The sequence below is a fragment of the Marmota monax genome, unplaced genomic scaffold (assembly GCF_021218885.2).
Source record: "Marmota monax isolate L192 unplaced genomic scaffold, Marmota_monax_Labrador192_F-V1.1 WCK01_AAM20220418_F8-fsc00099, whole genome shotgun sequence".
Classification (NCBI taxonomy): domain Eukaryota; kingdom Metazoa; phylum Chordata; class Mammalia; order Rodentia; family Sciuridae; genus Marmota; species Marmota monax.
Window position 1 is genome coordinate 274,402 of NW_026692126.1, and position 131,296 is coordinate 405,697.

Sequence of the window (131,296 nt, forward strand, 5' to 3'; positions counted from 1 at the left end):
GTCACTGCACAGCCAGAGGAGGAGGGCCCTGAGCCAGAGGTCAGCAGAGAGTAGGGGCAGAAAGGAGAAAGGCAAGTTTGGGCAGAGCTGGAAAAGACCAGAGGAGAACTGAACATGGAACATTGAACTAGCATTTATCAAGGCTCTACCAGAGGCCAGGCATCCACACCTCTCATCTCATCATCCCTGTGATCCCAGGGGTGGGCCTCATCTCTGTCAGAGTTAAGGATGGCAGAGGGATAAGGAGAATCTAGAAAAGGCAGGGAGAGGAGGAACTTTGGAGAGCACCACGTTCAGTCCCCACATTCTGCTGGGGAGACTCAAAGGAGTTAGGGACATGCCCAAAGGAGGCAGGGCTGGCTAGAAATAGCTGGACACCATCCGGCAGCCCCCAAGGCCCAGCTGCCCTCTTCTTCTGGGGCCATGTGACTGACAGCAGCTGGACTGATACAGCAAGTCACCTTAGGAATGTCACTGAGTGCCTCTCTTGCTTAGGAAAAGTTAGGGGAAAGTGGTACCCTGCAGAAACATGGAGTAGAAAACTATGGATGTGGCTGACGCCCTCTAACATCTTTGGTGTGGAGGTGAATCTCACGCTGTAGTGTGCATCTGAATCTTTGGGAAGTCTGCAAAAATGGAGAGCTGAGCCACCCCAGGGCTGCTGGATCAGTAGGTGCATTGTTTATGGCTTTGATTTTGTGTATATTATGATGTTTTGATGTTTAAAACCTTTCTGACTGGAGAGATACTGACCCTCACAGTGTTAGAGAGAACAGAGGCTCAGCCTGGGGTCTTTGATATGCAGATTAATGGACACAGGCCACACCTCCTCTACCTGCCCCCCACCCCAGGGAGCAATGCTCCTCTGCCTAATCATCCCAGGGCCGGGAACCAGGCAATCAGGGATCACTCTGCTGGCTTAGAGTCTGTTGGAAGTATCCCAACTGGCCAGTCCTACACCGGTCACCCTGTCCCTGACGCCTTTCCTTTGGAAACCCCCATAAAGGCATGGCCAAGCTGACCCTTCCTGCCTACCCCTCTGCCTCTTGACCACCCTGATGCTTTCCTGCAAGGCCCTGCGGAACATGCAGAGCCCCCAGTCCTGTGGGTATCACATGCTGTTTTCCAGAGTCTCCTCTTAGGACCATCCCTGACCGACAGACACATAAAACACCCACAGACAGTAGGTTTGTGTTAGCCTGAGATTTTGCATTTCTACCAGGTTCCTAGGTGATGCCGCTGCCCGTGATGATGTCAGGCATCTCTCTGACAAGAATGGACACTGAGGCCTCCGGGGGAGAACCATCCTGAGGGAAAAAATCAGACAGGGCTAAGCAAAGCGTGGTTCGTGTGCCTGCAGCCTCAGCACCCGGGGGAAGTTGTTAGAGATGCAGATTGACAGCTCCCACCCAGGACCAGCTGAATGTGACTGAGGGTGTGGCCCCCAAATCTGTGCTTGAAGAATGTCAAATGAAATAAAATTTGAGAAGCACTAGTCTAGAGGGATCATCTGCCTCCCGGCTGGAGCCTATATCACCTCTGTGGATCGTGGCCGGTTCTGGCCCAGTGTGGCTACAGCTAGAAATGTCTGGGACAGCAGCAAAGGATGTGAGTGTCAGCTCATCTGTGCTACACTAGGGCCCTGTGCCCGCTGTGCAGGTCTCCAATCAGCAAGGGCATGGGACAGCATGGGAAATCCCCACTGGATTGTTGAGACCGATGGGGACCTTTGCCTGGAGGCCATGGTGGACAGGTCAGACTTTCCAGGGATCTCATGCTACACAAGCCCTAGGGCTTCTTCTCACCATTGCTCAGGGAGGAAGAGAGGGCTCCGAGACAGAGGTGCAGGTCTTCAGGTTCAATTGGGCAGGTGGTTGCTTCCAGGATTCATTTAAATCTCAATATGATTCGTGACCCTCTCTCTACCTTAAACCGATGAAGCATGTCACAATGGATATCTTTCACTAAATTTTACATTTTATTTGTGCCCCTAACAGAGAGAGTTGGCTATTGGTACAGTCGGCCCTTGGTATTCATGGGTTTTGCATACAAAGATTCTACCAGCTGCAGATCAAAAGCATTAGGGGAAAAAAAATTATCTGTATTAAACAGGTACAGACTTCTTTCCTTGTCATTATTCCCTAAACAATACAGTTTAACAACCACTTATATAGCATTTACATGGTAGTAGGTATTATAAGTAATCTAGAGATGATTTCAAGTATGCAGTAGGCTAGCTACTCAAGAGGCGGAGGCAGAGGGGCCAGCACGGGCAACTTAGCAAGACCCTATGTCAAAGTTTAAAAAATTTGAGGGACCTAGCTGGGCATGTAGCTCAGTGGTCAGACTCTTCCCTAGCACACACAGGTCCTGAGTTCAACTGCCAATGTAAAAAATACATTGAAATATATGGGCCAATGTGTGCAGATACCATTTTCTGCAAGGGACTTCAGCATCCTCAGATTTTAGTACCTGCCAGGGGTCCTGGAGCCAATCCTTATGGATACCAACAGCTGACTGTACTTGCACTGGAAAATTCTGACCCACAGTAACTTCAGGGAGGGGTCAGAGGACCAAGATGCCATAGACACAGTCAGTGCCTGGCCTGGCCTCTTGAAGGAGGGGGAGACTCCAAACAGCTGAAGACGGTTCCAGTGAAGGTCTGTTGCCAGGAGGCTCCAGGAAAGGAGCAAAAGGCAGACGCCCCTCAGCACCCGGGGTGGGGGGCTCTCCCTGGGCCCTCCTTTGGCTTTCCCAAGGTTCCCAAGCTCCAGTCGCCTCCACGGAGCCTGTCTCTTAGTCTAAAACCCCGTTATCCCCATGCCCAGATGACAAACGCCTCTGCCTCTGCGAGCACTTGGCTTGGGATCTTCTGCCTGCACATGTTCCTGACCTGCCATTTCTCCTGGGCCCCACCACACTCTCTTATTCTCTCCGCTGAAGCACAAGGGCCCCACTGCAAGCCTGTGAACTCCCGAGGGCCATGACAGCCCCGTCATTTTTACTCTCAGCACCCCAAGTGGCAAAGATGACAGATACTACCCAGGTGGAGCTCAGAATCAGGTGGAATTTTTATAAAGATGCTGAATGAGGGATTAGGCCCTGGTGGTGAGCTGCACAAGCCTGCCATCTTACCAGGTACCCACTACCTCTTTACCACCTCATCTGCTCAAGAAGTTCCTGCCTGGGGAGGTTCCCAAGTTGTCTGGAAAACCCAGTTCCTGTCCTCGGGGAACTGGTAGGGGTGACACAGAGCTTGCCCTCAGGGAGTTCCCAGAATGATAAGTAAATATACCAGTCTGGCACTTTCCTGCCATTTATTGGTCTCTCTCTCTCTCTTTTCTTTTTGTCTCTCTTTCTTTCTTTTTCTTTTTTATTTTTTTTTTGTTCGTTTTCAGTGCTGGGGATAGAACCTAGGGCCCGGTGTGGAAAAGTCCTACACCCTAATATCCAACTGAGAGAAGGCCGTGTCTAGCCAGGTGCCCGTCCCTGGGGGCAGGTGGGGCTGGGCGGCAGAAGGGAGGGGGCCCAGCCCTATGATCTACACGTGGAACAGAATTCTGGTATTGGGGGGGACAACAAATTTTATTGAATAGACCAAAGTGCTGCCCCAGGCTGCTGGAGAGGCTGGACATGTAAATTGAGCACGGAACAGACACCAGGGGCGTGCAGAGGAGCCTGTACAGATCAATACTCCGGAGGGCACTTCAATGTGGAGAAGGAGCTTGGGGTCTGAGGTCAGATGGAGTTAAACAGGGAAAGCTTATTGGAGGAGATAAATCTGCACCAGCAATTGGAAGACAGAGAGCAACAGGTCTGTGGGAAAGAGGAGGTTGAGGGGTCCTTGTGGGTGGCTGGGGACAGGGATGGGATGTGCTAGGGGAACACATGGAGGAGGGAGAGTAATTCCCCAGAGGACACTGAAGGCCTAAGACCCTACCACTCCTCAAACCCACCCAAGGCCCCTTGCCCCTCTGTCCCAGGAACAACATAGGACACTCCCCAGGCCCTGTCGTGGGCACCGTCTGCCGGACACCTGAAGTCTAAGAAGGGAAACACGCAGAGCTTTACCGCCCCTGCCCCCAGGGAGAAGGAGGGCAGCCATGAGTCCTGTGGAAATTAGGAATGATGGTGGTGGGGAAGGGGGGCTTGTGAGAGATGGCAGACAGACAGACTGACTGACTGAGGTTTGCAGCCTGTGAAAGGAGCGGAATGTGGGGTAGCAGAGAGAACAGGGCAGCCTTCACTGTTGTCATGGCAACGCAGACAAATCCAACTGTGCTGTAAACACCACTGTGTGTGAGTCTTTTCCTAAGCTAGAGCCTCGGAACAGAAAGGAATAGTAACAGCAGAGCAGAGGCGTGGGGATCGCCCCCAAGAGTCTGCACCCACCATGGCCGGGCATGGCACGGGGGCTCGGGACCACCTGATGGACAGGAATGGAGGGGCTCCTTTCAGAGGTCACTCTCCCTGGGAGCAGGCAGAAGACAGCCCCACATGCCAAGCGCCTTCCCTGAAAGGGGACATGATGGTGTGCGTGTGGTTTTGCACCAGGAGGGACCGGGATGTGGGGAGAGGTTCCCCCCAGGTGGGTGCAGAGGGTGGCCCGGCTCTGCTCACACAGATCTTGCAAAGCCCAGGGGCTCACTGCAGCACCCAGGGCCGTGGTGATCACAGCCCTGGTCTTCTCCCCGGGAGGGGGGCTGGGCTGCAGATGGTTCCAGGAGCACAGGTTCCTTGAATGAGCTGCAGAGGGAGTGTGCGCCAGGCACCTGGGGAGCCCAGCTCCCCCCATTCCCTCTCCTGTCTCCTCCCTGTTCATTGACTTGTGCCCACTGCTCGGCTGACCTTCTTTCAGCTTCTCATTTCCTTTTCTCTGGCCTCTCCTCCGTCCCCGCCCAACATCCCTCTCTCCTCTTCCTCTTTCCCTCTCTGTTTCACTCTGGCTCTTGCTCCCTGGGTCTCTCTTCTCCCCCCACCTGCCTTCTCTCTATTGAAATCAATACTGAAGCCAGAGGAGTAGGTGGAAAAACAGTGCACTGGGGACCGCAGGGAGGGGTGTTTGGCATTAGGCCTTTTTCTTCCTGCCATGATGGAACCAGAGCAGAGATCCTGAGAGTCATTATCACAGGACTCAGGTCCCCCATGCATCCCACCACCCCTGCCGGGCTGCAGAAGAAAGTCAGGGGAGAAGCGACGGGTAGCACCCTGCAGCTACGGCGATTCCAGACCCTTGAGGAAGGTAAGCTGGGTTCATCCTGGAGTCAGGCCCCCTGGAAACCTAAGTTACTCTGCCACTCACAGTCTGGCCAAAGCCAAAATTGAGTCACTGATCCTCCTCGTATAGTTTGGATGTGTCCCCCAAAAGCCCATGTGTGAGACAATGCAAGAAGATTAAGAGGAGAAATGAATGAGCCCTGAGATTCTTAATCCAATCACCGAATCACTCCCTGTGATGAGATTAACTGGGTGGTGGCTGGAGGAGGTGGGGTGTGGCTGGAGGAGGTGGGCGTTGGGGTCGTGCCTTTCGGGTATACATTTTGTATCTGGAGATTGGAGTCTCTGCTTCCTGATCCTCATGTGAGCTGCTTCCCTCTGCCACACTCTTCCACCATAATCTTCTGCCTCACCTCGAGTCCCAAGGAATGGAGTCTGCCATCTATGGGTTGAGACCTCTGAAACCATGAGACCCCAATAATCTTTTCCTCCTCTACAATTGTTCTGTTCAGGTTTTTTAATCACAGCAGCAAAAAAAAAAAAAAGAACTAAAACACCCCCCACCCTCTCCAGTTGAATTGTGTACTAATGAATGTGGGGAGAAAGGAAGGGGGCTGAGTCCCTCCTGCTCTCTCCCAGTTCCCAGGACACCTGCCAGAAGTGTGTGTGATGGTCCCAGAGCTCAAGGGAGAAGGGAGGACTCTGGATGGCCCAAGAATCTGGTGTTGGACGGGTTGGCTGGGCAGAAGTTCTCCAGCATTGAAACTAAAGTTCAGTACTGAGGAGGGGTCCTTTGAATCCCATTCTGCTCAATTAGAAATCCTCCTCACGCTGTGCTTTACCCAGAGAGAGGGGAGCTGTTCCTAATGGTCTTGAACAAGCTTCTTGAAGCATGGAGCAATACCCACTGAGGAACCCCTGTATAGGGTAGTGACATGGGTTAACCAAAGGTATCTCAGGATGTCACTTTGCCCCTCCTTCAAAGGGAACTGTTGGCCCAGGAGACCCCTCCCAGTGGATCCAGATTCATATCCAGCTACCCTAAAGTCTCTTGGGTCTCAGCATGGGCTGAGGGTGGTGAGGGGTTGGGTCATCTCGTCTTCCTCTTTCCCTTTCGGTTTCACTCTGGGCCATCACTCCTGCTCCAGGTGCCACACTATGGGGTCATGTGGGTCTCTGGGTGCCCTGGGCAGCAAGAGGCAGGGTGGTGTCAGCCGCCAATCAACACAGCAGGGGCCACATGTGTGTGTGTGTGTGCTGGGGCATGCGCACACCCATCCTCCCTGGCTTGCACATGACTGAGGGATACTGTACGTAGGTGCGTGCTGGAGAGGTACGGCTCTGTGTGTATGTGTTATGGATCTGAGTTTTGAGGAGTCTCTATAGATAACAGATGGAGGTGGGCAACTGTATCAGTGTGTGAGTAAAATAACTGAAACGCACACTCCTGGCAGAGGAGGAGCAGTGGGGAGGAGTGGGCCAGCAGACACGTGGTAGAGCACTGATTGTGCACTTAGGGAGCACTTGGCTTCCTTCCTCCTGGTGTTCCCCACGTCTATCCCTGCCAATCATGAAGGTGATTATGGTTGTTATAAAATCCTAGATGTTCTAGAGCACTTTGACATTTCAGGGCTTATTCTCATCTATGATCTCATTTGATCCTCAAAACAATTTCACAGAGTTCACCTTCCTGATTTCCGAGATAAAAGCTCTAAACTCAGAGAGGCTGAGTGACTTGTCTACAGCACACAGCTCATTAGATTTGACAAAGTACAGTTGATCCTCCTTATCCATGTACTCCACATCCATGCATTCAACCAACCGTAGATCAAAAATATTCTAGAAAAAAATTTGAGTTTGTATTGAACTTGAACAGACTTTTCCTCCATCATTCCCTAAACAATGCAATATAACAACTATTTACATAGCATTTGCATCATATTAGGTATTATAAGCAATCTAGATATGATTTGACATATACAGGAGGATGTGTCTAGGTTATATGCAAATACTATGCCATTTTACATAAGGGACTTAAAGATCCATGGATTTTGCTACTCTGGAATGAGGGTCCTATAACTAATGCCTCCATGGATACCCAGAGACAACTGTAGCTCCTAGAAGTTTCTAATGGGTCCCCAAAAGGTCATCTTTATCAAAGAAATATGGAACGTTGTTTTACAGCCCACTGGTACACAACAGATCTGACACTGATCTAGTGCAACCTAGAATTTGCCCCTCTTAGACTTCCTGGACTCAGCCAGAAAGAGACGTGAGCCAATGCTCTGCAGAAAAAGAGAATGAACAGGGAGATCAAATGCCTGGGAGGAAAACAGCCCCCACCTGACCTGTGTATTTCACCTATGTGTCCATGTATTTGCACCGGGACATGTGCGTGGTCACACACACACACACACGCGCGCGCGCGCGCGGCACTCTTCCCCTGAGTGTCCTGTGTGCCTGCTCCCTGCCTTTTGGGATCCTTGGGATCAGATCTGCTCCTCAGCAGAATCCCAAACCTGGGGCGGCAGAGGGGAGCTCCCATTCCCGCTCTCCAGCTCTCCTGTGTGGGCAGGATACACACACAATGACTTAACACAGTCAAAGGAAACACATAAACAAATGCAGAGTAACAACCCAGCTGTGGGAGCCTTAGCAGGCGAGCCGGGGGGCGGATGCAACGAACAGCAAACAGAACTGGGGGTGCAGAGTCAAAGCAGCTGTGTTCTGTGTGCAGCAACCGAGCTCTGAGGGTACGCCCGAGCTGGTCCATATGTCCTGGGGAAGGTCCCTCGGCACCGGGCTGGCATTGAGCACTATCAAGTGGATGCCTGAGACCCCCTGGGCCCTGACCTGAGGCATGAGGCTCCTGTAGGGTCTGGAGCGGGAAGGTAAAGTGGCAGGTGGCCAGATTGTCCCTGCTAAGGGCTAGAACAGGCTTGTCATACAAGCCTTGGACCAACCACCTTCTGTGGCCATGGATACAGGTGGGGGCTGCCAGAGGACCAGGCCTGTCCTGGAGTAACTGCAGGCCGCACCAGGCCCCCTTCTCCAAACCAGAGGCCCCTTTATAAAGAAGAAACTGAGCCCAGCTCATAAAGGACTTGTGTCAGGTCACACTGGACTCTGGGAGGCAGGCCTGGCACCTTCTTGCAGTCCTTCCTCCCACTGGCCTCAAGGAAAGTTTTCTGGAGGTTGATTTAAATCAAACTTAAAAAATAATAATAATCCCTGCCTTGGATCCCTTGGTTTATTTTCCCTGGGTTCCAGTTCCCTGCTTGTAATTTGAACTGCCTTGAAAAGACATAAACATCTCTCTGTTTGAAGAGTCTCTGAGGAGCCTCTCGGGCCCTCCTGTGAGGGAGATGGCACCAGGATGAGAGACACCAGCCCTCCCACCCCTGCCCTGCCCGAGTCTGGTCCTGGGGACCTGGGCCTGGCTGCTGGGGAAGGTGGACTCTGACCCGCCTGGGGAGACATCTGCTCCCACGCTGAGGATGTTTCTGCAGTTTACAGCCAGCACCTAATTTATAAGCTGTTTTTACTGCAGTTGTCAAACAGCTGCAAACCAAAGGAATAAAGTCGCCAGAGGGACAATGTCTCCCTCCACGTTGGCCCTCCCAGCCTGCCTGCTGCGCCAGGGCCTCTGTCTGAGGGGGCTGGAGAGCGGAGGTCCAGAGTCCCCAGAGCAATACCCTCAGGGCACCACGAAATGGGAGACGCACTCCAGGAGGCTGCAGACTCCATCAGACATCTCCGGGGAAGCTCCCGGTCTCCTCCAGAGGACAGTGACAAGCTCAACCTCAGGTACCTGGGAATGGCTCTCACCAACCTTCCCTGGTGCCAAAGGGAGAAGGCTGAGGGCCGTGCTTAGCAGACGGAAGGCAGTGGTAATGTCGCCACCACCCTGGGGCCCATCCTGCCCAGGGACAAGCCAGTCATGGCTCTGCACACCCACGGTCCTCCCAGTCCATACTGCACCAGCACCTGATGGGTCAGACCAGCATGGGACTGAGAGGTGCTGTTCTTATGGGGGCAGGGCACAAGTCCTTTCTCCACAGCACGATACCTCAGACTGTGTCGGTGTCCCCTTCTCATGGGTTCTGGCCAGGCCCACGGCATGCAGGGGATCAGTGTGTTCACAAGGGATTGAATTGAGTGATTTGGGAAAGAAGAAGCAGGCGCCCATGGCAGAGGCTGCAGGTTGGCGTGAGGGTGCAGGGAGAGGAGCCGGGACCCATCTGATACTCCTGCTGACACTCCATGGGCATGGGGGCAGGTGGCGCAGTTGGCCATCTGACAGCCGCCCCTCCTCACCTCTGCGGTGGGCCTTGAACCCATGATGTGTTTGGTCAGATGTTGAGAGCCCCAAAAGATCTCTGCAGAGAGAAATATCAGGATGTCTTTACCCTGAGGGACACAGGAGAGAGTGACTGCCTTCCCAGCATGCTCAGAAATGCATCACAGAAGAGGGACCCTTGGGGGCTGCAGAGTGAAGCCTGACTTCCTGGATAGGATGGAAGAGACAGCGACGTCAAAGGTGAACATCAAGGAGGTCAAGGTCACTCGGCCGCTGAATCATCGAATCCCGTTTCCCATTCAGGTGAGCAACTCTGGCCCAGTGCGGTGTCTAGACCACCCTCCTCACAGCCCACGAGACTGAGCTCCCCTAGACCCGTTCAGAAACTCCTCCGTGTGGAACCACCAGCCTCAGCAAGGTTCCTGTCTGTTCTTCAGCCCAGACACAGGGGAGCACAGAGCCCCGTCCTCCCCTCCCTCCTGTCCAGGCCCAGTCCTCCCTCCTCACTTGGTCCCCCACTGTAGCCCCTCACACCCAGCCAGAATCTCCCCTCACCCTCTCCTGCCCACTGGTCCACCAGGGCCTCAGTTGGTCCGGCATCCTCTCAACAACCAGGAGTGGGCTGGTCAGTGCCAGGAGAACAGGGAGTGGGTGGGGCTGGGGAGGGAACCTTGGCTGATGCTTAGTCCCTGCTCTTGAGGAGCTCACAGTGGAGTAGAGGATCGTGGCACAAGGATCACGAGTGATGTCAAAAACCACCTGTCAGGGACATCTCATCGTAAGGAAATCGGGAAAGGTTGAGCTACTTGCAACATCACAGGAAAATATGGCAGAGCAAGGGCTAGACCCTTGCATATCTTTGGAGTTCCAAGGTGTGGATTTGGTTTCAGACAGGCCTGGGCTTGCCTCCTGGTGCTGCCATTTCTAGCTGTGGGACATGTCTGAGCGTTAGTTTCTTCATATGGAGATCAAGGGGTGATGCTTTCCTTGCAGGATTATCATAAGATCAGGGAGAGATGGTGGAAGGCGGTGGGCCATGGAATGAATTCTGATTATAGGAATGGAAGTGGCAGAAGGAAAAAGAATGATAATCATAGCGAACATTGCCGTGTGTCTGGGGATCTATGTGTCCTTTCTCAAATCAACACTCTGAAGCAGGCCCTTTTCATTTTTAGAATACATGAGAACAACGAGAGTCAGAAAGCAAGTAACTAGCCCAAGGTGACCACCTAAGAGGTACAGAGAAGCAGCACCCTGTGTGCCCCCATCTGGGTCCTGCCTGTGGCTCCCGGGGCCTGCTGCCCCGGGTGCTGTTCCTCTGACTCCAGCCTCCAAACTTCTATTGAGTCCCTGAGGTTCATAAAGCACTTTGGGACTCAGAGCAGAAAAAGGTAAAATTTTTGCCTTTTAGGAACTTAGAGTTTGGGGAGAAAGGACATTAATATAAAAAGATGACTGGTAGTCCCAGTTAAGGCCAAATAAGCCCCCTATGAATTCCAGCCCAAGAAGGATCCCAGGGGGTTGAAGCAAGCAGGAGAGGCTTTGCTTTGGAGGCAAAGATTCAGATGGGATAAAAACGCTGTAGAATAATGAGAGATAGGGACAAAATGTTCTAGAAGGTAGAAATGAAATGAGCAGGCTTGGGAGCAGGGTTAATGTGAGCATGGAGAGGGATTACAAGTCCCACATTTACCTACTATCTTTTTGTTCATTCATCGATATCTTTACTCACTTGTTCAATAAGTGTCTCTTGAACAGATATTTTTTGTCAGACGTTGTGCTAAATCCTTGGTGATACAGAGATGAATAAAGTCACGGCTCTCAGTTCAGACTGGTTGGCCAACCAGACAACTATTAAGCTAGTCAAGGACGGCTGTCATCTGTAAGTTCTGCACTCAACCAATCACAGATAGAAAATATATATATATATATATATATATATATATATATATATATATATATATATATTTAAATTGTGTCTGTACTGAACATGTACAGACTTCTTTTTTCTTATGGTTATTCCCTAAACAATACATTTTAACAATTATTTACATAGGATTCATATTGTATTAGGCATTGTAAGTAATGTACTGATAATTTAAAGTATACGGGAGTTTATACGCAAATATTATTTCATTTTATATAAGAGATGAGCATCCTCGAAGTTTGGTATCAATAAGGAAGTGGGGTGGATGGGGCTGGAACTAATTCCCCTAAGATACCAAAGGATGACCATATAAAGTGCTATAGGACCCAGAGGAGGGATCCTTCATTCATTCTTATAGGGTCAGATAAGATTTTCTAAAGAAAGGGGTGTGTAAGCCAAAACATGAAGGATGCACACGCAGAATGATTTTTAAAACTTTCATAGTCACTACCGTCATGGTTAGCATTTTCAAAATAACTTACATTTATTGAGGCCGTGCTAAGTCCCAGGGACCAGATCAGGCACTTGATATACATGGACAACCCTATGAGACAGATGCTCTTCATTGTCTCCATTTAGAAAAGGAGAAATTGGAGTTGAGAGTGTTTAGAGTCTCACCCTCTGTCCTCTCGCTACAATAGAGGTCAAGAAGAAGCATGTTCAACCCCGTGTGTGTGTGTGTGTGTGTGTGTGTGTGTGTATGTGTGTGTGTGTGAGCGAGCCCCATTGGGGATGTTTTCCAGTGCTTCCCAGAATTAGGCCAACTGCCCACACCCTCAGTAGCTTGGCCTTCTTGCCCCTAGATGGGGCTGATCCTTTGGAGCATGAACCTGGCACTCCAAATACCAGAGCACCAAAAGACAAAGCTGCTCTCAGAGGATCCAAACCTGTCCCTTTTTTCTTGAGCTCTTCCTAACCCTTCAGTCTTTCCAGAGGAACTGGCCTCACAGGAAGCAGCAAGTGAGGGCACCGACTCTAAATTCTTGCTAAAGAGACTCAAGTGATGTCTCATGACCAGTTTTTCCAAACCGCCTCCCCCTCAAAGTCACAAGCCAGAACTGTAGAGCAGAAATAGATTTAGGGAACCCATTCTCCCAGAAAGGCAGTGTGAATACCACCCTGGGCTGCAGACCAGCTCTGCCCACAACCTCTTCGGGGACTCGGTGTCCCTGCCCACAACCTGGCTGTGTCCAGGCAAGCCTAGTTTGTTTGTTAAGGAGACAGGAAAAAAGGGCAGGACATACTTCCAATGTCTGCCTTTCTGGGAGCCCCTACAAGATCAGGATGCAAAAGAGGTGGGTTGGCCCCGGAGAGCACTGGTGTTGGAGGGCAGATTTAGGTGGAGGAGAGTCAGCTGAGCTCCTGGTTGCTCACCTGGGGGAGAGGATGAGGGACAATTCAGTTCAGTGAATGGTCTTATCAGAATGGCTCTTTCATGCTCCCCCCCCACACTCCAGGGCTGGGAGCTCCCTGTACCCTAGGCCAACTGCAGGGTGGTGCCTGAAACCACCAGGAGCACAGTGTAGGTTCAGGGCAGGAAGATTTGGCTCCTGAGTAAAGCCACAGCAGAACGCAAGTCCTATGGTAATTGAATTCCGGATCTTCCTCAAACTTGAAGGTGAAGTTGATTATGCTTAGGATAAACAAATAGACAAAATAAGTTTATAGTCCTACTTCATGGGGTAGATAATCCATTTAGAATACAATACCCCAAGAGGAGGCATAGACTGGAAATATATAGAGCTCCCAAATGAGATTACGATGATTGAGGAAAAGTGGATTCATTGTAGGTTAGAAGGAGGGCTAATGTATTTTAGCTATATTCCTAATATCTGAGAGTTCAGGAGAATCTAACCCTTCCAAAACCACCCTGAACACTCTACCAGAGATCAAATGTTGACCCAGGATTCATTCTCAGCCCTAACATAAAAGAGGAAGGCTCTTTTTTAAAAATCAAAACAATTTACTTTGAAATGATTATAGATTCATAGGAAGTTGCAACATAGTAGAGAAAAGTTCCTTGTACTCTTCACTCAATTTTCCCCAATGATGAACCATCTTGCTTAATTATAGTACAATGAATACCCAAACCAGGAAATGGACATTTGTGCCATCCACAGACTCTATTGGAATCTCACCAGTTTTCCATGCACTTGTGTATATATGCGTGCGTGTGCGTTAGTTTTTTTTTTTTTTAAACCAGCTATTAACCACTGAGCTGCATCCCCAGCCCTTTTTTTGTAATTTTATTTAGAGACAAGTCTCACTGAGTTGCTTAGAGCCTCGCTAAGTTGCTGAGGCTGGCTTTGAGCTCTGGATCCTTCTGCCTCAGCCTCCTGAGCTGCTGGCATACGCCACTGCACCTGGCTGAATGTGTTAGTTCTATGCAGATTCATCACATGTGAAGATGCATGTAATCACCACCATGATCAAGGTGCAGAAGTATTCCATTTACAAAGATCCCTCGCCTATACCTGTAGATTCCGTCATGCCAGAGCTCCCCTCCCCAAGCCCTGGCAATCACTAATCTGTTCTCCGTCTGTATAACTTTGTCATTTTGAGAATGTCATATGAATGGAATCTTGCAGTATATGACCTTTGAAATTCAGGTTTTCTCACTCAATACGATGCCCCTGAGATCCTTCCAAGTTGCTGCATTTATCAAGAGTCTGTTCCCTTTCGTTGTTGGTATTTGGTGACATGGATGTACCACAATTTGTCTGATTATTCACTCACTGAATGACATTCAGGTTGTTTCCACTTCGGGACTATTATAAATAAAACTGATATGAGCAACCATGTTGTGTTTCTTTGTGAGCATGCGACAAATGTCTAAGAAGGTGTTCGCTGGGTCATATGGTAAATGTATGTTTACTTTTTAAGAAACTGCAGTTGGGCCGGGCACAGTAGCACATGCCTATAATCCCAGTGGCTCAGGAAACTGAGGCAGGAGGATCCCAAGTTCCAAGGCAGCTTCAGCAACTTAGTGAGGCTCTAAGCAACTCTGTGAGACTCTGTCTCTAAATAAAATACAGAAAGGGCTGGGGATGTGGCTCAGTGGTTAAGTACCCCTGGGTTCAATCCCTGGTACCCCCTACCCCCCCCCAAAAAAAAGAAAGAATGAAACTGCAGTTGGGGGAAAATGGACATGGAGGCACATCTGAACCTTGGGCATCTCCATCACATATCAGAAATGTCCACTAGTCTAGGCTGGGGTCTGGCTGGGAAGAAACAGACACTTACTGTCCTACAGAGACTGAGCCTGTGGCACACCCAGCTGGGAAATAACCAGAGGCAATGAGAAGGAAGAACTATCTGAACTCCAGGGCTATTCAAGACAACCCTGGGAGGACTCAGAGACAAATTTTAATCAGCAGATTGTTAGTAGCCTCCAATAAACCCTTAACCACGCAAGAAAGATGGGCGGCTCAGAATGATTTTCAAGCCATAATAATGTGCTGGTAAATCAGGGCCCTGTGCATAAAGAGCACCATCAAAGAGGCTTAATTGTTCACTAAGGAGTTTTTATGGTCCAAACCCCAGCCCTCCCCAGGCTCAGCCTCACCTTCCTGGAAGAGATGCCAGGTAATAGGCACCAGACCATTCACTCGTGCCCTCAATAGACACTCCATGAAGCCCTACTGCACATACAGCACAGTGCTAGGCTTCCAATCAGAACCAAAGTAGCCATTAGAGATCTGGACAGCTGATCACATTCAGAGGTGAAGCACAAGTTCCATCAAATAAGAGGGTGTTGAGGATTGAGGTCTTGCCAAGTCCTAGAATACTTTACAAAAATTAGTATCTCACCAGATGGAGTTTCTTAACAGAGGGTAAGTTAGGGTGGGTGGAAGAGGCAGGACACCCCAGAACTTAGGAGCAACAGTGTGGCCAACACTTTCTGAGCCCCATGTCAGGCACCAGGCACCAGCACTGTGCAAAGTATGTTACGATAATTTAATAATATAAGATTTATGTATCACATATTTATTGAATTTCCTACTATGTGTCAGAACAACCAAAGAAGATACCAATTTCACAGAAAGGGGAGAGCTACTTGGAAAAGAGACAAAAAGGTTCTTGGGCAGTCCCCACTTGACATGACCAGAGCTTTCTGATTTCCTTAGGGTCATAATTCAGTGATTCTTCAGTGGGGAGGGAGTGAGGAACTCTATCTCCACTTTGGGATTTAAGTAGAGATGGAAAACGCACATGCATAATGATACTATAATTCTGTACTTGGAAAATAAAAATAATTTTATTTTTCAAACAAAAGCTAGAGTAAGTCGCACTTGATACAACGACCTTAGCTAATGTAGACACACTGAAACGCAGTAACTCTCAATTGAGGGCCAACTTCTAGAATAAAGTCCAGCAGAATCTCTGCATTTATGTGTGATATTTTTACATATCTCTCAAAGACAGTTTGAGTGGAAAAAAAAAAGAAAATTTAAAACATTATGTTAGGGGATCCTCATAATCACCCTAACCCTATGCATATTCTCAAATGATAGAACCTCTCCCAACCAGTTACAAAGTAGCACCATCAGGACACCCTTTGGGACGTCTTAGATTCTTTTCCCCATCTCTCTTTGATTAACACTGTCCCCTTCCTCCAAGAAGTCCTGCATGGTGGGAGGCTACTCCCTTTACTCTGAAGATTGAGCAAGGAAGAAAACATTTCTCCCGGAAACTGGTTCGGAGCAGTCCTGGCTGACAGCTCTCCTGCTCTGGAGAACCTGTCCGAGGTCTGCCTAGGTGGTGGGGGCCTGCACCATGAGCCCCTCCCTTGGCCCACGTGGTAGTAGGAGGGTAGATAGCAGGAGACCAAGGGGGTCTGTCCCCCAAAAGCATCCACCATTCAGCATCTGGCAGCCCCTAAAATGTTCTGAACCTCAATCAGTAGAAAAGGAGCCAGATCAGCGTCTTCTCTTTGTCCTTAAGAAGAAAAAAAAGATACATTCCAGATAATTTCACCAAGATGGAAGAGGAGGAAGCGCTGAAGTAGCAAAGGAAATAAATTAACGCCATCTCAGCTAAAATCACACACAATTAAAACCTGGATCTGAATGTGCTTTCCTGTGCAGAGAGAGCAGCTTGAAAATGACATGCATTAGTCATTCATTCCAGCCACCCAATGCACAGTGGGGACGCCATCCCTGAAACTGAAGGGCACCAGGAGAGGAGAGGGGCTGGGGCCCTACCCCTGGTCCTCAGCTTTCTGTTCTCCCTTCTGGAGTCTGAAAACCCCCCTCTGCCTGACTGAGGCATCCAGGTGAACCTGGTGGGCAGAGGCCTCTCTCCAGAGGCCATTGCAATCATCTTCCCTTTCAGGTGGGACCTGCCCAGACAGAAGAAGGGGTCTGGGGTCCCTGAAGGATCTGGAGCATCAGCCACTCATGCAGAAGGACACAGAATGCCTGGAGACCCTGGACTGTAGCTGGAGTCCTGGCCTGCAGGGAGGTTGCCCGGCATTTGGGGGTCACCCCTTATTTCCTGCCTCCAGGCTCTCAGTCCCCCTCCCTTCAGAGAGATGGGAGTTTCTCCTTCTCTTCTGCCTCCTGCTTTTCTTTTTTTCCCATTTAATTTTTCCTTCTAAAAAGGAAAAGGAAAATCTCCAGCAAAGGAGATAGATTAATGTGCCTAAAGAAAAGGAGGAGAAGAAGCTTCAGGAACCAGAGGGTCCTCAGTGCTCACGTACAGAGACTGGAGACCAGCCACGGCTGCTCTTTATCTCCCCAAGTTCGACTCGGAAGGAACGCCATTCAGGACGGGGGAGGCAAGGGCTTTCTGACAGTCACGATTTTAATCCCTCTGACAGGCAGAAGACATGAGAGACAGGAGGGTTTGGGAGGAAAAGAGAAGGAGCAGGAGGAGGAGGAGAAGGAGAAGGAGAAGGAAAAGATCCCCCAAACCCAGCAGACTCGGAGTCAGAGTATATGAGCTGAGCAGTGTTTGGGCCTCTTCCTAGCTGGCCAATCTAGCCAATGTGAGCCCCATCAGTGTTGACCTTGACCAACACAGTACAGTGACTGCTCCTGCACAGAACCAGGGACTCAGGGTCAGTTTTACCCATGTTGCTTACCATGAAGGTCAGCTCCCCAGGACAGGAGGGTAGACGAAGCTGACCTCTGTCTGATGAACCGTCCCATCTAGGAATAGGACTCAGGCAGGTCACCTCCCCAGCCCTCTGCCCCTCCGTCCGCTGTAAGTCCTTTGGTCAGGAGCTAGATCCCAGGCTGCTTGCCTTAGGCCACCCACAAGGTTGGTGCTAGGGGGACAACGGGAGGTGACTGGGGTCAGAAGTGAAGAGGCATCTGCTCCACATCCTTTTGTGCAGGGGCTCCCAGGCTCTCCTCCACGCAGGGCCAAAGCACCTGGCTTGCTACATCAGTTCTAGCCCAGATGCTGAGGCTCCTGTCTTGGCTGTTTGATGTGTTTCTGAACAAGAAGAATGTAACAGCCCTCTCTCTACACAGTCACTGTCCCTGGGGACAGCTGGACTCCCATTATTTTTACCCATTCACTTTTAATCCTATGAAGGGGAGATGAGAAAGAATCCAATCACCCAACCAACAACACTGATCTGGGGAACAACTGAGACACTAACCACCTGTCCTGAGCACTCACGGGTGGGGACCATCACAAAGAGGGTGGGGATGGGAGGATCAGGGGTTTACGGGAGGATTCTGTCCTGTGCTTATGGGAAGTCTGCCACGAGCAAGGCCTTCTTCCTCTGGGTCCTCTGGGGACCTAGCAATGAATGATACATTTACTTGGGAGAGTTTGTCATTTAATAATGAGCAGGATACCCAGAGAAAGTAAGTTTTCAGACAAAGTGCCAAAGATTGGAAAGAAGCATAAAGTAGCATAAACTGAGACTCTGTCTGCAGAAGGGAAAGGGAGTGGAGGGATCAGAATCAGTAGTGATGGGGAAGCTTTCAGGAAGGAGCTGAGTCATCTCCATGGTGATAAGCAGTTCCTCAAAGTGTGGTCCTCGAACACCTGCATCAGAATCTCTCAGGGAGAGGGTGGAAAAAAATGCAGCTCATGAGCTTCACATCAGTCCTATGGGGTGGGACCCAGGAATCTGCATCTTATTCAGTTCCCAAGTGGTTCTGCTGCACGTATAATTTCAGAAACAGCAGTTTAAAAAGCAAAAATAACCCAGATGGTAGCTGCTGGAACAGATCTAAGGAATGATCTTTGGAGATTCCTCATGACTCCTAAGGTCTCTGTTGGAATTCATTCAAATATTGGAAATAAGATCATAAAGATTTCCTCCTCTTAGAAAAAAAAGTAAGAAGGAAAACACAGAGGTGTATACCTCCTGGCCACCCGACAAAGAAAAAGGACAGGTTAGGAGATATGAGCCCTGGTTTCTTTGCCCTGTGAACCACTGCTGAAATGAAATGTTCAAAAATGAATAGAATCTGATTGGAAAAGAAGAGAATGGACAGGAGTAATACAAAGTATACTTTGTATTGATTTGGGAATGATCCGTCTTCTTACAAATAGCGAGGTCTCCTTTATAACCATATTCACTTCAAAAAGGCCCCGGGTAAATATTTTATTCTCAACATGGGGGATAACCCAGGTGTATTTTATTTGAAGGCTTTGAAAAAAATAAGCAAGGTTTGATAGTCACTCCTGGAAAGATACATGGAACATCATGACTCAGTCCCCATGCATACATTTACTCGAAGCTAGAACAAAAGTACTAATGAAATATGTTCCTATTCTACTTCATTTTTTAAAAAAGTGTTTTCTGCAACCCACTAACAGATCTCTACCCCGCAGTTTGAAAACCATCAAGTAGAGGGTAGGTGGGTGATGAGCACTTGGGGACAAAGTCTTCTTGACAACCTGTGGGTTACAGTGAGGAGGGTCAGAAGTCAGATCAAGGGACTCTGGAACTGACTTCTTTAGAAACCTAACCATTCTTCCCTGCCCTCAAATATCCTCTGAAAAACTCCCTCCTCCAGAAAGTCCTTCTATCTCAGCACAAGGAACACTCTAATTCAGAGCCCCTTAGATGTCTCCCACTCCTGGTGTGCATGTGGCAGCCTTGAACTTAAGAGATTTACACTTTGCAAGTGGTCGGTCTGTTTTTAAATGTGCCACGGGGCACAGAGCCCTTGTCCCCACCTCCAGACCTCTGAGAGCCTCTGGCTTTGCCTATGTGGGGTCTGTATGGGAGAAGGAGATTCACTCCAGGGTTCCCATGCTCCTTTCCTCAAACTAGCATTTCCTCTGGGAATCTCTCAAATATGTTAAATTGAATACAATGAGGTTTGGTTACCATATTGCCTAGCTTTAACTGTCTTAGATATTCAAATTCAGTTTAAGAAATACAAAGTACAGGTGTATCATTTACAGTTGATTAAATATGCTATTTATGGTTTATGCTGATGCCCTAAAAGCTGGGCAGCAGGACCTTGGTGAGGAATGTAATTTCCATGATCACATTGTTTCTGGGCAAAACCAGATTCAATCCTACATCATTTTTACCTGCAGTGTCTTTTCCAAGAATATGACCCAAGATAAATTTGAGGACTCCCTGCAGTTCCACACAGCTCTCCCTCTGCAGTATTTGTTTATCCTTCTGCCTTTCTGGTTCTGTGTGGTCCCAGGGTGTCTGTGAATCCTGGGAGCTCCTGAGGGCAGGGTCAGGGGAAGAGTCCCTAGTGGTGATATTTATTTAGAACTAGAAAGAAGATTATGACAATTTACACACCTCCTTGGAAATTCTCCTGACGTCTCTTTATCAGTTTATCAGAAACACTTATGCTAACAAGCTGTGTTTCCCTCCCCACATAGAACACTCTAAACCTCCCGGCCACCCGACAAGTGAGAAACCCCAAAGCTTAAGCTTCATTAGTTTCACTGTGTATCTGCCTCAGTCAGAGACTCTGTTCTTGGGTCATTTGTTTCTCAAGAGCTCAGAAGACAAGTCTCTGCACAGAGGGAGCCCAGGCAGGGAGAGGTCAGAGAGCAATGGGCACCCCCAGGCACGCACATTTCAAAGCAAGGTCCATCCAATCACTGAGGCAGAATCACCTGGACAGCGGATCCAAAATGCACACTCTAAGAGCTACAGAACCTGACTCTGGGGTTGGAACTCGGAGCCTGCGTTTGCACTTTCTCTAGGTGACTCTAATGTTCTCTAGAGCCACACTCTCCCTTGGTGGGACAACAGTCCTCAATGACTCCCAAGGACCCATCAAGTATCTCCTTTTTTTAATATTTATTTTTTAGTTATAGGTGGACACAATATTTTATTTTTCTGTGGTGCTGAGGATCGAACCCAGGGCCTCATGCATGCTAGGCGAGCGCTCTACCAAGGAGTCCCAGCCCCAGCCCCACCATGTATCTCTTGAGGCAGGGGCTGAGCAGAGGCTGCATCTAGCAGTGAAAGATCTGCTAAGAGGAAGTGCCAGCCACATCCCTAGCCTCCCTCCTCTGTCCTGGCTCATCTGCCAGGCTCCAGGAAGAGCCCTCCTCTTCTTACAGCCCCCACCACCCAAAACAGCAATCCCATTGGTTCATCGTCCTGACCCCTACCCTCAAGAGTCAAGGGCAGTTGAGCACAGGACTATTTCTAGGGGCATGTAATTCGGCATCCCTCTCCTGAGACGCTCTGATGTCACAGAGTCCCAGGTTTCCTGGCAGGACATTATGCTTGGCTAAGCCCAGAGATTAAACTTGGAGGGCAAAAGGTCAATAACAAGGCCATTAAATTTTCTGAGTAATTACCTGCCAGCTTCCAAAGCACTCTGGATTGAGTCCCCAGCTTTTCCTGGGGAGGGATCTGGCTCAGAATGGGAGCCGCGGGAGCTGGGTTGGGAGACGACTACCATTTACTGAGATGCTCTGTGTGCCAGGCTCCGTGTTCACTACCAGACATATGCAGCCTCTGTCACACCTCACAACAATGCTATGAATAGGAATTAGTACCCTCAGTGCTACCCTCATCCCGAAGAAGTGCAACATGGGAATTGGCTTTGTGTTTGGACTCTGCCATCCAATGGCCTTGATTTCAGACCTCAGCTCTATTATGTATTAGTGATGTTGACCTTGCTTTTCTCCTATTTCCAGTGTCCTAGGGTGGATAGAGTTTTCAGTGAGATGAGGCATAAATAAGATCATCACCCTTGCATGAAGAAGATGCTCAGTCACTATTGACAGCTATTGCTTGAATGAATATTTTCTACACAGGAATCAGAGCTCAGAGAAGTTCCATACCTCTCCCGAAGCAACACAGAGTAAATGGACAAGCAGAGTTTCAAATCCAGATCTCTCTGACTCAAAAACCTTTGCACTTAGATCAGTCCCATTGGGTTGCAGGAAACCTGGAGTCCACTCAAGGGCAGGCTTCCCCCATTCTCTCTCCACAGCTGATACAATTTCTTCGTGCCTCACCCTGTGTGTTACAGGGTCTGTCACTCAGGGATCAGCCACTTTAAATGTTATTTGCTTTCACCCCATTCGTCTTCTCAACAATCAGTCATTGAGCATCTACTATAAGGTCCTAGTCTCATCTCCGTGCTGTATGGTATAGTCTCGGCCTTCAGAAGCTTACCTTCTGGTTGGGAGACACAGGTGGTATACACAGGTATTGGGAGATGGGGCACAGGTATTTGGGTGTGAATGACAGCCCAGTCATTGAGCTGTGAAGGGGTGACAAACTTTCTTCCTCTCCACAACCCATCTGGATACATTGACATTGACCTTCAAGTGAAAGATGGCTCCCTTGACAGGGAACCCACAGGCTCACACTCAAAAGCATGAAGTCAAGTTTCGGACCCTCTCACTCAATTAGTTCCGCCAAGCCTTCCTTGCTGTGACCTGTGGCATTGGCTCTCTACCCACACTGTTCCCCTCTTCCTCCTATGTCCCCACAACCTTCCTGGTCTCTGGTTTGCCTGCCCCTTTCATCCCTTTCACCAGTGGTGCACTGGGCTGCAGGCCACAGTTACACTGCTGGGACCTCGGCCCCTCTTCAGGGAATCCCACTCTGCATATCCAAGGTAGCATCATAAGAGTACTGCAAGGTGAGGGCTCAAGTTCTGCCTGAAGAATGGGCTACTTCCTTAAACCCTCTGAACCTCCATTCTCTGGTCTGTTAAATTGGGTCGTAAGTCAACTCAGGGTAAGATGAGAGATCTGTGAAAAGAGACCTCATCATACCTCCCTAAACGTCCTCCCTTGCTCCCTACCTTCCAGACAACCCATTCTACTCTGCGTGTCCACTTTCCTGCCTTGCTGGTCCCCATTTTCTCTACCAGCTCAAATCCTATTCCTCTAGCTGGGCTCAGTTGGAAGCTCAGCTGCTCTATAAAGTCCTCTGTGAATAACCGGAGCCCATATGCCATTTTCTTCCTGTATTTCTATGGCACTTCCATTGCCTTGAAATGTTAAATTTTGTTCTTGGTAGTTGCAACTTGTCCCTCTCAGCTCCTTGAGGCCATTACTCCAGGCAGCAGGGGTGGAGGGTGGGAACTTGGGGGTGGTTCAGTGGGAACTTAATATGTGCTTATTATGAAGTTGCAAACCTCTGTGCATGAGGAAGGCAAAGACCTTGGGCCTACTTCACAAAGTCTCCAAGCATGGCAAGGACTGCCATGGTGCCCTTGGAAAAGACAGGGCCAGAAGGCTGGGTCCGGGTCTAGACAGGGGGACAAAGCTCAAGCACTGGGTAAAAGAAGGCAGCCCTGGGATGCCACTCCCTGCAGGCTCCTCACACTTTGGTTTCCACCTCCCCCATTGCTGGATCTGCAGGCCCTGCCTGGTCAAGCCCATCAATAATGTGCAGACTGTCAGGAAGCTGACCTCCTGGGTGTCCATTCTGAGTGGCACAGGCTGAATTCCCCTCAAAGACCTGAGCCAGAAGTCTTTGTCCCTGCAGGAAAACCATACTCTAAAGCCCCACTAGTGGCAGTGACCCAAATTTTCCAAGCCACCAGGCAGCAGCCCAGCACCTACTTTCTGCACAGATGGGCTTCATGATGCTCAGCTTGCAGGGTGCAAAACCCCACAACCAAGCCCCTAGCCGGCCTGCCAGTCCCTGCTTCAGACTTACTGAGACTGACCTCCTTTATTGAGCACCAGGATGTGATCTTCCAGAATGACAAAGCTGCCCAGCTCAGGAAGCAATAGAGGAAAGGCAGGAGAACTCCCGCTATCCCATTCCATGCTTTTTAGGGTGAGGGGTGCCTATGCCCACAGGTGCATTCTAATCCACCCACATTCCGTAGTCTACAGTTAACTTTGGGACAGCTGCACCACCAGTCCTCTAAAACCTGCTGAATATCCCATCTGTCCTCCTGGCTTTTGCAAGAGGGTCAGAGGAAGAATCAGAGAAGCCATTCGCTTCTCCCTTCAGACTCGGGGGCAATGCCCCTTCTCCCTCTCGCAGCCAAGCCTTGGGTCTAAATGCACAAGGACATCTCCGGCTTCAGCTTCAGTACCGGCCCCACCCAGCTCCTTCCTCTGGGGTGCGTGCGTGTTAGGCAGAAGGGGCCTCCGGCCACTCAGGAGTTAAAATGGCAGCGGGACTGGAGGGGGTTGGCGTGGCATGCAGACTGGGAGGAGGCGACCGGAGTGGGCTGGGGAGGTTGGGAGAGCGGCGGAGAAGCAAGTGAGGAGGGCGAGCGAGAAGCGGGAGGAGGGGCGCCGGAGGGCCTGCTCCGTGCACTTGCAGACGCGCGGCGCGCACCGGGAGCGCCCGGCCCTCGACCGCCAGCCTTGGGCAGCGGGTGGAGACAGGTTGTGATTCTGCCATCATCCGCGTCGGCTTGGCCCCACAACCACTCCCAAGATAAGTCCACGTTGGGGAAGGCGCCCCCCCAGCCTCCCCCGCCTGTGCGGCGGCGCGCGCGGCGGGAGGGCGCGGAGCAGCGTCCCCCAGCCCGGGCCGGAGGCGATCGGAGCGCCGCGCCACGGGTGGCGGACGGCGGACAGCGCCTGCGGGGTGAGTGTGCGGCTCCGGGGCTCACCCGGGGAGCGCCGCCGAGGCCGCGGTGTACTGGACCCAGAGGCCGCCGGCGTGGCTGCGGGGGATGCGGCGGGAGCAGCAGTCTCGGGACTCCCAGCCTGCGGCCCCGCCTAACCCGAGTCGGGGGCCGGGGGCAGAGGCGGGCCGCTGCCTTCAGCCGAGATGCCTGCAGAGGAGCTGGTGACCTGGAGAAGGCGGCCCGCCGGGAGAGGGAAGGAGAGCTGGAGAATGCAAAGGGTGGCCGGCTGCACCGGCTGGACCGGGCGGCGGGGGAGGGGTCTGGGCCTGAATCAGCCCGGAGAGGCCCGAACCTCCCCGAAACTGTTGCTCGGTAGAGCGGGGCCCAGGAGGTGTCGAGGAGCCCAGGGGTGCCAGAAAGGTTAGGGAGGGCGTGACGGGCGGACCAGGAGGGTGGAAGCGCTCCAGAACCTCAGGGACTTTCCCTTCCTTGGAGCTCGTGTGTTCTTGCGGAGGGACAAGCTGGCCTTGCGTCTGTCCGAAGTATCTGGCACCAGGAGCCTGCCTCCTCCCAGGCCGGCCGGCTGGGGTCTGATCGCTGCCTGGGATGGGACATTTGGGATGGGGGATGGGCCGGCTCTGGGCTCAGCGTGAGGGCGCTGAGAGTGGGAAGCGGCGGAAACGCTGGGGTAACTCTGAGCCCACCGCAGCACCCAGGAGACAGGATGGGTTGGCCAGCCACAGGTGGGCCGTCTGTCCTGCTGGCATGGCGAAGGGCGGCGCAGGCGCTGGCTGGCCAGCCAGCGAGAAGCAAGGAGTGGCTGGGTGAGGGGGAACTGAGGCTCCGTTCGAGGCTGCACTGAGACGCTGAGAAGTGGGCGAGAGCTACACCCTAGGGGTGGGCCCTAGGGGTGTTGCTGTGTTCCCCTCTGTCCCTGTCCTTCCTCCCCCACCAAAGGAACAGGAAGGAAAATGTCAGCTGGGCTTTGTGCTCTGTTCCTCAGGCTGCCGCAGCTCCCATCTGTTGGAGCCAACGCAGCTTCTAATTGGGCGCCTGGCAGGGTTGGAGGGGGTGGGCTGAGCACAGCGCGGGTTGCCAGAGCTGGGCAGGCAGTCCCTCTGCGTGAAGACCCCAGGAGGTGGGGGAGTGGAGGGAACAGCCTCTCCAGGTCTGGGCAGTAGAGGTGGCTCCCTGCCAGCTTGGTCACTATCATTGAGAGGATGGGGGAGGGAAGATCTAGGTCTCTTCATTCACCCAGGACAATGACAGGCTCCATGCTCCACTGCCTGGCCAGCCAGGGAAGGGTTTTGGCCCAGTGTTCTCCCCATGATTGACGTGGCCAGGGTCTCCTCCCATTGCCCACTGCTCCTTAAAGTTCTCTTTGAAAAGGAGAGAAGGGGTGGACAGAGCTGGGTACAGGGCATGGACGCCCCCTTGCCTGTGGGTCCTGTTGCTACCTCAAAGTCACATGTGGATGGCTTGACCCACTTTCCTGGCCAGGTGCCGCTGTGGGCAAACAGAAGGCGAAGAGCTCAGGGGTTAGAGCCTCCTGAGCCGTCTTCCTCCCCAGAGTGGACTCAGACTGTCTCCTCCTCATCTAGGGCCTCCACTGGGCCTGGGATGGGACTTCACCATTCGAAAAGGATGGAATGAAAGGCTTCAGTGCTTCAGATATTGAGGTCTGCCCAGGGTCTAGCACCTAGAAGCATCCCCAAATCCATACCTTCCCCCATACAGAGAGGGAGAGGGAGAACTCAGAGATCTGAGGTGCATTCCAGCCAAGCCGGGACAGCAGCTTCCCTCTCTCACTCTCTCTCTCATCCGAGCCTCCCTTCTCCTCCTCTCTCTTTCCTGTGTTCTTCACTCTTCTCCTTATGCTTCTCCTCCAGACATCTCTCTCCCTCCCTTCCAGGTCTCCACCTTTGCCCCTCTCTTTCTGTACACTGCAGCTTAAACCATAAGTCAGCCCCGTGTGGCTCCTGCACATCCTGACCGCAGGATCGCTCGCACTCTGGGCTCTGCTGCATCCTCTGTATGGAGCAGCCCAGGCTGGCAGGCCTGGCAGCTGCATATCCCTGGCCCCAGCTGATTAGTTCTGTGCCCACCAGGTTCTTTCAAAGATCTGGTGTGTGTGTGGGGGGGGAGGTGGGGAGTATAAACAACCCTAGTGAATCATCATCATCACACTAAATGACCCCTAACATGTGAGTCCCAACTCCTTACCGTATACCAGGTATACCAGGCACTGCTCAAGTCAACATTTCTGATATGAAAGGATGGATTAGTTCATCTCTCATGTGTATATGGGGATCTAGGGCTGAATAGAAGGCTGTTTCATACAGAGGAAGGAAACAATGATTATTGTATATTGAGCACCTACTATGCACCATTCTGTTAAGAGCTTTACAATATATATATATATATATGTATTTTCCATTCAGTCCCTATAATCGCCTCCTAAAGCCTGCACTGTCATCCTCAGTTTTCTAGCTGAGGGAAATAAGAGGACAGACGACTTGCGCTGGGTCATATAAGACTCCATTTCAAAATCGCTGATCCTCTGCAGTCCATTTGGCCCCTACCGTGTCCATGAGTTGTACAGTTTTACCAAAGCTCACATTTCACCCTAACTTTTCAGGAGTGTGCCTTGTCTCCCCACTTAAAATACTAGACTCGACCCGCATTTGCTGAATGGTCATGTGAATAAGCCTTTTCAAGTGGTCAGGGAAGGCATTGGAAGAGTTGGGACCCTGGAGAGGAGGCAGGGAGGACAGGGAATCTCTCTGAGTTTCTGCAGATGTGCGACAAGCTGTGGCCAGCAGCCATCCTCCCCACCCCCACCTGCATCTAGGGTATAGTGGCTGGAAAATTGTTTTCGTTCAGGGCTGGAGTTTAGGAGCTTGGTCCGTGACCGTTCTAAAGAGTCAGTGTCACTTATGTCCTCAGCCTCCTCCCGCAAGCCTGGACTCTATGAAAACTCCTAGGCAAAGGACGGGGACAGAAAACTTTCAAACCTGCAAGGACCACAGGGAAGGACATGGTCAATGGTCAGGGGCTGGAATGGGGCAGGAAATGGGGAGAGTGATCAAGACACAGAGGGGAGGAAGACAAAAGATTGAAGGTAACTGAGAAACAGAAACCAGAAGACAGACATGCAAAAAGACACACTGTCCAGAACACCGCAGCACTGTGTGGCTGGCTCACTAAGACAGGGAGGAAGCCTTTATCTGACACTTCCCCAGGGGGCCTTGGTGTCTCTGAACTGTAGCTCAGGGCCTGAAATTGCACCGAGTTAGCCTTATTCGGCCGAGTTAGCCTTATTCGGCCGTTCTTATTCAATCTGTCCATCTTCCTCCCTAAGTGCCTACTGTGTGTTGAGCCTATTGCTAGGAACAAAGAGACAAACAAGATGTTGCCTTTACCCTTAAGGAGTTCATAGACAGGGTATAGATTTTGGAGCCACACTGCTGGAGTTCATGCTTACAGTTGGGAGCCCTCAGGCAAGTCATCTAACTTCCCTGTGCCTCAGTTTCCTCATCTCTAAATGAGATAATAGAAGTTCATAATGCTTCATAGAGTCCTTATGAGGATTAAATGAGGGAATACATGTAGCAAGCTCGGAACAGCCTCTAGCATTTAGCAACTGCTGTATAAGTATTATTATTGCTGTTGTTATCGTTAGGTGGGGGAGCTGTAGTACAGGGGAGAGCAGAGGTGGCTACCTCTGTTTGCAGAGAGAGAAGACTTGCTGCAGGACGTGATATTTGGGCCAAGGCTTAAAAAGGAACCAGCTAGGCAGAGGGGTAGGCCTGGGATGCAGGCACGGAGGGTATCTAGGCCACGGGAAATGTGGAGGGAAGGGCACCGTGGTGTGTATGTGTTGTCTTTATGGACATCACTAACACTGATGACCAGTCCTCTCAGCCTCTTTGTCCCCAGTTCTGAGAGCTGGGCTTCCAGTGCTGCTTGCAAGCCACCCAGAACAGCCCCACGCCCTGGGTCTAAAGCAGCCTCTGGGCAGGGGCCCCGGTGCAGACCTGCTGGGACTAGTGGCATGACCTTAGCCTCCTACATATTCTAAGCCATCCCTGCACAGATGGCCCCACATCCAGAGCTGCCCCAGCCTTGTCCTCTGGTTTCTAGCACTTTCTGGGGACCCAGGAGATGCCCTGGCCTGAGGGAGCTGCCTTTTAGGTTGAGTTTAGCCGGGTTGGGTTGGGGATCCAGTTTGTCCCTGTATGTGCCCTCCACCCACACCTGCCCTGCTGCTCAGCATTTGATGGACTTGAAGTGAGTTTCAGGATGAAGAACAGAAAGAAGCTTCCTGGGGCAAGAACGGCTTCTCAGCTGCCACCTCTCACCTCGTAATGACACAGATTATAGCACCTGGCATTCACGGAGCACTTACGCTGTGCCAGGCACCATGCTGAGAGCTTTAACCTGCATCACCCCACTATACCCCCAAATACCCCAACTAGGTAGGTAGATGATCCTGTTATAGCAAAGACACCAAGACTCAGACTTGTTCAAGGACAGGTAACTAGAAAAGAAACCAAGGGAGGGATTCAGCCCTTTGCTTACACCCCACCCCTGGAATCCAGTGCTCCTTGGGCCTCGAGGTGATCTGGAGTCATCTAGCCAATTCCTCTAGCTCTCTACAGGAACAAGTGCCCTTTGCCAAGGGTGTCCAAGCCAGTGTCTGCTTTGCCTCTTTTAGGGATCTTCCAAGAAGTTCTCCCTGACCCCCTTCCTCCTCCTGTTCCTCTAAGATCTGCTATTGAAGATCCAGCATTGTTTCTGTCTCAGCCAAGTGCCTCAGGGGCCTCAGAGAAGCAGGACGGAAGAGCTGGTCCCTATGGACATACAATGGGACCTGGCAGGGTGACTTGCTGGGAAACGGGAGAATAGGACAGAGATCCCAGATGAGATGGAGGGAGACAGAGAAGCCCTGGGATGTGAGCTGTCTGTGGGGTGCCTCTAACAAGGAGGGTTCGCCTGTCTTGGGAAGAGCAAGTGCAATTGTTTTATTTACAACATCTCCCAAGGCAGCTCCTTTGGGGCTAAAGCATATGGAAGATGGGGACAGCGATTGTTAATGCAGCCAGCTTGGGTCCCCCTGGAAAAGTGGGTCTGTCTGGAATGCTTCCAGGGAAAAGAAAAAGGAGGAAGAGAGAAGAAAAGCAGGAATGGCGATGTTCCTCCTAAAAGCGTTCTCACACTCAGTGCTCAGAGCTGAGCGCTGAAGGCATCTGTCTTTGGCCTGGGAGCGCAGAGGTGGGGATGCCCAGAGGGTGAGATGACCACTGAGGGCAGCGGAAAATTAAAAGCTGCATAGAAGGAAGGGGACAAGGAGGTCTTGACACTTTACCTGCCTGGCTGTCACTGCTCTTCTCTGGCTCCTACTTCTGAACAAACCTCCCAGTGAGAGGAGGGCCCTGAGCTTCAGAAGGTATTTCCCAGAGTGGCCCAGGGACGGAAGGGTGGACCCCACAACCTAAGGGACCTGAAGAATTGTGCTGCCTGGCTCTGAGCACAGCCATGGCCCCATGCCTCTGCCAGCAGACACAGGGTGGGACTGGAGTCTTTTTATTAGGGAGTATTTATTAAGCCTCTGAACCTGGCCCTGGGGCATAGGCGGTAGGGAACAACCAGAGATCTCTGCCCTTAAGGAACTTTTACTTTATTTTCTGGGGATACAGTAAAGTAAACTTACAAAGCAAATAGCATATTAGAGTGCCAAGGGACCCAAAGAAAAATACAGACAGGAAGGAAAAACCAAGAGCACATGTTCGGAGATGCGAGGTTGTAGATTTGCACAGGTGGCCGCAGGGGCTTGCTGAGAAGGTGACATTTGAGTAAAGATGAGGGGCAGCAAAGTCACCCAGGCAGAGGGAGCTGCAGGTGCAGAGGCTGAGAGGCAGGCTGGCTGGGTGAAGGGCCTGGGGGAGGCCAGGCTAAGGGAGGCTGTGGGAGAGCAGAGAGACACTTTTGTCTCTCTGGGGCCAGAAAATAACAAGGAGGCCAGAGAGTGGAGGGCTCTGCAGCTGGGTGAGGAGTCTGTTTTCTCCTCTGTGAAAGAGGCTTTGCAGAGTTGGGAGCATGGGATGACACACTCTGATTTTGAAAGCCCCAAGGTTTGGGTCATTCACTCCAGCGTTGTGCGCAGCAGCAAGCGCTCATTCTGACCCGCTGGACTCTCTGGTCGCTGAAGCTATTTCAGTCAATCTGTGCGTACCCAAGTGTTTGTTAAGCCTTGAACCTGGGGAGCAGGCTGTGGGGCTGGGGAGGACATAAAGAAGCAGAAGACCCAGTCTCTGCGGGTCGGGAAAGCTACAGATGGGTTGGGAAGGCACAACTCATACTCGCAAGAAATAATGAGGGAATAATACCAGACAGTATTTAAAACCGAGTGCTAAACTGTGTGATTTAGACTATAAATGTTATCAGAACTGCGAGCGCTGTGTGGGAGGATATAGGGAACGCTTCCTCCGGGAGGTGCGGCGGATTTGGGCCTGGAAAACGGAGTGAGGTTCTATCCTGCAGGCGGGGAAGGATTCTTGCAGGAACTCAGGGCTCGTGGGGGTGGGAGGGAAAGAGGGCAGCCATCTGGGTGTGGGGGGTGAAAGGCCCAAACACATCAGCTCCCCCGGTGGGGACTGTGGTCTCTGAAGCAGTCCCTTCTCCACCATCTGGGTTTCTGATGTCCTCTCTAATCCCTCAAAGCCCCAGGAAAGTAGCTGTCTATGGCCCGAAACCCCCCACCCATCCACCCCCGTGTGCTTGCCCCCTCCTTCCCAGGGCTGACCAGTCTCTGGTCTCTCTTTCTCTGAACGGGTCCTGAGCCAGCTCTCCCGTTGTGTGCATAGACTGGCACCCAGGATCTCCCACTTTGCAGCCACGCCCTTGGCCCACCAATGTCCTCCTGGCTCTCTGAAATCCCCTGGGCTCTGGTTTCCCACGAGGTCTGCAGCCAGCTTCTCTTCTCCCTTCCTCTCGCAGCCCAGGCTCCTGTCTGGTAGGTCATTCCCATCCATTTCTGTGTGTTTCATATAAGTGAACTGGAAATCAAATCACGTCAAAGGGAGCCAGCCACCTTCCTCCCAGGGAGGGGTATGTCCTGTTCCTGGAGCATCGGTGAGCTCACCACTGATGTGTGGAGAGAGATGGCCTGAGTGGAGTGAGGGGGATCCATAGGGGTGCCTGCACCCTCTGAGACCCACGTGGAGATGCACCCCTCCCCAGACCCCAGCCAAAGAGCAAGAGCCAAGGGTCAAGTGAGCAGAACCATTGCCACTCATCAGTGGCCCTCTCCACCATGGCGGCCCTCAGGAGCCTGAGAAAGGAGGGCTTGTGGCTCTGTTCTAGTGGTACTCCTGGGCTCTGCAGGGCAGAGTCCAAGGCTCCTGTCCTTTCATGATCCAGAGCACATGGAGTCAGCTGGAGCTGGGTTACTCTGGAACCACGTGCCCTTGGGCATTTTCTAAGCCTCTGTGAACCTCAGTTTCCTCATCTATAAATCCGGGTTATTAACACCAACTTCACAGGGTTATTAGTAATATTAGCTAACATTTGTGTTTATGAGATGTGGAAGGCTTTACTGCATTTATCTCGTTGAATCCACATAAGACTGTGAAGTAGACACTCTTTTCCCCTCATTTTGCAGTTGAGGACACTAAAACTGGAAGCCTGACGTAATTTGCCCTGGGGCCACATGCAGGCGGCATGTGGCAGAGCCAGAATTCAATCCTGAATTTTTCTGACTCCAGAGCCCTGGTTTTCAACCACCACCTTAAACGAGCTAATCTGTGTAAAGTGCCTGCTACAAAGTAGAAGCTCAATAAATGTTAGTTCCTCTTCTCCTCAATTTCCCCAGGGCCGCTCCTCCAGAGAATCGCTCTCCCCTGCCGCAACACATTTCTTTTCCGGGATCCCCTGGGAAGTACGGTAGAAGTAGGAATGGGAATGAGCTGCCAGTTTATACTGAGGGGAAAAAAAAAAGAGGGCTGAGAGAGGGCAAGCCATTTGCATAAAATCATAAAACACCAGGGCCGTGATTAATACCCAGGGCGCCTTTCTTCTGAGAGTGTGGTTATGCAGTCCCATGGGTCCTTGACAGGAAGCATCTTGCAGAGGTGAGAACGGAGGTTCTGCTGGATGGATGGTGTGCAGGGAGACACTACCACCCCGGGGTGAGGAGGAGGCATTTCCACATCCAAGTGCTGGAGCTGATCACGGTGGGCCCGGAAAGGAGCTAGTGGGAAGACTCTTAAGACCTGTGCATTCTGAAATTGGGTGCTATTTCTGGAATGTTATAAACAATCTGAGGAATCTTCTGGATGGATCTGGGAAAGAGTGTTGAAGGTCGAAGTACGAGGAAGAAAGGATGGTATGTTCGAGACTGCTAAGTTGAGGTGCCTTCTGCACCAGGTAGAGTGTGCAAGGACACATACCGGGTTTCGTTCTCGACTAAAACGCTCAGGGGTCACTCCAGGGGAACTGGGCTAATTGGGCTGCACGAAATGACCACACAAGAGACACAAATACCTTTTTTGGGGGGGTCACTGTGACGGCTCCTCTGACCTTAAGGGTCCGCAGAAAGAGAGAAAGAGAGCATGCGCTGACCCCTTTTATTGAGGAGAAGCTATTCAAATGAGGCAAGGGGTCAGGTTTCATGATGTCCACTGTCAGCAGGTTGACTGACATCTAGGTAGACCACACTCAAGGGCACAGTAAGAGAAGCGGACACACACAAGGCACTTCCATGGAACATTCTATCCCAAACAGGATATATTACAAAGGAACAGGTGAGCGTAACTCCACCCATGGGGCTGTAGCAAGACACACCCATGCACAAGACACCTTCCGTTGAACCCAAGAAGGGTGGGGAAAGCTCTGCCACATTTCTGCGACTGAGTGCCTCAGCACCCAGCTGGGGAGTGTGACTCAGTCACGTGCAAGGTTGGTCTCCCCCAGACACACACACACCACTTCATCTGAACTTACCTGGAAATCAAAACAAGAAGAGATGATTTCAGGGCAATCTGAATATAGGGGTGCATATGAAATGGAGAGGAAGGACCTGAGCTGGGGGGATTCCCTAAGACAGTCCTCATTTGTTCCTCCCTGGAGACCCCTTTTCTGGTGACACCAGGACAGCCTAAGTTGCCAGCATTCACACTTGATGTGCAGACCCCAGTTGGCCTCTGTGTTTCCTCGCAAAGACCCCCCTAGGAGAATGGAGAAGAGGAGCCTAGGTTGTGGCACTTCAGAACTGAGGCCACGGAGTCCTCGGGTCATGTGGCTTTCAAATGCTTATAGAAATGGATCCACTGTCTCAAAACAAAAGTGTGTGTGTGGTAGGCAGAACAACGGCCCTCCTATGTCGCCAATCCCTGGAACCTGAAAATAGGTTGCGTTACCCTGTGGGTGGGGGTGGAGGGCTGTGGTGGTCGTTTGACCTGCAGACAGGAGGTTATCTTGGGTATCCTCGTGGGCCAATGTAATCTCAAGGGTCCTTGTGGAAGAGAGAGGCAGAAGTCAGTGTCAGAGTCAAGCCAGAAGAGCAGGACTTGTCTGGCCAGTGCTGGCTTTGAGGAGGGAAGGGGCCGTGAGCCAAGGAACGTGGACGGAAGGGACTCCTCCCCTGCGGCCCCCAGAAAGGACAGCAGCCTGCTGACACCCTGACCGAGACACCCATTTCAGTCTTCTGACTTCCAGATCTATGATAGATTTTTGTTGTCTTAAGCCACTAAATTTGTGGCAATTTGTTCTCGCAGCCATGGGGATTTCAATACAGGCAAAAGCAGAGCAGGTAGACCAGAGCCCCACTGGACCTTCTCCTGACCTCCCAATGACCCTGGGCAATTCTGAAGAACCTAGTTTGGAAAATACTGTGTCTGAAATACAACCTCCATGGTTTACAGACAACGAACTCAGGCCCAGAGTGAACTGGCTTGCTGGGGGTCACAAGCAAGGACTCCAGTCCAGGGCCTGTTTCTCTCTGCTAGAAATCCCGGATGCTCACCCGCATTCTCTCCTCCACTTGTTCATCTTCAACGTGTGTGTGTGTGTGTGTGTGTGTGTGTGTGTGTGTGTGTTTACCTGCAGAGGCCGGGTGCCACAGCAAGCACTGAACAGAAGCAAAGTGAGTTCCAGCTCAGGAAGGTGGGGGGACAGCACTTCCCAGAGCTCAGCCCTCAGCCTCTCCCTGGGCCTCAGTATCCTCCAATCGGAGGCAACCAACCCAGGTTGCTTAGCGCTCTCAGCGTTCCTTGCCCTGGGGCTGCTCCCCAGCCGGGCTTTATCACAGCCACCTCCTCTGGGCAGAGACCCAGCTGACTGAGCAGGCAGCACCTGCTTCCTGTAGCCTGTGCAGCATTCCCCACCCTAGAGAGCTGCAGGTGGGCAGGACAGGGCCTTGGGGACAGCAGGGGAGGAGAGGGAAATAGGCAGCAGAGCCTGTGCCTGCCTGAAATCAGCCCCGGGACAGCGCGTCATTATCTCCCCTCTATGAAGCGTTTTTGGTCTTCCTGGCTCTCCCCACCGCACACCTGAGCCACTGGCCGGCCCCCAGGGCTGCCAGAGCCTGGTGTCAGTCTCCATGGCAACCCCACATTTGCCGTTCTGGTTTCTAATGACTTATTGGCATGTGTGGTAATTTGCAGAGCTTGGCAGGCAGAGCTGGGGGAACTGGGAGGAGGGGAGGGGAGGCAAGGAGGGGCCCTTGGCGTTGGGGAGGGGCCTCCAGGGTTGGCAGGAGAAAGAGGCCCTTCTTTGTGCCCCACCCTTCCTCATCCCTGCTGAGTAATATCCCAAGGAAGGCAGCTGCCTCTGGACCAGGGTCTCCCCTCTCTGAGCAACATCAGCTCTTTCCAGACCCCTGCGAGGAAAACAGATGGACAGACAGATGAGGCGTACAGCTGCTCACCTGTCACACAGACTTGGGCAGGCCCCAGGGAGCTGACAGTCGCGTTCAGCGGTGGCAGGTCAGACAACTCATGTCTTCCATCACTCTCCTGCCTGGTCCCTGAGCTCTGAGAACAAGGGTCCCTTTTGGGTCCAGGGGTTTGCACGGCTGGCCACATGGGGAGAGGAGTCAGGACAGTGTGTCTACCAGAAAGGTTCTTGCTGTTTCTAGGCCTCTCAGACACTCAGAGAAACAAGGAGGACAGCAGTATGAAAGGCCAGAGGGTGTGGGTGCAGGAGGGGGAGCCAGGCGAGCCATCAAAGGGGCGAGATGAGCCGAGGACTGACCCTTCTCCACTTCTGCTCGCCAAAGCTTACCGGACCTCAATACCGCTTCCCCAGGGCACGGCGGCCGGGAGCCTCTGACCGTCTCCCTGCGCACGACCTCTCTGTCTCCCTCTCCGATCTGTCACTCCAGTGCCACTCTCTGTTTGTGACTCTGTTTGGAGTCAGCTGGTGTGCTGAGAAGAGCACTGTCTTAAAGTTGGATCCGTCTGGGTTAGAATCCTGTGGCCATGGCTCCCCAGTTCTCTGGCCTTGGACATATCTCTTCACCTTCCTTTGAGCCTCAGTTTGCTTATCTCTAATATTGGCTTAACAGGACGGAGCTCAGGGGCAGAGTGCTTGCCTAGCCTGGGCCAAGCTCTGGGTTCTGGGTTCAGTCCGCAGCACCACGGAAACCTCAACAAAACAATAAGTGGGATTGGCATACGCAGCTCACACCTGTGAAATGCTTGGCGCAGAGTAAGCCCCGATAAATGTTAGAGAATGTTGAAAGGAGGCTTTTAATTAACTACCCAAATACACAGGAGCAACGTGATTGATAATTTAAGGAATTCTGGTGGACTTTGTGGGATATTCTTTGTTAAACATTTGAGAATCATCTTCATTTAGTCTGTAAACATTTATTGAGCATCTATTGTGTGCAAAAGTACTGGGCCAGGTGCTGGGTCTTCTGTGGTGTTTCATGATTAGGGTAAGATTAGGTGGCCTGTGCGTTCTCTGGGCATATAGCATCTTCCAGGAGGGCTGGTACTTTTTTTTTTTTTTTTTTTGGATTGGGAATTAAACCCAGGGGAGCTTTGCCACTGAGCTACATCCCCAGCCCTTTTTATTTTTCACTTTGAGACAGGGTCTTGCTAAGTTGCCCACGTTCTTGCTAAGTTGCTGTCATTGGCCTCAAACTTGTGATCCTTCTACCCCAGCCTCCCAAGGTGCTGGGATTACAGGCATGCACCATGACCCCCAACTTCCATGACTTTTTGAGAAGTGGCTGCCCCCCAGAGAAAGCTCTGCCTCGTGAAGGCTTTCTCTAGGTTGTGTGCAGCAAGATACATAAGCTACCCAGCTCCTCAGAAGGGGTGAGTTTATGTTCAAGGCTGGATGAAGTAGATGAAGGAGCTGGTAGGTGATCTCTCCTCCACCTTCATGCTTCTGAGGCTTGAGAGGGCCATCAAGGACCATTCAACCACCAACTGGAAGAGAAACTGGGTGCACCTGCTCTTACCTGGGCATCTGAGCACCTCACAGCTCCTTCTGCTGGTGCTGGAAGGGAGTGGGGTGAGCAGGGGGAGGAAGGAAACTTGGCTCCCAGCTCTGCCAGCAGATAGACTCCTGCCGGCAGCAGAGTGTTCTTTGAGCCTCCTCGCAGCCTCCTCCAATATGGCACACCAGAGACACACTAAGGGAATTTCAGCGATGGCTGGGTACCTGGGCAGTGATGGGCCCGTTGTGCTCCCCAGCTCTGTTCACATCATAGCTCCTGTGCACCGTGATACGGGCCCAGGAACTCTGTCTGATGGAGGGGGTCGTTATCTAGGCACACCTGGAACTCATCTACACCTGGGCACACCTGGAACCAACCCATCTACACCTGGGCACACCTGGAACCAACCCATCTACACCTGGGCACACCTGGAACCCATCTACAGTTCATTAGCATTGACTGTGAAGCTCTGCCTTTTTATCCATGAGAACCTTCAGCTTCAAGGAGGGGAAAGGACTCCCCTGAACTCACACAGCCTCTGAGCACTACTGGGACTCCTTATAAAACTTCTGGCTTCCCGCCTTGTGCTAATCTGTGACCTCGTCTCAAACCTCCTCCTTCTCTCCTGATCTTTCATCCTGGAGAGCCTGCTTCCGGGGGAGGGAATGCCACTTCTCTAACAGAACTGGGCCGCATGGTCCCCACGCCCTCCTCCTCACCAGCCACCCTCCTCATCAGTGAGGCCCTCCCCGTTCCAGGTCCGGCTGTCACCGCGACATCAGTGACTTCAGGACACAGCTCTTTTCCTGGCTTCCCCACCTCAGCCTCTCACTCCCAAGGCCACACATTTGGCATCACCTGAAAACCACAGGGTGGAGGGGCCTGCTTTCTGGCGCCACCCCCCAGTCTCCACTTTGCTTAACCAAAGCCTCGCGCACCACTGTTCTTTCACTTCCTTGGGACCTTGGGCTCACTGGCGCCTCTGCATTGCCTTCCTCTGTCTTTTCTGCTCTGAGTCCAGTAGAGTCCGTGGTCCATCATTTTAGGCATCCTCCTGCCGTTATCCTGGACTCTCCTGACGCTCTGACCTTTTATTGTCCCAGCCCTGTGTTAATCATTCTAGCTGCTTCTTTTGCTTGCAGCCAGGGCGGCTGAACTTGCTGGACACACACACACACAACACACACACACACAACACACCACACACGGGGAAGCAGATGGGTACTTCTACAAACTCACCATCCCCAACCCAACTTGTTCTTCAAAAGTGCCTGGTGTTCCTGCCACATCCCCTGGTTCTCTCCCTCTCCTGACTCCATGATGACTGTTTCACACCTTCCTCCCCAAGCCTCCACCCACATCCTTGCTCTCAGCTGAAGACCTCACCTCCCACTTGACAAAGAAACAGAAGTCTGCGGGCAGAACTCCCCAGTGTCCCCACCGAACCCTGAGACGCACCTGCCTCTGCGCCAGTGCCCTCCTTCCCCGCTCCTGCTCAGCCCTGGCAGCAGCCTTGTCACCGCAGGTCAGAGCTTTGCCACCTCTCCTATCCCTGCCTTCTCGGGAACAGTCCTCCACGAGGCTCAAGCTTCTCCCAGCTTCAACAAAACAAAACAACAAAACCCTTCCTCAAGCCCCATTGCTGCCACCACCCGGGCTGTGTTCTCCTCTCAGGCCAAATGTCTTGCAAGAGTTGGCTCCCAGCTCCCTCCTGCTCGCTCGCCCACTCTCTCCTCAGCCCTGCTCCCGTCTGGCTTCCTCCCCCACTGCTGCCGAACAGCTCTCCAGCTCCCGAGCCAGGGAACGGTTCTTGGTTCTCAGAAGCGTCCTTCACTCCTGTTGGATGCTTTCTTTTTCCTGGGCTTCTCTGACTCCATCCCCAAGCTTCTCTGGCTTCTCTAAGTCCTCTCCGCCGACTCCCCCTTCCCTTCTCCAGCCTCAAATGTTGGTGTTACCTTTGGGTCTGGTTGAAATCCTTCTGCTCTGACTGGCTGCTCTGTCCCTGGGCCATCTCGACCACAGGAAAGACTTCTGTTACCCTCCACATGCAGAGGACACCCAGATCTCTAGTCCGCATCTTTTCATCTCAGGTCCGCATCCTCATCTCTTCCTGCCTAGTCGACCAAGTTGTATGTCCCAGGAAACCTCAGATTTGGCACATCTGAAGCCAGACTGGGGATTCTGCTTCCAGATCTCCACTCCTTCCCACCCCCCCTTGCCTCGTTCTCCTCTGGTGTTTGCTGAGGGTACCACCGCACACCAGCTCTGGGTGCCATCAATGGGGGATCGTTGTCCGCTCTCCCCTTTCCTTTCCCCGTCGACATCCAGCCCATCTGCAGGTCCTATCTGGCTCTGAAACAGCACCCAGCTCCACTCCGCCCATCTCCCTGGCTCCGCTTGATTTCAGGCTGACCTGCCTCTCACCTGCACCACGGGGCTCACCCTCTAACTAGCTAAAATCTACCCGGGTGACTCCAGTCTGGTCTCCAAATCCCTGCTGAAATGACCTTTTAAGGACACACATCAGACTCAGGCACATTCTCCCACAGTCTCAAAACTCTTCAACGGCTCCCTGAGCTCTTTGGGATAACCAATGGAGCAGCCCCGCGGGGAACGTGGCCTGGGCCTGTCCCCCACACCTGCCCCCCATCCCTCAGGCTCTGCCCCCAGCACCGTGGCTTCTTTCAGCCCCCTGACTGCTCTGCTCCTTTGTCCTCATGACCCTCATACATGCTTTTCTCTGGCCCTCCATCCCTCTTCCTGCCCCATGCTTCTCCCTAAATTCAGGGCGTCCTTCAGATCTAGGCCTAAATAGCCCTTCCTCAGAAAAGCTGCCCTGGACCTCCAGAATTGTATCAGGCCCCTGTTAAACTCTCGCCATGTCCCGAATGCTTCCTTTATAACACACATCGTGACATCTAATTATACCGTTGGGTGCTTATTAGATAAATGTCTGCCTTTGCCACTAGGCTGTGATCCCGTGAAGGGAGAGACCCTATCTGTTTAGTCACCTTGGATCACAGGCATCTGGCTTTCAAAAATATTCAGGAGCGAATTCACTAATGAGAGGGCTTTATACACACAAAGGATCTCATGGGAAAAGCCCAAGGGAAGCCATGCCCTGAGCGCAGCACAGGTAGACCAGATGACCATGCCTGGCCAGTGGGCTGCTATCTAGAGAAACCATGTTCCTATTCTTCTGCCCTTTCCCGAATAAAGACCTCATCCAGATTCAAAGGAGACTCACTCCGAGTTTTCAGCATAGGCTTTTCCTCACTGATAGTTCTTTTAGGATTAATGGTGATCACCTTTCAGATTTGAACAGTTTTTTACAACCCGCGAAACCCTCTCACATGTATTGTGGTACTTGCTTGTATTTGTCTTTTGTGTCACCCCTGTGAGACGGCTGGGCTTCCACCTATTCCCTAAGGGGGGAAACTGCAGCTCCGAGGGCTTTGGTGGCTCACCCACAGCCACCTGACTGGTCAGTGCAGTTAGACTTGGACCTGGGTCTTGCGGTCCCACTTCCGTGCTCTCTCTGCTGACACAAGCCCAAGTTTATGGAAATGAGGCTGCCGCAAGTTCAAGGTTATCCACAGTAATGGAAGGAGGACCCCGGTGGAGTTGGGAGGAAGGTGGGTCTGGACTGTGATGTGTAGTTTGATTTGGGGCAGAGTGACCACTGTCGTCATGGAGTCGCAGACACATGTCCCCCGTCACTCAGCTTTTCTCATAGATCCTCACAGCCCCTCGTCCAGTGTTGAGGACAGAGTGCCCAGGGAATCTAAAGGATAAAAGTGTTTGAAGCTAAGGGAGGTCAGTGGCTCCTCACTCATCTCCCAAAGGTTAACGTCCCAGGCTCTGGAAACACACATGCCCTCCCTTGGATTGGCTTCTGCCTCCTCACTAGCCACGTCCCCTGCCCCTCACTGCCTCCCACATGCCCAAGTAAGCCCACCTGGCCCTGGTTCCCCAGCCATCCCATGCTCCTCCCGCCCCTGAGCTCTGCTGACTGTGCCCTCTGCCTGGGGCCAGTCCTCTTGGCAGACTCTTACCATACTTTAATGCTCACCTCTGGTGACATTTTTTTCCAGGAAACTTCCCCTAACGCCCAGAGGACTCCTCCCACGTACTGAGCACACTCAGCACAGTCTATTAAGTGTTCCTCTTTGCTGGGTCTTTCTCTTCTGGTGAATTGGAATGTCCTCAAAGACAGAGGCCGTGAGTTATGCGCGCAGGTACTCCCAGTGCAGGCACGCATTAGTAGTAGTAACGAAATGACACACATTGAAGGCTTGCTGTGTTCTAGACTCTGTCTAAACCCTGTAGATTAAACTCCTTGAATCCTCAAAGCTACTTTTTTATTTTAAAATAAGTACAGATTCACTGGAGGTGCAAAAAATACACAGGGAAGCCCTGCGTGCCCTTCACCCAGCCTCCCCCAGGTTCATAGCTTCCCTAACTTTAGTGCAGTATCAAAACCAGGAAACTCACATTGGTGTAATCCATGGAGCTTATCCAGATGTCACACGTGTGTGTGTGTATGTGTGTGTGTGTGTTTGTGTGTGTGTGTGTGTAGCTTTGCGTAGCTACCACCACATAAAAATACCTGACTCTACCAGACCCCCTTCTACTGCCCCTTTATTGCCACACATTCCCACCCATAACCACTGGCTACCTCTTCTCCATCTTTATATTATTTTCAGGTGTTTAATTGGGATCATACAGGGTGCAATCTTTTGCTATTGAATTATTTTGCACTCAGCATAATTTCCTTGAGGTTCATCCAAACCATCGCCTGGATGGTTAGTTAGTTAGTTCGCCTTCATGGCTGAGTAACATTCTGAGATAAGGATGTGCTGGTTTGTTTCATCACACACCCACGGTGGGACGTTTGCATTAGCTCATTTTACAGATGAGAAAACTAACTGGCCCAGGATCACACAACTGGCAAGTGGCACTTAATAAGTATTTACGAGCAGGTACCTAATAGGTGTGTACTGTACTGAGCTCCACTGTATGAGGGACTTTATGCTCTTCTCTCAGTGCTCAGTGTGGTTTTACACATAGCAAGTGCTCAATAAATAAATGTTTGCCAGTGAGGGTATGGATAGAATGACACCTGTATTTCCATAGGTAGCAGTTACATCCAAGCTAGCCTGCACCTAGACATTCACAAGAGGAGTATATCCTTCATCATCTCACGTGATAACTGCACTGCCAGGTTTACTTGGAATATCAGGAAAGGAAAATTGGGACAGTAAATAGGATGCTTCCAGATCTGGCATTTTGATGCTAAAAATGCCCAAGGCTATTGGTTCCAAATTAATATGTGCCACATTTGCATGGTATTTTGCATCTAATCTGCAGGTTGCTCATTTTATCAAAATGCAAAGCCACCTTTCCAGCTCCTGTTTCTTGTCCCCAGGCTGGTGCTGGGTCAGGCTGTGCTGGTGTCCTCTGGAGAAACAATCGGTTGGGTCCTGAAAGTGCCAACTCTTGAGCTAAAAAGTCTGCTGGGGTGTTTTTGCTCAAGAAAGAGGTGACAAGTTATTGCCACTCTGCAGGGGCCTCAGGAGGTTTAATTAAGGAGGATTTGTGGAGCTGTTGGAAGTCCTCAAACTCAGGTGTGGCGAGCCAAATGCAATTAAGTGATTGGAAGGGAACCGGGAGTTGGACTAGTCTGACCCTAGGCTCCGCGCCCAGGGGATGGGCCTGCTGGAGCACCTCCCGCTACTCCTCTCTTCGGAGATACAGGGTGACAAGAGAGCCAACCCTTTTCTCCAGGGACACAGTGGAGAAGAGTAGGGTCCTCAAGGTGGGACCTTCACAGTGGGGGTTGGAAATGAGTTCTGAGGTCTTGAAAGGATCCTGTGGTTTTGGCCAATCAAGAGCTTACCCAGGCCACAGGTGGAAGGCGCTTATAGGAGGGAGGGATGGCACTGCTAGTGAGCACGGCTAGTGTGCATGCCTTCCAAGCAATTCAGAATAGTGAACTGCCAAACCAGGGCCCTAGAACCAGTAGTAGCTCAAGGAAAGGAGAGACCGTGATTACCTGAATGCCGGAGACCCTCCTGGAGGAGGTGGGGCTCACTCTGCAGAACCCCATTGAGTCAGAAACTCAGGAAGGGCATGTCATGGGAAAGCAAATTCAGACCTAGTGTGAAGTTCACCAACGTGTTTAAAGTAAGGCTTCAGAGTGACCTTGGCCTTTTGGCAGGCCATGTGGGGTTGTGCCCTCAGGCTCCCAGGAATGCATGATCACTCTTGCTCTTAGGAGCATTTCAAAGGGAGGGTTGAAGGGTGCTGTGGTTGGGAGATGCGTTCCCCAAAAGCCCTTCTATTAAAGGCTGAGTGGAAACTTGACCAAGTAGGGCCTAGTGGTGGGGGGTGGTCATTGGGGGTCAAAGGAGATTGTGGGACCACAGTCTCTTCCTCTTCCTCTTTTCACATGTCTGCAATGGGCTGAATGGTTTGCTCCACCAAATGCTTCCAGGCATTTGGCCCAAAGCACAGGGCCGATTTATCACAGACTAAAACCTCCAAAACTGTGATCTCAAATAAACCTTTTCTCTTTATATGTTGGTTTTCTTGGGTATCTTGTTACATCAAAGCAAATCTGACTAATACAGATGGAACAATAGTTGGGAAGAGAGAATGGAAGGTTAGCAAGTAGGACCACTACCAGAGTAGAGAGGGTAGCATATCTGATTTAGGACAAGTGTTCTAAGGACTCAAGGTGAAGTTGGGTACTTAAGGAAACGGAATGGGGAGGAAAGATCAAAGTGAGAGATGGTCACAGGATTAACAGCCACAGTCTAAGAGACTACATGAGGTCATAGAGAGAGACTGTAAAGGAGAGGGGAGCACAGGCCTACAGGAGGGCAGAGGACTGAGCTCAGAGAAGGATGAGCAAAAGGCAGGTACAGAAGAGAGAAGGAGTTCCAAGATGGGGGGGTTGTTAGCCGTGGGGCTCATCTCATCACGAGCTCTCTGAGGCTGAAAGCTGGGAAACTGTGGGTGGATTAAGAGCTGTGAGATTGAGTCTAAGCAGGAAGAAGTAACAGAGAGCTGTGGGTGGAGCCCAGCGGTAGAGTCCCTGCCTGGCTTCGATATGTGCACGAGGCCCTGGATTTGATCCCCAGCAGCGGGGTGGAGGGGCTGGGGAAGGAGTAACAGGCCAAGGGGGCATTTTTATTATTGTTGTTAATGATGAAGGGAGGTTTAGTAATGGACCCCGTTTCCTGAAGTGGTGGGAAGGAATGAAGTTGGTTTTTAAGAGGAAGCCCCGTGAGTTAGAGGGAAGTCAGGCAGAACAAGCAGGCTGGGCAGAGGTGTGGCAGGCACGGTGATGTGGGGCGAAGGAGGTCACACCTGTCATCGCCATCTGCCTCATGAGGTTGGGCAAGGTGATCTGTTCAGAGGGCCGGGTGCAGATGGCGCACAGTCAGGGGCGCATCTCGGAGTGCGCTGGGGCCGCAGCCAGAGAGGAAGAAAAGGGTGACGCAGAGAGGATCTGGAGAAGCTGCGAGCGTGAATCTATAATAGGGCGGATCCGCCCGCTTCAGTATTCTCTTCTGCCACGCTTTGGGAAGGGACACTTTCTAATTTTTAAACTGAGACAAGTGTAACAATGACCTCCGCCTGCCGCAGAGCGACCCTCCTAGACTGGCCTCTTCTTGTGGACAGCTCAGTTTGGAGGCCCATTCCCCTGGGCTGGCTGGCTGGGGACCTCCCCATTTTTAAAGCTTGAAACCTTTTCTCCTTGTCCTGCCTTAGCAAAGGGCCTGGTTCTAAGAGTCCCAAGTGCCCTGAGCGCTGTTTGTATTCTACTCCCTTCCTCCATCTGGCCACAGCGGCTTAATGGCCTCTGGAGGGTCAGGCTGGAAGATGAATGCTGGCCCGTGGGAGACGATGTCTCGCCTCTCCATTAAGGAGGTGATGGAAGGCAGGGCGCAGAGAATGGATAATCCAAGGAAACACAAACAGACCCGACAAGCAGCTCACAGGATAATCCAAACAGTGTTTCCACTTGTGCTTGGAGTTTCCTGTGATGACTTAAGAGCCCCAATTGCTGGGATAATGAGGTCTGACTTGAAGAATGCAGGATGCGTTTCCCTGAGTAGAGTAGGCAACCGGGATGGGCTAAAAATGTTTGCTGCCGAGAAGTCAGTGAATAATCCCCACGTGCACACACAAGCAGGCTGGAGACTGCCGTTATTTGAAAACGGGGTACATTAAACCATCCCAGACACTGACAGGCCACCCCAAAACACAGCCTCCTGCTCAGCAAATTCCTTGATGTCATGTGTTTACTCCCTTCATGGTGCAGTTAACCAGGGAGAATGCCTGGAAAAGTTCCTTACAGGTAGTGTCGGGCTGTCATCCAACATGACACGATCCTGTCCCTACCTGTACCATGGGTGACCTGGCACCCAGTCTGAGCTGATGCCTTGGGATGCTCTCTGTCAGAGGACTCCAGGGGCCACTGCCGTGTCCTCTATCCGCCCCCCTCCCAAGCTGCAGTGCATGCTTCCTTTGTAACCTTGGCATCTAAATCAGTTCATGGTCCAAAAGAAGGATGGAGGGGAAGGACCCGAGCAGGAGAACTTGAGATTGAAAGAATGTCCTAAAAGACCTCTGGAAATGAACCATTTGAGGAAACATGGATTCCAGTCTCACTGTGACCTCCCTGTCCTGTGTAACCTTGAGCTAATTTACCAAAGCTCTCTTGGCCTCCATTTCCCTACTGAGGACATTTTTTCCCCCAGCTCAGTCCCCTGAGCCATTGAGAGAGAAAAAAAAAAAAAGTTTAAGAAAGCCAGTTTCCCATCATCCTGAAATCCAGCAGGTTCCTAAGCAGGGGCATCTCCTGATCCTCCTGGACCTGCAATAGGGCTGGGGTGTGTCTCAGTCTCCAGGCAAGGGACTGTGGCAGATTTAGAGCCATCTGACTTGTGTTTAAGTTCCAGCTACTGATCAGCTCTTTGACCTTGGGCAGGCTATTCTTCAGCTGAAGATCAATTTTTCAGCCATAGAGTAGGACTTAACACCTGCCTCACACAAGATGTTGTGAAAACCTAATAAGATAATGCGCAAGAGAACATTTTGCAGATTCTTAAATACCTGATAAGCTGTTAGAGGCCAAAAGGAGCAGTGGTGGCAGGCATATGGAAAACTCTTGAGGTCAGAGTCACAGGGACCTCAGTTCCAGTCCCTGCTGTCTGTGAGCCGATCGCTTTGGACAAGTTCTTGAACTTCTCCTAGTCTTGGTTTCAGTGTCTCTGAAAGGGACATAAATAAATCATCCCTGAGAATGACTGGGCAGTGGGGTGGTACTTGTGAAGGGTCTGCCATATGGTAGGTTCCCCCAAATGTTGCCCCTTCCCTGTCCCCAAGCCTTGTGTGGCTCCCCCTCCCTGTATCTGAAGCTCCCTGGCTTTCAAATCAAGGGCAGCCCCGAAGCCTTCGTTTGCATACTTTCTGGACATTCAGCCTTTCCTGGCATTTACCTATGGAAATGCCACACTGTCCGCACTGTCCCCAAGGTCTCACCTTCAGCCACATGTCCTTGGCCGTGGGTTTCATCTTCCTGGCAAACAGCAGGCAATTGCTAAGGAGTGGACAACTGACCAGATCCAGTCTGCGGGGTCTTAGGCCGTCTTGTGTGGCTCCCCCTCTGCTGGGGACCAGCTTTTCTCAACTGCCATACTTCCTGTGCAGTGGGTCACTCCCTGAGGTTTGCCCAGGCATCCTGGGGCAGGTGCCCAGGGGACGGAGTGCCAGAGAGCACTCTTTGCTCGGAGAAATTATCCCTGATGACCCACTCCCCGTCCTGATCCTGCCTGGCCTAGGAAGCAGCCCTTCATTTCCCACTGCCACGTATGGCCAGCCCCTAACCCTGCCTGTCAAGGACTCTGGGAGCCCTTAACCATCCTGCTGTACTTCATGGCTCCCAGAAGGATGGCCTTTAGGTCATTTGGGTCGTTTGACTAAGCAAATGTCCAAACCCTCTGTGGTCTTTCTATTCTATGGACCACCTGCCTCAAAATTGTCCTTGGAGGCATGGAGACATTAAAAGTGCAGCTTCTCAGATACCATTCCAGAATGACTAACTAGGTTCCAGGGGGTGCAGAAATCTGCAATAGAAATAAGCTCCCAGAAAGTCTTATGCACAGTCAAGTTTTGAAACCATTGGTGTGGGCTTTTCCCATCATTTTTATTAGGTGGAACTTACCTAGTGAGGCAAAACTCGTAAGTACACAACTTGATGAATTTGTACATGGGGTGCACAATGCCCCATATTATCAGTCCCAGATCAAGGCATGGAACATATAGAATATTTCCAGCCCTCACTCCAGGCCCCCTCTGCTTCCTGACCCTCCATAACCCCCGAGGAGGTCACTACCATCTGGAGTTATAACAGCGCACATTAGCTTTGCCTGGTTTAGGATTTTTATGAATGGAGTGTTTGGCGGTTTTCACTCCGCATTATGTCAATGAGGCCTACTCTTTTTTTTTAAATTTATTTATTTATTCTAATTAGGCATATATGACAGCAGAATGCATTTTGATTCATTGAACACAATTGCACCACAATTTTTCTTTTCTCTGGTTGCACACGATGTAGCCTCGCACCAAATGTGCAGTCATTCGGGCTACTCTTAAAAAGGGGAACAACCTCTCTCCCGTTCTCTGTGCTTTAACCTCTCCCAAGACAGAGAAATCAGGTTTTTCCAGGCTTAACCCCAAATCCCTCTGATGGCACTTTCTTTCATTTTTTAGATGGACACAATACCTTTATTCTATTTATTTTTGTAAGGTGCTAGGATGGAACCCAGTGCCTCACTCATGCTGGGCGAGCGCTCTACCACTGAGCCGCAACCCCAGTGCCCCCTCTGATGGCACTTTCCAGCAGCCTCCCTCCTCAGCCTTGTGGAGACCCCATCCGGCCGTCATCCTTGGAGACTGCAGAGGCCCAGCAGCTGGGGTGGCCCTGGGCCAGCTCCCTTGCCAGCCGCTCTCTAGAAAGCTACTAGGGATGCTCACTTGGGTGTAGATAGGCACATTCCAGATGAAATTGGCCAATTTAAGCTACAAATGAAGAGACAAATGAGCTGGAAATTGCTCAGAACAAGCACTCTCCTCAGCAGTGACACCGATCCCGACACCCAGAGCTGAGGGATCCATTTTGGCTTTTCTCTGCAGCTGGGGTCAAACAAGCTTTCCTGGTGATGGGATATACCTGTCTCCCAGAGCATCCCAGAGACTCTGGGGGGAAACCAGAGGGTGTGTGTGTGTGTGTGTGTGTGTGTGTGTGTAAGGAAGAGGAGGGTTCAGGCAGAGGACACCCGGCAGATACCAAAGAAACAGTGCAATACAGAAAGGAGTCTGTCCTTCCAAAAAGAAAAAATATATATTTTGAGTATGTATTGTATGCCAGGCCCAGTGTGAAGTGTTCTAGAAAGATGAATGAGACCTGATGGTAAGCAGCTCTCAGCCCAGGGGAGGAAACAGGAGAAAGTGAGGTATGGCAGAAGACAAGGGGGAATGGAGAGACGTCGTAGGAGAAGCCTCCTCTAGAAGGGTGGCCAGAGAACTGGAGATCCGATATTTCCGGAAAGAGAGGAGCAGGGGTCCTGTGGCCACTGCAAGAGGAAGGGATACTGGAGCAGTAGGAAGAAAGCAGGGAAGAAGCTGGACCTGCCTGGACCTCCCTGGATCAGAGAGGGTGGCTATGAGGACCCTCTGGGGACAGAGCCCACAGATGCCTTTGCAGCCCTCCATGTTGGTTCTTGGTAAAGAATCAAAGGGTAAAAGCAGCGAGTGAATCCATCAACCAGTGCAGGCAGAACCAGCAAATAAATTAGGTGGTGGTTCATCCCCTATTATGTCAAGAGGGATCAAAGACCCAGGAATTCTCAATCCCTGGGTCTCTGTTGCTTTTTTTTGGCGAAGGTGTTGTGAAAAGGAAAGAATGCAAATTTGTTTTCACATGGACCTGACTAAATACAATTTTAGACATAATAATAATAGCAAACACTTATACAGCACTTACCACAAGCCAGGCTGTTCTAAGCACTTCACCCCTATTAACTTATTTGCATGGCAAGTATGCTGGGGGAAAACCCTTCCATGCATTTCAAAACCAAGCACAAGTGACTTTTGAACCATCTATCACACACACACACTCTGAAAGTTGATCATGAACTGTTGGGCACCGTAAGAGCTCCAAGACAGCCCTCTTCCTCATGGGTGACCTCGAGGTGGAAGTCCTGGGAAGCTGGGTTTGGAAGCGGTTCCAGGTGCAGTGGAATGATTCCAGATCTTCATGAGCCAGACTGAACCTCCCTCCTTTTCCTCTGAGCTGATGCACTTAGACTAGGTGCTCAGGCTGGGAGGAGACCCTGGAGACAGCGTGAAGGATGTAGCTGGTCATTAGGGGGAATGTGGCCCTCGCTGCACGGGCTGCTCCCTGTCCATTACCAGAGCCAGAATCTATGTGCATCACACCATTGGGGAGGTTGCTAAGCCTGATTGCCACCAGGGAACTGGTTTCCATAGCGACAGAGGTACAGTAGACCCTTGACATTCTCAAGGGATACATCATAGCCCTTCACGAATCCGTGGATTAGAGACTACCACATAATTTCCCCTATAAAATGCAGGAAAGTGTGACCAAGAACTGTAAGGCAGAGGCTAGCGAGGGCACAGTCACCTCACTCTTCCGATGGCTGGGAGGCTTCCCTGCGTCCATCTCACAGCACCTGCAGGTCAGCAGCACCTGCTGTTTCATGTCAGATCAGGGTTGTCAGGACATCAGAAACCACCTCCAGATAACTCTGAGAACTCTAGTGCCTGCTGCCCCCTTCCAATGACAATATTCGTTTAACTTCCAGTTAAACATGGTAGACTAAGCATCTCTAAGTGTCTCCACGCTACCTCCCCAAACAACTCTAAAACAGGAGTAAAGGAATAACGTAGATTCGTGTCCACAGGACGAAGGAGAGGAGATGAAAGAGCACAAGCAATAGCGATCTAGTTTTGTTCGTTTGGTTTTGGGTTTGGGGTGGGAGACAGGGTCTTGTTAGGTTGCCCAAGTTGGTCTCAGACTCCCGGTAAAGTGATCCTTCTGCCTCAATCTCCCGAGTAACTGGAACTACAGGCACACATCACCACCCTGTCTAGTCAATCCAGTTTGGGAAGATGAGAAGTTAACTGAGCTGTCTTTGATAGAGAAAGAAAAGCCTAAAGACCTCCAAAGAGACTCCAGAGAAATAGCTGATTCCTGCCATTGACAAACTGCAGAAAGGCTCAGCAATTGGTGGCATCTAAGATGGGGTCTGGAATAGGACCCAAACCAGATCACTTCTTCACCCCACTTTATCTGGTGACTGTCCTCCCTTTCCACCTCAGTCTCCTGGAGAGAACTTGACTTTTCCAGAGAGACTGAACCCAAGAAGTGCTACTGTGTGGACCAGGGGGCAAGTACGGGTAGAGATGAGGCGATGTGTTGGAAAATAGAGGTTTGCTGGAAGTTTCCAAGTCAGATGACGACCCCTTTGCCTCTTTTCTCCAGTTGGCTCTGGGAAATCTGGCAGTTGGACCCATGGTGGCACCCAGTGGGCCCTCCCCTGGTGAGACCACCAGCCAGCAAGCTGCCCCCCACACGCCAGAACCCCACCCAGCTTTGCAGCCTCCTTCATAAATACCAACCACGGGTCGAGGATTATTAGATCTTTCTTAAAAAGCATCAAAGATTTTTTTAAAAGCATAAATCAAAATAAACAGAAAACAACTTGAACAAATATCATGCAGAGAAGAAAAAAAAAAAACAGATACCACCACTGTAACTGCTGTCCTCTGAAAGATAAAAGAGAAAATTATGCTCACAAAATAAAAGCACAGGACTCTTTCTTTAATTGAGATAGGATCACATACCATAAAACTCACCCATTTATTTATTTATTTTGGTGGTACTGGGGATGGAATCCAGGACCTTGGCACATGCAAGGCAAGCCCTCCACCGCTAAGCTACATCCCCAGCCCCCCAAAACTTACCCTTTTAAAATGTAAAAGATGGGAGATTTTAGTATATTCACCATCATCTGATTCTAGAATCTTTCATTATACCAAAAATGAAACTCCATACTCATAAGCAGTAACTCATTCTTTCCTCCCCCATTCCCTGGCAACCACTAATCTATTTTCTGTCTTTATGGATCTGCCTATTCTGATATTTCATGTAAATGGAATCATCTACTATGTGGCCTTCTGTGTCTGGCTTCTTTCACTTAGCATAATGTTTTGAGGGGTCATCCATATTGTCATGTATATTGCTACATTATTTCTTCTTGTGGCTGGATAGTAATATCCACTTATATGGATATATTTGGGGTTTTTTATAAGAGTTTTTAATTTCTCAATTTTTAAAATGTTCTCAGATTTATTTTTTAAATTTCTTATTCTAATTTGTTATATATATGACAGGAGAATGCATTACAATTCATATTACACATACAGAGCACAATTTTTCCTATCTCTGCTTGTATACAAAGTATATTCACACCATCTGTGTCTTCTTCATACATGTACTTAGGGTAGTGATGTCCATCTCATTCCACCATCTTTTTTTTTTTATTCTCTTGCCCCCTTCCTCCCCCTCCCTCCCCTTTGCCCTATCTAAGAGTTTGTCTAATCTTCCCATGCTCCCCCTCCCAACCCCATTATGAATCAGCCTACTTATATCAGAGAAAACATTCAGCATTTGTTTTGGGGGGGGGGGATTGGCTCACTTCACTTAGCATTATCTTCTCCAACTCCATCCATTTACCTGCGAATACCATGATTTTATTCTCTTTTATTGCTGAGTAATATTCCACTCTGTATATATACCATATTTTCTTTGTCCATTCATCTACTGCAGGGCATCTAGGTTGGTTCCACAGTTTAGCTGCAATAAACATTGATGTGGCTGTGAATTTTATTTGTTTTGAGGCTATTGTAAATGGGGTAGTTTCCTCATTTCCCTTTCAGAGGATTTGTCACTGATATACACTGTTTTTAAGTGCTTTGGGTATAGACCGAGGAGTGGGATAGCTAGGTCAAGTGATGGTTCCATTCCCAGTTTTCCAAGGATTCTCCATACTGCTTTCCATATTGATTGCACCAATTTGCAGTCCACCAGCAATGTATGAGTGTGCCTTTTCCCGCACATCCTCATCAACACTTATTGTTGTTTGTCTTCATAATAGTTGCTATTCTGACTGGAGTGAGATGAAATCTTAGTTTTGATTTTCATTTCTCTAATTGCTAGAGATGTTGAACATTTTTTCATATATTTGTTGGTTGATTGTATATCATCTTCTGAGAAGTGTCTGTTCAGTTCCTTGGCCCATTTATTGATTGGGTTATTTGGTTTTTTTTGGAGTTTATCTTTTTGAGTTCTTTATATACTCTAGAGATTAGTGCTCTATCTGATGTACAAGTGGTAAAAATTTGCTCCCAAGATGTAGGCTCTCTCTTCACCTCACTGATTGTTTCTTTTGCTGAGAAGAAGCTTTTTAGTTCGAATCTACCCCATTTATTAATTCTTGATTTTAATTCTTGTGCTATAGGAGTCTTATTAAGGAAGTAGGAGCCTAATCTGACATGATGGAGATTTGGGCCTACTTTTTCTTCTATTAGACACAGGGTCTCTGGTTTAATTCCTAGGTCCTTGATCCACTTTATGTTGAGTTTTGTGCATGGTGAGAGACAGCGGTTTAATTTCATTTTGTTACGTAAGGATTTCCAGTTTTCCCAGCACCATTTGTTGAAGAGGCTATCTTTTCTTCAATGTATGTTTTTGATGCCTTTGTCTAAGATAACTGTATTTATGTAGGTTAGTCTCTGTGTACTCTATACTGTAATATTGGTCTACCAGTCTGTTTTGGTGTCAATACATGGCGTTTTTGTTACTATTGCTCTGTAGTATAGTTTAAGGTCTGATATAGTGATGCCACCTGCTTCACTCTTCTTGCTAAGGATTGCTTTAGCTATTCTGGGTCTCTTATTTTTCCAGATGAATTTCATGACTGCTTTTTCTATTTCTGTGAGGAATGTCATTGGGATTTCTTTCTTTCTTTTTTTTTTAGAGAGAGAGAGAGAATATTTTAATATTTATTTTTTAGTTTTCGGTGGACACAACATCTTTATTTTATTTTTATGTGGTGCTGAGGATCGAACCCAGCGCCCCGCGCATGCCAGGCGAGTGCACTACTGCTTGAGCCACATTGCCAGACCCTGTCATTGGGATTTTGATTGGAATTGCATTAAATCTGTATAATGGTTTTGGTAGTATGGTCATTTTTACAATATTGATTCTATCTATCCAAGAACAAGGGAGATCTTTTAATCTTCTAAGGTCTTCTTTAATTTCTTTCTTTAGTGTTCTATAGTTTTCATTGTATAGATCTTTCACTCCTTTCATTAAGTTGATTCCCAAGTATTTTATTTGTTTTGAGGCTATTATAAATGGAGTAGTTTTCCTCATTTCCCTTTCAGAGAATTTGTTACTGATATACAGAAATGCCTTTGGTTTGTGGGTGTTGATTTTGTATCCTGCTATTTTGCTGAATTCATTTACTAGTTCTAGAAGTTTTCTGGTGGAATTTTTTGGGTCTTCTAGGTATAAAATCAAATCATCAGCAAATAGTGCTTGAGTTTTTCTTTTATTTGTTTTTTTCTTGTTGTTGTTGTTTTGTTTTGTTTTAATTCATTTATTAGTTGATGGACCTTTGGGTGGCTTTTTTGCTTTTTAAGGAAGATGCAGAAACAAAGAATGAGCTCTTGGAAATTTAAGATATATTCTGTTTCCTTAAATGAAGATGATTACTTTCCACATTGCAAGGATTCATTGGGTAACTGGTATGATTAATAAAAAAGACCCCCACAAAAGCCAGGCATCATGGTGCATACCTGCAGTCACAGCACTCAGGAGGCTGAACCAGGAGGATTACCTGAGTCCAAGAATTTGAGACCAACCTGGACAACATAGTGAAACATCCCACCCCCATTTCAAAACAAAACAGCAAGCCAGGCTCAGAGATGCACACCTGTAATCCTGACTCAGGAGGTTAAAACAGGAGGATTGCATGTTCGAGGCCAGTCTCAACAACTTAATGAGACCCTCAGTAATTTAGTAAGACCTTGTCTCAAAAAATAAAAATAAAAAGGGGCTGGGATATAGCTCTGTGGTAAAATGCCCCTGGGTTCAATCCCCAGCAACAACAACAACAACAACAAAAGACCCATCTACAAAGACACAACAGGGATAAAGCAAGATTCTAAAAGTATCAGACTTTTCTCCACAGAAACTCTGTGGAGAAGTAGATGATGGACCTGCACCTCCAAACAGATGAGAAGAGGAAAAGTTATTTTCAATGTGAAATTATATCCATCAAACCATCCAAACTATCAATGAACTATGCAGGTTGAATTAAAAACATTTTCAAGCATGCACATTTTTCAAGAAATTTGCTTCTTTTTCAAAAGCAACTCAAGAATATATTCTATTAAAACACGATGGAAAATAAAGATGATGTGGAACCCAGGGATAGAGCCAAATAGCAAGAGAATTGACCACCATAGGAAAAAACCTGCAAAGACAGATGTCAAGATATTAATGGTGGTTAGCTCTGGGAGGTACAAAGGGGGGTTGTTAAATTATTCTCCATATGTTTTGCTATATTTTCTCATTTTTAAAAACTTTATTTTTAAATTTATTTTAATTATAGTTGGACACAATACCTTGATTGTATTTATTTATTTTTATGTGGTTCTGAGGATTGAACCCAGCACCTCACACGTGCTAGGTGAGCATACCACTGAGCCACAACCCCAGCCCCCTGTTTTCTCATTTTTAATAATGTAGCACTGTACTTTCCACTTGCTACACCTTCATCACATGCAGATACAGAGTTCCAGAGGAAAGACAGATGTCAAGTGAACAGAAAGAGGAGAGGCTAGAGTTGAGGTGTGGAGTCTGAGGCCACTGTGCTGCTCCAAACGCCATCATCCTGCATTGCAGGTACCCCATCTGACACATCTGACAGCCTCTGGAGCTGCAGCCAGACCAATGTCTGTCTGCCCTGCTATACCAAGAGCTTTCTTAAAAATCTTGAGTCTTATTCATCTTATATGTCTATCTGTCCCCCCATGCCAGGCAGAGAGAGGACACAAAATCAATGCAGGAATATATGTATGGAGAGACAGAGGAAGAGAGGAGGGAAAAAGAAAAACAAGAGGAGAAAACCCTAGCGGCATCAGGGATAGTGTTTCTCAGTGGTTAAGCACACAGACTTGTGGCCAGACTGCAAAGGGTCAAATCCCAGCTTTAGCTGTGTGACCCTGGGCAAATTACTTAATGTCTCTGTATCTTAGTTCCCACTCATAAATGAGGATAAAAGCATCACAGGGCCGATGTGCAATCGTCTGCATTAATCCATGTGAAGTGTGTACAACAGTTCCTGGTGCACGCTGAGTGATTGGCAGGGGCAGCCTATTGTTACCTGACCAAGTGGAAGCAGACCTTCTGGCCCAGAAATCTAAGAAATATGATGGTGAAGTTGATTGGCAATCAAGGAAGGCAGTCAGCTTTTGTCTCCCCTCGGAGGTCCCCAACTAGGGCCCAGTGAAACTTCTGAAGTCAACCATCCTTGAACTTCAGGGTTGAGGGCACTGGCCATCATGTAGTCCTGTACTTTTATCTTGCAGATGAGAATCAGAAGCCCAGAGTCCTTCCAGGCAAGGTGGTGCATGCTTGTAATCCCAGCAGCTCCGGAGGCTGAAGCAGGAGGGTTGCAAGTTAGAGGACAGTGTCAACAATTTAGCAAGGCCCTAAGCAACTCAGCGAGACCCTGTCTCCAAATAAAATATTTTTAAAAAGAGATGGGGATGTGGCTCAGTGGTTAAGCGCCATGGGTTCAATCCCTGGTACCAAAAATATAAAACAAAGAAGCACAGACTCCCTGTGTGTGCCCTAATACACCTCACTTCTCTGCTCTGAACCTCCATTTCTTCCACTAAAAGCAAGGAAGCAAAGGTCCCTCCTCTGAAGCTCTTTCCTTCTAGGACCAACTCACTTGCTTAGCTGTGGAAGCTGCCAAGGGACAGACCCTCCGGTGAGGGTAGAGGTGGGGGAAGACTCCACCTCCCAGCCAGCTCTCTCCATCTGTGGAGGTGGCTTCTGAAACAGGTGCAGATGCAGAGCCACCTTGGACCAGCTCTTTCTCCTGGGAGGCAGTCACTGGCCTGGGACAGCAAGGTGGGCCCAGCTGCCTCATCAGAACCCCAGTTCAGGAGCTGGGTTCACTTTGCAGCTTCTGGCCCCGCCTCCAGATCTGCATTCTCTGGGGTGAGAGGAGTGGGATGGGCGTTGGCATGGTAACAGGGGCTGGCTCTGAGAAACTAGAGTGAGGGGGCTGGAGTCCAGCATGGGAGGTGCAGCCCTGGTAATAGAAATAGCTACCATTTATCCAGTACCCGCTCCATGTGGGGCACTTTCTGACATCGCTAATCTTTACAACCACCCTGCAAAGTAGGTATTATTACTTTAATTGTAAAGAAGAGAAAACTGAGACCCAGAGCAATTAACTCACCAGACATCAAACAGATAACGAGACAAAAAGCCAAATGTTTAACTTGGTCACTTGGTCCTCCTTTGCTCTTCCCACTAGACAACTCTGCCCCTCGCCTAGGTACTAAATGGTTTTTTTTTTTTTTTTTTTTTTTTTTTAGTACGAGGGATTGAACCCAGGGATGCTTAACCACTGAGCCACATCCCGAGCCCTTTTTTTTTTTTTTTTGTATTTTATTTAAAGACAGGGTCTCTCTGAGTTGCTTAGGGCCTCACTAAATTGCTGAGGATGGCTTTGAGCTTTCGATCCTCCTGCCTCAGCCTCCCGAGGTGGGGGGCAGGGGCGGATTACAAGATGCTTCTTACCTCACTCTAAGCGGACAGGGAAGGGGTAGGTTAAGGTATAGGCGGAGGCAGAGGCCACAGGGAGGGAGGGGCGCGATGTCCCACTGCCCATCTCTGCTTTCCCCTCCCTCCTCCCTCCCTGGCACTCTTCCGGTGCACAGCCACTGTTTTGACAAGGCGAGAAGCTGGCCACAACCTCTGTCTCCCACCTTCCCAGCCTCCTATTGTCTCACTAATTAAAGACATCTTCAAAAACTCCCCCTGCTGGGCACTGCTTGGCTGTACGCCCACATCCCGCTGGGAACCCAGCAGCAGGCACCTCTGTACCCTGGCACCTGGAGGCACCTGGGCACTGGTGGGGGGCCAGCTGGGGAAGGGAGGCAGCCGAAAGCAACGGAAGTCACCCAGGGATGACAGGGCACCAGGGGTAAGAAGGGAGGATGGCGCTCAGGAGGGAGAGGTCTCACTTCTCAGCTAGAATTGCTTAGTCCCCTACTTGACATTTTTACCCTCAGTGGAGGCTGAGGGACACTGTAGGGCTGGCACAGAGCCCAGGGCAGGTATGGCAGGAAAGGGAGCTGGAAGCGGGTCAGTCTCCTCCCTGTCTGTTGGAGTGAGGTAAGAAGCATGGCTGTAATCCCCTCCATCCCACCCCACCCGGCTGGGGAGGCTGAGGCAGGAGGATGCCAGCAGCCCCGTCACCTGCATCTGACAGAGCTTTTCTCAGTGACTCACCAGAGAGTTCCCACCTCAGAGCCTTTGTCCAGGCTGTTCCCTCTGCCTTACTGTGACCACCCACCGCTTTCCTGGAGCGGAAGGGTTTGCAGAGGGATGCAGGACTTCCATGCTTAATCCAGGAAGGAGGGACAAGTTGGTCACCCTACTCTGCTTCTTCAGGCAGGTTCACAAGCCCCCTCCTCTAAGGGGCCACCCAGGCTAGAACAGCAGCAGGTCATTCCATCCTGTCCCCTGTTTGGTTCCAGAGTCAGCTTTTCATTGCTGCCATAACAAGTCCCCACAATAGAGGTTTGAAACAATCCACACCTGTCATCTCGCAGCTCTTTCAGTCAGGTGTCCGTGGGGTCTGACGAGACTGATTTCGCTGCTCCAGGTTTTAAAAGTCCAAATTCAAGGCGACTCCAGCCTGGACTTTGGAGGCCCTGGGGGATCTGCCTCTGAGCTTCTTCAAGTGGTGGGTGGAACCCAGCTCCTTGTGGTCGTAAGAGCAACGTCCTTGTTTCCATGTTCGCTGTCCTCTGAAAGCCATCCTCAGCCCCCAGAGGACTTTCTTGTCCTGTGCACAGCTCTCTGCATCTCAGAACCAGCGAGAGGACATGAAATCCTCGCTGCGGTCTTGGACATCCTATTCTGCTTCCAGCTGGAGAAAGTTCCCTGCTCAGAAGGACTCGGGTGATTGGAGCTGCCCACCCAGACAATCCCAGGCCCTCTCTAACCTCAAAGCCTGTAACCTAAATTACACCTGCAGAGTGCCTTGGGCCACGTGAGGTAATAGAGTGGCCAGGCTTCAGGGATCAGGGTGTGGACAGCTCTGGAGGGCTGTTCTGATCTCTCAGTTTCTTACACACATTTGTGCGCTTACCCCGTCCCCATGTCCCTCCGCGTCTGTATGGGGCCCTGCAGCACTGCCTTGCACCCTGTAGGCTGATGTTTGTTGAATGAGTGAATGACTGTCGCGGTGACGGTTGGCAGCCTGGTGGAAATGGGAACAAATCCAAAGACACTTCCCAGAGCCCACCCTTCATCTGGACTGATGGTAGGCTGTGCCAGGCAGGCCAAAGTCCCCGCTTTAGCCTTGACTCTGTGCCAGTGTTCTCCCCTCCTCCCAGATGGGAGGGAGACTGCTAGGACCTCAGAGCCTCCGCCTGTCCCTGCCTGAGGACCTGAAAGGGCAGAAGCTGGGGCTGGGCAGCTGCCCTCGGGGGTGGGTGGGGTGGAAGCAGGCCTGCCCATGTAGCCTCTGCTGGGTTCAAAGCCAATCCACCTGGGACTTCAAACAATTAATTTCCCCAATCTGCAAAACGATCAGCTTCTGAGGAAAAACAATTAGCCCACTGCAAATTGTAATTGTCATCTCACTCCTGATTTTAATTTGGACTAATGAAGGCTAAGTGATTCCGGCTCCCTCCCCTCCCACCACCCCAGGCCCAGGGCCCTCTCTTGCCAGCCGCCCACCCTCAGTGGAGGCTGAGGGACACTGTAGGGCTGGCACAGAGCCCAGGGCAGGTGCGGCAGGAAAGGGAGCTGGAAGAGAGCGCCTCCGGGCCACAGGGGAGCGGCCTGTTTGCAAGGCTCACAGGCAACCAAAGTTTTATTGAGCAGAATTGACTACTGGCTGGCTCCTGGTCACAGCCAGTTACCTCTAGCCACGCAGTCTCAGGGGACACAACGTCCAGGAGAGTCTGTCTGCGTCCCTAGGGCCAGGGCACCTCTGCCTGGAGGTGCTGTCCTCCACCCACCCTGCCGCCATGGAGTATTGAGACCTTGACCTTCTCCAGCTGGGAGAGGCTCAGTGTCCACTTCTGCCCGTCTTTGAGGGTCAGTGTGGGAAGTGACCTTGGACTGCTTGGTCTAACCCTGACTCCTAAACAAATTTGAGCCTACAGAGGGAAGAGACTTGGTCAAGGTCACACAGGGGTCAGGGCCCAGCAAGACCACACAGCCCTTCTTGCTTTCTCATGATTTTTTTCTTAATTGTCCAATCTCTCTTCTGGATGCTTCTTTCTATTCTTACTCATGGTTTGTCCCGAGTACATGTCTAGTATACTCAAGATGCAGGAAGGAGGGCTGGGGATGTAGCTCAGAGGCAGAGTGTTTGCATAGAATGTGAGGCACTGGGTTCCATCCTCAGCACCACATAAAAATAAAGAAATAAATAAAGTTCTTGTATCCATCTACAATGAAAAATATTTTTAAAAAAAGATGCAGGAAGGAAGAATGTTGTCCTACCCCCACCCCCACTTGGGCTCATTACTAGTCAGGACAACTTGATTCATTCTCATCCATCTGTCCATCCATCCATTTACCCATCATGCACTGCAGCTGTGTGCTGAGAACCATGGCAGGTGTTGGGGAGACAGCTGAGTCGGCCCGTCTCTGCGCTCCAGGACCTCACAATCTACTGGTTTCCAAATGTGGAGCTGTTCAGCCCAGAGCCCCCCACTCTCAGCAGGTCACTCTTTTGGTGACCTCTCCCCTAGGTCCTGAGCAGCAACAGGGAAGGGAATGGACCGAGGCTTCAGCTTTTACGCCTTGCCGCAGAGGGACGCTCCTCTTTGAGCCGCTGCCACCTGAGGAGTTGTTTTAAATCGGGAATCCTGAGTTCCTGTTTGGCTCTGATGTTGATTTGTTCTGCAGCTGTCTACAGATCCCATCCCCTGTTTTCCCCCTTCCTGAAGCCAGGACTTGGCTCGGGCACTTCCACTTGACTTTGGATGACTGTGGCTGAGCCTCAGCCCTGCTCCCCGCAGCTGCCTCTCCGCATGCACTCTGATGGTGGCTGACAGAGTGGCTAATGGAAGGGCCATGGGTCTAGTCAGGAACAGACCAGCTCTGGGCCTTCCACCACCGCTGGGTAACCTGGGGTCCCTGACCTTGAGTCCCTCATCTAGACAGTGAGAAAGGTGGGGACCAACTACATAGAGACAAGCCATGCTGGCAAAGCCCCCCTTGTACTGGCCCAGAGAGCTCCATGAGGATCTGTTGTTGGTTTTGGGGGGACACACTCCCTGGGGGTGCTGGGGGGCTGAGAAAGGCTGTGGAACTGGGAATCAGAAGAAGGGACTTCCCCACTCGAGCCCTGTCTCCCGGAGGGGCCCCAGGGTTGGATTATCTTTCAGACTTCTTCCAATTCTGACACCAGGAGTTAGCACTACATTTGCCCATTGGTGAGGGTGGCCTCGTGGGAGACCCCCTTCATTTGTGTTCTGCCCAGATCCCTGTCCCTCTGTCTCCAGAGGGAAGGCAGGTGGCTGCTCCTCCCCAGTGCTTCTCATTTCCTTCCTGTCTCCCACCCACACTGCCAACCCCTGGCCCAGCCCGTTCCAGCCCTGTGCCTCCCCCTCCCAGCTCATCGGTAGCTGGACCTGCCTCCAGAAGTAAGTGGTGGAAGTAGGATTTGAACCTGAGTCTTTCTGACCTGCAGTCTCTGCAGGCACTGTCAACAGAAATATAACATGAGCCACATTTGTGATTTTCATATTTGAAGAGCTATATTAAAAAGTAAAAAGATCTATACCATGTTCAGCCGGAGGAAGGAGAAGCTGTGCTCCATCTGTGGACAATGTGTCAAAATGCATCCTACTGTCATGTATAACTAATTAGGACAAAATAAAATAAATTTTAAAAAAAGTAAAAAGAATAGGTGGGGTTAATAACATTCACCCCATATATCAAAAAATACTATTACAAAATAACAAACTTATGAATGAGCTGAATGACACGCTTTTCACATTAAAACAACATCACGATCTGGTGTGCATGTACGAACAGCCCATCTGGGTGGGGGTGGGGGCCTGCCGCACTGCACATGCTCAGTGCCTGTATATGGGGCTACCATATTGGAAGCTGCTGCCTTTGTCCTTCCTGCAGCTCCTTTTTGCTGAGTCACAGAGTGATTCAGCATAGAAATCAGTCACCTTGCCTGGCCCGCTTCCCTAGGACTTCCTACTGTCCCTGTGGCCAGCCCTTCTTCTTTGGGCTCTTTTGGAGTGGGTGCTCCTCTTCCCTCACCTGCTCCCCACCACCCCCTCTGCCCCCCATCCCTCCTTAGCTCTCCTGGAGAAGGCCTTGTTGTCAGACAAGAAACCTTTGCATAGGTGACACAAAGGTGACAAATGTTCCTCATTTCCATTCAGGTTCTATCTGGGGTTTTGGCCCTGTTGAATGGCACCTCTATCAAAACATCTCATTTGGAAATGTCAGAGTGGCTTTTGATAAGTCATCTGTCACTCTGATGGTGGCTGACAGACGCGGTAACCGCATGGTGGTATCTAATAGACTATGGAACACATCTTTTGCAATTGCGTAGTATTTTATTTATTCAACGTGGCGTGAAATCTCTCTCAAGAAAAGAAACGATTCCCCCTGCCCAGCCAGTCTCTCCAAAGCCTTCTGAGTCCTTGCAACTCACCTACATGGGCTCAGAGTCTCCTCAGAGTCTCCCCATCACTGAGACCAGCTCTGGGCAGCTCCTGTCCACTACAGCAGCAGCCAGGCCAGCCACCCCCACCAAGGCTCTACCACTCCTGCTGGGCTGAGCTGGGTCTGAGGTGGGTGCTCAGGGTCACCTGCCTGGGTCCTGGCTCTGGGTTCCTTGAATCAGCTCACCACATAGGGAGGAAATGCAGCCCTCTCCAGGGCCATTGTTCCCCAGTGTAACTGCCCACCCACCTCCCCACTCCCTCTCCCTCTTCCTCTCTCCCTCTCACCCCATCCTCCTCCCAGCAGCTCCAGCCCCCCAGCTGTACTATCCCAAGTGCCTCCCATCCCCATTTCCTCTCAATTGCAACTGAAACGAGTCATTCTGAAAGAAACATTCACTAAAGGCTAACAAAAAATAATAGCACATATAAAATTTAAAAATAAAAACAAAAAGCACAGCAACAAGTGCCAAGTGTTTTCAGGCCACATGTTTCTGATCCAAAATAAAAGCAGTCAAGTCCCTGATAAGAGGGGCCAGTCCAGCCCAAGCCTAGTCCCCGCCCCTTCCCTCATCTGCCCCGGTGTCTGGAACCCCCCTCTGTTCTCACCATGGAGTCTTCTTTCCCCCACCCCTTCAGGCCTCCTCCTCACTCTTTGGGGATTGGGACCTTGGCCAGATTGTGCCTGTAGCCCAGCATGGTGGACAGCAGGTCTCTAAAGGGTTCTGGACTGTCACTGAGTGGAGAAGGGAATCACTGTGCTCATCTTATCAGTAAGTGGCAACCCCCCCTCCCCGGGATTGCCCGTGTGTGACATCACCCCTGTGAGCCTAGCCCAGTGTGCCCACTGCAGCCATGTTGTAGGAGGGGCTTCCCTGTCTCCTTGGCAATAGGCTCCACCCATTCTCCAGCCATTCATTTTCTGTCATCTGTGGAGAAATCATCAACGAACATAGAGCACACATAGTTTTTCAGCGTGAGCTCTTCCCTGTCTCCTCTGGGGACCAAGTGGTCATTTCTGCAGAAGGCAGCAACTTGTAAAGAAAAGAACCCTTGGTCCAGGCCGGACCACCTGCCTCCACCTCTGTGCAACTTCCTGTATGGCTCTGGGCCAGTAAATTACCTCCGTTTCCTCATCTGTGAAACGATTTAAGGACACTTGTCTCACAGAGGTGGACCTGACACTGTTCGTGCTCACTTGTGAGTTCCCTTCCTGCCCCCTCCCCCGGCTTCACCCTGTCCCTTGCAGGCATGAGGTAGAGAGGGAAGCTGGGGTGATTGGCAGAAGCCCTCTGCCCTGGTGCCCTGGCTTGGAGTAGACAAATGCAAAATCCAGTGGGGATTCAGGCACATGGCCCTCTGACTGTCACCTGCCCCCCACACAGACAACATGGTCAATCCTGCTCCTGTATGGCTTCGCTAGCCACCCCTAGGGAGAGACTGTCACCCCAACAGGAAGCTACCATTGAGGAGAACCCCCCCCGCCAGCCAGGGGGAACAAAACTGTCCCTGCCTCACCCGCCATGGGCTGAGCACCGGCCTGTGCCAGATCCTGTCGGACGCAGAGGGGCTACTAGAATGGAGCTGTCCCAACCCCTGCCTGAGACGCTCAGCCTAAGGAGGACAAGGAATGCCCCATGGCTCCTGCTACACTAGGTAGTTACTGTGGGGGCAAGAAGTGTCACAAAGGGTGTGACAGCTGAGCTGACACTTGAAGGATGATTAAGAGCTCCCCAAGCAGAGAACGGAAGGACATTCCAGAACGCAAGGTTCAAAGACATGAAAGCACAAAAGAACCACCTGCTCCTATAGAGTGGAGAAGACAGGGACAGGGACAGGGACTGGGAGAGGAGGGCAGGGCTGGGGGTGTGGGGATGGGACTGCCCTGGATAAAGGAGAGCAAGCGACCTCTCCTTACAAGGACAGTCAGGAGACACACTGTCAGGCCAGATACAGATGGAAAGCCCCGGTGGTGACTGTGGGATGTGGGGACAGAGCTGCAAGGGCACCTTCAAGGAGGAGATGGGATCAGGAAAGCCGTGAAAACTGGTAGCATCTGACCAACGATGGAGGGGCCATGGCTCTGGCCGCCATTCCCATCTCACCAAGCAGCCGATCGCCAGAGGCCCCCTTTTCTATGACACTGCATTAGTGCGCAGATGGATGGACGTGGGCCTGGGCCCACTCTACCTACTGGGAAAGGGTACTCACTTATTGAACACCTGCTGTATGCCAGACACTGCCCGCCTGACTCTCTATCAGCATTATCCTATTGAATCCCCAAGATAATCCTATGAGCTACTATTCTCATTTTATGGCACGGAAGCTGACAGGCAAAAGGTTAAGCAGCGAGTTCAAGGTCACGCACCTGGGAAGAGGCCACATGGTTGGATTTGAACTCAAGTCTTTCTCATCCTAAAGTCTCTGTTCTTTGCACCATGCCGTGCAGAGCACTGAGTTCCCAGCTTCCTGAACCTGATCTCCGTGCAGCCCCTGGGGTTCTGGAGGAATTTATATGACACTGACACTGCTTTCATCATTAGAAGGCTGTCAGCAGGGTGACAGGGAATGGTAGATATGGAGCTGTCACAGTGGGAATAAAACGATGTGATGAGGAAGGCACTCCATCACCGCTCTGCCTGGCGAGGCTCATCGGCGTCATCCTGCTCCCGGAGCACCCCTATGTTCATCAGAGCCCCCTCCCCAAGAGGGTGGAAGTCAAGCCTCAAAATCCACCCCTGAGTTCTGATAGATGAAGTCATCCCCGTGGCAGGAGGCCAACCCATCATCTTCAGAACCAAACAAGGGCCAAAGCCGTGCTTAACGTTGGGGGGCGGTCAGAGGCCCCACTGAGAATCTCATCAAAACTGTGGGCATCCTCTCCAGAAATATGCACCTGTGCTCACGCGAGAACACGTCTGCATGCAACACAGCTGATTCCCAGAGCTCTCCACTCCAGCCGAGGACTCAAGAGGTTACAAGGGCTCTCTCTCTCTCTGGAGATGCCAGCAGCATAAATATCTGATAAGCATAGTGTCTGACAGTCGTCCCTTCTGACCCCTCCCCATCCTGAAGCTCCTGGAGAAAGTGAAAGAAATGTAACCCAGATCCAGTCATTGGTTTTTCGTTTTTGGTTTTGGGGTTTGTTTTTTGTTTTTGGTACTGGGGATTGAACTCAGGGGCACTCAACCACTGAGCCACATCCCCAGCCCTATTATGTATTTTATTTAGAGACAGGGTTGCCTCCCTGAGTTGCTTAATGCCTCACTTTTGCTGAGGCTGGCTTTGAACTTGCAATCCTCCTGCCTCAGCCTCCAGAGCCACTGGGATTATAGGAGTGCGTCATCATGCCTGGCCCCAGTCATTGTTTTAAGAGTGTGTTAGGGGTTGAGGGCTGGGGTTGTGGCTCAGCAGTAGACAGCTTGCCTAGCAAGTGCGAGATGCAGGGTTCGAGCCTCAGCACCACATAAAAATAAGTAAATAAATAAATTAAGGATTTTTTTTAAAGTGTGTTGACTACAACTGCACGGGGAGGCTGAAGCCACTGGCTGTGATGAGAGTGTCAGATTATTCGTCCACTTAAATTGCTCAGGGTCCTTCATGCCCATCACAGTGTGGCTGCCCAGGCCACCAGGAGTTGGTTGTGCATGTGAAAATTTGTGAGGTTCTGAGCCCCTCAGATTCTGGCTCATGGAACCCCTGGGTGCCTGCCCGAGGCAAGATTCATTGGAAAATATTTTATAGGAGCAGAACCCCTTGCTCCTATAAAACATGGGGCTGAAGACCCCCTTGGCCACCTTAGAAAGTTCCTGGCCCTCCCTGTGGGAAACACGTGCATTTCTGGTACAGCTGCCTAATCACTTGTTTAAACTAGACATTTGGTGTGTAATGACTCCTGGCTGGGGCCAGAATCACCATCAACTGTCCACTGCAGGGACTAACTCTGCTGAGTGGACCTGGTCCCCCTCCCTCCAGGCAGCAGTCTCAGGGGCAGTCCTTCCTGACCAGAGCTGGCTATGTGGGGGAACGCTGAGGGCAGTGGGTGGGGGTTGCTCTTTGCAAGGTGGCCGAAGAACTGGACGTCCTCCTCCTTCCTTACCTGCCCTGCTACGCCTGGCCACAGAATGAACCCAGGACCTAAGGAGTGATGGAGTACTCAGCCACGAGTGGAGCATCTTGGGTCGCTTCCCAACTCATCCAGTGGCACTCAAAGGGCAGCTCCTGGCACAGGACAGTCCTGGGCACGTTTGCACCTGTCTCCCCGTTGAAGGAGACGGCAATCTGGCAGTAGCTAAGGCTTCCCAGTCCCAGGGACACAGCTTCAAAGCCAGCAGATTTGCTGTTTGCCTAGAGTTTTGAGGTCTGGGGACAGAGGCACCAGAGAAACATAAGCTATAGCCACGTTAATTATTAGGATTTTTATCATCATTACAGGGGAGAATGGTCCCCCTGTTAATTCCCTGGGAAGACGAGCTGGCACCATCCGAGTTGCCCAGGAGAGCAACACTGCAAACACAGCCTCCAAATCCACTCCCCTCTAAGCTTTCCCACCTGGTCGGGCACTGTGCCCTCTGCCCACTGCCTCCCCCAACGCACGAACACATGTGTAAGCATCAGTACACGCACACGCTCACTGCAATGGGTTTGCTCTTGTTCCTGTCTCACTGCAAGAAAACTGACTGAGCTACAGCAGAGATAAGGAGGTGTGGGAGGAGGAAACCCCTGCTTTAGGTTTTCTGCTTGCAGGCACCGTGTTCTGTAGGCTCTCTCGCAGCCTATAGGAAAGCAGGGTCTTCAGCATCACACAGTGCTGCACTTGAATCGTGGCTTTACACTACTAGCCGTCTGACCTCGGGCAAGTTGTTTAACCTCTCTGAGCTGCCATTTCCCTTGCAATAAATGTAACACTATTTGTCTCAGGGTGGTTGTGTGGATTAGGTTTATTTTGTTTTTGTTTTTATTTTTTTGTTTTTTAAGTTTTGCAAAAGGCCTAGCACCTAGTAAGCTTTCGATAAATTGTACCTGTTAAATTCAAGGCCAGCAGTGGGGTTATTTTTATTCCCATTTTAAAGATGAGAAGAAATTGAGGTTCAGTGAGACTGTCCCGTAGATGGTAAATGGTAAAGTTGTAATTGGAACACTTGATTTCCACCCAGGACAGACCTCTTTTCTTCCTTCCTTCCTTCCTTCCTTCCTTCCTTCCTTCCAACAGGGGATTATCACTGAGTCATACCCCCAGCTCTTTTTATTTTTTATTTTGAGACAGTATTACTAAATTACCTAGGCTGGCCTTGAACTTGCAATCCTCCTGCGTCGGCCTCCCTAGCAGGATTACAGGCGTGCACCATCACATGCAGCCGGACCAGATCTCTGAATGCCAAACCCTTGAGGGTCACTTTCTGGGAAGGCCTGGGTGACGGTGCTGTGGGACCAGTCAGCCTTTCCAGGTAGCCATCTGGCTTTTCTCTGCAGCCAGCTATGTCCTCCTCGGCTTGCCCCACACACCTGATTGCCCACCTGGGAACTTCTCAGAGAAGTGCCCACAGAGGGTGCCCAATGCTGTGGTTCAGTCTCTGCCAGGTGGGGTGAGGGAATGTGGGCAGATAGAAGAGACCCTGGAAGCAGGTAGAAGCCTGGGGTCTCATGGGGTGGGAGAAGATGGTGCTAGATGAGGAGTAAGGAGAAGGGAGGGCGGAGAAGAGACAGGAGGGAGGGAGGGGGCAGCCATAGGCCTGCTGGCTGCCTCAGGAAGAGCCTTGTGGCTGGATCCTGCAAGCCCCCAGGAGAAGCCTCACATTAGAAAACCTAATTCTTCCTTCAGATGATAATAATATGTGCTTAAGTCTGGAGGCTGCTGTGATCTGAATATGTGTGCCCCCGCCACCAAATTCCCATGTTGAAGCCATCGCCAAGGTGGTTTCAGGAAGTGGGGCCTTTGTGGGTGATTAGGCCATGAGGGTGGTGCCCTCACCAGTGGGGTTAGTGCCCTTGTGGAAGAGGCCTCATACAGCCACCGGTCCCTTCCACCACATGAGGACTCATGAGACCACAGCCCTCCCCTATGAGAGCCAGGAAGCAGTCCTCATCAGATCCTGAATCTTTTTCTTTTTTTCTTTTTCTTTTTTTTTTTTTACTTTTTTTTTAGAGAGAGAGAGAGAGAGAGAGAATTTTTTTTAATATTCATATTTTAATTTTCGGCGGACACAACATCTTTGTTTGTATGTGGTGCTGAGGATCGAACTCGGGCCGCATGCCAGGTGAGCGTGCTACGCTTAAGCCACATCCCCAGCCCAGATCCTGAATCTTTTGATACCTTGATCTTGGATTTTCCAGCCTCCAGAACTGTGAGAAATAAATCTGTTGTTTATAAATTACCCAGTTTATGACATTTTGTTATAGCTATCCAAATAGACTAAGACAGAGGAAGACTGAGTTGTGAAATAAACCACAATGGAATTGTGAATCTATAGTGAATGAATTATATCTCAAAGCTGTTGTTTATATAATTATATAAATATGCATATGTACATGCACGTTGTGTATGATATATACAAGTGACTACATGTGTAGATGTCCATTTGTAATCATGTATTACAAGCACTATTTCTGAGCAGGGCACAGTAGTGCACACCAACCATATATATATATATATATATATATATATATATATATATATATATATATATATTGTTTGTTTGTTTGTTTGAAGTGCTAGGTTAAGTGCCCCTGGATTAAATCCCTGGTACCAAAAACAACAAACAAATAAAAACAGTGCACTATTTTTTGCCCCTTACTAGCTGCATGACTTTGGGCAGGAGTCTTAACTCCTTTTTAATGTCAGTTTCCTCGACTGCTCAATGGGAATAATATAAGGATTTAAAAAGATAATGGCAGGGCTGGGGTTGTAGCTCAGTGGTTGAGCACTCGCCTCGCATGTATGAGGCCCTGGGTTTGATCCTCAGCACCATATAAAAATAAATAAATAAAGGTATCAAATCCAACTACAACTAAAACAAATATTAAAAAAAAAAAGATAATGGCAAGTGCCTGGCAGAGAATAAACCCTTTATGCAACTTGCTAATTGTATTGCACCCATTTCCCCTAGACAAGGCATATACTATTACCTCCTTTTTAGATTTGAGGAAACAGCCCCCAAGCTTGCTTCTGGGTGCCAGTGTGGAAGGCAGGTGCCTTGTCTGCCTCACCTTAGGATGCTGTGCACAGGGTGGGGCTCAGTGGACATTTGTATACTGAAAAGTATGTCCCTCTGCTCCGTGGGGCCCTGGCACTGGAACACAGCTCTGGGTGGCTGAGCTCTCTGGGTCAAGCCAGGCTAACCACCTGGGGAGGCTGAAGAGGTGCCTAGCCCCAGAGACCCCCAGAGCTTAGAGGCCAGGGGGCCTCCTTCCAGAACTGTGAGGGGCAAGCCACACTCTTCTTGAGTTACCTAGCCTCTGCATGTCTCGATTTTTCTTATCTGTAAAATGGGAAGCTAGTAGTTCCCACTGAGAGGTGGGGGTGGGGCTCCGTGTGTTAACACGCAGGCGCGCCCAGGTTAGTGCTGGCCCTCACATAACTGCTTTGGACACTGAAGCCTTAGGCTGGGGAGAGTGAGCGATCACATCTGGGTCCCTCTATGCTCTTGCTTCCATGGAGCAGGAGGGGGGCCCAGAAAAAGCAAGGAAGGGAAAAGAAAACCCCAGCAAATGCTCCCCGTCTTCTCCCAGCCCCGCGGCTCCTGGGGGAACTGAGCTGCATAATACAATGGGATTTAATAAAATGCCTTTAACTCACAAAGTTTGTCTGCTGCCAGCTCCTTAATTAAATTGCCTAATGCTGCTTCGCGATGGCAGCACAAGCCCCTGTGTTTAAAGAGCACGGCGTTGCCATGGCGCTCCCCGCCAGGGCCAGGGCGTGGGGGAGCATTCAGATGAGGCAGGGCGGCCCTTCCTGCCGCGTCCTCCCACCAGCCCGGCCCCCGCCCCGGCCCCCACCCCCACACAGCCGCACACTCTGCAATACACAGATCGGGGCTGCTGCCTTCCCCAGGAAAGGATTGAATCCCAGCTAAAATGCTGAGCCGGGGGCTTTTGGATTGGGAGATCTGGAGGTGTCTGCACAGAACAGAGTCGGTCACCAGTGTCTGTCTGTGGGGGTTCCAGCACAGGGCAGCCCTGTGGGGCCCGGGGACATTCAGGCGTCCCCACGCCTCCCCCTCCTCCCCTGGTGCTCTGCACAAATACGACAGTCTGTGTGTGCACGGCTTAGAAAGGTCGGGAAGCCCCGGACTAGAGTCTGATTGGTTTGATGAGAACAGGGTTTGTTCTTTGACTCACGGTGGGAGCGGGGGAGTGGAAAGAGAAACTCGCTTGCTTATGGATTTTCCTTCAGAGGCAGCGGTTCTCAGCCCTGGCTTTGCAGGAAAACCAGTTGGGGACCCCCCCCCCCCCCCCCCCCCCCGCAGTGTTTTATTATGAAAATTTCCAACAGTGAGGTTAAAGGAATTTTACAGAGAGCAACCGCACGCCCCCACTCAGCTTCTATGGTTAACCTCTCACTACACTTGCTTTTCTCCCTTCTCTCTCCATCTACCCATCAATCCATCTTATTCTTGGTGCATTTGAAAGTAAATTGCAGACATCAGTACTCTTCTGAATACTTCAGAATCAACGACGATGGGGTTCATGTTTTGTTAATAGTTTCTTTAGTTTTGATCAAAACTTACATACAAAGAAATCCTGAAAAAAAAAATTTTTTTTTCAATGCCAAGCCCAGTCCTCCCCTCCCCAGAGACTGGTTTACTGCTCTAGAGGGAGAGGTAGGCTTTGGTGGATTGTAAAGCTCCCGGATGTCATGGGGCTGGGGCTCAGTGGTAGAGCACTTGCCTAGCATGTTGAAGCACAGGGTTCGAGCTTCAGCATCACATATAAATAAAAAGAAATGAAAAGCGTTGTTGTCATCCACAAGTAAAGATATTAAAAAAAAATCCTATATGATTCTATGCTGCAGCCAGAGCTGAGAAGCAGAGATAACAGGAAGCAAATGATTACCATTTCAATGTCCCTTTGGCAGAAGGCAGAACCTTTCTCGCCTCATCTAGGCCTGTCCCCTGCCTACTCTTCCAAAGCCACTCCCCTTCCTTGGCACTCTGCACGTGTGCATCCTCGTCCACGCTCACACTTCTCTTCATGTGCACCTCTGTGTACTTGTGAAGCCATTTGTTCTCACATTCGTGCTCCTGAGGTCTTATGCATATTTCTCAAGGCAGAATCCACATCTATTTCAGATCTTATGCATGTCACAGCAGTGAGGCCACATACACGTTCCTATGATAACCAGGGTACTTAGGATGACCAGGATGGTGGCGGTGGAGGGGAATGGTGATGCTGGTGGAAGGTGCTCACCATGGTGCATGATGATGGCAGTGAGCAGAGGATGCTGAGGGTCACAGCTGAGGATGATGCATATGGCGGTGATGGGATGGGTGACGGTAACAGACAGGGTGGGCTGACTGTGGCGATGGCGTGGTGGCATTGAGATGATGGTGGCTGCCCTAGTGATGTTGCCTATCCCTGTGAGACTTTTGTGCCATAGATGGTGGTACCTGTCTGGGAAGACTGTTGGTTGTCACATGACAGGAAGGTGACCCCTGCGCACACTTGGGACCCCTGATTGCTTCAAGTGAGAACCATCTGAGAACCTTCTCCCACTGGAGCCTAGAACAGGCTCCTGCCGAGCAGCAGCAGCCCCCGCTCAGCTGCTGTCCCACTGCACTTGAGGACAGAGCTCCAGGGCTCAGTGTGGTGGAGCGTAAGGACATACATATATTAAAGGTAAACACCTGGTCTGGGAATGCAAGCCATCTCATGATCGATAAAGATTTTATTTGATACCTGTGAGGTTTCTGTTCCCTTTATGCCTACTAAGCTCCAGAGAGGTCAACGAATGATTGCTCTGCTCCCCTGGGCTTAACCCGGGCAGCAGGGGCAGAAAGGAGCAAGGTCCCAGAGAACTCCTCACCTCTCAGCAAGGCGTGGCTGACACCCCTCTGAATTATACTGGGCTGCAGAGAGGTTTAAGGATGAGAACCAAAGTTGGGGCTGCTAAAACACCCTACAGACATTTGTATTTATCTATAAGCCCAGAGAATGGTGCTGGAAAATTCTTTTAAAATAATGTTCAACCCATTCATTTTGCAGACAAGAAAACTACAGTAAAGTAGACAGCAAATAAAACTCTGTATGTAAGATCCAATGACGCAAAGTGACCTCACTCCTGCGATCTGACGAGATCTCTAGAATGGTCCTGAGAGTAGGCAAGACACCCTGCTCATCTGACAGATGGCTCTCAAGTCTTCCCAGATTCTTTCTACCAAGCAACAAGCCTGGTGATGCTTAGATAGCTCTCTGAGCTCACGATGCGTGTTTCACATGAGTTTTCAAGTCGTCTGTATATCTCTGTCAAAAAGCTAGGAAGTCGTAGTCTTATCCCCACTTTTCAGAGGAGAAAGCTGAGCATGATCAAGGTTAAGCATCTTGCCTGAGTTTGCTCAGCTGGTAGGTGGCAGAGTAGGGACTTAGAACCAGGATCTCTACTAGCTTCCTGCAGCGACCATGACAAAGTACCACAAAGGGGGCCTTAAAATGACACAAACCTATTGTCTCAAGTTCTAGAGGTTGGAAGTCCAAAGTCAAGGAGGGTCTCCCTCCCTCTGAAGGATGTAGGGGAACATTCTTCCCGGCCTCCACTAGCTTCTGGTGGTGGCCAACCATGGTGACATGGCTCGGCTCACAGTGGCAGCACTTGGGTCTCCATTCCCATAGCACATGGTCTGGAGTGTGACAGTGTGACTGTGTTTTTGCATGGCATTTTCCTCTTCTTATAGGGACACTCATCACACTGGATTAGGGTTTTCCCTGATGACCTCATCTTCACTCAATTTGATCTGTAAAGACTATTTTCAAATAAGGTCACATTTGCAAATTGCTTCAATGTACCTTTATAGGGGGACATAGTTCAACCCATGACAATGCCCCCCCAAGCCAGTGGCCTTGCAGCCTATGCTGTGTGCACCCTGCTTCGTTCACCTCACCCCTTCTCTCCTCCCCCTTCTCTTCGGGAGGACCAGGGCTCCCTCTCCCGCAATGCAGAACACGGCAGGCTGGGAGTACTTTCCATTTTCTGCTCTTCCCAAATTATTACCAGCTACTAAAGTAGAATCATGAAATATAGGTGGGCTTTTTATCTTTTTTTATTCCCAGACAGTAAAAATCATTAGGGTTTGCTCTTAATTAGTTTAATTTTGAAGCTTCTAAATATTGGTTTAACCTACACTCCTTGGTCCCTGCCACAGTCTCTGAATTATGCCTGTTATTGATCATAGATGAGAGCTGTCTGCTGGTCCCCCAGCCGGCATGCTGGATTCGGAAGGCATGGGTGGGCATGGAGGAGAGGGAGCCCCTACCCAACTGGTAAAGACCTTCCTTCCCTTGAAGAAGGGCTATTGTGCTTAAGCCAGGTGCCTGATTTTTCTCTTGGTTTGGCTCAAACCCTAGGGAGCTTCATTAAGACGAAGCTGGGCTAGGGGCATAGCTCAAGTGCCTGCCTGGCATGCAAGAGGCCCTGTCCTATCCCCAGTACTTAAAAAAAGAAGTCAACTGAAAATCTCCTCCATTCCATCCTGATCTTAAGGAAGAAGGGAGCTGGAAGAAGGTGTGGGGTTGGTGTTTAGAGCACAAGCTTTGGCATCTGCTTCACCAGCTTAATGTCCTTGGGCACCATTGGTGAGATGGAGCTATGAATACAGTGCTGTCACTCCACTCCACTCAGGCCCCTACCCCAAGGTCTGGTTCACAGTCAAACTCCATCAGTGACTACCTCTAGCATGACTGCCCTCCCACTGGGAAGAGAAGACTGGACTTGGAAGCCTCATCCCCATCACCTGTTTGCCTGGATCTTAGGAAAGACACTCAATGCTCTTTCCACTAAAATGAGGGTCTTGGCATCTGTGAGAATCAAATATGTCTTATTTATTCTGCTATAAAAAAATACCCCACTCTGAGTGATTATAAAGATCAAATTTATTTCTCACATTTCTGGAGGCTGGGAAGTTCAAGATCAAAGTGCCAGTATCTGTGAGGACTGCTCTCTGCTTCCAAGAGGGTGCCTTGGATACTGCATCTTCACATGGCAGAAGGCAGACAGACCAAAAAAAGGACCAAATGCCCTCCTTTCATAACAGCATTAATCCATCCAGGAGGATGGAGCCTCCATGATCTGTATACCTCTACAAAGGCCCCACCTCCCAACTCTAGGTCCCGGAGATTGAGTTTTCAGCATATGAATTTGGGGCATACATTCAGACATACAATACAGGGTGGTGAGTATGGAAGATTTCACCTACAAGGTGCATCTGGTCTTGGTAAATATGAATACTGATGACTATAGTGGTTACTGGCTCATCTGCCCTCTCCCACTGCCCTCTGCCTGCAGTTATCATGTGCAGACAATGTCCTCTCCACACTTGCAGGACCTACCAGGAATGTCTCCTTGGAATTCACTTCCTTTGTTTTTATCCCAGGCTCTCGGCTCCTGGTGCAGAACATCTTCTTCAGTCTGCATCCACAGACCTGCTGTTCCAGGCAACACTCCCCATGAGTTTTTTAAAACAATTTTATTGAAGGACAATTTGTATAGCATCCAATTTACCCATCTTTTTGTGCACCATGTAATGTTTTTAAGCAAATTTCCTCTGATTTGACCAACTTCCTACATGAGGTAGAGTCGTGGTCTCCCCCTAGGTTGAGCCTTGCCATTCTTGCTCTGTGACAACTTTTATACCCTAATCCAGAGTTTTCTTTTGTTTTAAACCTGAGTCTCCATCTGCCCTACCTGTAATTTGTATCCCTAGTCCCTCGTATGCATGAAGTATCTGGTATACAATCAAGGCTCTGTTAATGCTCCTTGGATAGAGTTTCCTTGTGGCCAGGATTGGAGGGGCGGGGGGCGTTCTGGAATAATCTGTCAGGGTAGTAACAATGGTGCCTATATATATATATACACATACATATATGAATGACTGGGGATTTAACCCAGGGTTAAATTTAATGACAGGGGCACTTGACCACTGAGCCATATCCCCAGCCCCTTTTTATATTTTATTTAGAGAGAGGGTCTCACTGTGTTACTTAGGGCCTCACTAAGTTGCTGAGGCTGGCCTTGAACTCATGATCTTCCTGCCTCAGCCTCCTGAGTCACTGGGATGACAAGTGTATGCTACATATATTTTTTAATTGAGCACTTCTAGGTGTCACTGTCCTTGATTTATAGATTTGGACCTTAGAGGTTATCAGGTGTTCATCAGAATTACCTGGAGAGTCTGTTCAACCACAAGTTACTAGGCCCCACCCACCCTCAGAGGCTCTGATGGGGGAGGGCTGGACAGGCCTCCAATTTTTTTTTTTTTTTTTTTTCTGGCACTGCTGGTCCAGGGACCATAGTTTGGGAACCAGTGCTCTAGCCCAACCCCTTCGCTTTTCCTATGAGGAGCCCAAGGCCTAGGGCAAGAAGGGACCACACTGCAAAGTTTGTCCCTGTATGCTGTGCTGTCTCCCCTGCCCTCCTCTGCCTCCTCTGTGAAGAAGCTGGACGAGAGGTGGAGAAGGCAAGAGGGGGGAGTTGGGGGACTGCAAGAGAGAGTCTTGTGCGGTTGGGGAGGGATAAAGGAAAGGACTGGGTGAGGGAATGGCCAGGGCAGCCCTAAAAGAGGTGGTGAGAACTGACAGGCCATTCTCACTGCAGTTAGAGGGGGAAAGGATAAAAAAAAAAAAAAAAAAAAGCACCATTGGCCTCAGCTGCAGCCATTTATCTCGGTGGCCTGCCCGAGACAGCTGACAGAGGGGGAAGGCGCGAGCCCTGCGCGAGACCAAGGCTCCTTCCGCTGTGTGATTTATCTCTGAGCTTCATCTGGCAAACCTGCTGATGAAACGAGTCTCCTTTTCTCTCCGCCTCATCAATTTTCATTCTGATTTCATTTTCCTTTTCCGTTAGAAGGGTTTGGCCTTTCTCCGTGTTTAACTGGCCTGCTCCCTGCTAGCTCTGCCCCCCTCCCTGCCGCGCGGGAGGGTCTGTCCCCCTGCACCACAGCCCTGAGAGAGACTGAAACTCCTCACAAGCAGCACTTACTCCTCAGCACTACCTCCTTATCAGTGTGGGGCCACCAAGCCCTGCCCCTGCCCTCAGGCAGCTTACAGTCAGAGAGGAACCAAGCATCATCTTAGAGGGTAGAGGGAGCAAGGGGCTGATTAATGGAGGGGTGCAGAGGATCAGGGAATAGTCACAGAGGTGCAGTATCAAATGAGCTTTGGAGACAGAAAAGAATTTTCCAGATATGCAATCAAGGAAGAGGACCTCAGGGCAAGGACACTGTGTGTGCAAAAGGCTTGAGGACAGGAAAGAGCATTGCTTACATCTCTCTGAAATTGTCCCTCTCCTTTCCCTGTCCTGCCCCTAGCTCACAGTGATCTACTGTAGCTAAGGGGGCATCCCAAGGCCCTGGCTATGGGAGGGAGCCTTTAATGCCCACCTTGTCCAGATCCCAGGAAGGGAGGCTAGAGAAGCTCATGGGTCAGCAGCTGGGCATGACTGCCCATCTGGCTGGTGATTGTGGCCAAAGTGGAATGTCTGTAGGATGTCATCAAGCTGGAAGGTTAGAACCCTCTCTGAGCAGCCCTCTCAATCCTTGCAGGGAGCTCCTGAGAACAGAGGCTCTCTCACCTACATGGGAACAGCTGCAGCTGGGTGGTTTATTGGCTGAGCACTGTATCAGACATCAAGGGTCTACCCATGCACTGAGTCCTAGAGCTGTCCTGAGGACTGGAGGGCCCAGGGCATGCTTTTGGTGACACAGAAGAGGACAGATTTTCTTAGGAAGGAGTATGAGCCTGCAATGGAAAAGCTCAGAAAAAGAGGGTTCCCTGATCACCTAGGTCAAAGGTGATCTAGAAGACAAGATGCAGCCCCGGGTCTCCAACAAATTGAAGTGGATACAAGGGAAAAAAACTGGACTGAACCAGCTACTGTGTAGACATCCTCTTTAGATTCTCCGTGAGGCAGGTCTTTCCCCATCCTGTAGATGAAGAATCCAAATGAAGATGTTCAAGATCCCAGGGCCAGCCAGCAACAGGACTCAGTCCATATTTAACCTCTACCCTGAGCTCCCAGAGAGGCTGGTGGAGTGTGCAGAATTCTGGAGAGAGTTCCAGAAAGGTGAAGGTTAGCATAGGATTATGTGAAATCCAGGGGCAGAAACTTGACTCAGAGATAAGCGCCTTCCTCACCCTGAGGCCAGTGATAGGGGAAAAACTAATGTGGCCATGGAGGGAAGGAGAGTGGGGTGTGTGCCCAGGGAAGACAAGCTCTTCCTGTGAAGTTGGCAAGGAAAGAGGCAGAAGGGTCAGTCCAGCCAGCCCACTTCCCAGGCGGCGGGTCCTTGGGGCTCCTGAGCTCTGAGACAACCAGCCCCTGCCCCCTGCCTTGCGCCTCCTGGCCCTTCTTTTCTTCCTTCCTTCGTCTTTCTCCTTCAAATTTTCTCTGAGCTCCTACTGTGTGCCAGCCTGTTGCAAGAACTGGCAACTTAGAGCACAGCTGCTGCCCCAGGGAGCTCAGAGTCTGCAGGGAAAAGCACCAGGTACTGATGGAGGGACCTAAGCACCCCAGGAGAAGGCACTGGGGGTCAGAGACAGCTTCCTTGAGGATGGGCAAAAGCCCTGGCAGTGAGAGGAGGCAGGCTCGACCTGGAGCTGCTCTCCATGGCCCAGCAGGCTGGCTCGGCTCCCCTGCAGCCTGTTTTGGTGCAGTGCAATCAGACGGAAATGACTGTGTGCTACCTGCTGGTGCCCTCCATCCTAATTAAGAAATAACGAGGCAGGCTCCCTTCCAGAGATCCAGCTCTCACGCCCTCTGCCGGGTCAGCCAGGGACCTGGCCTTGTGGAGAATGCTGCCCGGCGACAGGTCCCTTCCTCCCCAGGCCCAGGAAGGGTTTTTTACTGGAACCCTGGCCCCTGGCACCCAGACTGGAGGGGAGGGCAAGGCCAGACAAAGGAAAACTCAGCTCCTGTCCAAAAGAGGCCCCCACCTGCCCTGCCCTGCCACCCCGGGAGGTCAGGTAAACTCTGGAAACAGAATCAGCCAAACAGCCAAGACTGGTGAATGAGACCCTTCGGGGGTCCATCTGGTTCTTCACCTACTAGCTGTGGGTCTAGTCCCTTAGCTTCCCTGAGCTTAAGTTTCTCATCTAAAAAGCACTTTCCTCACAGGGTTATGGGGCCGGGCTGGAAGGGAACGAGGTGCATATAGTAACCAACAAATGGACATCTTAATACATGGAAGCCCTCGGTATTGTCACATGGAAGGGACTCACCTCACCAAAAGAGATGCCCAGAGGCTCTTAACCACTGAGCCACATCCCCAGCCCTTTTTAATATTTTATTTAGAAACAGGGTCTCACGGAGTTGCTGAGGCTGGCTTTGAACTTGCGATCCTCCTGTCTCAGCCTCCCCAGCCGCTGGGGTTACTGGCATGCACCGCCACTCTGGGCTGAGAATAATGATTTTTGAGGCCAGGTGAATTCTGGCACTTTGCATCCTGTCCTGTTCATAAGTGGGTGTGTCTGTAAAAGTGGGGCTTGGGAGGAAGCGCCTCAAACAACGCTTAGTTGATGCACATACATCTCCTATTCCACTTCATCTTTTTAAAGATGCATACTGTATCCACTTTAAATTGTTTTTGTGGCTCACCAAATACAGTTTGGTTGGGTTCCCAGTTCATAGGAGAACACCCCCTAACCCTGCAAAGAAAGTGAGCTGCCAGGCCCTGGATACCCAGGAATGGGTGGCAAGCCATGCTTTCCTCACAGGGCTCCCAGCCTGACTGGATAGACAGACTCCCTGCAGAATGTTAAGGAAGGTTCTGTGGGGTCTGTTCGGTCTCAGGCAGCTGTGGGAGTGATCAGGGACCTCATCAAAGAGAAGGTGGCATTTGGGTCGGTGTGTTTGATTGACAGACAGGACTGGGGATGGAACCCAGGGCCTCCTGCATGCCAGGCAAGCCCTCTTCTCCTGAGTTTCACTCCTAGCCTTGGGATGGGTTTTTATGATTCAAGAGGAGTTTGATGGTTGAAGTTGGAGAAGGGTATTCATGGCAAGGTGTGGAAGAGAACAGCAGTTTGCTGGGTTGAGCATCATGTGTCTGAGAACAAGAGGGTCCCCCTGGAGTGAGCAGCAGAACACAAGAGAGGCCCCTCGTAAGGGTCAAGAGCAAGAATGGAAAGAGAAAGTATGTATGTGGAGGGGGTGGATCAAGATGGGGATTTCCAGTCCTGGGCACTGGCCGGGGTGATGCCAACTGGCAGAGATGGGACCAAAGAAGCAAGAGCAGGTCTGGTGGGAGGAGATGTTGGCTTTGGGACAAGTTGAATGTGAGGGGCTCTGAGACATCTAGGGCTAGGAGTATAGGGCTGGGCCTCTCCTTCCCAGTCACCTCTGATTTGTTCTCCTACTTAGTGCCCCAGAACTTTCCAATAAGAAGATCTAGGTGCCTGGGGGCCAGGAAGTCACCAGGCCATCTTCCTGCCTCAAGGTGGCCTGGCATAGGCAGGCCCAGGTCATAAGGAGTTCAGCCAGAGCTGGGGCCCTAAGGTGTAAAGCAATGTCTAAACTCCAGAGCAGGAAAAAAGGCTCAGGATCTCTTTCTGCTGACCATGGGTTACATATGAGATCCTGAGAACATGGCGCACTCTGAGGTAGGAGGATGAATTCAGTGGATTTAAAGTTCCCCGGTGTTAAAGTCACCTAAATCTCAAAGTCCCTGGTCTCAAGTAGTGATGGAAAAGGAGAGAGCTTCAAAGATGAACTGACTGATGGGGGGGGGGGGGGGTACTGGCTGGGAGGGGGCTTGTGGGAACTTTCTGGAGTGCTGGGAGTTTTAATATCTTGATCTGGGTGGTGGTTGCCGGTATCTGCATACCTAGAAATTCATTGAACTTGGGGGTTGTGCCCTTTGCACACTACTGTGAATATTTTATACCTCAACATTATAAAAGTATTGCCAAGAAATGAAAGGCCACCATGGGGGCAGGGTGGGGTGAAGGGCACTAACAGACACTCCCTGCTCCTCACTTCTGTAGTCCTAGCTAAAGCATTTGAAGCTCAGAGGGTTAAGTAATTTACCCAAGGTCACACAGCAGACAGCCAGGGAGCCAGGCTCCCACCCTGATCGCAAGGCCGGGGCTCTCCCCCTCCACCATCCCCCTTGGCTTAAGTTATTTATGGAATTCAGACTCTGGAAGACTAGATAAACGCTGAGGTCTCCTCCAGCCTCGAGGTTCTGCTCGTGTGTGATTAAATGAGAGGTGGGAGTGAGGGGCCCTCTCACCTCCCGGGAGGAGCTGGAGGCCCCGCCTGCAGATGGAGGGCCGGCCTTCCTGCTCCTCCTGCATCCCTCCCACCCGGCGCTTATCTGCTGCCGAGGAGGCCGGAGTTTATCAACGCTGCACTCAATTATGCTGCCCATCTGTCTCCGCAGCTCAGGGGGACCTGGCACCGAAGCAGCCAAGGCCAGGCGATCCATCACCGCCTGCCGTCCTCCCTCTGGACCCTCAGCTCCCAGGGGCTGGGGCGGAGCACCAGGAGGAGAGGAGGGGAGGGAGAGACCGTGGGCGCCACCGCCTCCTTCTGGATGCCAGGCGGGAGCACCGGGCTGTGCTGGGGGCGCCCCAAAACTCTTCCTTTAGAGCTTTGCCAAGGGGCGTATTTCACGGGGAGGGGGGGGTCCAGAGGATCAATTGCACACTTCCTCTTCTAGAAGCATCCGAGATGCTCCCTGTAGGAAGTGCTTCACCTGGGTTTGCCCTCAAAGCCTTTCCAAGAGGAAGGGCTCAAGGGCCCTGCAGATGGGAGTCAGGTAGATTTGTAGACCCAGGTCCGTCTCTGAAGGAGTTTGTCTCTAAAGGAGCCCGCCCTGCACTCTGCTTGGGCAAAGCAGGCATTGATCCCCGTGGGCTGGGCTGGTGGGGCAGGTTACACAGTAAAAGATGCAGGGCTGGAATTCTGCCCCGGCTTCATAGAAGCTGTGCAACCTCTGACAAATCACTTAACCTTTCTTACCCTCGCTCGCCTCCCAGGCAAAATGAAACTAATAATTCCTATTTTCCCTACACACAGGGTTGATAAGAGGATTAAATAAAACGTACATGTGATCTACATGTTTTCCTACACTTGGTGCTCTGGGGACACAAAAAGCATGTAAGACATGGGCCCTGCCACAAGGAGTTTGCATTCCAGTGGGGGAAAATGTACACGTGATGCTCTGAACTCCTGATCACCCTTAGCTTTCTCCGCAGCTCCCCGATAGGAATTGCTAATCAGCCTGCAGGCGTGGGCCATGTGCAAGACAGCCATAAATGGTGATGGCAGGTGAGTGGGCAGCTCCCAGCTCCATCCTGGAAGGGGCTGTGTGTTCAGCAAGGAGAGGACTTGTCTGGGCCTGTGCCATGCCAGGGAGTCAGAGGGGCAGTGTGAACAGGAGTCACCAACCCCTGCCTCTCCCTGGATCCCAGTGCCCAGTTCTAGGCTCTGGGTCCATAAGGAGTGATCTCTGCCTCACCTAGATGGCCCAGCAGCCCCAGAGGCCAGGGGCGGGGAGCTGCCTGGAGTGGAGCTTTCTCAGTGGTTTCTGGGTCCCCTCTGTGTCATTGAGCACTGACTCAGCACTTGGAACAAAGGTGTTGGAGGAGGAGAGAGAAGCCCTGGCCCAGGCAGCATCTGAAGGTTGAGGACAGGCTGGGGCCCTTCCTGTAGAGCCCTTTCCACCTGGGAACTGTCTTGGACTCACAATCATTTTGAGGTTTTGGTGCCACACCCAGCATGGCACCATTTGAAGCTGTGACATGTGATCTGTTTCAGCCCACAGCTCCCACCCACCCACTTCGCCCCGCTCCCCCAGCAGGCAAGCTTAGTAGGAACTTGTTGAGTCCTAGGATCCAACTTCAACAACTCCTTCTCCTCCTCCTCCTCCTCCTCCTCCTCCTCCTCCTCCTCCTCCTCCTCCTCCTCCTCCTCCTCCTCCTCCTCCTTTGGTACCAGGGGCACTTACACTGAGCCACATCCCCAGCCCTTTTTTGTAGTTTATTTTGAGACAGGGTCTCATGAAGTTGCTTAGCTCCCTGCTAAATTGCTGAGGCTGGCTTTGAATTCACGCTCCTCCTGCCTCAGCTTCCCAAGCCGCTGGCGTGTGCCACCACGTCCAGCTCTAGGATCCAGTTTTTTTTTTTTTTGTGCCCTGAGAAGCCCTATAGCTGGAGAACCTCCCAACCTGGGAGACATCCAGAGGTCTGTGTGCAACACACCCAAACTGTTTAATTCCAACGACAGTCTTCCACATAAGGGAAGGGATGCTTGAGAAATCAAGTAGCTTTCCCAGGCTAGTGAGTGCTACAGCCAAGTTTTGGGTCTATTTGCAGGTGGATCTGCTCTCTTATGCTAGGTCTGGACAGGTCAGTGCCCTCTGGTACATCAATGTGCAGAAGCTTAGGTCTTGTTCATTGGCAGGGACCACTTCAGGACTCAGCTGCTTCCTCTCTGCCCCCATTGCACATCACAACCCACCCCCCCATGGCCTGTCCCTGACCCCAATCCCTGGCTTGGGCGGCTGGGCTCCCCAGGCTTCCCGTTGCACATGTGTGCTGGCGTGTGAGCACATGTGCACACGTGTATTTGTTTCCCCTGAATTTGACGTGTCAGCACACACACCCCTACGCAAACCTCTGTGCCTTTCAAGTCATGGTTGTTTTTTCCACCTTCAGAAATAGCTGCAGAGGAAAGTGGGAAGCAGTTGGAAGTAAACAGGCACACTGCTCTCCAACTCAGGGAAGGGACCCTGCCTCCAGCTGCTCCCTCCCTAGCATCCTGGAAGCCCAATGGAGTGGCCAAGAGCCCCTCTGGGGAGTTGAGAGGTTGGGAGCTTGGAGGCTTGCTGTCCCTTCTTGCGAAAGTTCTGGGCTTTCCACAGCTCCCTAATAAGGAGTCCTCATCCTGGGGATAGCAATGGGCACCAGCCTCCTGCTGCAGCACCAGTGCACCCCAGGCCTCGGGGGCCCAAGGCGGGTTGGACCCAGACTTGGGGGCAGAGAAGCCAGTGTAGCAGGCACAACCTCCAGACAGGTTGCTTCCTCTCTCTGGCTGTGTGCCAGCTACAGGGCTTGAGCCAAGGCCTTTGGCCTCTTCTGAACCTCAGTTTCTTCATCTGCAAACTAAGGATGTGAAAGCTTATCTCTTAGGCATGTCATGAGGGTTAAGTGAAATGAGATGTTCAGGGTCTTCATAGAGTCCTGGCCAATCAATGGTAGGTGCCAACAGTGTTGTGTGTTTCCCGGGTAACCTGGGACTGAAAGTCCACCTGGAATCTCCACTTAGGAGTCAGACCAGGCTAAGAAGGAAGCATGGGGGTCTGACCTGCTTTTGTTTCCATCTTTGGTTCTAGATCAAGGCTGAACCTGCCTCCAGGGCGGCCTGGCCTGGTCCTGGGGGGAAGGGGATTGAGTCCTACGATACGTACTCACTGAGGACCTGTCCCATGCTCCTGGCACAACAATTAGCACAACAGTTAGCAAGACAGGTCTCACGTTGGAGAACTTTGCACAGATGTGGTCAGGGCTGTGCCCGTGGGAACGTGGACACTGTTGGAGCAAGAGGCCAGCCCCTCAGTCTGCAGGGGTGGAGGGTTAGGAGAAGCTTTCTGTAGGAGGTGATGAGCTTGAGTCTTGAAGAACAAGTAGTTTTCTAAGAGACAATAAGAAAGGGTGATGTGTCACTGTGACTTCAATCTGGAAGACTTGTGCACAGTGGGTGAGCAGGTGGTAACCAGAAAAATCAGAAGTAAGCTGGCCAGGCCAGGTCTCAGAAGGTTTTCCCAGCAGGGCTCAGACCCAGGCTACTGAACCCTACAACCTCCTGGGTCACTGTGGCAGCTACTGGGAAGGGAAAGTCCCTGTCTCCAGGGTGGGAAATGGCCACAGAGAGAAGCAGTCCCCCCCCACCCCCCACACACACAACCAAGAAAGCCTAAGCAGACTCCAGGCAGGACCAGCCCACCTCCCCAGCCTCTGTGGATGTGGGATCAGGGTTCTGCTGTCCTTCCGCTACAAGGTCTGGGGAGCGCATTCCAGATTTTATAAGCTGGGCTTGTTTCCACCACCCACTTCCCACCTACAAAACCAAGGGGGTCTCTAGAAATTCTCATTGTATCTGGCATTTACCAAGTGAGCCGGGAAGGGAAGGAGGAAAGAGGTAAGAAAGGCTGAAGAATCGATTCCACATCTCTGTGGGCTCAGAATGACTCCAAAGACAGCAATCCCAGCTTGTCCACACTCCCTCCAGACACTGCCCCCTGACCCCTTCACTATCCCAGGGCTCTTCCTGGAGGACTCAGTCAGCTGCTAGCCAGGTGGTAGAAAAGGACACCAAAGCCTAAGGACAGTAGGACAGAACCCAAGAAGCCTGGCTCCAGTGGTCCCTCTGCTGCCCCTTTGAGCAGAGAGACTGGAGGAAGGGGGAGAATCTACTTCCTGCTGCTCCTTAACTCTCCACCCTCTCCTTCCAGGGCTGCCTGTGACGGGCCATGGCGATGAGGGAACAGGCCCAGACCCAGCGCACGAGGATGAGGAGCCACACCCAGGAGGGCACAGAGTGACGCCCACCCATGCCCACATAGAATGACTGTCCTGAGACGGCAGTTCCCCAGGCCCTGGCAGGGCTGCTGACCCTCAACCTGCAAAACGCAAAAAGCAGGACTGGACTCTACTTGTGGATGGTCACCTGTCCCCCAGCGCCATCATGAGGCTCCTCGTAGCCCCCATCCTGCTAGCTTGTGTGGCTGGTGCCACTGCTGCTGTGCCCGTGGTGCCCTGGCATGTGCCCTGCCCTCCTCGGTGTGCCTGCCAGATCCGGCCCTGGTATACGCCTCGCTCCTCCTACCGAGAGGCCACCACGGTGGACTGCAATGACCTGTTCCTGACGGCGGTGCCCCCGGCGCTCCCTGCAGGGACCCAGACTCTGCTGCTGCAGAGCAACAGCATCGGCCGCGTGGACCAGAGTGAGCTCGCCTACCTGGCCAACCTCACAGAGCTGGACCTGTCCCAGAACAGCTTCTCGGACGCCCGTGACTGTGACTTCCGGGCCCTGCCCCAGCTGCTGAGCCTGCACCTGGAGGAGAACCAGCTGGCGCGGCTGGAGGACCACAGCTTCGCGGGGCTGGCCGGCCTGCAGGAGCTCTATCTCAACCACAACCAGCTCTACCGCATCGCCCCCAGGGCCTTCGCGGGGCTCAGCAACCTGCTGCGGCTGCACCTGAACTCCAACCTGCTCAGGGCCATCGACAGCCGCTGGTTTGAAATGCTGCCCAACTTGGAGATCCTCATGATTGGTGGCAACAAGGTGGACGCCATCCTGGACATGAACTTCCGGCCGCTGGCCAACCTGCGCAGCCTGGTGCTGGCGGGTATGAGCCTGCGGGAGATCTCGGACTATGCCCTGGAAGGGCTGCAAAGCCTGGAGAGCCTCTCCTTCTATGACAACCAGCTGGCCCGGGTGCCCAGGCGGGCCCTAGAGCAGGTGCCTGGACTCAAGTTCCTCGACCTGAACAAGAACCCGCTGCAGCGGGTGGGCCCCGGAGACTTTGCTAACATGCTACATCTCAAGGAGCTGGGGCTGAACAACATGGAGGAGCTGGTCTCCATTGACAAGTTCGCCCTGGTCAACCTCCCCGAGCTGACCAAGCTGGACATCACCAACAACCCGCGGCTGTCCTTCATCCACCCCCGCGCCTTCCACCACCTGCCCCAGATGGAGACCCTCATGCTCAACAACAATGCTCTCAGTGCCTTGCACCATCAGACGGTGGAGTCCCTGCCCAACCTGCAGGAGGTGGGGCTCCATGGCAACCCCATCCGCTGTGACTGTGTCATCCGCTGGGCCAATGCCACAGGCACCCGTGTCCGCTTCATTGAGCCACAGTCCACCCTGTGCGCTGAGCCCCCGGATCTCCAGCGACGCCCAGTCCGTGAGGTGCCCTTCCGGGAAATGACGGACCACTGCCTGCCCCTCATCTCCCCCCGCAGCTTCCCCCCCAGCCTCCAGGTGGCCAGCGGAGGGACCATGGTACTGCACTGCCGGGCACTGGCCGAACCAGAACCTGAGATCTACTGGGTCACTCCAACTGGGGTTCGACTGACACCGGCCCATGCGGGCAGGAGATACCGGGTGTACCCCGAGGGGACCCTGGAGCTGCGGAGAGTGACAGTGGAAGAGGCAGGGCTGTACACCTGTGTGGCCCAGAACCTGGTGGGGGCTGACACTAAGACAGTCAGTGTGGTGGTTGGCCATGCTCCCCCCCAGCCAGACAGGAATGAGGGACGGGGACTGGAGCTGCTGGTGCAGGAGACCCACCCCTATCACATTCTGCTCTCTTGGGTTCCCCCACCCAACACAGTTTCCACCAACCTCACCTGGTCCATCGCCTCCTCTCTCCGGGGCCAGGGGGCCACTTCTCTGGCCCGCCTGCCCCGGGGCACCCACAGCTACAACATCACCCGCCTCCTTCAGGCCACAGAGTACTGGGCCTGCCTGCAAGTGGCCTTTGCTGATGCCCACACCCAGTTGGCTTGTGTATGGGCCAGGACTAAAGAGGCCACTCCTTGCCACAGAGCCCTTGGGGACCGGCCTGGGCTCATAGCCATCCTGGCTCTCGCTGTCCTCCTGCTGGCAGCTGGGCTCATGGCCCACCTTGGCACAGGCCAGCCCAGACAGGGGGTGGGTGGGCGGCCTCTCTTTCCAGCCTGGGCTTTCTGGGGCTGGAGTGCCCCGTCCATCCGGGTGGTGTCTGCACCCCTTGTCCTGCCTTGGAATCCAGGGAGGAAGCTGTCCCGATCCTCAGAAGGGGAGACACTGTTGCCACCATTGTCTCAAAATTCCTGAAGCTCGGCCAGTTCTCAGCGGTAGAGAAATAACTAAGACTACTTTTTATCAAAAGGGAAGCGATCTGGGCCAGATGCCCTGCCAGGAAAGCGGCAAGGGCCCACGTGCTTGAGGCCTGGCAGCTGGACCAGGACACAGGGGCTCTGTGGCTCCCAGGGGTTCTCCTGAGGCCTCCAAAATGTTGCTCTTATCTTCTGGGGTCCTCTGCTGCCATTCATGAGGAACATGTCCAAGGAACAGGAAGGACTCTGGCTAGAGCCTCCCACCTCCCCATTATCTACATGCCCAGAGGCTGCTGGGCCTCTGCTTGGCTTTCCCCTGCCTGTGTCCCCAGGCCCTGGCCCACAGGATACACCCCTTCCTCTTCTCTTTCTTTGTACAGTCTCAGTTGCTTGCTCGTTCCCCTCCTGGGCAAGGGCTGAAGGAGGCCTCTCCTTCCCATCTTGGGGGATCACCCCAAAGTGGAAGTGACCCCAGCTGGGCCTGAAGGACATTTGGGGAGAGGGATGCCCAGGAACGTGTCATCTTGGCAGTCTGGGCTCTCTGGCGCTGACTTTCTATAGGCAATTTTGTATCTTTGTGGAGAAATGTGTCACCTGCCCCCAACCTGATTCACTCTTTTCTCCTGTTTTGTAAAAAATAAAAATAAACAATCATAATAACAACAATGATAAGGGATAGGGGGACAAAAAATGAAAAGAAAAGCACCCTTTGCATTCTGAGCACAAAGGAAGAGCTCTCTGTCCTGGGATCTCTTCAAAGGCTGACAGTGATGGGGGTGGGGAGTTTTTCCTTTTCAGTTGAATTCTGGTCTCTGGGTCTGCTCCACCCCCAGAGAGTCCCTATAGCTATGAGCAGGAGAGCTAGGGAAGAGGGACAAAGAGCAGGAGAGGCTAATGATGTCCAGCAAAGAAGAGAAGGAGGAAGATCACACTGGAAGCTAGGAGAGGGGTGGAAAAGAAAAATGGAGACACACATAAAGATGCAGAGAGAGAGAGCGGAAATTTCCATCACCAAACATGGTCCTGCTTCTCCTTCTCTGATAAGCAATTAACATGCCAGTGCATAGGAAGCACTTCCCTGCCTATTTCTAATTAAACAAACCCAAGAGGCAGAGTCATGCAGAGAATTGCAAATCATCAAGACAGCGAGAACTTTGGCTAGCTGGGGCAGGAGGGGGAGTGGGGTGAAGAGGATTTGAGGAGGGGAAGACTGTGGGATAGGAAATTGCTGCATTTATCTTTCCTTTCCATTTCAGCATAATTTGCAATGAACTTGGTTTGCTTTTGTGTGTGTGGTGTTTTGTTTTGTTTTAACGGATTTGACTTCTGACAACCCCATGTGAAGAAGAACATCTGTTGGGAAGCCAACTGAGCCAAGGGCAGGGGGGCGGCAGTGGGCCAACAAGAGGGTAACACCAGAGCCCAAGGCTCCTGGGTGACCGTGCTCTGTTTCTGAAACAGACTGGGAAAGGAATGGGTTTCCCAAGACTGAAATAATGTGACTGTGAGCTTTAGGGTCCCCCTGTGATAGAGAAAACATGTGGCAGACTTGTTGGAAGCCAATGCTAAACCACCACAACTGCAAATGTATACACAGATAGACGTCAGACCAGGGACAGATAGAACACCAGGGTCCACAGACCTAGAACATGATCACTCACCAAAGCCAGAAGGAGAGGCCGAGGCAGCATCCATAATCACCAAGAGCAGGGATCTGGAGACCATTAGCAAAGGGCTGTTTTAGAAAGTTCCTTCCTCCTGGGCAGGGCTGCCATATTTAAACCTGCAATGGAATCCCCTGTGGGACTTGGTAAACTCAGAGAAGCCACATCCCTGCCCCAGACTCTTTCATCTACAACAGACGGGTGGGGCCCAAGAATTGGCATTTCTAACAGGTTTTCAGGTGATGCTCATACCGCTAGAGTGGGGACAACACTTTGAGAATCTCTGGTGGCCAGTCTGCAGTGGCTAGAATTTTTGACACTTGCTCCAGGCCTCGGCTTTTCTTTTATAGACAGCAGAAGGGAGTTGGGACAGTCCCTCTGCCTCTTCCCACTCAGCCTCCATTTCAATGACACCCATTCACAGATGCTCTTCTAAGGCATATGGTCTTCAGGGAAGGGTGCAGATCTTTCCACATCTATCCATGCTCCCTGTCCCCTTGCTCACCCAACAGACCCTCCTGCCCCCTCCCAGGCTGCTTTCCAGATAAGCTTTGGAATCATCCAATCCACATCCTACCGTTATCTGCAGCTGGCCTAGGGGGGGGGGTGTAGCCTATTTGCTGCCCTCCATGATTAGGAAGCTCTATAGGGAAGAGGTGGGACAGGGCCGTGCCAATCATAGAGAGCCAGAGTCGGAAGTCACCGTCTCTTTTTCTTTAGGACCATCCATCAGCAGTTGACACCTTTCTTGGCATGGAAAATCAAAGTGCTTTTCCCCTAAATAAGCATCCAGAGCCGCGTAATGCTCCTGAATCTGCACACCCACTGCCACCCAAAGAGCCCTGGACTGGGTCATAGCAGCCTAAGAAGTGCTCCCAGCAGCTTTAGAGTCCCTTTAGGTCCCTCTTAACTCAAAATGCTTGTAAATGAGCCTGTGGTTGGATAGACATCAGACCAGGGACAGAGATTGGGAGTCCCCAATCCCCCAGACCATTTTCTGCCTCTGGTCTATCCCTGTTTCCCTCAGATGCCTCCCTTACAGATAGGAAACCAAGAAAAGCTGTGAGCTCCTGGGGCAAGGGAGAAGTCACTCAACGAGGAGGATGCGACTCTGGCTCCCCGGCCCCAGGCCCTGCTGCTTCCCAGCCGCCATGTGGCTCACAGCTGCTTGAAATGAATCTCTGCTTCTGGTGGAAAAAGTCATTATGGGGATGTATTCTGTCTCTTAATCGACTCCACGGGTCCTGAACCGATTGGCTACTCCAAGGAACTAAGATAGGGGAGGTGGGGAAAGAAATGACCTCTTTTCTGCTAGAAGAGGAAATGGTGCTGTAGGGACAGCCAGCCGAGGGGAGGGAGGAAAAGGTACTTGGTGGGGTGCTGTGTCCTGGAATTGCTAGAAATGGAGCTGACGCAAGTGATCCGCCTCTCGCCTGGTACAGAGCTGGACCCGGGGCCCAGGCGTGTCCCCCAGCAAGGAGGACAGCGAGACCCTCCCCTGACCGCCTCACAGCTCTGAGAGTCTATTAATACAGCCAGAGGTAGCATCTGCAGTCTTAGCTTTCACAGTAGACGGAGCATGTGGTCGACTACATACTTGACTTACAACAAGCAAAATACGATTAAGCCTGGTCTCTGTGCATTTGAGATGACTGTTTTTTACTGGGTGTGGTGACACATGCCTTGTAATCCCCGTGATTCAGGAGGCTGAGGCAGGAGGAGGACTGCCAGTTCAAAGTCAGCCTCAGCAATTTAGTGAGACCCTAAGCAACTAAGCAAGACCCTATGTCTAAATAAAAATATAAGAAAGGGCTGGAGTTTTGGCTCAGTGGTTAAGCACCCCTGGGTTCAATTCTTGGTACAAAAAAAAAGTGGAGGGGCCTGTTTTTTCTTAAATCTTACATAGAAAATTATTTCTGTTGGATTTTAGGTCTCTACTTAGAGCCTATCATTTCCATCTATTGAGATGATTTCAAAACACAGCCTAGATGTTGGGCATTTCCCTCTCTAGTACACGCCACTGGCAAATTCCATTCTGCCTCCCGTGTTCTCATCCACAGCCCCAATAGATTGTGGAGCAAATCTGGGCCAGGAGACAGCTCGATGGCTCTCTGCGGCAGCCTTCCCACCAGCCTGACATGGGTCCATTAATCAACACGTCTGGCTGCTCAGCCAGCTACAAACCACCTAAATATACTATCTAGCAGCCTACATTTCTGCATCTCATCTGCAGGGCTGTCAAGGCAGACTCCGTGGGAGGCTGTGCCAGAAAGAGGATAGAGTGAGATTGTACCATTCCTGGGAACTCTCAGTCTAGACAACCATCGTATCGTGGAAGTAGGTGAGACTGGCTGGTCCGGTGTAGGGGACCCATTGGGACTTTCCTGGTTTTAGCACTGAAAGTCCCTTGTTTCAGGAACCCTCTCAGTCCTGGGAACCTGGAACGATTGGTCGCTCCAAGCCAGGGAGCTCTCTAAGTCCGATGCCGCCATCTCTCTCCCTCCTTCCCTCCCAAGCAGAGAAAAGTTGATGAACATGACTATGTGGTGGGCAGTGGTCTGCGGCAAAAATTTCCGAGTTCAGAAACCTTGCATTTTAGTGAGGAGGAGAAATAAGTTAAAATGTTCAATATATTGAATCATGAGAACTATGGAGAAAAATTTAAGTCAAAGATGAGGAAGGGGGGTTGTTTACATAGGATGATAGGAAAGGCTTCATCGAGAACCTGACGTTTGGTCAAAGACTTGGAGTAGTGAGCCAAGCAGTATCTGGGAAAAGAACTCCAGGCCAGGAGAATGGCAAGGGTGAAGGCCAAGAGCAGGAGGCTAGTTGGGTAGAGCAAGGGAGGCTGGGGGAGAGCATCTGCCGTGCTCGAGGTCAGAGCAGCAGCAGCCATGATCCTCTTGGGTTTTGCTGGCCACCGTAAAGACTTGGCTGTTCTTCCAGGAAGACAGAAAGCTGCTGGACGGTTCCGAGTGGATATGGCATGATTCGACCTAGGGGTTCCCCCTGGTTGCTAGACAGAGAACAAAGCATGGAGGTTTAGGGTTCACAAGGACAGAAGTGGGGACATCAGTTGGGAGGTGATCATAAGAATCAGTTTATTCCATCTCTTCTAGAACTTCACCAGGGCTGGACTCTGAACAAGCTCTTTGTTTTCTGAGTCTCTTCTTCCCCTACTTTAGCAAATTGAAGCCATGTTTAGTCCTTCACTGGCTCTGGGCCCCCTCCGCAGCCCCCCAATTCTTCACAGTAGTTCATGTGGGTGGAGGGTCCACCATCGCCTGTGTGGGCTCAGCACCCTGCTCCCCCCCACTCTCCCCCAGTCTCCTCCAAGGCCTCAGAACAGAGATGGGAGCTAATTTAAGGTGGGGAGGAATAACCTCGATAGCCTTCAGTTCCATCTGATTGTTTGGTGTCAAAGCCCATCATACTGAGGGGACATTAATGGCATGAGCAAGTCACCATCCTGCCCTTCTGCCAGCCATTCACAGCGCCTCGTCTGGTCCAGGTGCCACATCTACACTCCTGAAGACTTTATGAATGGAACCCTTGTGAGTTTCACAGATGTCCGATCACCTGTCCTTCTGCCTGCCCTGCATGATTCTTGCCCACTGCGCTATTCTTTTGCAGTTGCCCTTTGTTTGAGAGCATCTTCTATTTTTTTGTGGAATGGCAAAAATGACTAACATTGGGCACTTACCATGCGCCAGCCACAATAGCAGGGATGTCACACGGACCCTTTCATTTCATCCATTATTACCTTATAAAGTGGACACTATTTTCTCTGCTTTATAGATTTAAGTATTAGGGCTCAGAAAGGTTGAATGATATTTCTTTTTTTTAATATTTACTTTTTAGTTCCCTGCGGACACAACATCTTTGTTTGTATGTGGTGCTGAGAATTGAACCCGGGCCACACGCATGCCAGGCAAGCGCGCTACCGCTTGAGCCACATCCCCAGCCCTGAATGATATTTCTAAGGTCATATAGCAAATAGGTGGCAGAGTCAGGATTCAAATGCTGTCAGTTCTCCTTTGTGGATTAGAATTAAGTCCATATCAGCTTTTGCCCATGGGCTTCTTTGGTTTCTGGCTCTAGATGTCACCTGGGCAAGTCAAGAGCTCATCAGAGACAGAACTCTATCTTAACGTTGTCCTCTACTGTGTTCAAATTTATACACTTTAAAGTATGTCAAAGTTTTTCGAGAATACTGGAACTTGTAAACTCTGTGTGCATTAGAGAGCTCCTGTGCAGCTACTTTTATTTTTAGATACTGTCCTCTTTTTTTTTTTTTATAATTCAGGATAATTTGTGACTTTATTGCCAGGACTTCAGTTTTAAAACCTCTTGGATGATATTATCTAGAAACTTTTCAACTCTAAAATTATGCAGTGGTTTCCTCTGGAGGAAACCAATCCGTTCTCCCTTGTGGATTAGAATCAAGTCCATATCAGCTTTTGACCATGGGCTTCTTTGGCTTCTGAACTCAGATGTCAGCTGAGCAAGTCAAGAGTTCATCAGAGACTGAACTTTGAGCCAAACCTCACACTCAGCATGTGCCTAGATGGTAGGTCCCCATCACCACTTCATCTGGCTTCTGGGCCTCTTTTATAGCATGGGTTAGGAGATGTGATCCCCACCATCTCCTTCCAGCCAGCGGCCTGCCTCATTCTCCTCCCACAGGGCCTGCTGAGCCATTCTCTCGTCCTCATCCCCAGGCTGCTTGCTCCTCCCGGACCTTCCACTGCCCGGTCACAGTCATGATCACGACCCCCAACCACCTCCCACCCTGCACACACCTCCATGTGCCTCTAGTCACCAGCCAAAGAACCCAGAGCACCCCTTTGCCTTGTTTGCAGAAATTTCCAATCCCCACCTGCCCCACCCGCCTCCCCAGCACCACTGCACACAAAAAGAGCCCTGGTTTTTCTTTGCTTCTGGATGGTTTGGAGCTCTGAAAGGGACATTGTTTGAAAATGGCAACTTCCTTGGCAACAAGGGAGCATTCGTGGGTTGAGAGGGTGCTGAGGAGCTATTCCTCATCTTGCTGCCACCCTCAGGAATCAAAAAGGGCCAGGCTGTCAGTCTGTGAGATGGGAAGAAAAGAACCAGGCTCAGCCTAAGTAAGAATAATGCATGATCCGTTGTGGCCTATGACTCAATTCACTGGTAACTGCATTCTCATTTGCTCTAGGGACGTCTCAATGAGTTAGGCAGAACAGATGATGATAATGATGATGATTATGATGATACCTATTTTATAGGTAAGAAGATCGAGGCTTAGAAAATTTAAATAACTAGTCCAAGGTCACCCAATCAATAAGGATAGAGCTGGGGGCTGGGGATGTGGCTCAAGCGGTAGCACGCTCGCCTGGCATGCGTGCGGCCCGGGTTCGATCCTCAGCACCACATACAAACAAAGATGTTGTGTCTGCCGAAAACTAAAAAATAAATATTAAAAAATAAAATTAAAAAAATAAAAATGTGTAAAGCCCATCATGGCCAAATAAGGTCACATCCCTGGAAAGGGGCTCAGGCTTGACAATTTAAAAAAAAAAAAAAAAAGGATAGAGCTGGAATTTGAACTCCGGTATTCTAATCCCAGATTCCAATGCTCTACTCATGTAGCACCTTATCTTCTACACAAAGAGCAATGAAAACAGTGGAGTGCACTCCTCTCAGGGGTGTGCAATGCTAGGCAAAAAGATAAAGGGAGATAGCATCGCTGGTACTGACAAGGACTACAGAAGCTGGTGTGTGGTGGGCAGGAGCAAGAGTCTGTGTGTGAAGTGATCCCAGGACGCGGGGCAGAGCTGACCAAAGCAGAGGATCCATAGCTGGACAGCACGGGCTTCACCGTTCCAGAGCTCAAAGGCCATTGCTTGGTAAAAGTGCAACATGCACAGCTGAAGGCAGCCTCAAGGAGCCACGGAGATCAAGCCCCTGTCGTCTGAGCCTAGGTATCATTATCTCCATCCATTTCACAATGAGAGGTGGAGGGGAACGAGAACCCAGGAGTCAGGCAGGGCTGGATCCAGAGCCACTGGAACATGGATGGCCACTCCTCTCAAGCCCTCCACTAGAGCCAGTGGTTCAAAGATGGAGAGTCCATGGGCATCTGCAAATTGCTGACAAGTCTTTCTGTGGATATGTATATGTGAAATTTTCTGGAGAGGACACCTTGGATTTAATAAGATTCTGAAATGGGTCCAAAATTCAGAAAGGTCAAGAACTACTGCATTAGAGGGTCCGGGAATTATAGTCACAGCTGCAGAATTTGAGACTGCAATTGAGAGTTGCCAAGGGAAACAGCCACCCACAACAATTCCAGGGTCTGTCAGGAGGATTAGCTTGATGAACATCTCCCATCTCCTCACTTAAATGCGATTCAGATTTACATAGATAGCCATTTCCTTGAAAATAAGGAAATTGAAGTGAGTTCCTAGTGCTTTCATTTGCAAAGCCAGGGCTCCTGTGTCAGCTTTTAACCTTCAAAATTTCAAGCTTTTAACCCATCAAAACCTACAGCTTTCTGGGACTCTGCTATACCCCCCACATCAGTTCCGTGGGTCCCCCACCCCTCACACGCACAGGAGAGCTCACTCTGACAGTCACCAACACTTATCTGACCAGCATGTGCTCAGAGAGGGCAGAGGATTTACCCAACTGCCACAGGAAACCTGGTCTAAAGCCCTCCTCCTCTTTCGTCTTGGGTACATTAGAATGGCCCCTCATTTCTCCTTTATGCCCCTTCCTAAATTCTTCAACTTCTCTGACTACCCTGCGTGGACACGTGGACATCCACATGCTCTCACAAACACGCAACTTTGTAAATGTCATAGGCAGCTCTGCTCCTGTCCCCCCTTCTACATGCCATCTGCCAGGAGCTATTTTAAGCACCTAATAAAACGGTTTCAGAACGATTCCTGGGGTGATCTGCCCTTTGCTTCCCTTGGGCAAGAGCAATTCATTTCCAGATGGAGTTACATTTTGCTACCAGCAAAGAGGAGAGTCCACCTACCGAGGTCTCACCAGCAAGAGACCCCAGTGACTTCCCCACAGGGAGTGTGCTGCGTCTCAGCTTCAACTATGAGGACCACCCATGTAAAGGAAGGACAGACCCAGGGCACAGCACCTGCATTCGACCTCTGCTCTGATGCTTGCCATCCAGGTGCCCTTGAGCTAATAAGTGAATCTCTCCACCTCCATGAAGGGAGGCTGACAGCACCTTGCTCCGTGGTTCTCATACTTGAGCATGCATCAGTATCACCTGGACGGAGATTAACCTGCAGAAACCCCTGTTTCCAGTTCTCTAAGTGTGGAGTGGGGCTCAAATTTTTGCATTTCTTTGGGTTTTTTGTTTGTTTGTTTGTTTGTTTTTTTGGTGGGGGTACTGGGGATTGAACTGAGGGGCACTCAACCACTGAGCCACATCCCCAGCCCTATTTTGTATTTTATTTAGAGACAGGGTCTCACTGAGTTGCTTAGCACCTTGCTTTTGCTGAGGCTGGCTTTGAACTCGTGATCCTCCTGTCTCAGCCTCCCGAGCTGCTGGGATTACACGCATGCATCACCACGCCCAGCTAAAACTTTGCATTTCTAATACAAGTTCCCAGGGGACTGCTGGTTCCAGGACCACACTCTGAGAGTCGGTGACCCAACTCATGAGGTTGTTGTGAGGATTAAATGTGAAAGTCCACACGGAGCCCCTGCCACTTGCTAAGGAGGTGGCAGAGGGTTCTCACCATGCCTGTACACTGGGATCCCCTGGGGAGATTTAAAGTATTTCCGATGTCCTGCACCACAGACCAATTAAATCAAAGTCTCTAGAGATGAGATACAGACATTACTACTTTTTTAAGACTCCCAGGTGACTTAGTATGCAGTCAAGGTTGAGAGTGACGGTAAGAGCTCAATAAATTTAAAATGCTCTTTATGAGCTACCCAGATGCCCCTCTTTTTAGGGCCTCCCTCCCCTCTTCTCTCTCCAGGGTTCCATCTTGAGCTCTGGCTCCTGTGGGGCAGCCTAACCTTGGCTTTGCCATTCAGAGAGGGAAGGAATCTGATTCATTCATACAGAGGCACATCGGCTCAGTCAGCAGCTCCTGCACAGGGCTCTATCAACCCAGTCACCATCCCTGAATCTACAAGATGCCTGGGGGGTGCAGGGATGAGTTCAACCCAGGCCTGGCCTTGGCGGTCCATGATATAGGACAAAAGATATAGAATGACAAATTCTGGGAAGGGTCCAGCCCACTTCCCACCCACTGTAGAAGATCTAACGACCTTCCCATCATTGTGTCCCTGCTTTAATACCTCTAAGTGACAGGACACTCACTCCCCATGAGGCACCCCGTTCTGCTTGTTAGATTAGATAAATGAAACCCCTGCCCTGTAACTCCCACTCTAGCTCTAAGCTCAGAGAGGTGCTCATTCCAGATGTCCCCTCCCACGTGACAGCAGCTCTGTGGAGACTCCTTCCCTCTGGGGAGAGACTGGGAGGGGAAAATCAAGGGCACATTCATAAGCACCATCCAAGTGTCAGAAGACAAGACAGGGTCCTCTCTCCAGCTCTTAGAGGTTGTGCTGGGGAATGAAAATCAGCACAACACAGAAATATTCACTAATGAACCAACTGCCAAGTTCTAACATCCACCCCCACCCCTACATTCTTTCCCCTTGACCCCAGCCTACGCCTGACTGGACCCATGGCGTCAAAGGTCTCAGTCTCTGCAGATTGTGGGTGGTTACCATGACTCCAAACGAATATCATGTGAGCCAACTGCAAAGTAAAATTGCTTGGCGATCCCCACAAAATGTAGATTTTAATGAGGCTGATGAAATTGATGTTTGACAAGTATTTAGAGCTACTGAAAAAAATAAAGATCCGAGAGAGAACAATTAGACTGAAGAAGAGAAAATCAATGCGAACCATGGCATAAGAGTTACCTCCAAAGTAAATGACTGGAGGGCCGGGAGCAGAGCCTCAGTGACGGAGTGCTTGCTGGGCACGCACAGGCTCTGGGTTCTATCCTCAGTGCTGCAAAGGAAGAGAAAGAAAGTAGATGATCTGGGCATGAAAAATCAAGAGAAGTCAATAGGAAATAAATGGAGCAGTACAATACTGTTGTACAAGGAAGATTCTCTTTAAGATCCTGCTGAAAAGTCAAACGACAAATAGTGTTTCCCTCAAAAATCTACCATTTGGCTAAAGAGTTTAATCTTGCCTAATAAAAGAACCTCTATGCTGTGTCGGTGATACAAGGAGGCAGGAATCGGGAGATTAAGGAGAACACAGGTTCACAGTTGGAAAGAAGAAACCCAGGGAAGACAGGAATGGGGAGTCAAGGAAGAGAGGTGTGTGCCATCTCCTCTGCCACCATCTTCCTGCCCACTCCTCGGGGGATACCCACCACACCTTAATCAGGAGATGCCCAAAGGCTCAGGAAACTCCAAGACATAGAACGCGCCGAGTGCACTGAGAAACTAAGTCACAATGTTTATGATCAAGATCTCATGCGATGGATCCTGCCACCCATGAAGGAGGGCTGAGACATAGAGAGGCTCCCTAAGGGTGGCCATGAAGGCCCAACTGGGAAATCCCTCAAGCCCCTCAGTGCTTTCACCAGAGAGGGACAAGGAAGGGCAAAATCACACGTGAGCAAAAGGGAAATGGATGGCAGTGAGCAGCCATTCCCCTAGGTGGGGAAAGGGCTTCCCACCTAGCACCCCACCTGTCCCCTGCCTCCAGCTGGACCCCAGAGAGACAGAGCAGGGAGAGGAATGAGGTGAGATCTCCTGGATGGGTGTAGGACCCAAAGCAACATCGCGTCTCCACCTCTCGACATTTCCACTATTTTTACAGAGAAAAAATAGGCCAAGATTAATATCAAGAGGAAAGTAAGCTATAAATATGTGCACAGAGGAGAGGTGGCGTGTGCGCGTGGAGGAGGTGCTGTCAGGGTACGTGGCAGCTGTGAGCCTTGGCCATCTGTGTGCCAGCTGAGCGCTCAGCTTCCTCTCCTCCGCCTGCCCCTCCAGATGCCTCTGGTCCCCACCAACCCCCAGTGAGGGGAAGAGACCTGGCAGCAGGTGCCCTGGCTCGAGCAGCTCAGATGAGAGGAGTCTGAATCGAGCTCACCTCTTCTCACTTCCTGCTCCCCAGGAATGGAGAGCTGTTGACATCCCGCCATGGCCCTCACCTCTGTTTTGCCTTATTATTATTTAACTCATCTGATTTATTTCATTTTTGTTTTTAATTTGGTAAAACACACACACACACACATATACACAACAAAATTTATCACCTGAACCATTTCTAAGTGTGCAATAGTGTTAGTTATGTTGATACGGGTGTGAGCCAATCTCCAGAACACCTTTTATCTTCCAAAATTAAAATTGTGCCCATTAGAAAATTCCCCACTCCCTCTCCTCCAGTCCTGGGCAACCGCCATTTTACTTTTTTTTTTTTTTAGATGTTGATGGACTTCTATTTTATTCATTTATTTGCTTTTTTTAATATTTATTTTTTAGTTCTCGGCACACACAACATCTTTGTTGGTATGTGGTGCTGAGGATCGAACCCGGGCCTCACGCATGCCAGACAAGTGCTCTACCACTGAGCCACAACTCCAGCCCATTACTTTGTCTATATAAATTTGAGTCCTCCAGGCACCTCATGTAGGTAGAATCCTATAAAGTTTGTGACTGGCTTATTTCATTTAGCATGATGTCCTGCGTTGGACTTTCCTTCCCTTTGAAAGGCTGACCAATGTACCCTTGTATGGATACACCACATCTTGTTTATCCATTCATTTGTGGATGGCCATTTGGGTTACTTGTACCTGCTATGAATTCTGGTGTACGAATATCCCTTTCAGTCCTTCTGGGTATCTACCCCGGAGTAGGACTGCTGAATCATGTGGTAATCATATGGTAATTAATAATTTTAATTTTTCTAAGAACCGCCAGGCTGCTTTCCATAGTGGCCACATCATCTCACATTCCCATCAGGGCATGAGGGCTTCCATCACTACACCCTCCTTGGCTTTCTATAGGGTCATTGAGAACTGGGGCTCCCCAGCACCTCTGGACTTGAAATGAAAACCCAGGACCATCAGTTGGCTTGCCTGGCTGCAGTCCTGGCCTTCCCTACCTTCTCTTCAGAGCCCACCACCTCCCCCCACCAATTCTGGAGGAATCTGAAGGCATTGCTCAGCCCCTGAGGAGTACGCCCTCCTGCAGGCCTGGGAGGAACAGAGGGAATCAGGCACCAGGGCAATGAGCGCACCAGTGCCTGGGAGCAGCAGCCCCCAGCTCCACGGAAGAGCACTCAGCCAGAGGGAGACTTAGGAAGAGGAGGGCACAGGCCCCCACCCATTTCTGCGCTGGCTGCATGGGATGCATGGTAAGGGGAGGCTGAGCTGGGGTGAATGGGTATAGAAGTCCAGGCCACTGTCCACTTGTCCCTGAGCCACCTGATAACATAGTACCCAGCCCAGCCTCTCTGCTTGCCGGAGAGTGGGAGTGACCTGCAGGCCAAAGGCTCATTATATATTCAAGTCTGGCCCTCCTCTTCATCAACTCTGCTTAAAATGTAATGCCAGTGCTCCCTACTGTCCTCAGACTGAAGTCCAGACCCCTTGATGTGCAATGATGGCCCTTCATGCCCTGGCCCACCTGTGTCTCCAGCATCTCCCCCAACTCCCCAACGCAGCCACATTGAGAGCACATACCATGCTCACTGTGGTCGCTGGCTGCATCCTGCCTGCGCAGTGCTCAGCCTGGAGCATCTCACCCGAGCGCCCTGTGCCCGCCTCTCTGTCTAGCTCGTTCAGCCTTTGAGTCTCAGCCCAGAAGTCACTTCTTCCTGCTTAAGTCAAGACCTCTTCTCAGGCCCACCACAGGGTTCAGCCAGTACTTACCACACTGGGGGTGCTCCCTGCAGATGTCCTAAAACACTGAGTTCTATGAGGAGAGCCTAATCCTGGCCCCTCCCATCCCTCGAGTCTAGAACCCTGCCTGGTTCAGTGTTGGTGTCTACCCAAAGCTTTTTGAGGAATGAATGAATGAATGTGTGAGTGAATCTGTGGATTGAATCACAAAGCCGAAGGGACTCCTCCTTCCCTCCCACGTGCAGAGCACAGAGCTCTCTATGCATGCACCATGGTCACTTGAACAGAGGCCAAACAGACCTTTGGGCTTCTTTCTTATCTTCTGACTTTTAGTGTCTCCCAAACTTAAGGGGAAATAAAGGTAGATAAAAGAGGGTTCATGTCACACTAACAAAACAAACCATTCAGTTTGTTTGCAAAGTTGTTCAAAGCTCTGGACTATCCACATTTTGAATTTATCTGTCTTCCCTCTGCCCTAAGCCACTGCACAATGTAATATATGATTTCTTTCTTTCTTTTGTCTTTTTTTTTTTTTTGGTACCAGGGATTGAACCCAGGCTCATTTAACCAGTGAGCCACATGCCCGGCCCTTTTTATTTTTATTTTTGAGACAGGGTCTCGCTAAGTTACTTGGGGCCTCTGGAAGTTTATGGTTTCTCCAAGCACCACCCTGACTCCCCAGCTCCTGACCAATGATCATGTCCTGCCCCTGGGCACCCCATCCACCTCCCGCCACTTCCTCCTCTCCTTCCTGGACTGTGATCTATGGACGCCTCCCTGGGAGCCAGGCTGGCCCAGAGGCCCAAGGAGCCAGGTGTGACAGTGATGTATCTCTCCAAGCTAGGCTCTAATTGGCCATTCCCCAAGGAGCAGAGAGACTTCGCAAGACAGAAATCTCCCCTCTGGCCTCCCGAATCCTTTCCCACAGCTGATAAACAGCAAGTCCCCAAACTGGAAACATTCTGAAAGGAAGAGAAATGATGTGGGGAGAGGAAGGGAGGAAGGGATCCATCCAAAAGTGCCAGCGCTCGCCGCAGGGCCCCCAGAGCTCACCCATTCTGGGAACACAAAGTATTAGGGAATTTTACGTGAATGCCATTATCAGCATCACTCTAACTAAAAACAGCATGCAGAATCTCCAGGAACTTCCATATCCATTCGTCCACTCCCAGGCCTTTCCTGAGAGGTGGGAGGGCTGGGCAGGGTGTTTAGGACCATCATACCATTGTTTCTTATGTGTTACCTGAGAGATGGGTGTTCTGTGCACATTATCTCAACTCTCCAACAATCCCTGGAGGAGAGTCATTTGTTTCTTTGTTTAATCTAAAGCAATACATAAATTCATGATATCAATAATCATTATTATTCAGCATTACAGGCATAGTGCCATCATTTTATTATTTTGTTTTGTTTTTATTGGTGAATAGACTCAACTTTTTGAATGGTTTTAGGCTCACAGCAAAATCGAGCGGAAAGTACAGAGCTCCCACACGTCCCTCCCGTGCCCAACGTCAGCGTCCCTCACCATGGGGACCTACACCAGGGAGGTCCATTGAGCCCACACTCATCAATTAGGAGATCAGTTGGACGTCTGGATGATGCCATTGTCTCCCAGAGCCCACAGTTTGCATGAGGGCTCCCACTTGGTACTGTGCATTCTGTGGGTTTGGACAAATGTTTAATGTCAACTAGTCACCAGTTTAGCATCACACAGAGCGGTTACACTTGCTAAAAATCCTCTGCTGAGGTGAAAAGTTTTAACCTTATTTTAAACACAAGGAAAGTGAGTTCCAGAAAACATATGTGACTTACCTGGTATCAGGTCCAGAATGGGTCTGATTCTGGATCCAGGACCTTTCTGCCCTCTGACAGGTGGGTAAAACCTGGTCCTGAGTCAGCTAGCCGAGGGTGGTGTTAGATGGAAGCCCAAGACTCCTGCCCTAGACCAGACGCCTGCTGGGTGGCTCCCTGCCCTGGTGGCAACTCTGGGCACGGACAGACCAATGACCATGGGGGAGACTGTCTGAGATCACTGGAGCAGAGATCCCAGAATACAGAGTTGGCCCTTCAGTTTAGAGGAAAGACCCTGCCCTCCAGTGTCCCCTTGGGCTGAGTCAGGCTTAGAAACCCAAGTCCATCCTGCTCCTGACCCCAGGACCTGCAGTCCCAGCCCAGCAGGTCCCCTCTGTGCCATCGAGGGGCAGGGCTGGGTGACATAGTTTCAAGCTTCTCAGTAGTCTTGTGTGTCCCTGTTCTCAGACGCCAAACGGCCCAGCCCAGAGCCCTGGCCCCATGGCTCTCTGCCCACATGGCCTGGCCAGGGCTAGAGGCTGTTCTTAGTTCCAGCCCCAACTCCTTGAAGGTGGGATCTGCCTGGCGTCAAGGCACCCCCATGCCATGCTCCTTAACATAAAGGCGCACACGGGTTCTTAATTCCTCCTGCCCTGGCACCAGCCTCATCATCATGCCGTCTCCAAAGGACTCTCCCTTCCACAATAGTCACTAAAATGTCACTCTTAGATGCAAGGGTAAGCTTCCAGCAGGTACCCTGTTGGGAGAACTGGCATGTTAGTGTTAACACCCACCCCCATAGTCATCCTTATCATCACAACCCCCACATTTGGAAAATGGCCATTCCAGACCATTTTCTCATCCAACACAATCCTGAGAGGTAGGCAAAGCAGCATTTCTCTCCCCAATTGGCAGATGGGAAACATGAGACTCAAGAGAGGTCAGGTAATTTACCCAAGGTCACACAGCTGAGACTCAAATCTAGGCCTCTTTCTACTGCCACACATGAAATTGCTTTTCCGTTGACAAAGCAGCAAGTGCTTTTCCGATTACAGGAAAAACACCAGGCTACAGAGATACGATGCTTGGAAACACAAATATGTGTGATGAGAGAGAACACAGGTCTTCCTCTACCCTTCTGGAGGAAGGGAAGCCTGACGGGGGAATATCTTAGAGCTCTCCATGGATTATGCTTCCTCTCACCCAAATTGAAAGGGCGGCGGGGGAGGGAGAGCTGCACCCCATCCAGCTTCCTGTGCCCCCTGAGTACACCTGGGCTTTCCCACCATGCATTCCCCACTGGGGACTTGGAGAGGTCACACAGAGTATCCAAGACCTTCTCTTGCCCTCATTACTCTGTTTTCCATCAAGCACCACATTAAATCTTAATTAGGAAGACATCTGAGGCTATAAGCATGGGCTCCAGGGGAGGCACGTGTTATTGGAGAGCCACAACCAGCAGCATGCATGCAGAGGCCTGTCAGGATCTGCCCAGGGGCACCCAGGCCTGGGGCTCGGGGGCTCCTCCCCATCCTCCCCCCAACCACCAGAGCCTGCTTTGGGAACTCCTGCATTTAGCTACAGGTGCAGCCTCCTTCTGCATCTGTCTGCGATGGGGGCTGGAGGGCTGGGGACAGGTCTGGAAATCAGCTCACGTGCACAGCTCTGTTCTGCCTGGAAGAGGGCTTTTCCAGTGAAGTGAGATCCAGTCACACCCAAAGTGAGACTGGAAAGGCCCAGACAGATGAAGGCTCAAAAGCTTTTCTAGATCACCATAGTCATGCCTCACACATCCATGATGCATGCACATATGTGTATACACATGTACCTGCACGTGCACATACACATGCACACACTCCTCAGGCTCTCCTCTAGAAAAGGTGAATGCCCAGCATCCCTGCACAAACCAGGGTGGCCCTGCAGCCACGTGAAACCTCCCTCCTCTCCCTTCCTGCCCCGGTCCTGAGACACCAGATCATATATGACTCAGGCCAGATCCACGGGAGCTGGCTGGCCTTGCCCTCTCATAGTATTTCCTGCTTTGAGCTAAAGTTCCACAGTCATTCAGCCAGGGAGGCCAGAGCAGTGAAAGAATTTCTCTTGCCAAAAAAGCAAATACAAGGTGGAACAGCATTTATAACAGCGCAGCGTCTAGACAGGAGGTAATGGTCCTGAAACCCTGCGCTGGTTGGACCTCACCTTGCTCAGCCCGAGAGCCACATTTCTAGGGACATTGCTAACTTGGCCTCCCTCAGCAAGGCATCCGGCATGGGAGGTCCCGATGGAACTCTGGCACTGCGGCTGTAGGGCAGTAGAAGGAGATTAATTCTCAGACATTTCAGGGAACAGCGCGTGTATGTTACGGAGACACAGGTTTCCATGCAACGTGGAAAATCTCCCAACAGCCAAGTCTGGGTAATAGTGGCACAGGGCATCTTGTGAGGTGGTAAGAGCTCTGTCACAATATATGCTCAAACAGAACAGCATGGTGTTTAAGAGCTTGAGCTATGGAGTCACATATGCCTGACTTCAATTCTTGGCTTTGTCATTTGCTAATTGTGTGACTATGATGAAGTTACTTAAAACTCAGTTTCTTTATTAGTACGCATGCATAATAGCACTTACCCCTTGGGATTTGGGGTGTCTCTGAGGTTAATGCATAGAAAGCAGAGTGCTTAATAATAGTAAGCATTTGACAAATTTCAGCTAGAACTATTATTACAAATAATAACAAAAAGAAAGTAAGCGGTTGCCAGTCAGGGATGCCAACAAAGAGGTTGGAAATGGGGTTAGATCATCTCCAAGGTTCCTTTCAGCTCAAAGGATATATAGATTCATTCACTTCTTCTTTTTTCTTTCCTTCACATTTTTTATTGGCTTTTTTCTTACTCAACATATGAAACTACTGTGGGACAGAAACCATGTTAGACGTGGAATATACAAGGGAGCAGAGGCTGCCTGGGGTTCTCTCCTCTCCCTCTGAGACCTCTGCAAGGAATCCTTGCCTTTGAGTCCTCCCCAGCTGATCAGAAAGATATGACGTTGGTTCATAGCCCACACGCACAGCCACACTGCCACGCACTCCGAGCAACACAAACCCTAAGCCCTGTGCAAAGTTTAAAGGTATCAGCACTCAGCTGTTCATTGATTTCTGTAGCTGCCTCCGGCTCTCATATCACTCCACAGGCTGTCTCTGGACCCTTTTGATCCTAGTTCCCCGGGAATCTACTCCATGGGCAAAGAAACAAGCAGGCAAGTAAATAAATCAATGTACCCTGCAGACCTCAAATGCCATCACTGCACGTTACAAAAGTCCCTGGTTGGTAAAGCTCCTCATTCCACCAGGAACATCTGTTCCAAGAGGACAATTAATAACCCTTCCATAGTTGGCAGCTGGATAACCAACCTGGCATAAAGCAACTGGCTGGTCTCCAGGTATGGAGATAAATCAGGAGCTCAGGACTGGTTTCTGCTTTAAAATGTTGGGCATTCAACAGTGACAGCATCCAGGTTAGTTGTGGTGAGTCCACATGGTAAGCTCATTCTAAACCCTCAACTGAGCCACCAGGACCACTCTATTCATAAGCCTACTGGAGGGAAATACTAATGGGCACCCACAAAGTGGGCCTTCTTGTCTACTGATGACCAAAGGAGCTTGGTAAATATCCACATTAAACACAAATTTTGTCATATTCTGGGCTCATTCCAAGAGGCCCATCCAAGCTACCTTGGAACCAATTCTTGCATCTTACCCTTTCCAAAATTTTGACCATCTGGCCAAAGCATTAGCAAAGCACATGCATGAGCACACACCTGGACATGGGCTGTCTCTCTTTCCAAGCAAAGTAGTCAACAAGTTGTATTGCTCCAAGTACCAACCACTGGGAGGGTTTCTGTTCTCTCTCTCAGAGGCTCTCCTGAAGGGATAGATAATGCTACAGTTGTTCTCCTTCAGTGGGTTCCAACAGATCACGAAGAGTTTTGCAAAATAGCCTTGGTTGTCTTCCTCCTCGGCTGGTTCTCCATAGGTGTAGATTGAGGAGGAGAAGGAATCGTGGGATCAGGCACACCCAGGGCCCAAGTGACTCACTCACACAATTCACACGAGCCTTCAGAATCTGCTTGGCCCATCTCTAGCACCTGCACTTGATCTTGGAGTGCTACTGGGCCTGAATATATGACTGTGAATCATGATGGACAGCCGGGGATGTTCATGTGGTGCCCAATGGCAGGAGGGGTCGTGATCAGGGCAGCCACCAGCCCAAATTATTCTGAAAGGAGAATAGTGTTCTGACAAAGAGAGACTCCCAAAGCCCTCTGACCTCTTCCGGAGATTCTGGTATTGAATTTGCCAAAAGTTCCACACAGCACCTACCAGTCAAAGAGACTAGCTTTCAGCCAAGATGGAATAAAGAGACACGTCTTGCCCTCCCACCTAAAATAACCAAAACCAGACAACCATTCCTAAGACCTGGTGTACCAGACAATGAAACATAGAGAACCTCCAAAGATGCCACCTAGATGAGCTCATCCTCATGACTGCCCTTCCTCACTGTCTTCAGGAAGTTTCCAGGCTACCAGGCAGGGAGTGGAACCTGGGTGGAACCTGATAGATTCTCTGAGTTGAGAGGACAATGCTGAGAAAGCAAGACAGCTGGAATTCACAGTCAAGAAAGCTGGAGAGGAGAGGGGGAGCTCTGGGAACGTGGAGAGGATCCCCGTCAGCGCATTCTGCTGAGTGTCGATCAGAACCTGCGCGAGAGGACCCAGCGAGGCTGGAGAGAGTCCTGCCAAAAGATGAAAGGAACAGGGCTCACGCAAGCTGGGGACGGGCTTGTCCCCAAGGCCAGACAAGAAAGTGCCACAATACATGGGACAGTAAACAGGCTACATAAAAGGGTTTTGCCTCCGTAGAAGGTAATAATTAGCCCTAGATCACTGTTCCTCAACCCTCTCAATTAACATTTTGGGACAAGGAGTCCTTTATTATGTAACTGTGCTCAACATCTTTATATTTTATAACAGAGCTTCAAAATAAATGAAGCAAAAATGAATAGAACTGCCAGAAGACAGGGGCAGCTCCACCACTCCAGCCAGGACTATTAATACCCTTCTCTCCATAGTTGATGGAACAAATGTCAGAAAATTAACAAAGACACACAAGATCGGAATCCTACTATCCATCAACTTGACCTAATAAACATTTATAGAACACCCTACCCAACAAAGACAGAAGATACATTCTTTTCAGCCATACAAGGAGTTTTTTTATCAAGAGACATCATCTGGGCCATAAAATAAAACTCAATAAATTTAAAAGGATTTAAATCATACTAACTGTGTTCTCTGACCACAATGGAAATAAATTAAAAAATCAATAACAGAAAGGCACCTAGAAAATTCCTGAGTACTTGGCAACTAAATAACACTCCTTTAAAAATCCATGGGCCAAGGCTGGGGATGTAGCTCAGTTGTAGAGCGCCTGCCTAGCATATATGAGACCCTGTTCAATCTCCAGTACCACAGAAAAATAAAAAAATAAAGTCTTCAAAGAAAAGGAAAATTGGGAAATATTTTGAATTGAAAGAAAATAAAAACACAACATATCAAAATGTGTGGGATAGGGGAAGTGACGCACACCTGTGATCCCAGCTGCTCAGGAGGCTGATGCAGGAGGATTACATGTTTGAGGCCAGTCTCAACAATTTAGTGAGACTCTGTCTCAAAAATAAATAAATAAATAGGGCTGGGTGATGTGACTCAGTGGTTAAATGCCCCTGGGTTCTATCTCCAGTATAAAAAAAAAAGTGCCATTAATGTAGTGTTTCAGGAAGATTTATAGAATTAAACACGTGCCTATAATCCCAAATGACTCAGGGGACTAAAGCAGGAGGATGAAAGGTGGAGGCCAGCTCAACAACTTAGCCAGACCCTGTCTTAAAACAAAAAATTGGGGGCTGGGGTTGTGGCTCAGCTGGAGAGCGCTCACCTAGCATGTGCGAGGCCCTGGGTTCGATCCTCAGCACCACATAAAAATAAATAAATAAAATAAAAATATTGTGTCAATTACAACTAAAAAATAAAAATAAATATTTTAAAAAAATATTTTAAAGGACTGGGTCTGTGGCTCGGTGGCAAAGTACCTTTGGGTTCAAGCTCCAGGATCAAAAGATGAATTAATGAATGAATAAATAAATAAATAAATAAATAAGAAAAGAAAAAAAGAAATGATTTCAAATTAATTTTCCAATTTAAATTTTCCCACTGGCCTGTTGTGACGGTCAGTTTCTATCCCACCCACCAGACTGCACGTGCCTTGGTGACTGTACCCATGCCTCGTTCATCCTGAGTCTGTGCCACCTGGCCTGTTGTAGGACTCCAGGAACACAACCTGGTCCCCTTGGTCAGACACACTGGCTCCCTGTCACAGGAGGTAGGAGGATGTTCTGGACCTGGGCCACCTATTCCACTCCATTTAGAAAAAAAAAAAAATCTCATCCCCTGACTTGGCCCCGGAGACTGAGGATCAGAAATGGACCTGTTTCCCAAGCCTGGTCCCCTAATGGGAAGCAGGTTCCTCAACCCTCTCAATTAACACTTGGGACCCAGCCACCGCCCCCCTTGAGAGCCCACCTCAGTGCTTCTGCAGTTGCTGGTCCCCCTCCCTAGCTCCTCAAGCACCTGAGTCCTCTCACTGTTCTGCTTTCCTCTCAGATATGCCCAGCAAGGCCTGGGATGTCATGATCCCGGGACATCTTGGTGTGCCCAGTGCCCCCCGCTCCCCTGGTGCCCTCACCCAGCTCTGGCTGTGGACAACTACCCCTCCCCCGTAGATACAGTCTTGGTGAAACTGTCAGTCAAGGTTGGCTGGTCTGCCTACTGGGCTGGCTGGCCAGAGTGAGGCCCTCTGCCCCCCGATCATGAATCCTGAGCAGAGTGCCACAAACACAGAACACAGTCACAGCTGGGGACGTGGGTTCTGAAGAGTCTGCCTTTGAGGGCCTGCCACAAAGATCCCCAAAATAACCCTGGTTCCTGTGCCTTCTTTTATTCTATTTCTGCCCCCCGCCCCGCCCTCTTTTTTCTCTCTCCTTTGATCCTGTGAACTCCCCTTGTCCTTCTAGAATTTCTTTTTGTTTAAGTTTTCTAGAGCTAGTTTCTATTTTTTTGCAATTAAAAAACACCGACACTCGGTGGTGTCCTGATATTAGGGGGCAGATAGATGAGGATGTATGGAAACGAGGTTAAGAGAATAATTCCATAAAATGAGCCCACGGTACTGACCGCCCCACACACACTTTCTTTGCCAAAACAGCAATCTGCCTGAAGCACCCCCCTGGCCTGAGGGGACAGGATATGTGACATTCTTCAGCAAACTGACTGACTGAGGCAGGGGGCAGCAGGTCTGGCAGTCACTGTAGGTAATAAATGATGGGGGTTGAGAAGATGAGGCTGATTCAAAGACAAGACAATGGGTTGCTAACAGCTAATCTTCTCAAGCACAAGGAGTTGCTAGCAATTCCCCCCGACCCCCAGCTCCTGCCCCTTCCTCCAAGGGGAAGGTGGGGGATTCTGGGGTCTATAAAAGAGAAAGACACACCCACTCGGCAGGCACCCAGCTCTGGGCCCCCTTCTCTCTGGAGAAGTCTGCTGCCTCTGTCTCTGCAATAATTTGCTTTCTAAACACTTGCCTCCACAGTTCTTGGGTGTCTAATCTTCAACACCGTGGGGATAAGGACCCATTCCTGATCTCCAAGACCAGTATCTCTATTCTCGGTCATTATCTGTTTATTCCCTTTATGGCTGTTTTCAAAATCTAAAATGATTTTTAAAAATGTGTTTGTATGTTTATTGTCTGACTCCACCTGTCAGCAGGGACTTTTCTGTCCTGCTCCCTACTGTCCCCAACACTTGCTCAAGCCTGCCAGGTAGTAAGGTCACAAAACAAAGCAAGGCCACCCTGTGGCCCGTATCTTACCATGAGGTCTGCTTATTCCAGACATCAGGCTATAAACAAGAGAGCTTCTGGGAACCAGTGAATGAGCTTCCTCCCAGAGAGCCAACTCCAGCCTGGGGTTCCAATCAACAGATTCCGAGACCAGATCTCTCCTCCCCTCCCCCTTTGATCTCCACCAATCCTTCGTAAATCTCAAGCAGTGTCTTGTAAATCTTTAATTACAAGAAAATTGCAACCCAACCAGCAAGCACATGAACAGGGTTGATAAATATTTAAAATTGCTACAGCAGCAGATCTGAAGGGATTAAGAAAAGATATATTGGAGTGACAGTTATTAAACACTAAATCCCAGTAAATGTTACAGAGCAGATAAATAATGCAAACTACTGACAGTCGCTCTATGGCTGACAAGACAGGAGAGACATCTGCTCCAGGACACGGTGGCAGGGGAGGCAGTGGGTTCTTTCGGCCTATGGCAGGGAGATTAGAAAGACAGGGGACAGACTTCCACCTGGTTCCCTGCCCCCTGGAGGTGTATCCTCTCAGACCCTTGGCACCACTATCTCCCTGGAAGAGAGGAGATGGTGCAGGAAGGAAGGAGAGAAATGAGGGAAGTGGGAAAGACCGGAGGGAGGAAGGAAGGAGTGAAGGAAATCTCCAGAATGAGTGTATTTGGAGAGCTCCAGCAAGGCTCCCCCGCAGGGCTGTCAGGCTGCCACAGAAGAACTCTCTCGGGTTCTGGAAGTGGCCCACTTGGACTGCCACCTTCACTGGGAGGAAGGAGAGCAGCATTCCTCCATGCACGTCTCTGTGTTCAGTCCTCTCACTGATTCACCATGCGTCTGTCCCCCACCAGTACTGACTGACCACTCATCCACGCATGTGCTAGTCCATTCTTTCTTTGATACATTTAGTCAATTACTCATGCATGCACTGATTTCCTTATTACTTACTCGCTCACTGGTCAAACATTTATTGAGGATTTCTTGGAGCTAGGGAGATTTAGAGCTTTGGCCTTTGGCCTCAATAGCTGAAAGCTTAAGAGGGGAGGGGGAGCAAAAAGATAAAACTTTATAATATAGCCAGGAATGGTGACGCACACGGTGATCCCAGCTGCTCAGGAGGCTGAGGCAGGAAAATCATAAGTTCGAGGCCAGCTTCAGCAACTTAATGAAACCCTGTCTCAAAATAAAAAATAAAAAGGGGCAGTGATGGAACTCAATAGTAGAGCACCACCCTAGTTCAATCCCCAATACAAAAAAATAATAATAATACAATACAGTTCATTCTTGGCATTTGCAGATTCCATATTTGTGGTTTGGCTATTCAATAAGTACCCACAACGCTCTGTAACTGTGCATTGTTGTTGAGACACAGTCCTGAATCACACATGTGCCAGGGCTAGTGTGTGGAAATAAAGGATAAAATGCACAAGACCTGGAGAAATCAGGGAAGGTTTCCTGTAGGAAGCAGTGTTTGGGCACTACCTCTGTGCCAGGCTGTATTAGTTCATTTAGTAAATACAAAAACCTCTCAGCCCATTTTCAAGATTAGGAAACTAGAGATCAACTCATCCAAGGTCACAAGAGTAATGGCAGAATAAAATCAAAACCAGAGACTGAGTCCAAAGCCAATGTGCTTTCCATTTCATCCCGTTGCTTCTCAGGCACCCAGTCCTCTGCCTCTCCACAGTGAAGAAGAGTGCAGCAATCTCTCTCCCAGTAAGGACAGCGAGCCAAGGTTATTTTGTTTATTTGTTTGAGATATAATTTATATTCAGTAAAATGCACAGATTTTAAGTGCATAGTTCAATAAGCTTAGACAAATGTTTACACCCACATAACTAACACCTAAATCTCACTGTGGAATATTCCTAGCACCCTGGAGAGTTCCCACCGGAATCCGGCACTGTGGTAATTCCTAGCACCACAGATTGATTTGACCAGTTCTTGAACTTAGGTAAATGGACTTAAAATGCAAATTACTTCTTTCCCTTACCATAATAAGACAAGGTTTTAAAAGGGTATTTTTTGGGGAAGTTAAGGGTGATCCTTCAAAAATATCTAAACACAGTGAAGTGACAGATTACCAAGTTCTGGTTGGGTCCAGAACAAACTGTGGAATAGGTTGGCTCGGTTGGCACGGCCCAGGCCACTCAGTGCCCAGTTCCTTTTGCTCATCCACCTGCTGTGGGATAAGGGTTGACCACAAACGCTCAGGGGTTGGGCCCCCAACATTCTGGGTCAGGGAGGCATCTGACCTTCCTGGGGCCTGACCCTTACCTCCTCTCAAGGTAGGTAAGTTGGCCTGGGCAAGCCATCTGTTCTCCTATGGTGCTAGGCCTCATCAGGCTTACTCCACCTTCCTGGTGAAGGAAGGCTCATTCCTGACTGGCCTCAAGATTCCTCTGTGTTTCTGACTGTCCTGTACTTGCTTCACCATACCTTCTATGTCTCCAGGAAGAGGAATCTAACGGGGAGGTCCAGGCCTACAATCTTCTTCAAGGTCCTGGGTGCCATCTTGGTTCAGGCTTTCTAGAAGCTTGGCGGCCTCTAAGGCGAACACCATCTTTTCCAGGGTCTTCTAGCTTCACTCAGCTTCTCCAAGAGTCAGCACCTTGTCTCTGTCAAAGCCTACGTTCCTGTTCTGGAAGCCCACCACACCCCCGTTTCTCTGCTCCTTTAAAGAATGGGACTACCCAATGCCTCACACTCACCAAATGAACAAACTAGCTCAGAGAAGCAGCCCTGCTGATTGAGGGCAGCACACCCAGGTGTTCCCCAGAGAGGAGAACAACATTCCCCAAGGTGCCTCAATTATATTTTTGCCACCTGGAGAAATTACTTTTATACATTACAAGTAGATAGCAAAATTCCCTGACACACTTTGTTGTGGGGAAGGCTCTGGGAATTCCCCCAGTGTCTGCAATAGTGGAGACCCCTGAAATGGCATGGGACAAGATCAGAAGTAGGAAGGGGATCAAGGACCTCAGGGACCTCAGGGACCTCAGGGCACGTGAATGCTCCAGTGTCTTTCCCTAAAAAGGGCTGGAGCTGAGCTAGAGTTGCTAGAGATGACTGACTGAATCTCTCTAATTGATGTCCTAGACATCTCAGAAGTCATTATCTGCAGCTCAGGCTGTCTCTTCCCCAGGCGACTCAATACTAATGTGCCCTGTGGCGTCCTTCCAACACATCCCTCGAAAAGGACTCAAGCTCTGTCCCCTCAATTATCTGCCTCTTGCGGTTCCTCCCCAGAAGGAAGGAGGGGCTTGTGTGGGATAAATGTCCCTGTTCCAGAATGTATCAGTCAGTCAGTCAGCAACCAATAAGGTGCCCTTCAGAGACAAATGTCGATTTCATTCACTCTTGATCTTGAATCAGTTCAAGATCAAATAGTTCTCTTGTATTATTTCCTAATTCTGTCTCTGTCTCTCATGCCATCATTCATTCCACAAAGGTACGTTGCACTTGAGAAACAAGTCACTACCACAAAGAGCATTGACTCTGAAGCCAGATATCTGGGTTTGAACCCCAGCTGTCCCACTTACTAGCTCTGTAATCTTGGGCCAACTTGTCTGCAAACTGGCAATAATCATCAAATACTTACTCATCGAGTTATTGCAGAGAGTAGATGAGTTCAATATGCAACCCATTCAGGAGAGTTTCTGGCACATAGCACTCTAGATGCTTTTGCTATTAAATTAATAATAATCATTCTGTTCAAAGCACAATGCTCTGAAGATAAAACAGTGACCAACCAGGCGTGGTAGTGCACGCCTATATCCCAGCAGCTCGGGAGGCTGAGGCAGGAGGATCACAAGCCCAAAGCCAGCCTCAGAAAGTTAGTGAGGCCCTAAGTAACTCAGTGAGACCCTGTCTCTAAAAAATAAAAATAAAAAAGGTTGAGGATGTTGCTCAGTGGTTAAGCACCTCTGAATTCAATTCCAGGTACCAAAACAAACAACAAACAAAAAACAATGACCAACAAAGAAATTCCATCTACCCTTGAAGAACTTATATCTTGAAACTACATCAGAGAATTGGAATAAGTAGGGCTGGAGATATAGATCAGTTGGTAGAGTGCTTTCATAAGGCCCTGGGTTCAATCCCTGGCATCACCAAAAGAATTGGGATAAGTCAAAGGAAGTAAAAGTACATGGGCCAGGGGAGAGATAATGGGGCACTGAGTTTGATTGAGACATCAATGAAGTGATATTCAGCTGAGTTCCAAAGGACCAGGGAGATGGCGAGGCAAACAGCTGGGGAGAAGGGCATGGAGGGAGGTGGGGCCTGGGGAAGGCAGGGGCGTAGCTTCTGGAACTGAAAGGAGGATGCTCGCAGAGGTTTCAGAGATTCTCCAATTGGAGGGCAGGAGAGGAAGGAAGGGCAGGACTGGTATGGGTTCCTTTTATAGGAGACATGACACCATGAAAGAAAGAACTGATAAGTTAGGAACTTCACTAAAAATAGGAACTCCCAACCTGCAAAAGATGCTGCCAAGAGAATAAGGAGACAAGCGACAAATCAGAAGAAAATATTTGCGTAAGACTTATCTTAGGAAGGACAGTTATCCAACACACACAAAGAACATTTTAGACTCAACAAGAAAGAAACAAAATACTGATTAAAAAAGTCGGCCAAACACCCTCACAGGCCCCTCATCAAAGATATGAGGATGGCAAATAAGCAAATGAAAAGATGTTCCATGTCACATGCCACCAGGGAAATGCAAATTTAAATTACCATGAGATGCCACCACATACCTATGGAACATCAGAGCACTGGCACCACCAACACCAGGAAACACAAGGAGCAACAGGAACTCTCATCATCGCTGGTGGGAATGCAAAATGGTACCACCACTTTGGAAGACAGCCTCCCAGTTCCTTACAAAAGCAAACGCACTCTTACCATACAATCCAGCAGTTGCGCTCACAGTATTTACCCAAATGAGCTAAAAACTTATGTACAAACAAAAACCTGCACACAGGTATTTACAGCATCTTTATTCATAACTTCCAAAACCTGGAAACAGCCACCACGCCCTTCAGTAGGTGGGTGGATAAATAATCTGTGGCACATCCAGGCAATGGAATATCACTCAGCGCTAAAAAGAAATAAACTCTCAGGTCGTGGAAGAAACTTAAATGCGTATCACCGGCTGAAGGAAGCAGCCTGAAAAGGCTACATACTGTATGATTCAAACTATCTGACATTCTAAGCTGGGCACAACGGCACATGCCTGTAATCCCAGCGGCTCCAGAGGCTGAGGCAGGAGGATCCTGAGTTCAAAGCTAGCCTCAGCAATGGCAAGGCGCTAAGCAACTCAGTGAGAACTTGTCTCTAAATAAAACACAAAAAGGGCTGGGGATGTGGCTTACTGCTCCCTGAGTTCAATCCCCAGTAACTGCCACCTCCCCCACCCCAACCCCAAAAAAAAGAACGATAAAAAAACCTAACTGACATTCTAGAAAAGACAAAACCATGTGAACAGTCGAAAGATCAGTGGCTGCCAAGAGCGCAGAGGCAGAGCATGGAGGACTCGGAGGACAGTGAAACACTGCATGACACTAAGATGGTGGATGTGTGTCATTTTACATTTGTCCAAACTCATGGGATGAACAACACTAAAGGCGAAGCCTACTGTGAACTGTGCACTCTGGGTGACATTGGTGTGTCAGTGTAGATTCATCAGTTGTAATAAGTGGACCACTCTGGTGGAGGGTGGGGGTGACAAGTGGAGGCTGTGTGCATGGGGACCAGGGTGTACATGGGAACACTCTGTACTTTCCACAAATTTTCTACGAGTTTAAAATCACTCTCAAAAATAAAGTCTATTAAAAATTTTTTAAAAAGAGTCATCAGATGAGGTGGCGCACACCTGTAATCCCAGCTACCTAGGGGGAGGCTGAGACAGGGGGATCGCAAGCTCAAGGTCAGCCTGGGCAATTCAGCGAGACTCTGTCTCAAAATAAAATGTGGCTCAGGGATGTGGCTCAGCGGTAGCGCACACCTGTGCTCCCTGAAAGGAAGGAACAGAGGGAGGGAGGGGAAAAAAGTCCACCAAGGCAGCCCCCACCCCGTGGAAAAGGAGAGGAAGGGACGAGTCATAGACGTTAGGGGTGCTGAGGGGGAGGCCAGGATGACGAACAGCAAACTGACTCAGATTAGGATCCAGTCCCTGGGCTCTGGCCATGTCTCACAGACAGCCTACTGAGGGCTGGGAGCAGGGTGAGATCATTTCTGCCTTAGACACACCGAGTTCGGGGAGAGTGTGACACACCCAGGTGGAGGTGTCCAGCCTGCCAAGATGGGTGTCCCCCTATGTGTGCCTACCTGTGCTGGGTGCAAGGGCTTCCTCCGTGTTCGCACAATCTATGAAGTGGGTGCTGCTGTTTACCCTGTTACAGATGTTGAGGTCAAAGCCGCAAAGGTTCACCACCATGCCCAGAGTCGTACGGGTGATAGAAACTCAATTCATTTTCAGGATCTTGGGTTTATTAAGGAAATTCCTGGAAATACTCATTGACAGAAACCTGGAGCCAGCTCCTGGTCTGGGAGGGACAGCCCAGCAGAAGCATGGCCCTGCTCTGCCTCTTTTGAGCAACAGGTGAACAGCAACCTGGGGGTGAATCAATGATTGTAAGTAATCTTCATTGCTAAAAGATGCACACAGCTTTTGCAGTGTACCCTTGAAAGTATTTTCCTACCAAACATCTTTGTTGATGTTGTGCAGAAAGGAAGCCACAGCTGCCCCTTTCCCTTTCCCATTTCTGATGAAGAAACGGAGGCTCAGAGAGATATGACCATTCAAAGTTTTGTGAGCTGAACTTTTAGAATAAAATAGTCCCTTTAGTTCAACAGTTAGGGACAGCCAGGCCCCTTTGTCCATTTCCCAGAAGCTCAGGGCATCCATGGGTAGAGAGCTCTGAGTCCCCAAGGGCGGGTCTCAAGGCCATGCCGACCATCCTCCTGTCTACTCCCTTCTTGGAGGCAAAGGCTGAATCTCTAGCACTCAGAGCTGAGCAGGCGGCTGGGGCTCCTCTGCCTCAGCCTCCTCTGCACCCCCAAGGCCGGCTTTATGAAGGAGGACTGCAGTCATTTCCCACATACAACATCTTTATGGACTTGCAAACGCCAGACTGTGACGTTGGCTGTCCTGAGGAAGCTATGTCAGTCAGTCACAGAGGAGCTGGCTCCTCCTCTGTAAGAGACCCGAAACCAAACCTGAGCCACACAGTTGTCACTGCCCAGCCTGTGAGTCTGGGTTACGCTGGGAGGGGAACACCATTTGAGGCCCAGTCCTTGCCTTCGCAGGCCAAGTGTCTGGCTTGGATGTCTGTGCATTTGATGAATTTTCTTCAGGTGTATGGGTGTCTAGAGGACTCCTAGAGGAACAGCTGCCCCGTGGCCCCTTTCCTGGAAATTGTACAACCATGTGATTATAGCAAGACTCCCAGGGACCAAGTGCATCTCTCCCCTGACAGCCACATTGACTGGACCAGCCATACACGGCCCACTAATGTTGGCCAATTGAAGACTTCCCCTGAGAATTGGAACAAAGGGATTCCAGTAAAGTCAGACTTTTTCATATATAAAAGATGTGTAAGTAACAGCCTTTTCTTACATGTGATCAAGAATATGGAAAAAGCCAGTTTTCAGCAAGAGAAAACAATGAGTCAGATATACAAGAGGAAGCAAGTTGTATCCATGCCGTGTGGGTTTCCACGATACTCTAAGATTCTTCTTAGGCCCCATTTTTGCTTAGAGTTGGTTTCTACTGACTTGGAACCAATAAAAAGTTAAAATAGTATAATCCAAATTTTCTCAATCAGGATTAGGTTTTCCCCTTGCAAAGGACTTCTGGAGATAATTTTGGTTAGTATGACCAAGGGGGACAGGGTACCTACAAAGCATAGGGCAATCCCCCACACGTAAGAATCATCCAGTTCAAAATGTCAAGAGTGCTGTGGTCAAGGATCCCTGGTGTCATTTAATGCACCATGTCTGCCTAAGATGGGGGCATCATCATGTCTTGCTTCTCCATTTAGCAACGATTCTTTTATTTTAAATGATAATATCCTGGTGGCAAGAATTCTCATACCTTAAATAGTGGAAAGCAGGGTCAATTAGTGTACCCTCGATGAAGAATCATTTAACAATCTCTATATATCAGGAGCCTTAACTTATACACTCTTGGATCAGCAATTTGCTCAGTAGAAATTATTCTTGGTAGAAAAATCTCAAGTCAGAGGTTTCCACAAAGATTTATGCAGAAGGATGTTCATTGCAGCTTTATTTATAATGATGAAAAATGGAAATAACTTAAAAATCCAATCATCATGTAACTGTTACATAAATTATGATATACTCATAGCCCAGAATAATATATGTAGCACTTAAAATCATGTTTGTGAAGATTATTTAATAACACAGAGAAATGCTCATTATGCTCACTGGAAAACCAGAATATAAAATTTTTGAAAAAATAATAAGCACAGAAAAAAAGGTTATAGGGAAATATATCAAAACCACCAGGGCTATCTCAGGAGTAGAATCACAGCTGGTGGTGGTTTTCCTAGTTTTAAAATATATTTTCCAATTTTCTACTATGAACAATTACTATTTTCATAATTAGGAAAAATTAATGTTAAAAAGGAATCCTGATGTTAGAATTGAGGACAATCTAGATTTATCAATTCATCCAAAAATAAATAAACACATTGGGGGCTTGCCATATGACAGTCATCGTGAACAGGGACAGACAAGGCCCTGCCCTCATGGGGTTTCAATCACAAAGGGGAAAGAAGCACTTGGGAATTTCCAGCTACTCGCAAATTCACTATCAAAGAAACCCTTTGAACGCCTGTGTTAGTCATAGTTAAATAGCTACCAGTGTTGAGAGCTTGTTGTGTAAGTACTAGATGTCTTTCAGTTTTGATCTCATGACCTCTATATGACATCCCAAAGAAACGTGGTTAAGTCTTGGTCAAGGTCAAATAGCTGGTGGGCGATGGCCAGGATTCAATCCAGATCCATTTTCCAATTTCCACTGAGCTCCACTCTCTGCCTTATTAAGGTGGAGGAGTTGAGAGCTTGGTGGGTAGGTAGACCAGGCTCAGTTCAGAACCCCATAAGGTGTGAAAGCAGACAAGACCCAGGGACGTTTAGGGTCAGGAGAGACAGATAGAAAGGTAAGTGCCAGGGGTAAAGTAGGTCACAGACTGGGCATCTGGTGGGAGGGTTAGATTATCTTCAGTGTTAGGGAAGGTGGCAGGGCCAGGGGCTGAGGCAGAGGGACTGTCATTGTCACAGCTGTGCACTAAGCTACTCACAGGAAGAGAGAAAGATAGGGAAAAGCAAAAACCATCTACGAAATGGTTTTAGGAAGAAGAGTACTTGACACAGCTGTGGCCATGATGAGAACGTCCCCTCCCCAGAGGTGGGACTGGAGAAGGTTCTTAGAGAAGATTCCAAAGAGCAAGGGGCAAGTAGAGGGAGATGAAAACTGCCGCAGACCCAAGCCGGGGAGACTGGAGGAACAGACAGGAACCGGGGGCCCTCGTGGCTTGTGAAGAGGTATTGAGATGGCCTCCTCCCAGAGAAACCCACAGACAGGTTCCTGCTTCCTTGGTGACCAAGAAGCTAGGCTGGCCATCCGAGGCATGGAAAGCCCCAGAAGTAAAACTGGAGACTGGGAACTTGGGATCAGGGGATTCGCTTTGCCAACAGAACTAAACGAGATGGCTGTGGTGAGCAGCCTGGGCGACCTGGGACCAGGAGGGACTTGTTTCTGCACTCCCAACAGCGTGCTGTCCAGGAGAAATGCTGCACTCAAACACCAGTTCATTGCCCTTGCTGGTGACACTCGGGTCTCTTCAGTGACAGAGAAAGAAACTCTTCTGGGAGAAATACTCAGGCGAGCTGAATTCCACTCCATCTGGCGGTTTGTTTGCGTTATGACGTATTTTGGCTCAGAAACTTCTGGGGGTAAGCGCCAGGCAAGGAGTGCAGAGGCCTGAGCCGAATCCCAGGCCCGGTGTATGTCGGACGGAGCAGCCCACTCATGCCCTCCACCCCCTGAGTTTCCATGTTCTAGGCTGCAAAGGGAAAAGGACAGTACCCACCATCTCTCCCACTTCTCTCAGAGACTCAGTGTCATCTTCTTTACAGAGGAGGTGATGAAAGTGCCTCTTCCACAGGGTAGGGCAAGAGTTCAGCTAGATAAGACAGGAGAAGGGCCTTAGACACAGCCGGCATCTGCTGTTTTCAGGCTAATTTGAGATAATAGATGTGAAAGTGCTTTGAGAAATACAAAGCATTTCATGTTCAAATAAAAGGTGTTATTTCCATTCATCTCTCTTCCTGCCTCCCACCTCCCCTCCCCACACCAGGCAGCCGCCATATTGAACTATCAACATTACAATCTCCCCCCTGGGCTCCCTAAGTACCCCGTCCCAACTCCGGGCTCATGCTGGCTCATGCCCTCCCTTCTGGGCTCACAGCGCCTCCTGGCCCACAAAGCCCAGCCCAGCTTTCCCTCCTGAAAGCCTCCCCGGCCCCCTCAGGGTTCTGCCAGAGCCTGTGTTGATCCCTGGTGGCATGTATGCCACCCTCTGTGTTTCCAATTTTTGTTTTGTTTCTTCTAGTCTGTTCTTCTGATCCCCGCCCCTACTATGAGCTCCTTGGGCACAGACAGTGTCTAATTTTGTCCTTGCCTCCCCAGACTCCAGTGAATATATTACTGTCGGCCGTATTAATGTAGGTGAACTCCAGTGAGTAAATAAGGTAATGTATACGAAATCCTTTTTACAGTTTTAGGGATGATCATTATTAATAGTTCATTCTGCAGATTTTCATTAATCACCTACTAATCTTTGCAAGGCTCCACGACATGCCTTGGGCGGTGTATAATGGAGTCTCTTGGCCTCAGGACTTTACAGGGGAAAGAGAAAGAAGCTGTAGTGTAACTTTATTACCTACAAGTGACAATAACACAAGTATATTAACATAAATGTAGCTATAAAAGAGGCTGGCTGTGCGCTGAGGAAGTGCAGGCTTCAGGGGGCTCCTGACAGAGGGGGAGGCCTGAGCTCTACCTCGTCAGCAGCTTTGGTGAGCCTGTGCCAGGGTCCAGTCCACCAGGGTCCAGTCCGCCCCGGCCCTGCCCCTTAGGTCCATGCTCTTCTTTCAGTTGTGGGACAAGCAGGGAAAGCTCATTCCCTGCCCTGTCCCAGATGCGCCCTTCAGGCCCCTGAGGCCACCCAGGGTTACTATCATAGTTAGCCCATCTGGCCCAGGCCTCGTGGCCAGCAGAGGTTGAGGGGAGCATCTGGAGACATAAAACCCTGTGTTGAGTCCCAGCTCTGCCACTTACCCACAGTGTGACTTGACATTTTATCCAACTCCATTTCCTTGTATGTAGAATGAGGACAATAATAAATGGAGAGATGGGAACACTTACAAGAAGGATACAAAGAAGCTTGGAACAAAATTTTTCTTAAATTCTCAATAATTACCCCATGAGGCACAGAGGCAAGTGTAATTATTCCAGATGAGGAAACCAGGCCCAGAGAAAGGGAGTGATTTGGCCAAGGTCACACAGCAAATGAGAGGCAGAGCTCAGACCAACTCTACTCCTTTCTCTACCAAAGTTCTCTCTCATCTAATAGGCGTGGTTCCCAGAGGCTAAAGGCCCCCAGTGATCAGAAGTTACACTAATAGCCACCTCTCTAATAAAGTACTGGTTAGGTCTGGGGAGGATACTTTTGAAAGATAATCAGAAATACCTAGAACCCACAGTGAATAATCTAGCCCCTGGCTCTGAGACCTTAAGCATGACCTATTCCCTCTCTAGTTCTCCCTACCCTCCTCTGTGGAATCAAGGTGCCTTCTACACTGACTCTCAGGAGCCCCCAGGCATACAGGAGAAGTGGTAGGGTCAAATGTAAATCTAGCCTGAGACCCTTCCCCTCCCCCACCTCCTGCAACCACTAAGACCTGTGTGTCCACGCCCTGGCTATCCTCCTGCAGCTGGCTGGGTCTGGAGGGACGAAGAGCACTTCCAGTAGCCCAAGCATCTCTAGCAAGTGTATGGCCCCCCCAGGGCCCCTGGCTCTGCTGCCACACCATCTCCAGGCCCCTTCCTCCTGGCACACCCCACCCCTTCCCATGGAAGGAGTGTAGAATTCAAGGTAAACAAACAGCTGGAAACTCCTTGCAGCTGGACCCTTTGCTGAGGGACTGGGAAGCCCCTGCCTGGGCCCCTGCTTCCTGGGCTCCTCTGGTTCCATTAGCACTGACCAGTCACAAGGCTGGTGAAGGAGGGTGCAGAAGCCCAGGAAGGCTGCATGGCTAGCTCAGGTCACCCCCAGGAGGAGGAGGAGGAGGAGGAGGAAGCCTCTGAGTGTCTGACAGTAGCAGGTCCAAGTCACCAGGCTGGGCTTGTCCCCTGCCTTCCAATAGCCAACTCCCAGAAAGGTAGGGGACATGGTGGGGTAAGAGGGAGTTTTTCATCTATTTCAGCTCACTGTGTGGATTCAGGGAAAACTCAATATCAAAACTGTCAGAGATGAGCTGGGCATGGTGGCACACACCTGTAATCCCAATGGCTTGGGAGGCTGAGGCAGGAGGATTGTGAGTTCAAAGCCAGCCTCAGAAAAAGCAAGGTACTAAGCAACTCAGTGAGACCCTATCTCTAAATAAAATACAAAATAGAGCTGGGGATGTGGCTCAGTGGTCAAGTGCCCCCAAGTTTAAACCCTGTTACCCTCCCCCCCCCAAAAAATAAAATAAAATAAACCCTCTCAGAGATGAAAGAGGGAGTGGCAAAGTCCTCAAGCTTCTTCCAGATGGCGGAGGAGCCATCTCAGTGCCCAGCACAGAACCACCCTCCTATTGAATCTTGAATTAAGAGCAGGGTGCACACGGGGACTGGTGTCATGCTACACACTTAATCTGTACAGGAGATTGCTCCTCTGCGAGCAGCTGGGACAGATCAAAGCTGTCTCCATGGAGCAAGTGCTGGCTCTCCAGGAGAGCAGCAGCTGAAAGACTGGAGATCCACCAGAAATAGATTAGGAGAGAGAGCAGAGCTGGGAGTTGGGGAGGGAGAGGAACACAGGCCAAGGGGAGCAAGGTGCTGGCCACGCTCCATTCCTTAGTGACTCTCTCACTCCCAGGCTGACAAATGATGTGTTCTGCTCAGAAGACCCTGCCTCTGCGAACCTGACCCAACTGAGAGGCTCTCCAGTGACCTCCCTCCACCTCTGTTCTCAGGACCTTATAACCCTCCCTGATCACATTCCTTCTCTTCTGGCTCCAACTGCAGCCTCTTTACCTGGAGAGTTTCTCTTGCATTTAAAAAAAAAAAAAAAAAAAAAAAAAAAAAGTCTAACTTAAGAGAATGCACACGTAGAAGTATGTGGACTTTGGAGGCAAATTGCCCTGATTCAAATCCCTGTGCCACCACTAGCTAGATGTGCAACCCTGGGCAAGTCACTTAACATCTCTGTGCTCCACCTGTTACACTGGGCCAGAGCAGTACCTCAGTCACGGGGTGTGGTTAATCAGCTCACACCTATAAACACAGAGTGAGAAGGTGCGCCTCGAAAGCACAGGTCCACATCACTGTCCTGACCACAGCCTGCTGGGCCAACTGGCAAGGGCTGCTTTCCAGAACACTGCTGCGCCCGCCCCCTTCAGCCAGATGGGCCACACCAGTGCTGCTCCCTGGGAGCACCCCCATGTACTGTCCTCCCAAGGCCACATCTGAGAATGGGGGGACTAGACAGTCACTTCACCAAGGAGGGATGAAGCAGGGCTGGAGTGAGGAGAATTGACAGAAGGGGGTCTAGCAGTGGGGCACCCTTGGAAGTTCTAGTCCCAGGAAAAGGGATGTCTGCTGTCCCCAGAAGGCAGGGCTGAGCTCTAAGTGCTAATGCAGGAGGGAACTCTAGACCTGGAATGTGGGTCTGCTCCTTTAAAACTTAAAACTTTCTCCTAAAAAGTTTTTCAGTTAAATACACATTGGCTACCAGAAGATTCATTTCTTTTGGAAGCTCCCAGGTGGTCTACTGAAAAAAACTCACTTTCCTCCAATTATCATAATTTTGCTCTCTTTTTCAAGAACTCATAACCTTGGCCTTATTTTGAGATAGAATATTCCCTCTCCTCAACATCCTATACCTCAACCCAACAGAAAGCACTTTTATCTGTCTTGTAGGAGAAGGGAGGGAGACAGGTAGGGATGGGGCGGGGATAACCCAGTAAGTCCTGCTGAATGGAGGAATGAACAGCTTAAAGTACTATTAAGGTGATGCTCTTCCCGACAGATTGACACAATTTCTCACCTATTTGGTACTCAGTAAATATTTGTTGATTGAATGACTGTTAACAGCATCTGATTGTTAGAGTCTGTAAACAAGTCTGGATGGAGCCTGGCATATTGCCAGAGGGAGTGGTTTGTGAAGTAACGCCAGCGAGCCATTAAGTGTGGAGATTCCTGATTGGTTGACTGCTCTATCTAGTTTATGTTAATTAAGACAAGCTGTGTGGAATGTACAAATACCTCTGCTGTCCTACAATAAACGGCTTCCACTCCTGCTGTATTGATCTACACAAGTCGTTCGTCACTCCCCGTTTATTTTGCTGCAGCCAGACTGCAGCATCTGATTTTGTCTTTCCTGCTCTTATCAGTCATGGTTCATGTACCTAAATCAGCCTCAAATCTAGTTCCTATGCAGTCTTTGTTTTGAACTTCAAGCCCAGAAAAAGAAAATAGTGGTTGAAAACTAGTAAAAAGCTAGGTGTAATTGTTATGGGCCAGACTATATGGGCGATGACCGAACAGACTCCATTTTACCCTGAGACTCCGTATCATATAAGAAATGCTTCTCCCGTGGGAAAGCCCCACCTCTGTCCCCATTAATAGTTACCTAGGATAGCATACTTGGCAACACAAAATAGCAATTCTTATACAATGGAAAATTGTTCTCTTTGCTTTCCATATTTCTTGGGCAATGTGACTTGTCAGAGATTAATTGTCTAGACCTTAGTAACCATTCTCTAACTTCTACTCAACTAGGCTCATTTTGACCCACTTCCCTTCTGCTTGCTTGCTGCTAAGCCAACCTGCAAAGTCCTGTGGGAAGTACCAATGTACCCATTGCATTGTCTTGTTAACTGCTCAATTCAGCTTCTGTACCTGCTTGCTTACATTGGCTAAATCCCCAAATGTCCCTTTTGTGGATTTTTGGCTTAAATATGAGGCCAACTGAAGGCAGGCATGTCACACTCTGACCATCTTGCTTTTAGAGAGTAGAGTGTCCACTGCTGGCCAGCAATAAAGGCTTATAATAAATGGCAATGTGTGGTCTGAGAGTTATTTGAGGGTCTCGGTATCGGTAAAACATAATCCCAGCACACCTGAAATCTCAGGGACTCAGGAGGCTGAAGCAGGAGGATCTCAGCTTCCAGGCCAGCATGGGCAACTTAGTGAGGGCCCTTAGTAACTTGCAAGATCCTGAATCAAAATAAAAAATAAAAAGGGCTGGGGGTGTAGCCCAGTGGCAAACAGCACCACTGGGTTCACTACCCAGTATCAAGAAAAACATAAGGCGGGGGACAGGGTCTACCTGATTTAGTGTAGGGAGTTGAGAGTAGCTTCCCTGCCCCCCAACTGTTGTTCTCCAGTCTCAGGTAAACCAGGGTTAGGCTGCCCCCTCTGTGTGGAATGTGTTGAGACCCAGTAGGAACCCCAGTGAGGAGCCATTGTGTGAGAACTGACTGTTCTTCCACTGAGCCCAAAATGGTGCCGGAAGAAGGGGCAATCCCTGCATGACAAGTCAGCCCTCAGCGAGGCCTTGATTTACTCACTGAAGACACTTAGGCCTCTCCATGGTGCTGTGACTCACTACCCGTCGCTGGTTGGGATTCTGCAGGGAAATCACACTTCTGAGTACATTACCTAAGTGCAGAGGTGTCCACCGTGGGAGCCGGGAGAGAATGGAGCAGGGACAGGAGGAGGGAATGAGAGTGGTGCATTAGTCACTAAGCCATCAGTGAACGACAAGGGCCTGGAGCCACTGGCTCGGTCAGCTGGACGAGTGTGTCCAGAACTCCCATTCTCCCTGCTTGGCAGAGGTGCTGCCTGGCCTAGCTCGCTGTCCTTGACCCTGTCCCCGGGGTTCTCCCAGCATCTACCTGCTCTGCTCTGTCACAGCTGTGCCAGGCCTGGAAGCCATCACTAGGTGAGGCCTAGCCCCATTCCTGCCTCTGTTACCCACAGACTGCTCTTCACATGCCCCGTCTCTCCCCCAGTTATCAGGGTCCCAGGAGGAGACAGGGCATAAATTCTCCATGTTTTCCCACTGACTTTTCTGACCTTCCTCAGCTTCTTCTCACCACCCCTGTCCCCACTGAGCTGGAGGCCCCTGCCTAATGGAGCACCCCTCTCGCCTCCTTGGTCCTCTCTGGACTGTGTCCCAATGTTAGATCCAAACCTGCTCCCAGGATCAGCCCAGTTTGTCTCTGATATTATTTTCATGGCAAGTGTGTGCACTTCTGGGTCGATGCCCGTTAACGGGGGCAACGCCTCTGCTCAAGTTTAACCCCTGGCAGCGGATTTCAGCAGTGGTGATGGGCTTTGGGGAGGACAGTCTTACCTAGAAGGCTGCTTCCTGGCTTCTGTCAAGAGAGTGCGACCTTTGGATTCAGACCCTGGATTTAAATCCTGGCACCACTTACTAGCTGTATAACCTTAAGCAAGTCATTGAGCTTCTCCTGGTTCCTCTCAGCGACAGGGATGAACACATCCCCTCAAATACAACCCAGGAGAGGCTTGAATGAGAATATTCTAAGATCCTGGTGCAAAGCTGAAACCATCTGGTAAGGCTGGCACTTCCGGGCATGGGAGGGGCAGGGGGTGAAGTCGGTGGATCAAACTGTCCTTTGCAGCTGATTACACAGGGGAGGTTATTTTAAAGACATTTGACCCCAAAATCTGCAACACTGGTACACTGCACCCCTCCAGTTTCAGCCTTTACAGTCATTCTGCTGAGTAAGCAGGGCTCTCCTCTAAACCATGATAACCCCTGTGAAGAGATGCTGAGCAAGGTGGCACATGCCTGTAATCCCAGCGATTTGGGAGGCTGAGGCAGGAGGTTCTCAAGTTTGAGGCTAGCTTCAGAAATTTAGCAAGGCCCTACGCAACTTAGTGACACCCTGTCTCAAAATAAAAAATAAAAAAGGGCTGGGGATGCGGCTCAGTGGGTAAGTGAACCTTGGGTTCAATCCCAGGTACGAAAGAAGGAAGGAAGGAAGAAAGAAGTGACACTGTAATATGAAATGTTTAATCAAACGTTTTGTTTTTTGTTTTTGTGGTACCTGGGCTTGAAATCAGTGGGTCTCTACCACTGAGTTACACCCCCAGGCTCTCTAACCCCTTTTTAAATTTTGAAACAAGATCTCCTAAATTGCCCAGCATGGCCTTGAACTTGTCAATCCTCCTGCCTCAGCCTTCCAAATTGCTGGAATTACAGGTTTATGCCAGCCAAGCCCTATTAATCGAAAGATTTGTTTGTTGGTTTGTGGGAATATAGGGTGCCCTGGAGCATAGAAACCAGTAGACATATGGATTATCCCAACTACAGAAGGTAAATTAGGTGGCAGACCTCAACCAAGCATTTTTCTTAACCACCACTTCATTTTAGCCCCACAACAACCTTCGAAGGTAGTTATTATCATTAAAGCACAATTTTTTTTTTTTTTTTTTTTTTTAAACAACTGATATTTTATTTTTTTTAATATTTATTTATTTTTTTAGTTCTCGGTGGACACAACATCTTTGTTTGTATGTGGTGCTGAGGATCGAACCCGGGCCGCACGCATGACAGGCGAGCGCGCTACCGCTTGAGCCACATCCCCAGCCCCAACAATTTTTAAAAAGTAAAACGAAGGCCCTTGTACTACAAAGATAACACACGCCAGTGGCTTTATTTAACTCATCAATTAATGAGGAACTGCTCAAAGAAGAATCCAAAGAGCAGATATACACGTAAGACGTTGGGAAGGCTGAAATTAATTTGCTTAATAGATGGAAAACTGGTCAATATCTGCAGGGCAATAATCAATTCCATCTCCAAGATACAATTTGCATTTCTATGGACAAAATCATTTGCATTATTTTTCTACAATTTATAGAGTCATAAGATAGTCCAAGGACAACGAAAGGCAAAGATAACCCAAACGGCAGCTAGACAAGACACTCTGACCATTTCAAAATCTTCCCCAACATTGTGATCATCCTCCCTTCATGACAACGCAGAAAGGGCAGAGCTAGGCGCGGAAAGTGGAAAGGGAAGGTCACCTAGTCCAGCGGTTCTTAAGTTCCTGTCCCAATGGAGGGCCAGGAAAGTCCACACCAAGGATGTCCCATCCGAGATGGAATTAGAAACATGAGAATGAGGTAAGTTTTTCTGTAAAGCTAAATTATTTCCTCCAGTGAACTATACTGGAGATTATATCCTTCCTACATTTGTGATTTTAAAATATCCTTTCCTGGGGCTGGAGTTGTGGATCAGTGGTAGAGTGCTCACCTGGCATGCACGAGGCACTAGGTTCGATCCTCAGCACCACATAAATGTAAAACAAAGATATTGTGTCCACCTAAAACTTAAGAATAAATATTTAAAAAGAAAAAATATATATCCTTTCCTGCCAGGCTCAGTGGCAGAAGTTGAGGTAGGAGGATCGCAAGTTCATAGTCAAAGCCACTTAGGGAGACCCTGTCTCAAAATAAATAAATGAAAAGAGCAGGGGATGTGGCTCAGTGGTTAAGCAAGCTGGATTCAGTCCTTGGTACCAAATAAATAAATATCCATTTCTCTGTGAAAGGACAGTAATACATGACAAGAGAAATTGCTATTCTTTTTCAAATGTTCTAGTTTGATGAGAGAAAAGACTGGCAATCCTATTTAAGTCCCCATGTTAAAAGAGTATATATGGCTTTCTTCTTGTTCTGCTATTTTTAATTTTGTTCATCTGTGAGGGCCAAATGTCTGGAAAACACTGATCTAGTTCAAATTCTGAAATTTTGTGTTATAAATTGATTAAAGGATGGTTCCTATCAAGGTCCCCTAGCCCTCCCCTGTGCCCCTGGTCCTCCGGGAGGATGAGAGCTGACTTGCACAGGCTCAGATACTGAGGCTGAATAGACAAGGGAGAGGAAAATAACATGGACTCCTCCTGAGATTGCCAGGGGGAGGCTGAGATGGAGTGAAGCCAGAAAATTGCCTTCTCTGGAGCCGGCCACGATTCTGCTGCATGGCTTGTGCTATAGTCTGAGTGTGTGTGTGCTCACAAATCCATTTGTTGAACTTAACCCCCAAGGGGACAGTATGCAGAGGTGGGGCCTTAAGAGGTGATCAGGTCAGGAGGATGGAGTAGGGTTAGAGGCTTTAAAAAGATTGAGGGAGTCTGTCTCTTCTGTCTCACAAGGACACATAGGAAGGCACCATCTATGAGGAATGGAACCTCCCCAGACACTGAATCTCCCAGCACCTTGATCTTGGACTTCCCAGCCTCTGAAACTGTGAGTAATACATTTGTGTTGCTTACAAATTACTCACGCCTAAAGTATTTTGTTATAGTAGCCCCAATAGCTCATCAAGAGCCTTCTCCTACACAATCCTCCCTGTCTGTTACAGAAGCTTGAGGCTCAATAAAACCTGTCTACACTGGCATGCAGGCCAGGAAAATGGGCACACAGGGGCCTTCTCCCTCCCTGAGACCCAACCCCTGGCAGAGGGACGTAAACAAAGCCAGAAACGAGAGGGTTTATAGGCTTCAGAAAAGACTGACTAGTACTTGGTGAAGTGGAGCAGAGATGTCTTAGCTGACATGCTGAGATCTTCACATTCACAGCCTGGCGTTTCAACGTCTCCAGATCAGGAATTTGGTTGGCAAAGCCCTGCCTTCCTCCCCACAGCACTGCTGCTAAACCCATCAAAGGTTTTAAAGGCACAGCGTTGTTGGACCAGAGAGTGAGATGCCCTCACAGGCTCCTCTGGGAAAGAACAGGGAGAATGCACACACTGAAGGGTCAGGTTTTGTTCTAAACAAGTCGGGCATCCCTTTGTGGCCCCAAAGGGGAAGGTGGTTTTACCCAGTGAAGAGTCCACGGACCCCAGCACCTTAAGTACTGCTATCCTGCAGTACCTGCTTTCTGCTGGCCCAACAGGAGAAGGCGAGCAGCAGGAAGGAGCAGCTCCTGGACGTTTTAAGGAAGAGTGCATTTAAACTTAACTCATGATGTGGTGGAACAGCTGGGTTGGAAGATTGGTGGTTTAGCTCTGCATTTTGTGGCAGGGACTCATTGGCTGAGCGAGAATAAAAGCTGCTTGATTTTGTGAACTGCCAGTATTATGAACAGAGGCAAAGGACTCTCGGGAGTAAGTACTCGAGCAACTTCTTTACCCTGGTCCTGTCAGCACTAGTCATTCTCAGGGCTCTGAGTTTTCATGTTTCCTGACCCTGCCTTCAAGGAATCAGTGCCAGAATTCTGAAATCTCAGATCCAGAAAGGATTGAAATGGTGCAGAAATCCTCACTTGGGTGGAGCCCAGTGCCCAGGGAGTGCTCCCCAGTCCTGCCCAGGCTGCCTGGTGTTTGCCAATTTACACCACTGGTATATTTTCCCCATATGCATTGAAACCTGCATCTTAGGGGCTGGGGGTGTAGCTCAGTGGTAGAGTGCATGCTTCATATGACAAAGCCCTGGGTTTGGTCCCAGCACCCATCCCCCTGTAAACACACACACATACACACACACACACATACACACACACACACCTGTCTCCCTTCAATCTCCAGCACAGTGGGCATATACTATAGCATGTTGGATGGGACTGGCCCCCACAAATGACCTGATCCACAGGCCACAGACTGCACAAATTTCACCCACAAACATTTTTTTCTTGGTC

The 131,296-nt window shown here is 50.0% G+C and overlaps 1 protein-coding gene across 1 annotated transcript; it reads left to right on the forward strand.

Moving 5' to 3' along the window:
* The first annotated feature begins 24,087 nt into the window (after positions 1–24,087).
* Positions 24,088–87,671, forward strand: Lrrn2 (leucine rich repeat neuronal 2). Its single transcript, XM_046463065.2, has 2 exons — positions 24,088–24,417; positions 84,632–87,671. The coding sequence occupies exon 2, from the start codon at positions 84,865–84,867 to the stop codon at positions 87,001–87,003; it is 2,139 nt and encodes a 712-aa protein (XP_046319021.1). The 5' UTR covers positions 24,088–24,417; positions 84,632–84,864; the 3' UTR covers positions 87,004–87,671.
* Positions 87,672–131,296: the final 43,625 nt, after the last annotated feature.

What these genes read in the sequence shown, in the direction of transcription:
- Lrrn2 (XM_046463065.2), top strand. Translation starts at nt 84,865, where the DNA reads ATGAGGCTCCTCGTAGCCCCCATCCTGCTAGCTTGTGTGGCTGGTGCC.